General features: G+C 48.8%; 1 protein-coding gene and 1 pseudogene across 2 annotated transcripts; one reads left to right on the top strand and one right to left on the bottom strand.

Annotated features, from left to right (window-relative positions):
- Positions 1-61,550: 61,550 nt before the first annotated feature.
- Positions 61,551-62,580, top strand: LOC123826074 (annotated as a pseudogene).
- A 119-nt stretch (positions 62,581-62,699) lies between these two features.
- MALT1 (MALT1 paracaspase) lies at positions 62,700-112,863 on the bottom strand. 2 transcript variants are annotated; one of them, XM_045849882.1, is made up of 17 exons: positions 112,111-112,863; positions 102,781-102,947; positions 92,184-92,305; positions 91,445-91,604; positions 89,330-89,508; positions 88,798-88,894; positions 87,941-87,973; positions 85,215-85,241; positions 81,680-81,712; positions 76,435-76,638; positions 74,021-74,198; positions 72,992-73,066; positions 72,121-72,248; positions 70,336-70,485; positions 67,776-67,933; positions 66,501-66,626; positions 62,700-65,179 (listed from the first exon to the last, which is right to left on the bottom strand). In XM_045849882.1, the coding sequence occupies exons 1-17, from the start codon at positions 112,386-112,388 to the stop codon at positions 64,745-64,747; spliced, it is 2,550 nt and encodes an 849-aa protein (XP_045705838.1). In that variant the 5' UTR covers positions 112,389-112,863; the 3' UTR covers positions 62,700-64,744. The 2 variants fall into 2 exon arrangements, with proteins under 2 accessions (XP_045705838.1, XP_045705839.1); XM_045849883.1 differs by lacking the exon at positions 87,941-87,973 and having other exon boundaries at positions 112,111-112,860.
- Positions 112,864-124,328: the final 11,465 nt, after the last annotated feature.

The following is a 124,328-nucleotide window of genomic DNA, read 5'->3' as shown; positions in this document are numbered from 1 at the left end:
CAATTGGCTGAGGTTTCAATCTCCATAGCATTGTGGGTCAACATTTTTGTTTTTGTTTTTTAGAAAGGGGAAGGGAGGGAGAAAGAGAAAGGAAGAAACATCAATGTGTGGTTGCCTCTCACGTGCCACCTACGGGGAACCTGGCTCCCAACCCAGGCGTGTGCCCTGACTGGGAATTGAACTAGCAACCCTTTGGTTTGCAGACCCACACTCAGTCCACTGGTCTACCCCAGCCAGTGGTCTCCTACCCCATCAACGTCTCCTTCTGTCTAATTCTGCCTCTCTCACAGCTGGATTTCCAGAGCCTGTTTCCAGGAAACTCAGCCCCAGACTCCACCAAGCCGATCCATCTCCCCATTGGCACCACTCTCTAATGGCATTTCCTCCCTCCCATCTGCCCTGTTGCCACCTCTGTAGGTTCCACCTCCCAAGGATCTGCTGATTCTGACCCCTTCTCTCCATGTGCATCGTCCTGACTCACCCTCTGGCCTGTCACCTCAGTTTGGAACCAGTCACTCACTGATCTCCAGGCCGCCAGCCTGGTCAACATCCAAAATATCCTCCACAGTGAACCCTCTACGAACCTCTCTAAGGATATCTTGCCAGCCCTCTGCTCAGACCTTTCCATATCTCTCTGTTGTCCTTACAGAAGGTCCAGATTCAATAACAGTGACTTAGAAGGCTCTCTCTCCATGATGCCACCCACGTGCCCGGCCACGTTCCCAGCTTCTCTCCCTCCTCACACTCTAAGATGCAGTCTGGTCGGACTTTTTGTTCTTTGAATCCCTGACGGTGAGAGCCACCTGCTGTCTCCTCTTTCTGAAAGACTCTCCCCACCCTTCCCCAGCCCCCTTCACCTACCTCCCATCTATCTCCAGGCCTGAATTTATGGCACTCGCTTAGAGAAGCCTTCCCTGACCTCATGCAAGCTGCGTGTAGGTGCCCCGACCTGTGTCCCTAAGCTGTTCTTTTCACAGAATGTTTATTTGACTCCCTCCCCATGAGACAAGAAACCTGTGAGGTCAAGGGCAATGAAGGACTTGAGCTCACTGAAGTCTCCCCAGTGCCCTCACGCACAGAAAGACATTCAAAAATTAGGTGTTCAGAACATCAAGATTGATTAAACAACTATACGGGGCTTTTTTCAATGGCGTTTGAAGATGAGAGATTATCAAATGCTTTTCTAATTTTTGCTAAATTGAATGATAAATTGAATGCCAAAAGACCAAAAGCCACATGGCACTGGGGAAACATTGGTTATTTCTGGAAAGGTAGAAAACACAAATATAAACAAATGTTAAAATATGAAAATAACCAGAAAAATGTGACTGCAAAATAAAATACATTCAATTGTCAGCAAACAGTTGGAAGACGCTTAGAAAATATTGCTGTAGATTTGAAGAAACATGTATCAGAATAAATTACACAGTGTGGGAGGATTGCCGTGCTGTTGAAAGAAAAGTGTAGCTATTTCTAACACGCCGTTGCTTAGGGTATATGCTTGATCTTGTTCCAACAATGACATACCTGAAAAAAACTTATTTTTTATGAACCACGAAATAAAAAAGTTGAGCAGAGAAGGTACATGTTCTCAACAGTAAATGGTTTTTGTACATCAGAACAATCCACTCTGTAACAATAACAACTAAAGAAGCAGCTTCTATACAGGAAGTTAACATTCTGGGATTAAATTACAAAAATTCCAACACACATAAAAAATGTTCTCCCTGAATCATTCACAAATAAGCCACTGTATTGAAGCCAGAAGTTCATAGATGGCTACAGAATTTCATCAGCGAGGCTAATTGTGTTTTTAGGGGGCAGAGGCGTAAGGACATAACAAGTCCCTTCAAGAGAAACTCGACTGCACTTTGAAAGATGAGGCGTGACCATTACGATCTTTTGTATCGCACAGTGGTTTGCTGGTTATGTTATAGTAAAGAACTTAACATTATTCACTGTCTTTTATAAGGAGTTTCAAACTTGCTGACCTTTGCTTTTGGTAAATGTCTATAATATGCTATCTGGCAGATATTTTATGAGAATAAAAAATGTTTAGTGTGTCTTTTTGAGGCAAAGATAATATTTAACTACAAAAAAAGGCTGCGTTTAGAAAGAAAGTCAAGCCCTGGCTGGTGTGGCTCAGTGGATTGAGTGCTGGTCTGTGAACCACAGGGGTTGCTGGTTCAATTCCCAGTCAGGGCACTTGCCTGGGTTCAGGGCCAGATCCCCAGCTCGGGGGGTGTGTAAGACATTGATGTTTCTCTCCCTTTCTGTCTGTCTCCCTTTCCCTCTCTCTAAAAATAAATAAATAAAATCTTTTTTTTTTAAAGAAAGCCCAGCTATGGAGAGAGCATTTTAGAAACAGATGCTGTGAAGTCACCATATTACCTTCCATACGTATCAGATACGTTCGCTCAAAATATCATAAACAAAATTCTCTAAACTGTTAAAAATAAAAAACCTTCCAGATGAAGACTTTCAGTGTATTTGAGCCTATTTGTCTAAAATATATCAATCCGATGCAACATCTTCTGGGTGACCTGGCAGGAACAATGGGCTGACATCAGGACACAGGGAGTTTTCACCCACCTTTCAACACCATTGGCATAGTTGGTAGGTGGGGTTAAAAATGAGCATTATGCCCTGGCTGGCGTAGCTCAGTGAACTGAGCGCGGGCTGCGAACCAAAGTGTCGCAGGTTCGATTCCCAGTCAGGGCACATGCCTGGGTTGCAGGCCACGGCCCCCAGAAACCGCACATTGATGTTTCTCTCTCTCTCTTTCTCCCTCCCTTCCCTCTCTAAAAATAAATAAATAAAATCTTTTTTAAAAAATGAGCATTACATAAGCAGTGAAAGGAACCCTCGCCTTCCAATGGCACCTGACTTTGGGAAGCACCTTTTCCCACCGTGACAGCATTTGAAACAACCAAAATTAGAAAAAGAAAATTCAACTTAGAACAAATCTTCAAATCACTTTATCACAATGTGATATCAAGATCCCCTCCCCCCAAAAATGCATGTTGAATATTAAGAACTAAAACAAGAGTATAGTACTTTATTTTGCTAATAAAGAAAATTACAAGTTTGATGACTTTTCTTAGTCAGTCATCATTTCGACCATCTCTGACACCTATTCTGTGTATAATTTGTACTGTACATGGGATCTTGGAATAGGCCTCCTTGTGTTTCATTTATAAGTGAATATATAGATGTGATTCATCAAGAGTCTAAAAGCTACTGAGTATGAAAAATGTCCTGGAGTGGACAGGTTCAACGTTTGCTGGACACTGTGAAAACCTACATTCCTTCCTTTCACCACACGGACGGCCCGGGTGGGGGAAATTAAACAAATGCACTGGCACCGAATGAACCCATGCCAAGTATCAGGTCAGGAAGCATCATCACACCCCTTCTGATCCTCCACCTCGGCCTCTCCCCAAATGTAACCTTGGACCAGATTGCATCACTCATGGGGAGCTCCAGCTCCTGGGTCCTCCCTTCCCGGCAGTACCTCTTCTGGGACCTTGTCCCACCCTGTCCACATCAGTCCATCCCATACAGGAGTGCAGTCAGCTCCACCGGAGCATGTGGGAAACATGGGACATGACCCACAACCGGTGAAGCTGCCTTGGACACTAGGCACACTACCCAGCAGCCAGGCAAAGAGAGCGTTAAATAGTGTGTCTTGTTGCGCGGCCCACCTGCCCAGATTCTTTTACCTAGTCCATGCTACTCTCGCCTTCTCAACACAAAGTGAGTGAGGAGGTACCAAGACCCTTTTCCTGCCGACATAAAAGACCCTCTGGCCCCTTTCTGGCTGCCTGCCTTCAGGGAAACTGTAGTCTGAAAGGTTTTCCCTACTTTGAGAGTTCTGCAAGGGGCTCCCCACACAACCCCCTCCTTGAGGTTCTCTCTTCCCTTAACTTCCACACCTTCCTCCTTTCCGTCCGTGAAGACCATTCCTTCTCAGTCTTTCTTTGTAGCTGACTTTTCTGCATCCCTCTGTTACACAGGGACTTTCTCAAGGTTCTATCTTTGACCTTTTCCAAATCTCCACTTTTTGGGGAAACAGATTCAACTCTCAGGGCTCCAAGTATCTCTCTCTCTCTTTAAAAAAAAAAAAGATTTTTATTTATTTATTTTTAGAGAGAGAGGAAGGGAGGGGTAAAGAGAGGGAGAGAAACATCAATATGTGGTGCCTCTTGCACACCCTGAACTAGGAACCTGGCCCGCAACCCAGGCATGTGCCCTGACTGGGAATCCAACCCGTGACCTTTTGGTTCGCAGGCCGGCGCTCAGTCCACTGAGCCACACCAGCCAGGGCTCAAGTATCTCTTTATTCTGGATTTCCAAATCTGGCCCTGATGTCTCCCCTAGCTGCAGATCCCAGTGAATCGCCGAGGGACCGGCAACTGCTTCCAATTCAGGAGGCCCGAAAACATACCTCCTCCCACTCCATCCTCCACCTTGGGCTCCTTATTGCAGCCCTGTCCCATCACACTGCTCCTCCCACACCCGGGGCCCAGAGGAGACGGTTGCCAGCTCTCCCTACAGCCTTCTCGGAAAGCGCGCCCTCCGTGCCTGCCCACGTGGACGTCTGAGTGGGAGCATGACCTCCCACCTGATCCCTTACAGACACTCCTCAGCTGTTCACTAACCACTTTTCCACCAGCTTCTCCCACCAAGCAGCCCTTGAGCAACGGCTGATCACATTAACTGCGTATGAACCATGCTGTTTCTTTCCACTGGAAGAAAAAGGCCGGCTTTTCAAAAGCTGCCCCTGCAAATGGGATCTTCACAACTTGGTGATACGGCAAGGTTGTGTTGAAGGCTTACCGTGGTCAGGAAGGTCAAAAACTTTAGGCAGTGTCTCAGAGGGAGGCTGGTAAGGTCAGAATTTATTGAGAATTAGACACTGGGTTTTAGGTGAAATTGGCTAGGAGATGTAAGAGCCAAGGGATTGGTAGAAACAGCGGGGTGAGGACTTCTAGGTGAAGGATTTCAAGAACCCTATAGCACTACGAACCCTATAGCATTATTATGTTTCTTCATTGAAGAGTTCATGGGTCTTTGGAGAAGTTTCTAGAACCACCAACAAACCATTTTGTTGGGCAGGTGAGTTCTGGAAGAATTTTAAAATGCTAATTAAACCCTGGCTGGTGGAGCTCAGTGGATTGAGCATGGGCCTGTGAAACTAAAAGTCTCCGGTTCGATTCCCAGTCAGGGCACATGCCCGGGTTGCAGGCCAGGTCCCCAGTAGGGCACATGTGAGGGGCAACCACACATTGATGTTTCTCTCCTTCTCTTTCTCCTTCTCTTACCTTCTCTTTAAAAATAAATAAATAAAATCTTTTTAAAAAAATGCTAATTAAGATCATAGAAGAGCAACGTCATGTTAACGTGGATCCTAAAGTGTAGTCTAGGTTTTCCGCGTCCAGGCCATAGCGCGGTGGGGGCATGGTAGCCGGTTTTGGTTGTGGCTGATTTTGCTCCTTCTGAGGCTTTGCCGACTTGACTCCAGCCTCATCCTCCAACTCACCCACCCTGCCTGAGGCCACAGAGCCAGGTGTCTGGAGAGGAAAGAGAGAACATACACACAAGTATTCCAAAGGCTGCTTCCCTGGAACTTACTAAATAATAAAGCATTGGGATGAATGAGAAAACTACTGATAAAAGTGTCCGATCCCTTGATCCTGAGCGAATCCGGTCTTGCCATGAAAGAGGAGGGAATTCTTGCCACCTGTAACCCCAAGACCACTGCAAGACGCCGTCGTGATCACACGGGCAGGGGCTGAGGGACTCACGGACAGACCCGGGAGAACAACTGCTTGGGTTTTCATCTTCTCACCCTGTCTGTTTTGTGTTAAAATAGTTCTATTGTTTCCACTAGGGAACTGTCACACAAGAAAAAACACCTTAGCTAAGATGAGAATATGTAAGCACTAAGAACTAAAAAGCAAACGCCCTCGTCTTAGAGCTGTGGCTCTCTAGGCTGCGTTTGGAAAACCATTCCTTTTTTAAAAAATATTTTAATTTATTTTTTTAGAGACATGGAAAGAAAGGGAGAGAAACAAGATCAGTTGGTTGCCTCTCGCATGCCCCCAACCTGGGACCTGACCTGCAACCCTCACATGTGCCCTGATTGGGAGTCGAACCAGAAACCTTTTGATCTTTTGGTTCCCGGGACAATGCTCAACCCACTGAGCCACACCAGCCAGGGCTGGAAAATCATCCTTTATCGGCATCCAGGTCAGTGGATGCCATGGCCGTGAGGTGTACGTGCACACGTAGAAATAACAGGGGTATTCACACTGATACCATCTTCTGCCTGCAGGTTGGGGTTTAAAGCAGACCTTCCATCCGACAGACTCACCTGCCTTTGGAGACCCCAGCAGTGCTCTCTAGCACGGAGCGATGTGATAGCATAAGGTCCCCAAGAGCCCTTGCTGCCCGGGCGTAGAGCTTGGAGGCCAAAGCCCATTCTCGTGTAGCACGCAACAATTCCCCATACTGCTCTGCTTCCTCCCCATTCTTTGTCCTTTTCCACCCTTGACCACCTAAAACCTTGATGAGCATATTGTAGAATGAGCATGTGATACGAGTGGCTATTAGAAATGTGGACTGACCCACAGTCACACCAGCCCGTCTCAGTGTTGAAGAACTAGAGAGAAACAAGAGGCCGAACATGGAGTCACTTGCGCCAAGCCACACTTCAGCAAACCAAGACTTGCGATCTAACCTGACTGTAGTTTCAGCTTCTCCCAGGAATGTGACCTTGAACTGGCGAATCTGGAATTACCTGACCAGCACTAGTGAAGTCATCTGCAGGATGGACTGCCACCCCTCCCCCAGAGAAAGGTGACCTTCCCAGACACAATCCACTCTTTGATGGCAACTTCCTTTTTCCGCCCCTCCCCACCCTCTCCTATGAGGGCTTTCCATTCTGCACAGCTCCTCGGAGCTTCTTCCTGGTTGCTGCACGGGCTGCTGCCTGATTCATGAACTGTTGGATAAAGCCCATTTGATCTTTACATGTACTCAGTCGAAATTTGTTTTTTTTTAAAGATTTTATTTATTTATATTTATTTTTAGAGAGGGAAGGGAGAGAGATAGAGATAGAGATAGATAGAGAGAGAGAGAGAGAGAGAGAGAGAGAGAGAGAGAGAGAGAGAAACATCAATGTGCGGTTGCTGGGGGTTATGGCCTGCAACCCAGGAATGTACCCTGGCTGGGAATCGAACCTGCGACACTTTGGTTCCCAGCCCGCGCTCAATCCACTGAGCTGCGCCAGCCAGGGCTCGAAATTTGTTTTTTAACATCAGCCATGGAAAGCTTGCTGGTACACAGCCCAGATTCTTAATCCTGGAATCTGACCCCGGGCTCCCTATAGCGCTGTTTCTTGCTTTCTTGGATGGTCTTTCCATCGTTACCTGCCCAGTCCCTTCCCTCGCTGCAGTCACGTCTCTGCTCAGTTGTCGGCGTCAGATGGAGCGTCCCTGACCGCCTTAACTAACAGTGCCCCCATCCACCCCTAGCTGTGCTCTGTTTTATTTGGCCCAGAGCACCTTCCACTACCCAGCATGGTAGTTAAGACTGCCAATTCAATGCGTGCCGTCTTCAGAAGCAACTTACACTAAAAAATTATTCACTGTTCATCTGCAATTCAGATTTCATTGGGTGTCTTTATTTATTTATTTTATTTGCTAAATCTAGGAACTGTGATTACATTGCATCTGTAATTCCTCTCCCTCCCATTGGAACACAAACCCCACGGGGCAAAGGCGTGGCCTGTCGGATTCACTGCTCTGGACTCCCGAGCTCTAGTGCGCTGCAGCCGTGTCAGGCACGGCACACAGTAGGCATGCTCAAGTGTTCAGGAGTGAAGTAAGGAAGAGCACAGCCGTGCAGCGCCAGCTAAGGGCTTAGCACTAACAGGGCAATGCATGCCGCGTTTCCATCTGGCCTCCGCCGTCTCCTTGGAAAATTTTCAATTGTAACGGGGATTCCAAGGATGAAAACGTTTGCTTTCTGGTCCAGATACCGGATTAAGACCACCAGGACATACCAAATTGGCAAACCCCAGGCAAAGGACAGCTTATAAATCCAACTGATACAAATCAGAATCGAGCCATAAATTTGGCAGTAACTACAATCTTTTTTTTTAAACAATTTTATTTATTTATTTTTAGACTGAGGGGAAGGGAGGGAGAAAGTGTGGGAGAGAAACATTGATGTGTGGTTGCCTCTTGCACGCCCCCAGCCAGGGACTTGGCCCACAACCCAGGCATGTGCCCTGACTGGGAATTGAGCCAGTGACCCCTTGCGTCACAGGATGGCACTCAATCCACTGAGCCACACCAGCCAGGGCAGAATCTTCTTCTTTTTTTTTTTTTTTAACATCGCCCTGTCCATTCCTTGTCTTCCCCAGTATCCTGCACCTATGGTTACCAGATTTCTTCCCCCATCTGCATTCACTCGGTTATTCCTCCACCAAGCTGTCATTCCCACAAGTTAGAAAACAAAACTATACCCATCAAATATTGTCCTCAACAGCTAGTCTTTAAAATACGTGGATGACGTGCCAAGGATGGTAGTTTGGGCAGCTTCCTTTGCTGTCCCGACAACTGAGAACGGGTAGTTTTGACTCGGGTACTTAGGGCAGTCTTTGTAATTCTCCTCCGATCACCCGTGTGTGTTTACTCAGCTAAGTGACTCTCGTGACCCATGGCATTCCTCTTACAGGTCTTTTCCAGACGCAGGAGGCTAGAAAGTTGCTTAGAAGCCCGAAAAGCACAACTTTTCTACCCAGCAGCAGAAAATAAGTGCCTTTTGTCAAGTTTTTTTTTTAATTAAAGATATATGTTTATTGATTTTTGAGAAGGAGGGAGAGAGAGAGAGAAACATCAATTGGTTGGCTCCATACGCACCCCGACCGGGGACTGAACCCGCAGCCTAGGTGTGTGCCCTGGCAGGTATGTGCCCAGGTTTATGGGATGAAGCTCCAATCAACTGAGCCACACTGGCCAGGGCTCTTGCCAAGGTGTGACCTTTGTTTTCACCCAGAAGGAAACCAAGGTTTTGTTTTATTCAGCCTGTCCCGCTTCCCATCTCGTTGGAGGAAATAAACAAACAAAAAACCTAGAAAACTTCTACCTTTATACAAATAAATTGCCATATATGCTTTTTTCTTGCTAATTACTTTTTAAATTGAATTTACTGGGGTGACATTGGTTAATAAAATCACATAGGTTTCGGGTGTACAGTTCTAGAACACATCATCTGTGTATTCTACTGCGTGTTCCTACCCCAAGTTGAGTCTCCTTCTGTCACCACCTTGCTAATTCCTTAGGCCTGGCCCTGCCTTAACCCTACCTCATAATTACAAGCCATATATACCTCACTACATCTTGAAGTAAATGACCAAATCCCAACAACACAGGGGTGAGACACAAGAAGACAGTGAGGTTAATGAGGACAGGTTGCCACTGAAAATCTACAAGAGAAAATGGTAAAGATCCAAACACCAACCACTAGAAGAGAAAAATCAAAGCAGGTGCAAGACCTAGCCAGGCAGGTTGGAGCTGAGGTGTAGAAATGAGATGCCGACCCCTGGGCTGTGAGTCTACTCTGTTCTGCCCAACACCACGTTGTTCCTAAAGCGCATAAAGCACTCTCCAGTCTTCATGGCCGAGCCGTGTTCTGGACAGAGCCTTTACGCTCTCTGGAGCCGCCCTGGAACATCGAGAAGCCTTATCGTGACTTGGGTGCACAGGACTCAGCCCCTGTGCTAATCCAGCACAATTTGCTCTGTTCCTGTGGTTCTTGCGTCTGTTTCTCCCGGTACTTCGATTTTCCTTGAGCTGCCAGGAGTTAAATCGTCCCCTACGCATGGACCTGCTGCGGGCAGCTCCTCCTTTTCCAATCAGCTATTGAAACCAAGTAACTGAAATTGTAAGAACCGTGGCTCCACTAAGAGGAGGAGCGCCAGGTTTCCGGCGTGCCCATCCATCCTCTGGCGGTTGGTGAGCCCTCCCCTCCCCTCCATTCTTCAGATGCATCTTGAATAGCTGGCCACAGGATCGGGGGCTCTTGGTGTGCGAGTCGTAGGGACAAGGACAGTGCCCAACCCTTTGGGAGCACTTACTCTATGCCAGGTAATGTTCTGCGTATTTTGCTCTGTACCCATTCTCTCATTGGACCCACCTTTTCATACAATCCCAAGAGCTGAGTCCTGCGATCATCTCAGTGGACATGTGAGATTAGGTAACTTTCTCAGGCTCGCAGCCTCTGGGACGGAGTCGGCACTCAGTTCCAGGCGGTCTGACGCCGTGGCCGTTGACCACCACTCACGTGGGGCCCACACTGGAAAGCCCTGGGGCGCCGCAGCCCTCCTGGGGCTGTTCCTCCACGCTCCGGTTTTTCTCGAGCCTGTGGACCCCTGTCTCCTAAACATCCCAGGGCCCTTGGGATAAAATCTGGCTCTTTCATGTGGTTTATTAACTTAGCCCTCCAAACCCAACCATGGCTTACCTCCCAGCCTCTTCTCAGACCCCAATCCCCTGGCAAGACACAATCCCACTGGTCTTCAGGGTCTCATGTTGGAAGGAAGTCTTTCTTGCTTGGAGAGCTCTGCACCGGGGCACTCAGGTCCCCCCACCAGGATCTCCTATAACACCCCGTATTTCCCCAGTAGCTGCCTTATTCCAGACCCTCAGGGGGTTGCTCATGAGTCCCTATGCCTCGTGGACGGTAGGACAAGGGCAGGATCCCATGCGTGGTGCTCGCCATTATGTCCCCACAGAGGAGCAAAGCACCTGGCACATGGCAAGAGCAACGATAAGCATAGGTCAAGGTTACTCCTTCACTCGGGGTTTGAGTGCCTACCATAGACCATACACTATGGTCCCCAGGGATGACTTCATCAAACCTTCACAACAACTCACTGAACAAGCCCATCCATAGATTAGGAAAGTAAAATGTGGTTGCTTCTGTTTACCAAAAAAGAAATTATCCAACGTCCCACTTGCCACTTACATATGTCTTTGTTGAATGGATAAATGAAGGGACCCTGGTCCCAGGGGGAGGTCTCCAGACTGGGAAACCCCTGATTCAGGAACTTGGAAAATAAGGGTAAGAGTTAGGCTCCTTGGAGGTGACTTGACTGGGGGTGGTGAACACACAACACAATATACAGATGATGTGTTGTAGAACCATACACCTGAAACCTGCACAATTTTATTAACCAATGCCACCCTAATAATTCAAGTTTTAAAGTCTAATGTAAAAGACCTGAAATAGGCTAAGTCCCCTTAAGAGACAAAGCCTGCCGAGACAAGACGGGATTGTAATCTAATTAAGGTATTAGCATACATAAAGAAAGGATATGTCAATCAGAAGGGGGATACATTCGTTTGGAACCTTGGGAAAATGAACTCCAGTGGGAATGCTGCTTTGCTAGCGCCTGACCCAGACAACTTTCCTGGCAGGAGGTGCCGCTAGCCTGACCCAGACAACTTTCCTGGCAGGAGGTGCCGCTAACGTTGATGTGAAAGGTGCAGCCTTGCCAGGGTGCCTAGCTGAATCACACCTCCCCGCCCCCTCCTGCTGCAGTTCCCGCCCAGCCAGCAACCCGAACGGATGGGGCTGCAGCCCACAGGGAGAACCTAATAATAGCTCCCGTGGATTGCTAGGCATCCTGTGCCAGGCACCTTGGGTACACTCCCTGTTGCATTTCAGCCTCACAGCCCAGCTTCCAGCTGAGCATCCCAGGTCTGGGAGAGGGAGAGGGCTTGCCAAAGGCCAAACAGCACATGGGGGGGTAGGGGGAGAAGGAGCTGGTTTGAGCCCAGGCTTGTCCAGCTCCTGGGCACAAGATTACCTCTCCCCTCCCTTGCTTGCACCGCCTGCAGGAGCATGTCTGGACCGAGGACAGCTCTGTTCTTCTTTGCAGACAATAACGAGCTGGCATTCTGGGGCATGCCTCCATCTTGTGCAGGGCTGATTTCATGTACCTCTTCCCTGAGAAGCGAGTTCACCTCCGTTTCTTGAGACTGAAACTTCTACACTTCCACAGCCCTCCTCCTTCGTCCATTAAACAATCCACAAGGACCCATAAATGCTGCCGCCCCTGGGTGCCTTCCCTGCTTCCCGCCACCTGCCCTCCTGGGCTCTCACCCCCAAAACCACCACCACCATTTAGGGGCACCTGGCATCCTGCTAGGGACGAAAGAAATGAAGGGGTGCTTTCCTCAAACCACTGAATATTGATTGCAACTATTACAGTTTTCGCATGAAAGGAACAATCCATCAGTAATTACGCCAGGAGAGTGGGCATAACCCAGAACTGACCAGACAAAGGAGAAATATATTCACCTATGCACCTGGGAATGCATCTGAAGGGTGGGTCTGCAGCCTTGGCCTATAGCTTGTGTGGCCTTGGGAAACTTCAGTTTTGTAATTTGCTAAGAACAATGTGTCAAGCTCCCCCCTTCGTGAAGTGCAGAGTAGGTTTAGAAGAAACAGCAAACCACTTTAGCTCATGCACGGGCAGGCACCCAGTGCATGATGAGACATCTTCCCCCAGATCTGCAACAGACCTGCAGGGAGGGGAGTGCGGTCGGCGAGAAAAATGCCCGCCGACACCTTGTGACCTGCGCTGTTCATTCCCTTCTCCCCACTCCTGCTCTGCTCTCCCTGGCTCTTCAAACAAGCCCCGATGCCTCATTAAAGATGGAAAACCATGCCATTAGGTCCGAATGCAGGGAGACATATTCATGATTATTCAAATGATCCCCCATAATATAATCAGTGTCACCTTCATGAATATTCATTTTCACCGTGCTAATCACTGTGTAATCTCGCAAGAGGGCGTGCCTCTGGAATCCTCTTCCCTTTTGCCCCCCACCCCCCATCCTCCCTCTGTCGGATACTCTTGCCCCTGCTCCTAGGCCGGGGAGGTCTTCCCAGGTCTTCCCAGGTCTTCAGGATCTCATTCCAGCTAAAGACAGCGCTGGTTCTGATCCAGCATCAGTGCTTCCCATACTTCCCCTCACCACCCCCCCCCCCCCAGTGGATGAGAGCCTCTCTTCACACTTACAGATGGGCCTCCTGGGTTGGGGGGGGCAGTGTGCCGGCCCTGGCCGACCCCCCAGAACAGGAACACCTTGCAGTCGGGTGCAGGATAATGACAAAGGAAACAACGCTCTGGAATCACATGCACCAAGAAGTACAAGGCAAAAGCTAGCTCTTCGGAGCACCTTTGCGGGGGAGGGGAAGGTCCCGGGGAGTGGGGGGAGCCTGGAGAGAGGGGCGACTCAGGCCCGAGGGGCATTCCGGGCCTGCAGTCCAGCTGTGCACCTGGACAGTTCCCCGCGAGGTCTCTTACCCTCATCTCGGTTGTCGGCCGCTCTCCTAACTTGACCATCTGCCGGCGATTGCGGCAACCGTGGGCAGAGTTAGGACATGGGCGAGAATTCCAGCAAGGCCAGTCCTGAGGAACAGCCTTTCAGGAGCGATGACTCAGGGGGAGTTAATCCCTAAATGAAGCTCCCGAGGAGCCTGTTCTCACAGTCGCTAGGACTCGGCTCGGTGGCCAGGAGGAGCCCCACCTCGTTCACGGGCACAGAGGCGTGAGTGTTCCCAGGCCCACGGAGAGCAGGGCCCGGCGGGTCCCACCCGTCTGCTCTCCCCGTCCTGCCTGGTCCGGCCGCCGACTCGTTCATCCGACGGATAGGAAGCATCTCAGCCGCTCATCTCGTTTGAGGGGGAGAGACACAAGGGAAGAGGAACATTTTTACAGCGGAGGGCTTAGGAAATTCTAGAATGGGGATAGAAACAACAAAAGATGGGGGGAAATAAGATAATAGCAGCTCATACCACCTCTAGGCGCAGACAAACAGTGTAAGTCTCCTATGTTGTATGCTACCCTGTGAGACACAGGGAAATCTCACCGTTGCCTTTAATTTTACACGAGAACCATTTTACTTTTCAAGCTTTTTAGGAAATAAGGAAAACCCACGATTGCTTAAGGTTTAAATAAGAATCCTTTTTTCTCTCCAAACGAGAAGCAAATTGCTCCCAAGTAGCAAAAATGGATAGAAAGAAAGTGAATGGAAAATACTTTCTAAAGGGACACTCGGAGTAATTTCATTTGTCTCCTTCAAGGCATGAAAGGAAGACGGCTGGTCTCAGAAAGCCTTCGGGTTCCCGGTGGAAGGGGAAACACCCAGAGAATGCTACCTCGGGAGGAAGTGGGGGTTACTGACAAAACCATTGTCAATTTTCCACGGTTGATTTGTCGGCAGTTTCAGGGAGATAAATAATATCATTCCCTAACCCAAAGAGGTCTCCTACCTGAGATTTGCAACATTACTTCTAAAATCAACACAGCTTTCTCTTCCTAGGAATTGTGGCAACACCGGGAGCCCCTCGTTTGGTTTAATGAGATTCACACAAAGGGAGTTGTCAGTAACCACAGTAACAGGGCAGGGTTTTCATAATGATTGTGCTCGAATTGTGTGCCAGTGTGAAAAGAGCCTTTTTAATTACAGGGTTTGAGGGCTGGGGGAACGGGGTGTAAGCAAGTGGAAGGGGTGGCGGGGCGGGGATGTAGTTTTTCATGGCAAGAGCCTGCAAACTCTTTTATCTATTTAAAAAGATAGCAGGTGGGCTCCACTAACAAGTCTTAACCCCAGGACTTGGCTGAGCCCTGGAGAAAATGGTTTTCATTTTCAGTCCTACGTCTTTGCTGGTTCTTCACTTCTTTAAATTGCAAGCTCTTAAAATAGAGCTTAGCAGGCCTGGGGGAGTGGAAGAAGGTTCAGCCAAGGACAGCTCAGAGGGTTTGAAATACCTCTGCACGGACAGGTTCTGGAGGTCTCCAATGGGATCTGCGGGGTCCCGGGGAGGGGACCTGAGGGGCTTGGAACCTGACGTTAAAGCCTTAGTTAGTCTCAGCCTCCTGATTTAACACCGCGGGAGCTGGGATTTTTTTTAACAAAATAGTATTAGGTAATGTCAGCCCATCTGCATTTCTCGGGTTTAGTTTCTCCCCTCCAACCCGAAGGCAGCGGTGGAACTCATTCTAGCAAGCCGCACCGTTTAGTGAACCTCACTGTCAAGGTTTGTGACAGAGACCTTCATGCAGCCGGGAATGGGGAGGTGCTCTCTCACCCCCCATGTTGACCCCGGAGCCCACGGAGAGAACTCTGTTTATTATGACTCGGCGCCGTGGCTGCAACATTGCCTTCCTTCGCTTCCTCTTCTCCTCCCTACCGTACTTCCTCCATCTTCGCCTGGGTAGGACCCACGAGTGGCCGACCCGGGCTGCATGCACAGGATTGCCATCCTTTCCTTGTCCCCAGAAAATCCTTATTGGTGACAGAATACCGAACTGGCTTTTGTTTTACCGTCGACATTGTGAACGTGCCGTTCAGGGCTAAACACCCACGGGAAAGGCCGGGGCCCAGACGCCCTCTCCACGTGGCAGCCGTGCTTGGAGACGCAGGGTCAGCTCAGCACGCCCTTGGGTTCCCCTCTCCTCAGGACCCACCCCACTGCTGCCGCTCTTTCCACTCCGTGACCCTAGTGGTGTCATGTCAGAGAGGTGAAACTAGACTTGAACCTGGCAGGAAATTCAGTGATAGCCCAGAAATGAGATGCCTCCGATTTCTTCTGTTTTGAGAGGACATCTGTGCAGCGCATTAAATAACAATCCGGCCTAAACATGCATTCTCAGCCCTGGCTGGTGTAGCTCAGTGGATTGAGCGCAGGCCTGTGAACCAAAGCATCGCAGGTTTGATTCCCAGTCAGGGCACATGCCTGGGCTGTAGGCCATATCCCCAGTATGGGGTATGCTAGAGGCAACCACACACTGATGTTTCACTCCTTCCCTTTCTCCCTCCCTTCCCCATCTCTCTAAAATAAATAAATAAAATCTTTTTAAAAATTTTAAAATAAACATGCATTCTTTGTGTGTGCAAATAATCAATCTGAAAACTCCGAAGGTACCATTCAGCAACCTCAGCACATCTGCATCACCTGGTACAAACTCATGGCAATGACTTTGAGCCTACAACAGCTCCTTACAGGTCTGTTAGGCTAGCATTAGCAGGTGGGTGTTTTTAAATGTTATTTTTATTTATTTTTAGAGAGGGGTAAAGGGAGGGAGAGAAACATCGAACAGTTGGCTCTCACGCCCCGAACCGGGAGACCCGGCCGGCAACCCAGACCTGTGCCCTGACCGGGACTCCCACCGAGCCAGGCCGCTCAGGGCTAGCAGGTGATTCATGAACTTGGGGTAATGCCTCCCCTGAGGCTGGACCCTCCTCCTCCTCCTCCACCACCGTAGCTAATCTGCGATTTGACAGAGTCCTTATATTTTTCAGTTCAAAGGAAGACACATACTTTATACCAAGGCAAATCTTATTCAACTTTAAACCATCACCAATGGGCATTAATAAAAAAAATTTTCTTAATGTCCTAAGAAATGGAAATTACTATGTGGCCACCTCCTTTGGACAATCTCTCCTCTTGGCCTCTATTATATCACTGAGTCCTCGTCTTTGTTTTAGGAGTTTCTGTTTCTCCTTCTGCCCTACTCTTCCCGTCTCCAACTTCAAAACTCAAATTCAGTTGCCATCTAAGCCACTTACTTGGTAACCTTGGGCAAGTAATTAACTTCTCTGGGCCTCGGCTTCCTTATCCGTAAGAAACTAATGATACACTCCACTACAATACAAGATTGATGTGAGAAGTCAGTGGAATGAAGTCTCGGAGAGCAGCCCAGCACGAGGGCCGGTGGTACTGGGCCTGCTTAAATGATGTCTGTCTCTTTCCTCTGTCACAATAGACATCACTGTCCTTGCAATTTAAAAAAAGAAAACAGCAGGGTTGCCCATTGAGGTAGTGCAGTCATATACAACAGCAAATTTGAAGTGTAGTAAAACCAACAGACCAGGAAACAACTGCCATGGAAAAGATACCTTACAACAGTCCCCAAGAGGAGGTGGGGGTCCTGCGCCATGGTGGGGGGAGGAGCGTGAGGAAGCCCTGGGTCAGACAGAGGGTGGGGGTGGGGCGTGACTGTGGGCGATAGCCTTGATGGTGATTTCTGCAGGCAGGAGCAGGCCAGGCAGGGGCAGCAGGTTTAGGATTGGCGAATTTGACTAATGCCAGCATGTTCAGGGGCATGGTGGGGGGGGTGTCCTTGGTTGTCTGGTCCCTGCCTGGGGTGATTAGGGCAGGTAAACGGTTACAGAGTGTGAGCCTCCATAAAGCAGGTGGCTGGGGGTGGGCCCTGGATTGGCTGTTTGGATTTGAAAGCGTGCTCACCCTCTCTTGGAAATTGACTAAGACCAGAAGGACAGTCCCTCCACACTCAGCAAGGCCCTAGGTGTCAAAGCCTCAGAAATACAGAAAATAAAAGACATCGTCAGCACACCCATGTTTAGAAATTCAGATACTTCGCATAAAATAGTTTGGACTTCTGACTTCTCAGTGTGAAGGTAAAAGAACTTGTGAAGCGAAGCCTGCAGCTGGGCGTGGCCACAGCAGGTGGGAGCTGCGTTGCTGTGTCCTAAGTGGGGACCAGAGGGCTCTAAGTTGCTACAGTCCCCACCACTCCCTGCTGCCTCAACCTGCTTTACTCCTTTACTCCTGTACACGTCTGTCTCCTGCAGACATTTGAGTCTGATGCCCTTCCCTCCAGAACGTGGATTCAAAGTCACCCGGGGGAAGGAAAGTCACGAGAGGGCTGAGCCCCTGCACAGGCCTCTTGCCCTTGTAGAATTTCGTGGCTGTGCTTGTGGAGGCCCAGGGGACTGTCCTCAGGGCCCGAGTGCTCTCAAGGGACAGCATGGAACATAAATACCCGTGCTGGGATCTGTCTCAAAAAGGAATGGTTTGTAGAAAGGGGGGTCCCCATGGACTCTCTGAAGGGAGTGGCAAAGGACAAGAACATGTCCGTGTGTGTCTACCGTTGGAACAGACTGGCGACTTGGCCGGCGAACTCTTCATGGCGGTCCGCTTGACTGAGCACTTAAGCTATTACTGGGCATGAGCACTTCGGCATTCTGGTTTATGAAGTGATCTGATGCGATTTCGCAGGGGTAAATCTGGTTGCCTTCGGATAACTTGATAAAATTCCTCGACCTGCAAAGTCAGAGCTCAAAATTAGCTTTCCCTTTCTTTCCTGCCCTATCCTGAATTTCTGGAGTTGCCAGTGTTAGGTAGGATACGGTGAAAGCTTGCAGAGTCGGGGGCTGGGAGGTAGGGGGAGAGAGACCAGGCAGAGATGACACCTAGGTTTCAGACTTGCAAGCCAGCAGGCGAGCGTGGCCACGCCCCCGGCTGGGGAATGCGGAGGAGGCCGGGGAAGGGAGGGGCTCCCGAGTGCGCTGCATTCCGAGCACAGCCCAGCACCGGGCCTCTCTTTCATCATCAAATGTTTATTGCTCCGTGAGGCCATAGCCAGGACCGGTTACATAATCTCTGGGGCCCGGGGCTAAATGACAATGCGGGGCCCCTGTTCAAAAATGCTAAAGAATGTCAAGATGATGACTGCAGAGCCTTAAACCAAGCCTGGCACCCTTGTGAGGCCCAGGGCCCTGGGAAACCACACACATGTCGCACGGGGAAGCCAGCCCTGGCCCTGGCTCCGGGAAGACAACAAGAAGAAGAGGGTGAAGTCTTGTTCTCACAGAACTCATCAACTGTGGGGGTCAGAGAAATGTAAGCAGATAGTTATAAAAGCTATCCTTATCTTCAAGAGATACGTGGTCAAATATTTGCAGATGATACGGTATCTCAGCCCTGCTTTAAAATAGTTGTAGGGGGAGGTGGAAGTGGGTGGAGGGTATATTTAAAACAGCACTACCAATATCAACTGTAATAAAAACAAAAAGAGAAAATACAGTTGAAAATGCTTTGGAATTACAAAGTACTATGAAAAGCGAGCCTTTATTATCCCCACCTTTCTTGTCTGTAGGAAGCGATCTCAGCTAAGCTATATAGTTATCAATTTTATCACTAAATGCCATCTCCTTGAGTGCTTCACTTACACCATTTGCCACTGAATTAGTCATGGTTCAGCTTGGCTGTGAGAGACAGAAAACCCGCAATGCTAGTTGTTTAACGAGATAGACAAATTGAAGATGTAAGCAATCTGCTTCAAGACATCTTCAGGGGCCCTGGCTGGTGTGGCTCAGCGGATTGAGTGCCAGCCTGAGAACCAAAGGGTCGCCAGTTTGATCCCCAGTCAGGGCACATGCCTGGGTTGTGGGCCAGGTCCCCAGTAGGGGGCGTGAGAGAGGCAACCACACATTGATGTTTTTGAAAGATGACAAGAACAGGTATTGCAGGAAACTAGGAGTCTCTATCTTACATTGTGCTCCTCCAATTCTCTGGACTTCAGCAGTTACATGAATCAATAAGATACTCTTGGGTCCTGGCTGGGTAGCTCACTTGTTTAGAGCATTGTCCCAACATGCCAAGGTTGTGGGTTCGATCCCCACTTAGCACACATAAAAGAATCAACCAATGAATGCATGAGTAAGTGAACAAGTTGACCTTTCTCTCTCCCTCTCTCCTTTCTCTCTCTCTCTCTCTTTCTCTAAAAGTGAATACGTAAAAAACAAAATAAAATAATACACTCTTTTTTTTATTTTAATTTTTTAAAAATATTTTTTTTATTTATTTTTAGAGAGGGAAGGGAGGGAGAAAGAGAGAGAGAGAAACATCAATGTGTGGTTGCTGGGGGTCATGGCCTGCAACCCAGGCATGTACCCTGACTGGGAATTGAACCTCCAACACTTTGGTTCACAGTCCATGCTCAATCCACTGAGCTACACCAGCCAGGGCAAATAATACACTCTTGAATAATCCAAGAATACAGTAGGAAATACTTTGATGGGTGCAGTTTCATATTAAGAAAACTGACTTGAACACCTTGCTTCACAGTCACGGGCATGGAGGTAGCTGAAACAGAAGAACCTGTGCATGTAAGTACAAAAATAGTATGATGACCCCATAAAAGGGAGTTTCGGAAGGCACTGATTCCGTTCTGTAGGAAGCCTCCTAGATCAATTCCTCCCTGCCTCAAGTTAGGGTGCCGGCGTTTCAAAGTTCGTGCCTGCTGAATTTTAACGCATCGAGGGGACTGAGTCACCGCAGAGGCAACACCACTAAAAGAAGATTGTTATCAGTCATGTTTCCTGAGGGCAGAGGGCACGCCGTGCCGCGCAGGGCCGCGAGGGAAGCGCCAGGTTTGGGTCCGATGGAAGACACGGGGACAGCTGAGGCCAGGGCCGTCCCTGTGTGTCTGCAGAAAAGGCAAGACAGGACAGGGCCAGCTGCTCAGGGCGGGCTAGACTGAACCATTTCAGCAGGCTCTGGGCTGGAGGGCTGCCTGGAATCGGGCCCTGGGACGACTGAGGACAGGTGACGTATTGACCCTGTGTGGGCAAGTTGGATAAGGACGTCACCGGGGCTACAGGATTGAGATTGGTGGGTTTTTGTGGGTTAGGAGACCAGACAGGGCACGGCAGGGATACCTCGGCTGCACTGTGTCCAGGCCTCAGCTGGCGGACGTGAAAACCTGTGGGCTGAAACCATCTGGTGGCCGGTCCACCCCCATGTCTGAGAGTTCACTCCCATCCATGGTGCTGGCTGTGGGCTGGGGACTAAAGGGTATTGGCTGGAATATCCACCCACGGTCTCTCCACAGAGCCTGGGCTTTTGCACAAAATGTTGGTTGGGTTATGAGGGCAAGGAGACAGATAGAAAGAGGTGGAGACGGAGACAGAGATCAAGATAGAGATGGAAACACAGATGGTTAGAGACAGGGAGAGAGAGCCCCAGCTGGGTAGTCAGATGGTTAGCGCATCGTCGCTGAGGTTGCAGATTCAACCCCTGGTCCGGGCACATACAAGAAGCAACCAATGAGTGCATATATAAGTGGAACAACAAAACCAATGTTTCCCTCTCTCTCTCAAATCAATAAACTAAAAAAAACTTTCTAAGAGAGAGAGAGCCAGGTGGATGCTGTAACTTTTTGCTACCTAGCCTCAGACGTCACATGGTGTCACACCTGCTGTGCTCCAGGGGTCAAACCAGCTAGGGGTGGAGGACGCTTTGTGTCCTCTCGGGGAAGGGGCACCAATCCAGTGGTAGGAAGAGCATGTGGTGTGGCAGAAATATGTAGGTGTGGCTGCCTTTGGAAGACATAAGCTGCCACAGGTGGAACCCCACAAACACCTATCGGGCACATCTATGAGGACTGAATGCCTGGTCTCAAGAACGTGGCCGTCCAGCTGCTGGCAAACAGCACGGAATCACAGGACTCTTGCTTAATGGTACCTAATCTAGTTCCGTGTTTCTTAGCTGTTGTTCGTATGTCCCCAGTGGTGCCCAGAGGCAGCCTGGACAGGTCACGGAGCTGTCCTGACAGTGAACACGCATTTGCGTGCCCCGCATCTCCCACCTGTGCTCACAGGTAAGATGCATCCTGTGCTGACTCCACCTGCTATGGACCCCCACCTCCGGGCCCCCAGCATGCACGTGGGGCAGGGCTGGGCTACAGCCGCACGGGCTTAGTTCCAGTCCCCTGCTCAGCTCCTCACCGGTCGTGTGTCCCTGACAAGTTAGCCCGTCTCTCCAAATTTGTGTTTCCTCCTAGAACGGGGTGACTGAAAATTATGCAAAAGCTTTGATTAAAGCAAAAGGGTGACTGCGTGTCCTCCCGAAGTCACGTGGGAGCATTGTCCAGGCCAAGGCTCGCCCACCCAGAGTTTATTCAGTTCTCTCTGAGACACACTTTTGTTTTTCTTTCTGTTCGCTAAGGACGAAGGTCCAGATTCTCTGAGGTTACAGGTTAACCTGCAGTTTCCAACACTAGCAAAGACCACTCCCAAGGCTCTCGTTTTCCCGCCCCACAGGACATGAACGAGTTTGTCTGTAACTTAGAAAACGTGCTTAGGATGCCCTTCCTGGCCGACTGCACAGGCCTCTGTCCACAGGATTCTCCTGCGGGCCGGCTTCACCGTCCTCCCGGCCCCTTGTGAATGAGGAGCACACCTCACTGACACCTGCCCGTTCTACATTTGTCTGACGGAGTCGGGTCTTTAACTCCTTGAATGTTATACTCCGACAGCCCCCAGTCCTATGCACCGTGAAACAAACAGGTAAGTAGTGTGCTGACAACTCGCTGGAGGAAGGGAGCGGAAGAGGTCCAGGAAGACTGGACAGAAATTACTTTTCAGAAAGATGTTTGCGATCTTGAGATGTGGAGAGTTACAGAACTGGGAAGGGATGGGGGGGCGGGGGGTGCTCTGTGCAGAAGGGCTGAAGAAGTGGGGAAGTCACCTGAATGGACCAGACCACCACGGTCTGGGCAGGGTCATACACAACCTTTCGGAGCTAAATACCGATAACCTCGCCACGTGACCACTCGTAAGTTACTCAGATGAAAACCAGGGGCTATTCTGTACTGAAGGTGTACGTGTTTTTGTTAGTTTGCTTTCGCCACATAGAGGAAGTAGAAATCGGGTGACTCCGTGCACCAGCCTGCGCATGGCGGCTTCTCCGAGGGAGAGCTGAGAAAGGAAATGAAACAGTGCTCTGGGTCTCCACCTTCTCATTCCCCGCCCCCCCCCCCCCGCCCCCCACGGCCTCTGCAGCATAAGCCTGGGAGGAGCGCCTGGGTCACTGCAGGGGGTACGGATTGCCAGCTAGACTTAGAACATATATAAAAAGAAGTCATTTTCTGCCTTTGAAATCTTTCTCTAGAGCTCACGAGTTTTTTACTCTGCAGATTAAAGAATGCTCAAGTGCAACGCTCGGAGACAGCCAAGCCAGTCCTGATGCAGAGAGTGGTGGAAATGGGAGCCCTGTGTGGAAATCAGGTCTTTAATTTCATCTCTCCTTTTCCTCTCGTCACCTCTGCTGCTGGCATCTCTCCCTTCGGCCAGTGCCTTTTCTTTCTCGAAGTTGTGGTCAACTCTACATAGTATTAAATCGACTGTTTGACCCATGGTTAAGTGTACAGCTCATGCCATGAAGTGCGTTCACATTGTGGTACGACCATCACCTCCGCCCAGCTTGCAAAACTGAAACTACGCAGCAGTGAAATGAAACAACAGCGCACCATCTGCCCCTCCCCCCGGCCCCTGGCAACCACCACTCTGCTTTCTGTCTCTGTGAACTTGGCTGCTTTAGGTGCTGTATGTCAGGAGAAGTGTACAGTATGTGTCCCTTTCTGTCTGGCTTATTTCACTTACTGTGATATCCTCAGGTTCCATCCACATTGTAGCATGTGTCAGAATTTCCCTCTAGTGTAAGGCTGAGTAATATTCCATTGCATGCATATGCTACATTTTGTTAGCCATCCATCCGGCGATGGACACTTGAGTTGCTTCTATGTTCAGTCTCTTGTGAATAATGCCACTATGGACATGGTGTGCCAATACCGGCACCCTGCTTCTTAAATGCCTACTTAAAAGAAATGATAGGCATTGTCTAAGAAACTGAAATGTGTTTGATACCCTCTCTGTCTCACGAGGGACTTCTGCAAACTTCTTGTCCCGTCCTAATCCTAATCAGACTTCTACCGAAGTCTATAAAGAGAGAAGCTGGAAGCTGTGGTAGCATCTCAACACAACACTGCCGTTTCCCCAGATCAAATGTTCGTGGTTATCAATCACTGGGTGCTCGGGAGTAGCCTCTGCAGTCCTCCTGGCCTGTGCCTCCACTTCCCGCACCCCCTTGTGGTAGCGGACCCGGCTGTCCCTGAGCACAGGAGGTGGGCAGGTGAGGAAGCCCAACTCTTCAGATTACTTTTCTTGGGAATTTGAAAAAAACCAGCAGATGGCAAGCTCTCTAGCAGAAGCTCGCGATGAGCCTCTGCCCCTGTGGTCCCCAGGTCTGTCCTGCTTCCTGCTTTCAATTCTGTGAGTTGCCTAATGCTATCCAAACAACATCCTCTTTTTTTTTTTTTTGCCTTAAGTTCATGAGTTAATTTCTGTTGCTTTTTTAATCAAAGAACCTTGACTGACAAACTGTCCAAAGACTGATGCTTGAATTTCTTCAAGAAACATAGGAAAACCATAAAATTCATTGGACATGAAAATGATGTATTTTATTACGGCCCATTTTTTCTCAGCACATCCTGATAGCTATTTTTTTTTCTTAAGATTTTATTTATTTATTTTTTTAGAGAGAGGAGAAGGGAAGGAGAAAGAGAGGGAGAGAAACATCAATGTGTGGTTGCCTCTCATGCGTCCCCTATTGGAGACCTTGCATACAACCCAGGCATGTGTCCTGACTGGGAATCGAACCAGCGATCCCTCGGTTCACAGCCTGCACTCCATCCGCTAAGCCACATCAGCTAGGCCTGATAGCTATTGCAAAAACGTCATAACTGGAGAAACATCTGTTCCTCTCTCTGTCTCCAGGTCTCTGCTTCTCTGTCTCTGATTCTGTTTATGTGTCTCACCTCAAAAAAGAAAACGGAGGACTAAAGAAGAAAGCAGAAAAGATACATGTTACAGAGCAGAACCTTCGAAGGTATACAAGTGTGGAAACTCCTAGAAGGGAATCTGTTTTCTGCCCCCAGGAATGCACACCCTGGTACAAGAGTGTGTTTCCAATTAAATGCAGTGCTGACTCGACTGTCCGCAGCTTCTGGAATACCCTCATAGCAAAGATTTACTTCAGTTGGAAAGTTATTCCCATCAGAGGGAGAAGGGCCGAGTCTGCATTTTCCATATTTGCTTTCTGCTTTCTGCTTTCTTAAATGCGAGAACGGCTCCAGACTCTGAAATTCTCCAAACGCGCTGAAGACTCCTCGCATCTGAGCTGCGCCTTCCCCTGCGAGTGCTTTCTTCTGAAGAGCTGCTTCTGGAAGCTCTTCCACAAAGCACTTTAAAATGTGGTGCTGGTCTCTTTTTTTCTGAACCACATCAAAGAGCACAGATTGTTTCCTTTCTGAGAACAAAACTCTTTAATGACAAGAAAGAACAAGAGACGGAGCGGCCAGCCAGCCCTATCACGAAAGACACCGGTAACCCTGACTATGACAGAGGATCTGCTTCTGCGATCTCTGTTTGAAATTCAAGCCCGAGTACAGTAATTATGTCCTAGCATAAACTTCTTCAAAATGCAATCCCACTTTTCCACTTTAAAAACGCCTTGTGAACCCAGATGCGTCATTAACCCTCACGGGGCGGTTTCGTCGTACCTACCGGATACTTAGCACGATTTTTAGCAAAATCACAACTGTGTAGCACATTGCAAATGTTCTTGTTCTTTGATTCAGCAATGTCACTTGTAGGACTTTATCCTACGTATTTATACACGTGTAATCTGCATTATATATATGCAAAATGACAGGTGTGAAAGGGTTATTTGTTGCAGCACTTTATTTGTAAGAGCCAAATATTAGCGCTGACCTGGTGCTCACAAATGCCTTTCATATTCCAGTTAGCCAGTGGGACAGTCTGCTGCTGTTTTCCTTCTCATTGAATGGTGTGGAAGGATCTGGAAGACATGTTAAGAAAAAAAGCAGGCTGCAGAAGAATACGGGTGTGCCGGCTCTGCACTGTGGGTGCACATTAGAATCATCTGGGGGATTAAAACAATACCGATGGCTGCCTTCCTCCCCCAGAGAATCTGATTTAAGTTTTCTGGAAAGCTCCCCGAAGTGATTCTAATGTGCAGCCAAAGTTGAGGAAAGCTGGTAAAGGATATGCTTCCATTTGCTTAAAGAAGAAAAAAAAATATGGACTTGCCTTTGTAAGTAAGGCCATCTCTAGAAGGCTACCCAAGAAAGTAGTGTCAGCAGCTACCCTGACAATGGGAACAGGGTATAAACTTCACTGGTGTACCTTTCAACCACTGGGATTTTAGGAGTATATGAACCTCTTTAAAAACGTATAAATGACATGACAGTTTAGCAATACTCTTCACAACTGCTAATGTGGGAAGAGCAGGTGAAACGTAGTGAGCACAGGGGTCTCCCCTGTATCTTCCTCACTCGAAGGCTGATGCAGTGCGAGACAGATGCATAAGGAGAGACTCCATGAAAGAGGAGGGAGGTGCCAGTTTTCAGGCAGGGCCACCCTTTCTGTTTAGCCTAGAAATGGAGCTGCAAATTCTGACTGTGGGGGGTGGTGAGAAAGGCAGCCGTTCATATCAACTGCTGAAAGTAAAATATTTATGCATGCACCCATGCATGCATGCACCCATGCACGCATGCAACGCTGCAGTAAAACATATGTTGAGCACTTAATACATGGCAGGCACACACAGTGCTTCTGCTCCTACGGAGCTCAGTCAGGCTGCGGAGAAAAATATTTTAACCAGTAACAATATATTGATGAGGGCTACCATACAGATGGGCACAGAATACTTTGCTTTCTTTTTTAAAGAATATTTTTTATTGCTGTTCAGTGACAGGTGTCCCCATTGCCCCCCATGACTCTCCCCTGCCCTGCCCATCCCCACCTCCCACACTCAACCCTCCCCCACTTTGCCTTTTGCTTTCTGAAACACAAGCTCTCCTCGTTTTACTGCTCTTCGCTTTGTTGCGCTAAAAGAAACTGAAGGCAAGACCCTCCATCAGCACAATGAGGACGGCTTCCTTCATTGGGATGGTCTGACACTGAATCCACAGCCTCCCTGAGGGCTGCCTGTACTTCAGATGCCCTGAGCCTCATGGGGACGTAACAGCGGAAAATCTCGTGGGGGAAAATCTCGTGGGTAGAGAATTTCAAGCTTGTTGACAATGTGTCTTCCTACCTGGGGCAGGTATAAAAAGGGGGGTGGTACCTGTGGGAAGGGACACGCCAAAAATAGACAAGGGAAATGGGTGTTACTTCTCCCTGAAACTATTTCCCCAGTTCATCAATTACTTTTACATACTGACAGGATCTCTGTATTCATACATATGGGTTGGATTAAGTTTATTACTGGTTCCAATATTATTTTTCTTTTCTCTTTTTTTCCCCCCCTCAAATTCAGGTGCCTGATTTATAATGCAGTCTCAACAATTCACTTCCATTTCGCAAACTGTTACTGTCTCCTCACTCAAGGTGCTGTGCTAGGCACTGGGATAAAGAACTAAAGAGCCCTGGCTGGTGTGGCTCAGTGGATTGAGCATGGGCCTGTGAACCAAAGGGTTGCCAGTTCGATTCCCAGCTAGGGCACATGCCTGGGTTACAGGCCAGGTCCCTGGTAGGGGGCATGTGGGAGGCAACTATGCACTGATGTTTCTCTCCCTCTCTTTTTCACTTCCCCTCTCTTTAAAAATAAATAAATACAATCTTAAAAAAAACACACGAAATAAGACATTATTTTGTAGCAGGAAAGAGAGTCAGGCACTTAACCAGAATTCAGATGCTGAGTACAACGCTCCAAGCGCCTGTTCTGCCCAGAGCTAACTCCCGAGCCAGCAGCCAGTTCCCAACCCAAAGGTTGTCCAAGGTACGAGTAGCCACGCTGGATGTCCTGAGGGGGGCGTGATTGATTTAGGGTGGGGAGAGAGTTCAAGGTAGAGGTTAATGCGGGATCAACCAAGGTGAAATTCAAATTTGGGCTTGAGCAACGTGTGATCATAAATACAAGGTACAAAGAAAGAAACCCTTGTGAGGACCTGGAGGTAGGCTGGCCAGCACATGCCTGTGACTGTCACGTAAGGGTTTGGGAGCAGGAGGCTGGAGGTGAGGTAAGCTGGAGTAATATGGGGTCAGGTTATGAAGTAGGTCTGGGCTTATTCCACGGCCGTAAGGAGTCATCAGTGCCTCGTGGGCCTGGGACTGACGTGACAGGCATGTTTTTGAAAGTCGAGTCTGGCGTCGTAACAAGGGAGGATTGTAGTGTGTGGCCATGAGGTGTGGGGAGGCAAGATTCAAGTCTGGACAAACAACTGAGCTATTGGAACGGTGTTGAAGAGCCATGATGAGGGGCCCGCCAGTGGAAATGGAAAAGCGGTCCGAGAATGCCTGGACACAGCGGAACGGTGCCAGGGAGGGGTTCGCTTTAGGATGTGGGGCTGCGGCCGCCGCAGGGGCCACAGAGCTAGGGAACACTGGGGAAGCAAGTCTGAGGGGAGAAGGAATTATATTTTGCATTGCGTCTCAAATGTTCACGAAACACCCAAGAAGAGAGGGCAATGTGAAGTTACAGACATAGGTTCCACGCCTGCGTGGGAGACCCCCCCACCACTCTGAGGAGCCTCCATGATTCTTACATTGCGCCTAATTTGAATACGCTTGCTTCTCTGCTTTCTCAGCTCACTGTAGACTTAAAAAAATAAAACAGCCATTTGAAAGGAAATGCTGACCTGCTGGGTGCAGGAAACTGGGGAGGGGACAGAGGAAAACTGGAAAACAGACTAAAGCAGTAGACAGCCAAGCGGCCTGAGTACGTGTGGTAACTTGTTCAACCGACTTGTACTGGTGACCTCAGAGGTCTGACTGCACTGCTCATTGGCTGACGATGCTGATCCTCAGGAGATGTTCAGGTCGTGACTGGTTTGTTCTGTAAGAAAGCAAGGGCAGCCCTGGTTGGTGTGGCTCAGTTGGCCTGGTGTTGTCCCGCAAACCAAAAGGTCGCTGGTTCGATTCCCAGTCAGGGCACATGCTTGGGTTGAGGGTTTAATCCCATGTGGGGGCGCATCAATGTTTCTCTTCCTCTCTCTATCTCTCTCCCTTCCCCTCTCTCTAGAATCAATAAAAGAAAAAAATAATAATTTAAAGAAAAAAGAAAAAAAGCAGGGCATGCATAATAAGTTTAAGAAAATTTCCATTAAAAATAAATTGCTTCAAGTTTTTGGCACTTAGAGAGATAAAGCAAAAAAAAAAGTTTAAAATTCATTAATTTATTGTGGTAAAATATACATAGCATAAAATTTATTTTCCTATTTTACAGGTACAGTTCACTGGCATTAAGACATTCACGATGTTCTATAATCATCACCACTATTTCCGGAACTTTTTCATCATCCCGAACTAAAAACATCCCACCTATTAAACAACGATTTTCCATTTTCCTTTTGTGCTAGCCCCTGGCCACCACCACTCCCCCCCCTCGCCCCCATCTTCATGAATCACGCACTACTCTAGGTGGCACATATAAATGGAACCGCACAATATGTGTCTTTTTGTGACTATTTTCCTTTGCACAACGTCCTCAAGATGCGCCCACACTGTGGGATGTGTGGGATGTATCGGAATTTCCCCCGAATGACAAACACGCGTACACGTAGCACAGCCGTCCGTCCGTGGACCCTTGGGTCGCTCTGACCTTTCGGCTGCTGTGAATAATGTTGTAACGAACATGGGTGTACAAGGATCTCTAAGTCCCTGCTTTCACTTTGGGGGGGTATATACCCAGAAGGGGGACTGCTAGATATAGGATAATTTTCTCTTTCATTTTTTTGAGGAATTGCCATTCTATTTACAATAAACCGTTTTGTCTTGTTCTTTATTCAATGGATCCCCATCCTTCAAGGTCCTGGTCAAGTTCTGTCTGTTCCAGGGAGTCGTCGGCGGCCTCCTCCGCCCTCCCTGCTTGCGCATGTGCACCGCACGGTCTCGCCCCTGACCGCTCACTGCCCCGCGTCATCCGGACGTGCCCCTCCGTGTCCGTCGTGTGTCCCAGATGAGACGGTCGGTGCCCCACGTGCAGGCCGCGTCCTGCTCGGACTGCCCTTCCGCTCCACCGCACGCGGCCCGGAGCAGAGAGCATGGCAGGAGCTCAGGAAGAACCACTGACTGGCTCTTCGAAGTTCCTTTAGAAGGAAGCCCAACGCCTTAAACCTTCGCATCTGACGTTTTAGGGGATTCGGTGGCCCCAACGCTATCCTGGAGTAAAAGCCAGGAGAAGCGTCCCCACAGGGCGGGAGGTGTGCATGACAGAGGCTGAGGCAAAAAGATGGGAGTCAGTGGTGGGGGTGGGGAGGGGCAACAGTGTGGCGATTGCTGGGGAGGCCTTCCCCGTAAGGGGACTAAACGTTAACGGAAAAAGTACAATAAAAAAAAGATTGGGGTTGGGTTGGCATTGGCATGGAAACAAAATTGGTTTTAATTTTGGTCTTATTGCCTCCTAGTGTGTCTTTGTGGCTGTGGACAAATTATTTAACTTCTCGGAGCCGTAGTTGCCCATCAGAAAAATGGGGTTGACATGCTATCACCTTCCAAGCTGTGGATGAAGCTGACCTGGGTAATGTCAGGAATCATAGGTCGCCTACCCTTCTCCTGCTTTCTGCCCCCACCCCCCATCTCCTGCACAGAAGAAACAGACTCTCTCTCTCTCTCTCTCTCTCTTCCTGGGAGTGTGTCTGAGAAGTGAGATGTTTTTAAAATGCAGATTGTGTTGTTATTCAGAATGGTGGGGCCAAACGATGAGGCTGACTGCCATCAGAGAGACAGTTTGTTGTGCAAAGCCCCCTGGAGACAGGAGGCACGCCATGCCACGTGCCTTGGCCCCACGGGAAACGCCGGGCGGGTCAGGTGGCGGAAAGGGCGAGGGGAAAGCCCGGATGATGGCCTTCAGTGTGGTTTTTCCATCTCCATGGGTTTCACATCCATGCATTGAAAATATGTTTTTGAAAAAAATCCCAGAAATTTCCAAAAAACAAAACTTGAACGTGCCCCACACTGAGCACTGCATGAGCCCGTACGCATGGCGACAGGCAGGACAGCCTGCTGTAGCCTAAATGCAAATGCAGGTCCCGCGCCAATACTGTGCCACTTTGTATAAGCGACTTGAGCATCGGCCGATTTGGGTACCTGGGGGGGTTGTGGGGCCAGCCTGCCGTGGACACTGAGAGACAACGGTATAGCATACACAGTACAGCTGATGAGTGGGGGGAATGGTCGTGGCTCCTAAGCTCCTGGGACCCTTGGCCCAGCCCTGCCCCTAGGGCTAGGGAACCCCGTAACCTACCACCTCAGAATAACAGTCATCAGGAACACAGTCTCTCTGTCCCCCAATGCTCCAAGGATCCTGGCTGTCCTCGGCCCTATCAGCTGTCTTCTCTGTGCTGTCTACACAGAAAGGTTTTAAACTCCTAAAGATAAACATCTCCAAGAGGTTAAGGAAATGACCTCAGTGGGAAGAAAGCAAAATCCCCACTGGAAAATTTCAGCACAGGATGGCTCCCTTTCAAAGAGCAAACTTAAGAAAAAAAAACAGGAATACTCATAAACATCGTCTTAAAACATATGTTCAGATGAGCGTTGAGACTTAGCTGTAAAACTTCACTGAAGTCCAATCTCGAAAAAGGACTTTGAAATAATAAACCCCGCTCCAAATTAGGAACGCCTGCAAATGTAGTAATTTCTACCTCAGAGGCTTTGTGTCCAAACATGTCATTCGAGAGCCCGGCAGACAAAGGGGAACAGCCAGGGAGACAAGGCCACCATTCAGCCGCAGCCCAGGGCATTGCATTTCCTCCCCGGGCTCAGTGACACTTTCAGCCACATTAGGCACCAGCTTCAAACCTGGTGGGATGCAAGTGTAAGTGTCTCTTTGAGGGAAAACAATAAGAATGTTATATTTCACCGAAGAAAGGAAGCCTAGTGCTCTCGGCTGGGCAGATCTGGGGTCTTCATGGCTAAATGTGGCAGCAGCTTGTACTCCTAGGTGTTGAATTTTAGAGACCCCCCTTTGGGCTGGCAGAGCTTATCCCAAAGCGGGGGGCAGTGCCCCAAATCCTCAGCTGAGCACAGGTTTTTGAACAGCACAGGAGAAAAATGTTTATTTTATTTATTCTCCTCTTTGTATTCCCGGGGATAAGTGCATGAATGAATGAATGATCCTATAATCAGAAAGGCAGCCCCGTGAGAGTGATGCTAAAGAAGAATATGTTTTAGAAAAGCACAGAGGACTCATTCACCAACTCATTCATTCACTCACTCGTTCATTCAGCTCACAGACACATACGGATGGCCACCAGGTGCCAGGCACCTGAGATACAGAGTTAGAGAGACCCGTGGGGAGAAATAGAAATCGTGGCATCTGGGGTGGGGAGTGAGAGGCTCTCAGAGGCTGCAGAAGAGAGGAAAAGGGGTGGAGCCCTGGCGGAGGGCAGAAGACACAACATGGGTAAAGGGTGTCAGAGCAGGGAGCAGGGAGACTGCTGGTTAGAAAAAAAAAAGACTGAGAAACTAAGGACTGAGAAACAGACAGAAGAACTTTTACTGTCAAGCAAGGACCCCAGTCCAGGGCAGGTCTGGGCTCTAGGGAAGGAGGTCGAGGGAAAAGTGGACATCTTTCGGGGCTGGAAGACCAGAGACCAGCTCCGTCCCAATTTAGGAGAGCGAGGCCGCTGAGTGTGGCTGACGGCTCGTTGGGTAAGTCCTGTACTTGCCAGAAGTGACCAGCAGTGGCTGTGGGAGACATTCAACTCTGTCTCCCATGCACGTGAGGAGCCCAAATTGGGATCGTCATGGTGCCCACTCAGCTTTCATCATCGTCAGCTGGTCAAGAAGCCAGATCGACATTCGCTATGCCCAGGAGGATGGACAGAAATTGTATGGATGGTCCTTCGACCCCAACAGTTCAGCTTCTGCATATGATCTGAGACCCTGATGGTAGGAAGAACCATACAACAGATCCCCTCTCCCACCAATTTCCCGTCCAAATCCCAGGGTCTGGGAAGATGATGATACCACGCCTTGGTTGTGTTACATTACATGCCGAAAAGGGAGTTTGCAGATGTCACTAAGGTTGCTAATCAGTTGATTCAGAGTTCATCAAAAGGGACATGACCTGGGTGGGCCTAATCAAATCCCACAAGCCCATAGGAACAGAGAGCTCTATCTAGTTGGTAGCAAGAGGGGAAGTCGGAGAGACTAGAAGCAGAAGTTCTGACATACCTAGCTTGATGATGGAGGGGGTCATGTCCAAGGACCAAAGAGTGGCCTCTAGGATCTGAGAGTAACTGTCAGCCAGCAAGGTCACGGGCACGGGCAAGTCTTGCAGCTGCATGGGGCCGAGTTTTGACAACAACCCGAGCGAAAGGGCTTCTTCCCCAGGGCAGAGCCCAGCGCAGCCGACATCTTTCCAATCCTGGGATCCTGGTGCAGAGCACCCAGCTGAGCCCGCCCTACAGAACCGAAGTGAGTACCTGGGTGCTACTTTGAGTGGCTAAGTCTGTGGTATGTGTTATGCAGTGATAGAAGCTGATACAACTTTCTGAGGATCGGATGTTGGGCTAGACCCACGGAAACATAGCTGCTGCCCTCAAAATCTTTCAATCTGTGGGGACGGCAAATGCGGATTGGTCAGATGGGTGCCGAGAAATGCAGGATTACAGGCTGGATGGCTGAGGCACGGAGCATCTCTGGAAAGTCACTCCCGAGGCGCTCTGAGAGGGGAGAAGGGTATAGGCAGCAACGATGAGACATGGTGTCAAGAAGGAGGTGGGGGCTCCAACTGTAACACGAACCCCAAATTTAGGTGGTCCTGGGGGTGCAAAGGTGCACAATGGAAGGATGAGTGTGCCCAGGAGAGCAATCCTCCCTCCCTTTGACATCCAAGTCAACGGACGAAGAACCTGGAGGTGAGAACTGAGTTCGGGAGAGGATACACTGGGCTCAGACGCCCCTTCTTGCTCCAGGTGAACGCGTTGTCCCCACAGCGTTTACCGCAGATCCGTGCACTGACTGTATCTGTTTTGCTGTAAAGGATGCTGCTACTGCCCAATCGTCCAAAACCCCGTTTCTTTTCAACTGTACTTAATAAAAAGACAGTATGTTAAAATAAAAGGAATGTTTAGGGGCCCAGGGGAGATTAAGCTGTCAGCCAGCTGAGGCAGGCGCTGTCTTGGGAACAGATTAATTCCTTTCTTTTCATCTCCGCTGACTCTTCCCCAGGACCCTGTGGCTGAGCCCGGCTTCCCCCTTCTCTGGAGGGTGGGAGGTGGGGTGGGGGGCGGGGATGGGCGGAGCAGGCTGGGCAGAGGCAGATGCGGAGAGGGCCGGGACCTGAGAACCGGTGCTCATGGAATATGGCCTGAGAGGTCCCCAGAAACATCCCTCCCCAAAAGGGTCACGGGTATTCTGCCAACGAGCTTCTCCAAAGACCTTGATGAATGGAGAATGGAAACGCCCCTCGGCCTTTGCCAGGTAGGGTTGCTGCAGGAGCAGTTGGCTTTGCTGTGACAGGAAATTTCCTTCCCACGCAGACCGTGAGGAATAATCCAGTGCAAAACATTTGCCACTGCACAAATCGCTTTTCTTAGCTTCCATTCACTGGAGCATCTGCCTTAAATATTGCTGTGGTCTGCATGTCCATGCCCCCCAAATTCATACAATGAAACCCTAATCCCCACGGCGATGGCATGGGGAGGTGCAGCATTGGCAGGTGAGGCGGTTGAGGGTGGAGCCCTCGTGAAGGGGATTAGTGTCCTTCTAAAGGAGGCCCCAGGGAGCTCCCTTGTGCCTTGGGCCACGTGAGGACACGGAGAACAGACGGTGTTGCTGAGGGGGCGGGCCCGCACCAGACACTGGGCCTGCGGGTGGCCTGATCTTGGACTCCCCAGCCTCCAGAGCTGTGAGCAATCAGTTTCTGTTGTTTATAAACCACCCAGTGCAGGGTGTTGTGCTGTAACAGCTGGGACAGACTCATGCCAGGACCACGGAAGCTATTTTGGGGTTTGGCCGTAGGTGGGACCCTGAGGGTGTTGATTCAGTCATTGCGGTATGGCTATCTATCTCCTCAAAGGGGCCAGGCCTGCCCTTCGGGGCACCCTGTGGGTCCTTCTGGCCAGGAGGTAACCTCCGCCCTTGCTGCGGTGACTCTCCCAGTTGCTGCCTGCTGGGAAGTTCCCACATGATGGCCTGCCACGAACGTTCCTGACCCCCGTCTGGTTTCCTATTTGGAATTCTCCCCTACACACTGGTCGCTGCTGCCCCCCTGGGTTCTTTTCCTCCTCCTGGATCCCCTGTGCTCTCTCTCTCTCCCCCTTCGTTACAGCACTTCTGTCTAGAAGCTTCTGGGCACCTCCTCCTCTCTCTTCTGGACAAACGCCTACTAATTCTTCCAGTCTCCATGCAAACTGTAGCTTGCTGAAGCTTCCCACGGCTCTCTCGAACACGCAGGGACTGGTTTCTCCACACTCCCAACAGCCCTCCGTTGGCCTGCGGTGTTGCAATCGCCCGCCTGCCCACAAGGCTTTGTCAGAGCTGACACCTTGAGAGAGAGATCTATTGTGCTCTGTTCAGTTTCTTTTCTTACTTGTGCCACTAACATTGTTATTACAGGTCCATAAAAAATATTCGTTGACCGAGTGATGATAGATTACGGACTGTCGCGTAGGTGGCACTGGAAAGTGCCCTGAACAATATCTACCTCGCCCCTCGCGGGTGTTCATTCGGTGCTGGGCTTTTTCCGTGAAAGAGCAGAGATCCTGAGAAAAATGCAGAAGCTTTTAGGGTGGAACCACCTGGAATGCTAACATACCTGGGCTGGGGAGGGTTTATTCCTGGCAGAAGCAACACAGTAAGACTGAAAAGTGCATCAGGTCCTCACGATAACTAACCTGCTTTGTTCACAGTCGTTTCTTTAGAATGTGGATGAGATGCTGCAGGAAGTGAGCTGCTACCTGCCTCGGTTAGTCTGGGGTAAAACTGCCACTGTCATATGTCACTTAAAGTGGCAGAACCTATTGACAACGTTACGGCATGGTGTGACTGTCCCTGTGAGATACTCAGCTGTTAAGAAGTGTGGCTGGATGATCTATTGGGGAAGGGAAAAGTAAGGGTGTGCCCGTTTCCCGCTTGGCACTCCTGTTCAATCTTACTGATTTCAAATGCTGTCTGCTTTGGGCAAGACACGCAGTGAGGTCCTGGCAGCTCCTGTCCCAGCGCCTGCACATGGACCGAGAAGGGGAGGCCCGTTTGCTCACAAAGTCACAATGCTTATGCTCATTAATGACAAGCAAATAATGTGATGGGATGTCATTTTCTCCTTCTTTTTAACTCAGCAGTGGAAAGAGCAGGAGATTTGGAGACAGAAGTCTCCCAAAGGCCCAGCCTGGACTCGCCCACTCTATGCTGGTGCGACATCACGCTCGGCGCTCCTCAGTGACGTCGTTCTGCTGACAAGAGTGTGACGATGCCAGCAGTCACGGCTCACAGGGCTGCGGTAGCGGCCAAAGGAGATGCCTTAGATGTTGAAATGCAGTATTTAAAAAGTGGTAACATTAGCACTTTAAACAACTATGACTCAGACACACGTACCCAGGATTTTATATAACTCATTAATTAATGAGGGGACCGGTCAGATGTTCAAAGCAGGTGCAGAGGAGAACCCTAAGAGCAGACACACACCGTCAGCAATGCTGAATGGATTTACTAATCCAGGCAGCACTGGCTTCTGCACGGGAACTGGAAGCGGGGGCATCGATTGCCCCTCAGCTGGACCAAATTCATGTGCATCCCTCTGTGGACGAGAACCACCGCATTGCTATCAGTTTCTGAAACTTATGCGATTGTCAGATTGCTCTTAGAGCTGGGGACATGATGTGCAGAGGGTGGCTCTCTTTTCCCAGCTCCCAGTGCCGTGTCCGGCCTAAGCAATGTGTGCAGCAAATGCTTGTGGAAGGGTGCAGGCTTTCCACCTTAAACATCATTTTAGCCCTGGCTGGCGTAGCTCAGTGGATTGAGCGCGGGCTGCGAACCAAAGTGTCGCAGATTCGATTCCCAGTCAGGGTACATGTCTGGGTTGCAGGCCATGGCCCCCAGCAACCGCACACTGATGTTTCTCTCTCTCTTTCTCCCTCCCTTCCCTCTCTCAAAAAAAAAAAAATCTAAAAACCAAAAAACCCACATCATTTTAATGTTTGTGTTTTCTTCTTCATCTCCAGGGCTCTTTATTATTTTTTTTTTTAATTAACCTGTGTTAAATTCTGATTTTCGAAAGGGTGACATCATGACACTTGTGAAAATATAAAATGAACGAGCATCAAAGATTGTATTTAACTCCTCAGTTAATGCAGAAATCAGTAAGATACCACAACAGTTCAAATGAGGATTAACTTAGGTTTTTATTCTCCATAGGACACCATTCCTCTGCATTGCCGGGAACGGGGACCTGTACTTGCCTTGGGAGGGGAAATTTGTGTGTTCAGTTTGCTGCTTAATTTCGATCCCCATGGCTTGTCCAATAGCTTAGCCAATCAAGAACAAGCAAGAGGCGCACCCTCTCAGACTCCGACTCCAGAAGGTCCACTGGAAAACCCCCTGCACTCCATGTGAGGACTCGAGGGTTCCCTTGTGCCCATCTGCAAGCCACACAATTTTTTCTGATACCCGACAGCTGGGTACTCCTGTCCGTGAGCAGTCCTATCTTGTCCTCTCGTTGCCCTGACAACCACATCACACTCGATCCCATCCCACCCTCTTCTCCACTGGACTGGATCCCAGCCCTTTCCCATCGGCTTAGTGAAAAAGCTCCTCTTCAAGGTCCTTCTCTTCCAGACCATTCTCCTTTAATTAACTTCCCTCCCTTGTTTTTTCAATGGTTCCCCTCCTCCATGGCCTCGAGGCTTAGGGAAAGATCCTCAAATCCCTCTTAACTAAAAATTATAAACAAACAAGCAAACAAACATATGAAATCGCTCACCCCTATTTGCGCAGTGATGCTGTGTAACATCACAACCTTGACATTTTGATGGCCTTCCGCAGAGGTCAGCAAACTTTCTCCTTATAAAGGGCCATGCAGTAAATGTTTGTGGGCCGCATACGGTTTCTGTTTCTCTTCGTTTTGTCTCTTCTTTACAACTCCTAAGAAATATAAAAGCATTTCTTAGCATGTGGGCAGTATAAGAAGAGTCTGTAGGCTTGGCTTAGAGAAAAAAGCATTTGTTTTTTCACTCCTGTCTCTGAGGCAGAATGTAATATCCACCCCTCCCCCCACGGGCATTGGGTGTGGCCACGTGATTGCTTGGCTGATGGCATATTAGTATGTGGCAGGAGAAGAATATACCTTAGGCACCTGCTGGTCCAACAAGGATGAAGGACAAGAAGGAGCAGACCTGGACCCCGACGCCGGCTTGGAAACGGGGTGGGGGGGGGGAGCGGGGAGCTGGGCCCAGGTTGGATCAGCCGAGCCTCAGCCAAGCCTCAGCCAAGCTGGGATGTGTTGCCATGTAGATGATTGGTTGCTAAGCAGGAACTTCCTAGACAGGGGAATTCACTAATTGCAGTTATTTCTGTTTTGCTGGTGATAGTCTTACTGGTGTTCTGGAAAGCGTGACCAGGGGCCACCTGCAAAGTGTGATCAGTATCACCCGGGGTACTTGTAAACAGCAGTTCCCTGGGGCCTGCCTGGGAGGTGTGGGGGAGGAACAAACTTTTCCCTACTCTCAAGGTTCTTCTGGCTGTTCTAATAAGCACATAGGCGTGAGACGGGTTAGCAAGAGAAAATAACCAGACTTAATACATACGTGTATCTGGGAACCCCACATACATGAGAGTCAGAGACCACCCCGCCCCCCCACTGGCCCCTTGCAGGAGAGAGAGGTTCAGAGACCGAAAGGGAACATGGGAATAGAAGACAGTCCTGGGCTGGGGATGACTCACGTGCAGGGTGGGGGCTTCAAAGGGTCACTGCAGGATGACAAGAAGAGCAGACACTTAGTAAATACAAATTTAGCCTGCCCTAAAATAGGTCAAAAGAGGTTATCTCTGATAATCTCTTATTATGGGCAAGGCCCTTTCAAGTTCTTTCGTTAAAGGAGGGGCAAAAGTTTCTTTTAAACCTTCAGCTGAAGTTGCCTTTGGCTCCAAGAGCCTCAAGAAAGCAAACATCCACAGGTGGATTGCACTCCCTTCTCAGTGCCTGGAGGGGGTGTTTAAATTGCTGGGGTTTTGCCAGGCTCCCCCCACCCCTGTATTGCTCCCCACTGGCCAAGATTGCACTCAATCCGTCTGAATCATACTCAGGGATCTTCCTTCTCAGCACACTTTCTAGTCTGGTGTTGGTGTTTTTTAATCAAGTTTTGAAAAACACTGAACTAAAGAACTGATTCACAGACATAAAGTTTTCTCTTGGAAAAAAAATCACATGACAAATATATGTAGTTTAAATAAACTGTTTTTTAAAGATTTTATTTATTAGTGTAAGTAAATTCTAAAATGGAAAACAATAAAAAGAAAAAAAATCACTTGAAATCCTACCAGTCAGGGACACTACCATCAACATGTTGATTAATAATATTCTTCCTCAGTGTCGCAGGTTCGATTCCCAGTCAGGGCACATGCCTGGGTTGTAGGCCATGACCCCCAGCAACCGCACATTGATGTCTCTCTCTCTCTCCCTCCCTTCCCTCTCTAAAAATAAATAAATAAAATCTTAAAAAAAATTAAAAATAATATTCTTCCTCGTTTTTCCTGTGTGTGCGTGTGTGTGTGTGCAGCCCATATATGGGGGGGTCATACACCATATATTACCCTGCAGCTTGCTTTTTGCATTTAACAAAACATCTGAACACACCCTTCCATGTCAATAAGTATGAATTTACATCGAATTTATGGTAGCTCTTCGGTGTCTGCGAAGACCCTTGCTTTAGGGGATGGTCTGGGAACTTGCACCTCTTCTTCAGCCTGTACTATCCTGCAGACACCTACTCTCCCCTCGGGTAAGGCCAGAACTAGGGGTTCATCTCTGAACCCCGGAATCCAGCATTCTGCTTCCCTTTACAAGATCCTCCCTGGGAATTGGGGCGCCATTGGCTGGTTCCGGGCAGGGGACTTCCTTCTCTGCCGTTCTGGGCAAATGCGCCCGAGCTTCTGAAGGCAGCCAGGGGCGTGTTCAGCCACTGTCGCCAAACTGGCGGTTTCCAACTCCAAAGCCACTGTGAAGCTGCAGCGCTGGGTTACACTGAGGCCGGTTTGGAGTCCCACCCCCACCTCCAGCCATGGGACCCCCCTGGGGCCTGGGTTCAGGGCTGTCTCAGGGATTGAAGCCACAGCCCAGTGAAGGTGGGGCGGGGAATGGCCTCTCTCAGGCTCTCCCTTCCCGTGCTGGCCCCAGGCCCCTGCAACAACACAAAGTTCAAATCTATGGCTACTTGGAAGTGCATTTGGGAACAATCAGTGGGCCCCTGACCTCTGACCTGTGACCCCAAGGCCATCCTCTCTGCCCCAGAGACTGGGCTTGAGTCCTTGGAGCCAAAGAGGGAAAAAAAAATGTGTTGTAAGGCCTGTTTTTGAGAGGAAATAAACTTAAAATACAATCACAAGTAAACTTTCAAAAAAAAAAAAGCCATTGGGATAATTAGTTTCAGTCTGAGAGATAAACAAACGCCAAAGCAAACCCTTTAACCTCCTGCTCAGGGCTATAAAGCGGTGGCATCTGTATTTTCCCCGGTGCTTTTTATGACCCGGCGGCTGGGCCTCTCTGCCTCTGGACTGGGGCGGCACAAAGCCGCGCTAATCACAGGGCAGTTTCGGAAACGAGGGTCTGGGCTGGAATTTCCTCAACACGCCCGGGTCTGCAACCTCCTCCCTGAGCCGCCCCCGCTCCCCGCCCCCGCCCCCGCCCAAGGCCCTGGGCCCAGCGCCGGCCGGCCGAGCTCGGGAACAAAGGAGCCGTGTCTCTGAGCTCTCCCTGGAGCCCAGCAAGGCGCCCTGGTACAAAAATGCAATAAAAGCCACTCTTCTGTTCCCTGCCCCATGCGAGGGCTGTCAGAGAAAATCACTCAAGGGCTGCAAATATATTTATGGCGTTTACTATGTGCACATGTCTGGGGGCGGGTGGAGGGGGAAGAATGAAGATCGCAGCTAGCAGCCTTGCCCTCGAAGAGCTTCCTGCTCAGCAGCCGAGTCATAATGAATCCTGTCGTGGGGGCGGGACGTCAAGTCCCAACTCCACATAGCAACTTAATCATTTTACAAATGAGGGTTACAGGCTTCAGAGTTCAGTGGATGTGAAATATCTGTTGAGTGTCATCTCTACCTGACAAGACAGGGGATCCCCAAAATTCCTCGGTAGTAACTTGTCTCCAAAGATGGCTGCCATCGCCCTGCAGGTGGTTCCGTTGGTTTGGCGTGTGGTCCCATATGCCAAAAAGATCGCCGGTTCGATTCCCGGTCAGGGCACCTAGCTACATTGCAGGTTCCGACCCCGGTTGGTGCGTGTAGGGGAGGCAACCCGATTGATGTTTGTCTCTCTCATCAGGGATTCTCTCTCTCTTCTCCTCTCCCTTCCTCTCTCTCTAAAAAAATCAAAAAACATATTCAGTGAGGATTAAAAAGACAAAAAAGCCCTGGCCCGGTAGCTTGGTTAGTCAGAGTGTCATCCTGATCAGCCAAGGTTGAGGGTTTGATCGCTGGTCAGGGCACATATAAGAATCAACCAATGAATGCATCAACCAGTGGAACAACAAATCAATGTCTCTCTCTGTCTCTCTCTGTCTCTCTCTCTCTCAAATCCATCAATACATTAAAAATTAAAAAACAAAAAAGATGGCTGCTGTCAATTCTCTCCTTCCTTGTGTGCTCGCTCCACTCCCTCTCAGGGAGGTGAAGTGCGTCTCTTTCCTTCCGGGAGCCCGGGCTGGCCTGTGACTGCTGCCACAAATAAATATGGTGGAAGTTCTCCCGTGGTGCTTAGCTCCAGGCCCAGCCTTTGCAAAGACTGGCACCTTCTACTGCCTCCCTTGCCCGTCCCAGCTGACGAGCTGTGAGCAAGTCCAGGAGGCCACATGGCACGTCCGAATGGAGCACACGCGGGGCTCGAGGACCACCGCCACCGCCGCGCACCTGCCAATGGTGCCAGCTGGCCAGTTACGTTAGAGAGTCGTCCTGGCAATAGACCCTCACGATCCACTGATCCGCCTCAGCTGGCGCGGCTGGGAGCCCAGAGCAGCTGCCCTGCCAAGCGCTGCCTCAGTGGCAAAACCCAGCAAATCCATGACAGCTGGTGCACTCACGCGTCTTCTTTATTCTCACACTATCCTATAAAGAAGATGCAATTGGTACTGTCCCCGTTTTGTAGACGAGAGGTGGAAATTGAAGAGTTTAAGCAAATCACCCCAAAATCGCACAGCTAGGAAGTGGGGATGGCACGAGAATGCAGGACAGGTCATGGGATTGATGTCTATACCCATGAGGCAGGAGCAGGGGATATTAATGAGGAAGTTGTATGATGTGAGACAGGAGGATGGATGGGTGGGGATGGAATTAAGGAGGGAGCCACGTTCCGGGATCAGAACTTAGCACTTCATTGGATAACGGCTGTGGAAGACTCTTGCGTAGAAGTGACCGGATAAAAATAACTTGGGTAAGTGGTTGAGTGTCAGGCAGTTTGAAGGGACCAGAGGCAGTAAGCAGATGGTCCAGCCCAGAGACAGAGTTGTCCAGGAGCGAAGTGTGGGGATCCCTGCCTGGGGTGCCAGCAACGCGACCAGAAAGAGACACATGCCAAGACCTTAAAACAACAGCAACAACAACAACAACACCATTGTTAGGGTTCTGTAGCCAGTGGTTCCCCAAACTGCGAACCTGGTGTCCTGAAGAAGGCAGGCTTAGGCGGTACCACTGAGGCACCAGTGGGTGATGCCGGGGAGTGTGCCTGCGGGGAGGGAGCTGTGTCCTGGGCCCTCAAAGGGTCCTCTGTGGAAGTGGAACAGAGTGGAGGAAGGTGAATTCTGTTTGCAGTCTGCGAAACCCAAGGGCCGACAGAGAATGGAGGTGTGGAGTCACGGCCCTGCCCTGAGGCCATTGATAATCCCTAGCGCTCTCTCTCTCTCCTGTGTACACACACAGTGACACATGCATACACACGTGTGCCCCCACACATGACCACGCATGCACACTCATCAGAGAGCAAGTAAAACTAGTACGTAATAAATAATAACAAAATAACGTATAATAAGGAGACTGAACTGCCAAGACATCTGGGTCTGAGAATAAATGCGACGCTCGTCTGGAAAGGGGAGAGAGATGGCTCAGGAGCTCCCAGTGGGGTTACAGTGGAATCGGAGGAGGGGTCCTCCTATCAGACACACTCGAGGACAAAGTCCCAGGGCGTGGAGGTGTTTCCGGAAGGGGGCAGCCCAGAGTGGTCTGCCTAGGGCCGGCTGGGAGTGTGTAGGCGCCTAACCTGGTGCCTGAAAGGTTTCACACCACGGGTGCACGGCCTTTTATAGGAGGTTGCATTAAAGACGAGGCCAGTGAGACAAGGAAGAGCCTAGGAGAGGAGAAGCAGCAGGAGAGGGACCAGGCGGGGAAATGAGCCTGGGCTGGGCTGGGCTGCTTGAAAGGGGGCCATGGGGGCAGGTGAGGGGGTTAGTCCAGGACGAGCTGCCGCTGCCCCGTGCTCACTGGTTGCAAGTCTTGTGGGGACCCTTAGAGTTTAGGAGGTGTGTGCCTGTGAGGGAAGGAGAGAGGAAGAAGGGAAGGGCGTTGGTGTGCTCCTGAGTTGGGGAAACCCGGTCCTTTGTTTTGAGGGTTTTTAAAGGCTGGCGTAGAGTGGGGGCCTGGCTGGTATAGCTCAGCGGATTGAGCTGGGGCTTGCAAAGCAAAGAGTCTGGTTTGATCCCCAGTCAGGGGCACACGCCTGGGTTGCGGGCCAGGTTCCCAGTTAGGCGGTCGCAAAGGGCAACCACACATTGATGTTTCTCTTCCTATCTTTCTCCTTCCCTTCCCCTTTCTCTAAAAATAAATAAATAGATAAAAGCCTAAAAAAAAAAAAAAAGCCTGGGTGGTTTAGGGGATTTCTTGGGGAGGGCCTCAGTAGAATATTCACCAGCTTTACGTTGATGAGCCAAAAGGAGATAGATGCCCTTATTGCCCTTAACTCCTGCCCTCCTTGGGTGTGGTTGGCAAACGGCACTGCCTGCAGCTCTGCTACCTCCCTCCCCGCGGAGGGGGATTTACGCTGTGCACCCTCTGGCTGGGGAGGAGGCGTGGAAACCATTCACTCCTAAGTGTCCGCGGCTACAGAGGGTAGGGTTTTGTGATTGGCTAGCTGGCTGTAAACCCCTTGGCTGTTGTCTGTTTCCCTATTCTGCGTGTCCTGGCTTTCTAGCCTGTCTCAGAGGGCCCGTGGGGGTCGGTGGTGGGGGCGGGGGTGGGGCGGGGGTGGGGGGAAGATCCTCTGAGCCAGCACACGTTCTCTGAAAACGTGATGTTCGACGACTGCCTAGTATTCCATCTGGCGAACAACCACAGTTTATTAAGCAGCCCCGGCAAGAGTTGTACGTTTACGAGGCTGATAATTTTGGCTATTACAAACAACACTCAAAGGAAAGCCTCCGTAAATAATTTTTCTTGGCGTGCGCGCATGGGATCATTCTTTGAAGATAGATTTCTAGAAATGGAATCAGTGGGCCGAAGGGCGACCGTTTAAAAATATTCTTGGTGCTCACTGCCAAAGAGCCTGCTGAAAAATGGCCAGTTCACGCTTCGTTCAGCAGCGTGAGGGGCCCACCCCACTTGTTGTAAGGGGGTAAAAAGTGGACACAAAGCTGAATACTTCGTACAGCTTTTTGTGAATTATGTGAAAATGGATGAAAACGTAATCCAAAATGTTCACAGTGCCTAACTGGGTGTTGAGGTTTATGGGTGATCTATTTCTCTTTATACTTCTGTAAAAGTATATACTTTTATAAATTTCCTAAATCGCATGTGTTACTTGAAAAACTTTTTAAAGCAGAAAAAGTAATACGGCGGGAAGAACGCCTTCCTCAAGTCTAGAAGCTGTGCTGCTGGCCCAGGTCTGCTGTGAACCGTGTCGGGGGCCCAGCCCCTGGCCCCACTGGGCCTCTGCTCGCTCATCTCTGGACCGGCCTGTCTTCACTCGAGGTCATTTTTTTTTCCATTGCTTTTAGAGAGACAGAGAGGGGGGAAAGAGAGAGAGACAGTCAATGATAGGTTGCTTTCTCATATGTGCCCCAACCAGGGATCGAACCCACAACCTGGGTGTGTGCTCTGATGGAATTGATCCCCTGACCTTTTGGTCCACAGGGTGATGCTCCAACCAACTGAGCCACACCGGCCAGGGCGCAATCACCAGGGACTTTAAAACATACCCAGCAGTGGGGGAAGTGAGTCCCAGTCTGCACTAATTGAATCTGTATTCGTAGGCATGGATGGAGGCTGGGAATGAGCATTTAAAAAGTCACCCATAGCTGGTGTGGCTCAGTGCATTGAGTGAGGGTCTGTGAACCAAAAGGTCACCGGTTCGATTCCCAGTCGGGGCGCGTGTCTGGGTTGTAGGCCAGGTCCCCAATCAGGGGCATGCGAGAGGCAACCAATCGATGTTTCTCTTGCACATTGATGCTTCTCTCCTTTTCTTTCTCCCTCACTTCTCCTCTCTCTAAAAGTAAACAAATGAAATTTTTGTGCTCTAATGTGTGATCTGGGGACAAGCCCCCGGAATCCAAGGCTGGAAGGCAGGCCCGAACTCCACGCTGAAGTCCGCCAGGGAGGAGGCACACCTGTGTGTGTGTGTGTGTCGGCAGCGCCTGGGCGGCAGGTAGAAGGTGATCTGGCTCATCTCCACCGACACTGATGACGCGTCAGAGCCAAACAAAATCGCTTCCCTCTCTCTCTAGGGCAGCTGGCTCCTCCTCGACGGCAAGCTGGAGAGAGCAGGGCCGGCCGGACGGGGACGCCGGGTGGCAGCGCAGCACTGCCTTTGGCCTTCCCTTCCCGTGTTAGGGAAGGGACACCGGTGGTCTCCCTTTTTGGGGGGTTGTGGTTGAGGAGAGGGGGTCGGGGTGGGGCAGAAGAGAGAGGGAGGCCCAGGCCTTCCTCTGGGCCAATGGGGAGCTGCCACCTCCCCCTGACCGGGGCCCCCCAGCCTCCTCGGGGGCCTGGAGATGAGGGCAATTTAATCCTCTGCTCCTCTCCTCTGGCTATTTCTGTGGGGAAGGGGGTTGGGCTGGCGGCTGGTTCCCTCAGCAACAGGCCTGGCCAGGCTCCACCGGGAAGAGGCCCCGCTGGGAAAAGCAGTGGGGGAAGGAAGGGAGGAGCCGCCTTTCCAGAACCTTCCCTTCTCAGAGGTGGTGGGAGCTGGGGGGCACCCCAGAGCCCTTGGTCCAGAAGGGATGGGGAGCCTTTCAGGCCCCCAGTCCCTCCCAGCGGGGAAGGAGGCCGGAAGGGGGCTGCTGTGGGCATGAGAGAGCTCATTGTTCACCGGCCGCCAGGGGAGGAGGTGCTAGAAAGGGGCTGGTGACGTCCCCTTTGATGGCGAGGAGGAGGCCAGGCCCTGACAGCCCTGCTTGGCCGCCGTCCTGGCCCTCAGCCCTGGGTCCTCGTGCTCACTCGGCGTCTTCTGACCAGCCCTGTCCAAACAACTAGGTATCCTTGTTGGCATTTCTATTCCGGGAGATGCGGCAAGTCTTCTCCCTCCAAAGTCCTCTCTCCTGCCAGAGCGTCCCCCTCGGCTGCTCTGTGTTATGTCCCTGCTTGGCGGTGGTCCCCTCTCCCCCTCTGCTCCATTCGAGCCTTCTGTTTCATGCCCATCTCTCCCCTCCGTCCTTCCTTCTTCCCACATGTATCCTCTCCTTCTCTCCCCCCTCCCCCCCGCAAATACTAAGGAAAACCTCCGATCCTCTTTGTAGTCCTAAAAAATTCCAATGGCCCCCTGGGTTGCAGGTTCGGTCCCCGGTCTGGCTGGCGTGTATGAGAGGCAACCAATCGATGTTTCTCTCTCTGTCTTCCTCCCTTTCCCTTTCTCTAAAAGTAAATAAATAAAATCTTAAAGAAAAATAAAGGTTCGGAGGGCCTCGGAGGGGCCCTGGAGACATCAGCAAGGTTGGGGAAGTAGACCTTCGGTGCCCTTTAGAGAGTCTCTGTCCCCAGTCACTGTTAGGTCTCTTGGCACTTAAGGATGTGAGCTTCCAGATCTAAATTTCATAGCGGCTGCTTTTCCTGAGCCTCCCGGAGGAGTAAGATGCTAGCGTATTTCACACATGTGATTTAATTAAGTCCCTTTAAAATAAAAGTCTTCTGGAGGGATGATGTGCTGTTTTTGGTAATCCCCATAATGCCATTTCCTTAGAGATCATTGTTTCAACCTGGTAAATGTCATGAGATTAAGTGTCACAGGGAGGGGACTCAGTCACCCACTTTAGCAGGTGACTTGTTCTTCTTTTTTCCCCTTTTAAAAATGTTTATTTATTGATTTTTAGACAGAGAGGATGGGAGAGAGAAATATCAATTTGTTGTTCTACTTACGCATGTATTCATTGGCTGATTCTTGTGTGTGCCCTGACCGGGGATTGAACCCACGACTTTGGCATATCGGGACGACACTCCAACCGAGCTACCTGGCCAGGGCCTAAGGTGCCTTCTTCCTGTTGTCTGCATCACCAAACACAGAGGAACACACTCAGGGGCCAGTAGAACAGAGCATGGAAACCCATATCTCACCCCTCCTCAGACCTACCCCTCAGCCTGCATGGATAAAAAATCTCCGGTTCACTCCTCACAGGGAGGAAGGGGACCTCAGACCAGCGCCTTTCTTACAACAGCCAGCAACGCCTTCCCCAGGCCGTTCAGGTGCCCACGAGGCACTGACTTCCTTAGACTTCACTTCCAGCTCCTGCAGAATCGTGTCGTTGTGAGGATTAAGGGGGTCCGTGTGCGTCCGACACTTAGCCCAAGCCAGGTGTGCAGGCACCACGGTAACACTGCCTCTGACCTCTCTACCTCAGGAGTGTGTCTGTGTGACCTCCAGGCTCCCTGTGAGTCAGAGCCTGAGGATTATCAACCCTGATTTATAGATACAGACGAGGAAGCTCAGGTGCCTTCCACAGCTCGCCCAGGGTCACCCAACCGGTCAGACACTGCCGTCTGGATTTGAACTCCGAGTGCTCAGCAACACGAGCTCTTGCTGGAGCTTGGGCTGCCTGGCCTGCATCCTGACAGTGTTACAGACGGCTAGCCTGCCCTGAGTCCCTGGCGGTTTGAGCGACAGAGACGAGTCCATTATGTCGGTGCATTTGAAAACTGCTGGAGGCGGTCCTTCAGTGCATGGCTTTTAATGCCTATTAAGCAGGTGGAGAAAGAAGAGGATCAATGAATCGTGATGTCTTTGCTCGCGTGTGAGCCTTGCCGTCCTGACCGCACCGCCCGGGTTCTGGGGCAGGGCTGGAGCTCAAAGGCCTTGGAGGAGAACTTCACACAGAGACAGAGGAGACACTGGTGGGGTTTTAGGGGCGGGGGCGTGCCCGCCGGCAGCATCCTCCAGGTCCAGGTCTAATATGAAACGCGCCCGGGGAGCCAACATTACAGCGTCCTTCTCTGAGGTCTTGACTTGTCTAGAGCTCTGCTTTCTTATTTTTAATAATCTTTTTTAAAAAACGTATTTATTTTTAGACAGAGAGGACGGGAGAAAGAGAGGGAGAGAAACCTGAATGTATGGATGCCTCTCACATGCCCCTCACTGGGGACGTGGACCGCAACCTGGGCGTGTGCCCTGACTGGGAATCAAACCAGTGATCCTTTGGTCTGCAGGCCTGCACTCAGTCCACTGAGCCACACCAGCCAGGACCAGAGCTCTCTTTTCAAACGAACACACCTTTCAGAAGGAAATCTCTGGAAGGATGGGGCCACCTTCCTGGGAAGCACTAAAGCATCACTTGTTTGGGGGTGGAGAGGAATGGGGTGGGGGTGGGGCTAGAAAACGCAAGTGAGGGAGTGAACGGAGTGGCAGAGGAGAGAGACCACACGTCTTCCCAAGACGTCTTGGGAAGTGCCTTTGGTGCGGTGTTTGTTTCATGGTGTCCGCTGGGCTTTCCTGCTCCTCTGCTAATTTGTGCCAGAGAACAGACAAGTGGGTTGATGGAGAAGGGGGTGTGGGTGAGCCGGGGAGGATGGGGGAGGACAGACACTGGTTGCCACGCACATCGGTGGTGGGTCGATGACAGGGAAGTTGTCTTTGACCCCCAACATGTGTGCACACATGCACCACCCGCCACACACATGCACCAGCTCACCCACCACACCGCGCACACCATGCCCTTCCACACTCCCAAAGCACTTTTGGAGAGTAACAGCGCCACCTGGTGGCTATGTATGTGCAAAGACCCCCCCCATCTTAACCTAGTGATGAACACAAGATGTGTCCTTCTGTACTTGTTTGCTCTGCTTTTCCACAGTCAAAAGTCCCCCTTCTCCCTTTTGTCCTTTTCCAAGAAATCGAGCCAAACCATAAATGCACTTCTGAGAAGTGCTTGACGCCGTTCCAGGTTGTACTTGGGTGAGAAACAATACCCAGAAACAGCTTCCACACCAGTGCTCACGGCCTTACCACCCGGATGGTGCGTGCTGGAGAAAGAGCCCGCAGGCCCGAGGAGCGAAGAACGAGGGAGAAAGGGCTGGGTCTGAGGAACCGGTGCCAGTCGCTGGGCATTTCCACTGCGAGTCACCGGAAGAGCAGAGAACTGGGTAGGGTCGGTGCCATCAGCGTGAGCTTGTCTGATGCAAGCTCGGCCTCTCCAGACAGGGTTTGTCTCCATGACGGCAAACGCCAGCCATTCAGTCACCGAGTCCCCACCCTGCGCCTGGCCCAGGGCAAGGAGCTCCTCCCACTGTCGGTGACGCCAGGGTCCACGCAAACACAGCCACGGGGCTTTGCGTGCCCCCGGGGACCCTGGGAAGCCCGGGTCCCAGGGACCTCTGTCTCCCTAAATCAACGAGATCCCGCCCGTAATGAACTTACCTCTCTGCCCGGTACTTCATATGTGTTCTGTGACAGCAGCTTTGTACATAATGTGTATGGAATTACACGTATGTAAGTACCTAATAGCTATGACTGGGGAGCAAATGCATTTTTAAGTACTTTTGGGGTTTTATTTATTTATTTATAAGTTTTTTGGTCTTTTTTAAAGAACATTTTAAAATTTATTCTTTTTAGAGAGAGGAAGAGAGGGAGAAAGAGGAGGGAAACATCAATGTGTGGTTGCCTCTGGAGCGCCCCCTACTGGGGACCTGGCCTACAACCCAGGCATGTTCCCTGACTGGGAATCGAACCGGTGACCCTTTGATTTGCAGGCTGGCACTCAATCCACTGAGCCACACCAGCCAAGCCAGGGCATGATTTTAAAAGGACTCATGACAAGACATCAGATTTTCCAGCCATGAGATTTTTCATTTATGTCAGAGTTCAAGGAGTGCTTTCCAAACGCTAACTCACAGATCCTCACAAAATCCCCTGGAAGCGACTGGCTGGGAAGGACAACAGCAGTGGCCGTTAATCTGAGTGGTGCAGTGTTTGAGTCAGGACAGGGAGCAAGCAGCTCTTCCAAGCGCCCCACCCCATGTCTGCAGCAGGGCCTCTCCGTCATAAACAAGCTGGTTTTGCTCCCTGCATCCTGGGAAAGGGAGGCTCCTTATTTGCCCCACAGAGGGGAAGGAATAAAGTTCTGAAGAACAATTCTGGGCTGGTCAGGGAGCAGGACGACAGGGGGAAGAGTTGGAGGGCTCACGTCACCCCTTCTCCCCTGTCTCCCCAGCACGTGATTATGGCTGAAATCCGGTTAAAATGAGCCTCAGGAGACTCTGAAGGGGAGGACGCAGAGCGGGTGCTGGGAGGAACCCCAGCGGGCTGGTGGGGGCCGTGGGGGCAGCCCTTTTCTTCGCCTCCTCAGCTTCCACGGCCGCCCGTGTTCCTGGGTGTGTGGCCGCACAGAGTGTCCTTGTAACCCCTGCTTCTGCCACCATGTCTTGTCCCCTTTCCTCTCTAGCGCCCCTGATATTCCAGTCATAAGGACCCTTGGGATGGCGTTGATCCACCATGCAGACAATCCAAGATAATCTCCCCACCTGGGACTGTTCACCATACCTGCCAAAGCCCCTTTGCCAGGGCAGGTAACCTTCCCAGGTCCCAGGGATTAGGATGTGGGCACCTTTGGGGGCCATTATCCCGCCTCCCACCCTGGGATGCCAGGGGGAGGAACTTGTGACTGACGGACATCTTTCTGTAACGTCAGTCTCTCTGCCTCCGCGGCCCACTGCGGTTCTGAGTGTGCAGATGGCAGCGGTGTGCCCGTGTCCCCGCACTGGGGGCAAGGGCGGCGTCCTGGGGCTCTCCTGAGCTAGGCGAGGGTGGAGGTCTTGTAGCAGCGCAAATGCCTTCCTCCAGAAAGCTGGGAAAGCCCTTCGAAGTCCAGCTGCACAGGTCAACAGGGAGATGCCCCTGGGGCGAGAGGCTGGGCCGCAGCGCGGTGGACACAGGAAGATGAATTTCTGACAACCAAAGCGCAGGCGGTTCTCTGTGATCGTCCCCAATAACAGCGTTTCTGACTTTGAGTTTGTACATGGAGCCCTGAAGGGAGCCACGTACCCCACACATCAGCATTTCCTTCTGCTTCTCAGAGAAACAGGTTGAGGGAAGAGTTCTCAGCAGAGAAAACTCGTTCCGAAAGCCTCCAAGCTTGTGAAATCCCCAAGCCAGCTCCGTTCAAAGGGAGGGGAGTCTCGCCTCCCCCCGGAGAGTTGAGACAAGGAGGTGGCCTTCAGAACCTCCAGGAGGGTCGTGGTCACAAGTCTGGCCTGTGGTCAGACCTGGTGGTGGGCCCTAGGACCTGCACTGGCCCCCGGCTGTCCTTGCAGCACATGCCTCATTTATTGCTGCCTTTCCAGTAACGTGGCTTTGAAGTCCCCCGTGGGGCAATCCACAGGAACTGGGGCCCCTGGGGTCAGCACTGAGGTTACGAGGATCATCAGGCCCCCAGTATCCTGCTGGTCACTTCCCCTGGAGCCCGATTTTCCACTATCCTCCTTCCCCTTTGAAGGGGCTGTTAGCTCCATGGAGAAGAAGGTTTGGAAGGCCTCAGGTTCGGGGTAAGCACACTTTCCCTCTTCAAAGTGCTGACTTTTTATAGAGTCCTTCCAATCCCTTCCTTGCACAGGGAGAGGCTCTTATGAGGCGTGTATCGGATAAGAACCTGCTGGGCTGCAGACACCACAAAGGACATGCCCAGTGCTGGACTGGACAGCACCAGTGACCTCCTGGGCCAGGTGGTTCTTTGCTGTGCCAGCTGTCCTGGGCACCGTAGGGTGTTTTGTGACATCATTGGTGGCTTCTAACCACCAGCCCAGCAATTCTTTCCCCGGGCCAGTGCTCCCCAGAGGACATTTGGCAATGTTGAGACATGTGCGGGTGTCACCATTTTGGGTGACGCCTCTGGTGGCACCTAGGAGGCTGCAGCCAGGTGATACACTGCCGCAAACATCCGACCGTTCCCAGGACAGCTTCCAACAGCAGAGAAGGATCTGTCCCCCAGTCTCAGTGCTGGCAAGACTCGGAAGCCCTGGCCGAAAGACATTGAAATGGTCTCAGCCAGGTGGCTCGATGGGTTGGAGCATCGTCCTGTACACAAAAAAGTTTCGGGTTCAATTCCCAGGGCACATACGGGGTGGGGGCAACCGATTGACGTTTCTCTCTCGCATCAATGTTTCTTCCGCTCTGTCTCTCCCTCTTCCTCACTCTCTGAGATCAATAAAGACATATTCTTGGATGAGGATTAAAAAAAACCAAAAATTAAACAACAACAAAAGAAATTGAAATGGACATGCAATTTGGTCCAGCAGGACGGGAGGAGAAAGGCATCCTCAAACACAGAATTCATGTCCTCTGCTCTCTGCAAAGCCTGGGCCCAGGCCGGCGAAGCCAGAAGCATGAGCTGGCTCACGGGGGCCCTTCCTGGCAAGGGGCCCGGGGGGGGGCCTGCGGCGGGAGCCCGGCACACGCTTCACTGTAGACATGGCTGGGGAAGCGTGCAGGACAGCTAACACGTGGGCACGCCGCTGTGGCAAGAGGGTCCGCGGACATCCCAAAGCCACGGAGCGCAGCTGCAGTTGGCAACGTTTACACTGACAATAGGCAGGAAACCAAAGGAAACGAACCTGAAAGGAGCGACGGGACCACGGCCCACAGGAGACGGCAGGCAGGGCTGTCTCCACGTGAGGGCTCTTTTGTCGTTTGGGTTTGGGTGTTTAGTACTCGGTATCTGCCGGAACACCCCTATCTATCTGGAAGGCCAGTCAGATCTCACCCACTTACCTGTATATATGAAGAGAAGCAGGACTCGATGATGAAAAATGAGGAACAGATAAAGGGGAAAAGGAAAGTGTGTGTATTTATGCCCAAATCAGCTGCAAATCGGTCATCCCGGCCGAGTACTCTCAGGTTCAAGTCCCCTAAGGAGATGGGCAGCAAAGTCAAGAATGAAAAAGGAGGGACAGACCGAGGACGGTCTTCCACAGGCAGCGCATCCCAAGGCACGCTGGGTCATTGAAACACTCTGGACTTCCTCAGGGCCCTCGGTGACATCCCTTGCTCACGCCCACACACTGCGGCGTGTGGTAGAAAGGGGATGGTTGGTGACTGCGGGTGAACCCCCTGCGGCTCCACTGACAGCCCTTGTTAATGGTTTTACGTGGAAATTAACGTGGCCAGCTAAACACACAACTCCGGGGCAATCCTCGTTGACCAGAGCAGGTGCTTCTGACCTTGTTCAGAGATGGGGACCTCACCTTTCCAACCCTGCTGAGCCCCGGGGGCAGGACCATCCGCGCCAGCTCCTCCCTGCGCTGCGTTCCAGCACGCAGACGGCATCGGCAAGGTCCCGAGGCCGCGTCCCTGGAGCCAGGCCGCCGGGGCCCAAACCCAAGCGCCACCCTGGCCCTCCTCTGTGGCCTCGGGCGAGGCAGGCAGGCCTAGGCCTTCGGTTCCCTCCTCTGGGACAGGCTGAGGACAGCCCCTCCCTCACCAGGGCCCCATGAGCAGGGTTGTTAGCCCAGCGTCTGGCTCCTAGTAGGTGCTGTCTACACGGCACCCCCGTTAGTATTGGGGTACAGGTTCTGTCGCGCTCGCTTTCTAGCGCATTGAAGGCCAAACGTCTAATGTCTAAGGCATTTGACTGCTTAAAACCTTCTTTTTGTCATAATTTCTCATCACCTGCCATTTACACGTTGTACAGATGATTTTCAAAGTGACATTTCAGAGGACCTTGAACAGCCTTGGGTTCTGGTTTGGAATGTGGGCGGGGCCTCTTTGGCGCCCTCTCTGGCCCCTCCCAGGGGAGCTGCGGTCCTGTCTGGCCAATGCAGGGGGAGGTGGGGGAAGAGATGTGACTGAGATAGATGAACAGGGTGTAACACCCCCCCACCGCTCCCCTGCCGCCCCCCAGCGCCGGGCGGAGTCGTCCCGGAAATTCATAGGAGCGCAGTCACGCCGCCCTGCAATTCCTCGCATGCCGTTCTCGGTGAAATTCCTCTCCGGGTCCGTCTTTTCTCAGAGGTTCACTTACAGCCTCTCTCTCTCTGCCTCAGGTTCTGAACATGAGAAACCACAGTCAAGCCTGGGGCGGGAACGATGCGAATACACTTAACATTGTGGAACTGGACGCTGCAAATGGTAAGGATTGTACGTTCTATCTTAGGTCTGTTTTACCACAATTAAAAACACCCCTACAGAAGTGCATTCGGGTGCCATGATTAAACTCAATTCCGAGAGACTTGAATCCAGGGTCACATGTTCTTTTTCTTTTTTTTAAAGTAATTTTTTATTCAGGGTCATGTCTTCTGCAGTCCTGGTTTTCCGGCGGCACGCGGAGGGTTTTCAAAGGTCAGCTGAAGCTGTAGGTCCTTCTGCCCCTGTGCCCTGAGCCCTCCCCGAGGGGCCCCAGGAGGGGTGGGCGGAGGCAGGAGCCTCCCTGGACGTGGCCACGCCCACAGCCAGCCGTGGTGGGCGCGCATCACCGTTCCTCTGTGCTGTTTGGTGCCAGGTTCGCTGCGGTGAGAGGACAGGGGACAGGAACCACCACTCGCAGAACTGGCTCCCCGCTTGGCTGAGCCTGGCTGCCGCCCGCCCGCCCACCGCTGCGCTGGCAGCCTATCTGTACATGGTCCTCGGCTCCCAGCCCTCCTGGCGCCCCCGCCCGCTCCCTGTCCTTGCAGTCAGTGGCGGGCTGGACGGGCAGACATTCAGTGTGAGTGGAAGCTCCAGGTTGTCCAGACACAAAATTGCCTCGTCGATACCCTTTCCCACAGAAACTTGAGAACATGCGAATCAGCTGGAGAGCAGAGGACCAGCTGAAGCCTGTGCTGCCCTCTGCTGGGGATCCCAGCTCACAGCGGCCCCAGAACTCAGCCACAGGGACAGCCCAAGGGAGCCTGGCCCCAGGGCGTGGTAGAGAGCAAGCAGCCCTGAAAGGGGGGCTTTGAATCGCCACAGGACCTCCCCTGCTCGGGGCCTTCGGCCTTCTCCCTGGTCTGACCCCTCCTCTGTGTGGGTGCAGGCTGGCACTATTAATAATAGCAAGCCATTCTCGATGACCAGGACCGTGCTCTCTCCCCTGTGGGCAAGGTAAGCTTCAACTGTCCCCAGGGCAGGGTTCTGTCATGGGGGTGTCTGTCATGGGCTTGTCTCCCCACCATTGCCACATGCCCCCGATTCCTTTATAACATAGGGTTCTGTCCCCTCTCCGTCCCCATCACTGCGAGGGTCTCTCAAGATCTCTCCTGCCTCCGGGCCATTCCCACTGGATCCAGACAATTTCCAGACATTAACGTGAGGCTGATGTGCACCTGTCTGACCTCTTCCAAAGTCCACCAATTGCCAAGAGTGTGATCACGAAAGCTAGCATGAAATACAGAGCCCCACACGGCCTGGCTCATAACCACTGCATTCATCTGGGTGCCTCCCCTCGTCCCTAGCATGCTTACAAAACCACCTTTGACTGGGAGCTGGCTGCCTACACAGCTGGGCATCTGGGGAGCATGTGGGCAGGCCAGCTGACCCAGCGTGCTGCCCACCTAGCCTTCCCCAACAAGCATCCTTTGCCTTGGCGGCTGGTGGCCAGGCCACCACACACCTTGAAACCAAATACCTCCCACGGCCACAACAGGTCAGGTTCTTACAGGACAGACCCAAGCGGGGATGTATGATATACTAATTCCGAAAGGACCCCACACTAGGTTCGCTATGCCAGCAACCAGAGGAAAGATGCCTCTCTATGCCAGAGATTTGTGAAAAGGAAATATTTATTTAAAGCTATACAGACTTAGAATGGTGACTTAATGTCTTCATTAAAATACTGAAGTCCTTTAGGATACCCACAGACACACATAGTCCTTACTTCACCCTCTGCCCTGATCTGGGGTACCATATCTCAGGAAAAGAAGTAGGTGTCCGTGATTCAGGCTCCTGGCACCATCAGCTGTGTCGCTGCCATTATCGCCAGTTAATCCAGTCATGTGGCACCTTCTCAGGGCCCACCAGCAAGAATCTTTTCACCCCTTTTTTCCAGGCAAAGTCTCTCCTGCTGCCTAAGCCATGTGGCAAAAGGGAGCACCCCAAAGCCGCATGGTCCCCACTCTGCCAAAGCTGCATGGTTCTCTCCTCTTAGGGCTGCCGTACCTGGGTTTAAAACCCCATGCCAATCTTCCTCTGCAGCCCCACTTCTGACTCCTCCTACAATCAGTTATGCCTGCCAGCACTCCTGTATTCTTCCAGCTTTACTGGGCTGCCATAGTAAGTCTGGGCAGGCATGGCCCCATGCCATGGAGCCAATCTTCTTCCAAGCTCTCATGCAGGTGCTGTAACCAGGGGGAGTTGCCTCCCAGTTACTTCCTGGGTGGAAGTTATTTCCATCCCCCTGGCTCAAAGCATGGCCACAGCTGTTTAACATATCTGTGCAACCAGTTGAAGGTCATAGATATGTTAAATGACCATGCCAGAGGTTAGCTGCAAAGCTGTTGCTGTGCAAAATAGCTCTGCATGGTCCTGCTCCATGTGTCCCTTCCCCCAGCTCACACCTGTGCAGGGGAGGGGTGAGGACATCCTATATATTTTTCTAATATTCCCTGGACACCTTGAGTTCTGGACCCCATTCTGAATCCCTATTTGGGCCCCCCCTTTGGCTGCACCCTGTTGCAAGGGGGCGCTAAAGTGTAAAGCTGGGGTGTAAGAAACTTAACACCTAGTTAGCAATAACTGATCCCTAGGGGAGGGTGCCAGGTGGCACCCTGACTTGTCAAAAACACCCATCAGCAAGCCACCTCTTGAATGACAAAGAGGATTTGAGGGCCAAGGTTTAGGCTGTTGGCCAGCACTGCTGGTCAGTACCTGTTCACTTGACCTTGACTCGTCCTCAGCAGCTCAGACAGACTGGCTTGTGGAACCCTTCCTTTTAACGGGGAGGCTGGAAGCCCTCCCAGCCTGGTGGGCGTTTTTCCTCCCCTACCGTCTCCGAGTTGCAGTCTGCCCGAAGTCCCCAGCTGGTGCGGGGACGGCGGTGGGCGTGAGGGCGGACTGTCCGAGCAATGGCGGCGTCTGGTGAGAGGAGAGACCCTGGTTCCTGGCTGAGAAACTTCCTACACAAGCCAAAGTGGACTGGCAGGGGCGGGCTGTAAACAGAGAGCAGCAGAGTTGCTTCGGGTGAAACAGAGGCAAGGGCCCCCACGCCCCCTTCCAGAGAGAAGCCACCCCGAACAGTCTGAAAACCACCGGACTCTGGTGTGGGGTCAGCTGTTAGAACAGGAGGTTGGCAAGGGAGACAGCCACTTGTCCAAACTGGGCACAGAGTAGGGGCCAGCGAGGTCAGATGGTAAGGACCGTTGGCTCAGTTGGTTGGAGAATCGTCCTGTACACTGAGAAGGACCGCACCGGGTCTGCCAGCCAGGGGGACAGAGGCGCACATAGAAGGTATTTATTATTATAAATGATGGGTCTCCAGGGAAGACACGAGTCTTTGTAATACGGTGATGACCACTCTACACAAAGACGAAAGTGGTGAAACTAACGCTCATGAAAATACTTAAAAATATTTTTACGAGCTTTCCCTGGGAGAACCCTGCCGAGCGGAGTACAGAGCCACGTTGCTGATTTCGAGGGAACGAATACACGCGTTTGGAAAGTTTTGGGACACAACCTGTGACTTCACACTTAGAGGTGCTAAATTACTTTCTCCTTCAAGACTACTGTTTCAATATTGAAAAACATTTTTCAGGGACTTAGAGTGAAATATGAAGCCACACCGCTCGCACACTTAGGCCGTCAAAAACCACGGCTGGCTCTGTTCCTGCTGTGTTGGGAGAACTCCAAGATCGCGTTATTAAATTCGGGATGCCATTACTCCTGTTTGCACAGGAGGATGGTTTCTGGCAAATTCCATTCAAACAAAGATTCCTCTCTCTTAGACGCGACATTTAGAACTCCACGGGAGACGAGCATTCAGTGCCACCCCACTTGTGAGTGGAGAAGTCTCTGTTACTCAGCGACGACTGTGCATCTTTGGTGTCGGCTGCGCTAACACGCAGCTGCAGCGGCAGCAGCAGCGCCGCCGTGGAGGTGATGGGCTCTCTCCTGGGCCGAGTCCTCCTGCCTCTTGCCACTTGCCAGCTGGGCTCACCAGGGCGAACTCCCATCTGGGGTTAGCCCAGCAATGCGTTTCTTCATCTCTAAACTGCAAGGCGGAGTTTAAACGAGACCCTGAGTGTGAAACCTTCGTACCTAGTTTATAGAAAGCAGCGCACCTACCCCAAAAGCTTATTTGCTTTCCTTCTTTTGCATAAACCTTTACACCTTAAGCCTGGATAACACGGATGAACCACTCATTCCACTGAAACAGCAGAGGCAGGGGCCTTTCCCAAGGGGGTGTGGGTGCAGGAGTGAGCAGGGCCCCACCTCCTCCTTGGGAGACCCCAACTTTGTGTCTGAGGCCGAAATATATTTAATGCTGTCAAACTGGAAAAAAATTATATACGTTTATACAAATATTCTCATGTTCTGGGTGTATTTTTCTTTACTAATACTATATCACTATGAGAACGTCATCATACAATCCAAGGGAAGGTATTAAAAATATATTTTTTAGTTAGGCCTGAATAAAATCCACAATGTCAAACTAGGTACTAGATAAACAGGGTAAAATGCAGAAAGATGATGTGTAATTTCTGAGAATTTAGCATCAAGTGACATTAGAAGCAATGGTAGTATATAAATACCAGGGGACTGTTCAAATAGCAAGAAACAACAAAATTTATTAGTCTTTTTGTTAAAAAAAAAACCCAAACCCTTAAAAGTATTTAAAAACCCTGCTCTGGCAGGTGTGGCTCAGTGGGTTGAGCACTGACCTGTAGTGAAAGGTCGCTGGTTTGATTCCCAGTTGGGGCACATGCCTGGATTGCGGACCAGGTCCCCAGTAGGGGCAAAGGAGAGGCAACCAATAAATGTTTCTCTCTTGCACAATGATGTTTCTCTCCCTCCCTTACCCTCTCTCTAAAAGTAAGTATTTTTAAAAAGTGTTTAAAACACCAGATCTCATCATGATCTGAAACTTGTGCCCATCTATGTGTCAATACCAGTTATCTGAGCGGTGGCCTCATGATAGAATTTTGAGTTTGACAAGTCAAAGCACTTTGGTTGGTGAAGAGACCACCACCTCACTGTTGCTTCACGTGCAAGTCAGTGGCTTGGGAAGTGATCAACCCTGGGGATCGCAGAGAGCGCAAAGGTGCAAACACACCGTTCTGTGTTAGTCTGTCGCTGTTCGCCGCACGCTTTCTTCCCTAAGGGCATGCTTTTGACCTGTTGCCCTCCAGGTAGATACTTCAATGTTTTATATTTCTATGATCTCAGGTATTGTTTTTCTTTCATTGAATAACTTACAATGCTACTTTATGATTTTTAGTTATTGTCTAGAGAACAAAACGTTAGCTTCAGTTTTAAGTGAGCCTTTACTATAATCAGTTTCTCATATTATAATTAGTTTTGAAAGGTCACCTTTACTAAATTCCACCAAGGTATAAATCCCAGGCTAATATTGCAAAGCAATTAGCATAAGAGATTCAAATAAAATAAAAGCAATGGTTGGTTGAAAAGACAAAAACTGCACCATCTGTTATCTAAAAATATTAAAAAATGACAGATATGTTTGTTTACTTTTTAAAATATTTTATTTTTAGAGGGGAAGGGAGGAGAAAGAGAGAGAAGCATCAATGTGTGGTTGCCTCTCACGCACCCCCAACTAGGGACCTGGCCTGCAACCCAGGCATGTGCCCTGACTGGGAATTGAACCGGCCACCCTTTGGTTTGGTGGTCGGCACTCAATCACTGAGCCACACCAGCCAGGGGAGATGCATGCTTAATTTAAAAATTCAAATGTACAGAGAAGTATGAAGTGAGGAGTAAAAGTCCCCTTACCCTACCTTTGAGCCCCACCTTCCACTGCAGCAAAATACAGCAGCCTTAGCTAGATGTGGCTAAACTAAAACTACAAGAAAAAATATCGAGTTCTCATACTAGCTGTATTTCCATTGCTCAGTTACCACACGGGGTTAGAGGCTGCCACGTTAGAGTGCAGACACAGGACATCTCTGTCATCACAGCCAGGGGACAGTCATTGGTTACTGCTCTGTGACAGCCATAATGAAGCACAGCATATATATGTGTGTGTGTGTGTGTGTTATGTCCTATCATAAAAAATCTTCACATATTATGGATACAAGTCCCTTATCAGGATGATTTTCAAAAATTTTCTCCCATTCTGTGGCTTCTCCCTTTTTAAAAAAAGATGTTTATTTTTAGAGAGAGGGGAAGGGAGGGAGAGAGGGAGGGAGGCAAACACCCATGTTGTGAGGGATACACGGTGTGAGAGACACATCGACTGGCTGCTTCTCCACCCCCGTACCCCCAAACCAGGGACCTGGCCCCCATGGCAGGCACGTGCCCTGACTGGGAACTGAACCCACGGCCCTTTGGTTGGCAGCCAGGGCGTCTTTTTCACTTTCTTGATAGCATTCTTTAAAGCACAGAAGTTGATTTTGAAGAAGTCCAATTTTTCCCTTTGTTGTTTTTTTTTTTTTTGGTGTTGCGTCTAAGAAACCATTGCCTAGCCCGAGGTCACCAAGATTCACTTCTGTTTTTTTCTAACAGTTTTATAGTCTCAACTCTTATAATTAGGTGTATGATCCATTCTGAATGAACATTTGTATACAGTGTAAGGTCAGGGTGCTTTAGCACAGGGTTATACAGTTTTTCTAGGACTATCTGTGGAAAAGACAACTCTTTCTCCACTGAACAGAATTGGTGCCCTTTTCAAAAAGTCAACTCATAAATGGGTGGGTGTATTTCTAAACTCTCAGCTGTATTTTACATTCCCTTAGTCTATATGTCTATCTTTATGGCAGCACCACGCTGTCGTGATTACTGTAGCTTTGCAGTAAGTTTTGAAACTGGTTAAGTGTGAGTCTTTCAGCTTTGTTCTTTTTCGAAATTGTTTTGGCTATGGGTCCCTTGCATTTCTGCGTGAAGTTTATCATCAGCTTATTAATTCCTGAAAAAAAAATCAGCTGGGATTTTGGCAGGAACTGCATGGAATTTGTAGAGCAATTTGGGCAATGCCGCCACCTTAACGATGTCTTCCAATCCGTGAACAGAGGTGTCTTCTCACTTATTTAGGTCTTCTTTAATTTCTTTCAAATATATTCTGTCATTTTATTCACCGTGATGCCACTGTAAAGAGCATTTTTTGAAAAATCTCAATTTCAGAACGTGCATTGCTAGCACAGAAATAAAACTGGAGTGTCACCACATGGAGGACCACGGAGTTTCCCACCGTCCTGCTCACCATCGCCCCAGGGGCTGGCCAGACCCCAATAGACAAACAACTTGCCTCAAGACCAGGGCTGAGATACATTACTGCGGGTGACTTAGCTGGAGAAGCCCGATCCCTGCGTGTCACGGAGTCTGGCAGGACGGCTGCTCCCAAGGGAAAGCCCACAGATGCACAGGTGATGGCGGAAGTCCTGAGGGCGAAGGGGCTGACAGCAGACGAGCCAAGGGTTGTAAATCAGACGTTGGAGCTTCCCTCCCAGTGTGCGACCACAGTTCTAGATGATGCACGAGTTTACTCAAGCCGCACTGAGAAAGCTACTGTCGATGTGCGAACGGCGCTCCAGTGTCACGCTGACCAGTCTGCCACCTCTCCTGCCCCAAGGGATTTTTAATTAGATGCTGCAAGGCAAAGAAACCAAGCCCCTTTGCAACCGATCAAGCCACATTCAGGCCCTGGATCGCCACCCGACAGACATGGCTTGACCGCTCCAAAGAGTAGACTTAACTCTTCGCATAAAAAGGCATCTACTTCTGTGGGAAGAGTAACGGTTCTGCGGCTGAGTGTCAGTTCAGTCGCTAGCAGATCAAGGACTCCCAGGCGTGGCCCGCCAGCCCCTCCAGCAGGGGCTCCAAGGCCCCTCACAGGGCAGAGGTTTGCAGTGCAAATGCCCACGCTGCAGCCCCCAGCTGTGAAAGCATTGTTCCTGCAACCCCAGCAGTTCGGAATGTACTGATTAATCTGTCATTAATTGGGTCCAAAACCATTCTTATTACCACTAACGTGGTGTCACCGCAAAAATACTGCCAGCGAACCACCAACTGCGTCGAAAAGAAAACATGACAAGGTCGATGACTATGACAATTTGTGACCGAGCCCTGAGGGGACACGTATGGTTGGTCTTGATCTTCTGTACTGAAACTCAACATGCGTGCCTGATGTTTTCAAGTTGTGTTTTAGAAAGCCTTAGTAGTATTTAATGAGTAAGTATAGTTACTGTAGTTTTTAATTGAGATGTTGTATTTTCTTTAATAGAATCCATCAGGATTTTTCATCAGCTTTTAAGTGTAAAAAATACAGTTGTCATTCATGAAAAAAAAAACAAAACCAAACCCAATAACCTATTGAAATGATTTATTTTTAAATGAACTCCTTAGGACTTTCTACATAACGAGATACCGAGAATATATATATATATATATTAACCTATAAATAGATCTAGTTTTCTTTTCCAGTATGGTTGCCTTTTATCTTTCTCTTGCCTAACTGCCGTGGCTGGAACCTCAAGCGCAATGCTGAGTGGAGGTGCTGCGAGAGAACGCGGTTTTCCTTCCCGACCTTCGGAGGACAGACTCGGCAGTCAGCCCGCTGCCGGCAGGTGAGACGTTGTCCGTGGGTGTTTCACAGACGCCCTTCGTTGTGTCGAGGAGGTTCCCTCTCACTCCCAGCTCGCTGAGCACATTTATCGTGAATGGTGCTGAATTTTATCAAATGCTTTTCCTGCACCTATCAAGACAATCATGTGGTCACTTTGTCCTTTGTGAACATGGTACAGTCAGTCATGATTTGTGACTCTGAATTTGTGGATCTGCCGATTTGTGGTCCCAAAACCAACACCTGCGGCGCTTCTGGGATCACTCACAGACGTGTGCAGACTAGCGAGGACCCGGAGTTCCCTGCGGCGCGTGCTCTCAGCTGAGGCCGAACGAGCCGACACTTGCTCGTTCCCGCTCTCCCTCAGAGACGACCGGGACGGAGTGGGCGGGGACAGGGCAGTGCAAGAGGCTCAGGCTCCGGGGCCAGTCGGACAGGCTCGAATTCCAGCTCTGGCACACTCCCCCCAGGGGCTACAGCTGCACAGTCTCTAACTCAGTATTACCGGTGACTTTATCGGATGTGCCTACTGTGAGCAAGACTCCTTTGCACAGCACACTGATTTTTGGGTGTTACACTGACCGTGGGACCCTGGGGTGAATCTTACTTGGCCATGGTGTACAAGCCTTTTTATACGTTGCCAGATTCAGTCTGCTAGTACTTTGCTGATGATTTTTAAATCTACACTCACAGTAGACACTGGTCTGTAGTTTGTGATGTCTTTGGTTCCACGTCAGCGCAGCATGGGCGTTAATCTCTAAATGTTTGGTAGAATACAGCAGGGAAGCCATCTGCGCCTGAGATTTTCCTTGTGGAATGTTTTAAAATTACAAACACAATTTTCTCTTTGTTATCGACAGCTACGTTTTAAACTTGCTTTGGGGCAGAACAACTTTAAGGAGTAAGGTGGTGAGATTACTTCCAAGGTGGGTCAAGTTCAGTAAGAAGGCGCGTGTTACCAAGGAAGACACGTCCAAGTGTTCGTAGGGTTCAGGCAGGCGGACGCCGGGTTTTCCCCGGTCGCATGGTTATCCCCCACCCTGCTGTCCCCATCCTGCTGTCCAGCTTTTACAGAGACACACGTTTTGTCACCGCTCATGCGCTTTCTTGACCTCAGACCAAAAAACTTCAGCTTGTTCTACGTAAAATTTACATGCAAACCTCTTAACTGACATTAGCAGCCAAGTCCTATAATCGCAGACTAAAGCCTGCGCACGTCTAGTTTACGTGCAGATACCCACGATTCCACACTGTCTTCACCCCTGTCTGCACATGCGATGCCCGTCCCCGAGCCCGTCGGGAAGGCGGTGCGCGCGGCAGAATCCCAGGCTGGAAATCCGGGGGTCGCAGTGCCAGCTCCCACTTGAACCAGACGCCGCGGTGTGTTCCTCCCCTCATCAAATCCGGGTGAGCCTGAGCATCACAGAGATCCTTTTTCTGGCTCTGAAAATGCAAGGATTTATTCCACAGTGATGCCATTCCCAGTGTTCTCCCTTCAGGGTGGTCAAAATGGAAATACTTCTGTTATGTACAAATGAACACGCCCACATCGGTACCTCCCTCTCACAGAACCCATCGGCCGAGGCCTTCACCGAGAAAGCAGGACGCGGAAGTCTGTGGTTGAACAATAGAGATCCAGCAGCTCAGCTCAGAGTCCTGAGCTCACCAGGGGACGGCTCTTACTTCTCCCTCCCTACATGCACATGTGCCTTTCCACAACACCCCACTTTCCACAAGTACTGTTGCGTCGGAGGCATCTGGCAACTGTAACTTTCAAAAGCGAGGAGGTCACTTCTCAGAGATCCTGAGCCCGTCGGAGAAGTTGAACGGGATCTCGTCGGTGGTCTCGACGGGCACGTTACTGCCCCCGAACGGAGACGTGTACCGGTGCGCGTGGTGACTGGAAATGAAGGCGTCTGCAGTCCGGCTGCAGTGGCAGCTGTCCGACGGCGGGACGCTGCCGGAGTCGCCGAGATGCGAGTGGTAGACGCCGAGGAAGGAGTCCTGCGAGGGGTGGTAGAGCCCGGCCGGGGCGGGCGCGGAGCTCGGGTAGGGGCCGTTGCACATGACGCAGGTCTGGAAGCACGTGTTCCTCCCCGAGCCCCGGTGGATGTCCAGCTTGGCGATGAGAGGCTTCCCCACGTTCACCTCCTGCTTCTCCTCGATGGTGTCTTCCAGCCCCGAGTACTGATACGACAAGCACACCGTGAAGATGAGCTGTTCCTGAAAAGGGAAAGGAGAACGGTCTGTTATTTTCATCAACCGCGGAACCTCCTCGGTCTTCAAGTACCCCTGACGCAAGTACAGGAAGAAACAGACAACAGCGGACATCCGCCAGCAACTCTCCTTTTCCAGGTTCAAGACCTCAGGGTCTCCTTCGCTGCGCTGGGGCGTCCAACCCGCGGCCCGAGGGCCACACGCAGCCCAGGATGGCTGCGAATGTGGCCCAACACAATGTCGTAAATTTACTTAAAACATTGAGATTTTGTGTACGTGTGTGTGTGTGTGTGAGAGATTACGTGTCACAATGTATTGTGTGCCCCAAGACAACTCTTCTTCCAGGGTGGCCCAGAGACGCCAAAAAGCTGAACACCCCTGCCACCTTCATCCTGGGGTGGCAGGATATCCTGAGAAAGGCTGGCTATCATCATCTTCCTCCTCCCTCAATTGATGCTTTGAATGAATGTAATTCTAGTTCTTACTATTGAAGGTGGTCAAAATTACAGAGGTCTGGTATTACATCCTTGACGAAGGGTGAAAAGGTATTTTCCAAGAGGTGGGGCTTCAGAAACTTTCCCTTCCTTACTATTAGAGACGGGGAATGATCCTTTAACGAAACCAAAATCTGGCTTTATACCCAAGTCAAAAGATCAGCAGTTTTTAAAGTACTGTGCAGTAAGAATCCGCAATCACAGGTGGTATAACCGAATCAGAAAACGGGCTGATGTGCGTAGGCAGAAGGAGAGTGTCGATTAGCTATGACCAGGGCGACCACAGGTCCATGTGTGCTGTCCCCCTGCAGCTGTCAACGGTGCCCACGCCACTCCCCGAGTTTTGGCTGCCACATTCCGTGGCCATGCAGCTGTACATCAGTTAAAAACGCAGGCTGGCAAGGACACGCTTTTATGAGAAAGCTCTACCATGTAGAGATAGTGTTTGATTTATGAGTTAGCAGGAAATGAAAAAAAAAAGATCAAAGTAATTACTAATTCTAATTTGCTACTTGTTTTGTAGAAAGTCATAGAACTAGGAAATGATTATTTGAAAGTGCTGAGATATTTAAGAGCAGACTACGCTCTGTCTCTAACTTTCCAACAACATGGAGGGTAATCACACACACTTTCACGCCCAAACCCTCAGGACCGCGTCAGAAACGGAATCTAACACGAAAAGGGCCCTTGCTAAGATTCACTGTAGATCACTTGTCTCTACTTCAATTTCACACTCAACTGAAGCAGCACATCCTAGTACAAGGTTCATATGCCAAAGCAAATTTTCACTTTCCTAAAGTCCCCCATTGATTATGAACAGGAAAAGTAGTAACCTTTAGTTTCTGCAGTGAACTGAGTCTAGTGTACAGGCAATGCTTGGGAAGCTCCTTTGATACTAGATAGCTGCCGGTCTCTTCAGGTGTCCCTTTATTTGCATCTTTTGGATCAATATCTAGGTCCTGTGAAAACCAATCAACATCATTAATGAGATCAATGGAAGTCCCAGCATCATCCATGACAATAAGGCGTTTTAACGGGTCTTGTTCTCTCGGGAATATTGGCCTAAATAGATAATCATTTATCCCGGACCAAAGAAACAATGAGCGCAATGCTCTAGTGATAATAGGAACTTTAAATTCTGCGACGGGACATTTAAAAAGTTAGCTCTGAAAGGACAGTTACTTTCAAACCAGCCCTAGAAACACTTCTTAACCTACTCAAGGTTCCTTTTAATTACGAGCTCCATGCAGTGACTCCTGGATTCTCTCCTTCCTCATCCACCACTTCTGGAAAGGTGCAGAAGGGTTTATGTGACTCGGCCGCTGAAGAAGAATGAATGGACACGCCGAAGGCAGCCCTTCCTTCCTCCTCCTTGTGGAGCTGAGCCTGGGCGAGAGCAGCTCCGCTCTGCGCCTCCAGCGAGAAGCCCCGACTCTGCACTGCCCGGAGCCCAGGGCGCCCGTCCCAGTCTGCGCTGCCGCAGCCGGGGCAGGGCTAACTCCACGGTTCCGTGCTGTGCCACCTGTTCTCACACTAAGTAACGTCCTCCCCGTCCTCCCCGGAGGCTTCATCAGGAGTGAGGATGCTGTCTTGGGTGTGTCTGGCTCCTTGCTTCCTTCTCAGCTTCCTACCCCTCTGCAGGAAGGAGCCGCACCGTTCCCGGGCTCCTTTCAGCAACACACAGACAATCGTATCTAAGTGCTTGCAAAGAACAGAACTAGGCTTCCGTTCTACCATAACTCGATAAAAAAGACTACTGTAATAACTCATATTGGAATGAACGGTTTTTAAGTGGAAATTATTCTTCACATACGATTAGCATAACGTTTTATTCCTTCACGTTTGATATCCCGTTGAGGGCATGGGAAATTCCTGAGTGAACTTTAGACATTTCTAAACTTAACAAATTTAAAATATGGTGGCAATGAGCTTCCAAATAACATGGCCACTGTTACTAAAATACACACAAGTATTTATATATGTTATATATGTATACATATTTTTAAAAAATATTTACCAACAACTTCAAGTCTTCCAAAATATAGTTTTTAATAAGTGAGCATATCGTTTATTAGATTTTACATTGGAAAAAAAAAGGCGGGACTTACAAGCGGAAAATCGGTGACGTAGGCGTCACACATCATTATGTCGGGTGGCTTGTGGACGATGCTCGTGTAGATGACCATGACGTTGGAGAACTCGGCTGCAAACCCTAGCTGGACCTGGACACCGCACTGAAACCGCAGACACATGCTTTCGGGGAGCTCTGAGGAGGAACCGTGAGAATCAGCTGTAAGTGGTTATTCAGAGTGAACTTCGCTGACGGCAAACAGCAAACAAACGTTCTTTATCAGGTTATTCTTTATACAGTGAGAACATTTTCTCTTGCTTAAAAATGTTATAGAAGTAACATATGAAGGGGGACCCCAAAAAACCCCAGAATTATCTTCTGAAGGGCGGGTCCCTTGTGTGTAATACAGGTTTCCCTCACTAGGTGGGTGTTCTAGGAACCCGTCTAAAAAAACAGAAAAGAAAAAAAAAAAAGCGCCCCAAATATGGTTGGTCAAGCAAATAAAAACCTTTCATTTACTGTTCCCGTGTCATTCTTATCCCTTCACATATGTAATTGTAAACATATTTTTCCTGTTGCCACAATTTTCACAAAAACAGTTTTGATAAAGCAAAACGCCACTCAGTGGTCTGCCGCCTTTCATAGTTAGGCTGCTGTTGAACCCGACGTTTCTGGGTTTCGTGGTTTTTCTACATTCACAGGCCTATGTCCTGCACACACTCAGGGCTCCCGGACGGTTGGAGACGGCCATTGGATGGCTCCTCGCAACTGCGACAGCTCTCCATTCACACAGAATGTAACCCCCGCCCCCGGCTTCTCCGCTACATTTCCACAAGGTAACGTTCATTTTCAAAACGTTTACCTGTGTGACGGGGTTAAAAAGACCTATGCCTTCATAGATTTAATTTTCTTTTCCATGATTACTATTTTGCTTTGCCATTTTCTAATATTTGCTTCTTAATTATTAATAAATTCTCAACTGTGTGAACTACTGAATTTACATCCTTTGATTATTAAGGGGAGTGTTAATGTTTGTTTTACTATTTTGCATTTGAGTTCTTTATTATAAAAATTTTCTACTTATGCCCTGGCTGGTGTGGCTCAGCAGATTGAGTGCTGGCCTGCAAACCAAAGGGTTGCAGGTTTGATTCCTGGTTGGGGCACATGCCTGGGCTGTGGGCCAGGTCCCCAGCAGGGGGCACATGAGAGGCAACCACACACTGATGTTTCTCTCCGGCTCTTTCTCCCTTTCCCTCTGTAAAAATAAATAAAAATATTTTTAAAAATTTTCTACTTATAAAATTTGTTACAAATACTTTCTATTTGACCATTCACTTTCATTTTATAGAAAGGATTTGTTTGCTGTTGATCTTTACCGCTGCGATTTTGTTACTGCTGATTAGAGATTTTTTAAAGAAAAAATAATCAATTTTAATTATTTATCCAATGATCTAGAATGCCACGATAATATATTTATGGCATTTTACATTTTAATGTGCTTTAACATATTAATGTTTCAAAAGATATCTTTGCAGCCCTGGCTGGCGTAGCTCAGTGGATTGAGCGTGGGCTGCAAACCAAAGTGTCGCAGGTTCAATTCCCAGTCAGGACACATGCCTGGGGTGCAGGCCATGACCCTCAGTAACCGCAAATAAATAAAATCTTTAAAAAAAAAAAGATATCTTTTCATATATTATCAAAATGATATTATATAAGAGTTCAACAAAAACAATTATTTTCAAATATCCACAATGAGGAATCACAGCATAGCTATTTGGGACTAATAGAAAATCTGAAATCTTCACTTCAGTCAATAATTTATTTTCTATTGATTTATTTTTTCTTCTTCAGGGGTATTTTCTTTTTCCTTTTTTTTCAGTAACTCATTTTTATTGCATTTTTTCCATTACCCTTTATCCCCCCATACTCTCTTCCTCAGTCAGTAATTTAAACTTTTCCACGAAATCCCATAGCATTATCAACGGGCGTTAAGGCCCAGATACGAACCGCACCTCACCCTCTTTTCTCCTCATCCCAAACCCACTGACTCAGGTGTCGGGGACGAAGTGCTTGGGGACACTCACGGGCAGAGGGGCCTGGTGCTTGGGGACACTCACGGGCAGAGGGGTCTGCCGATGCCAGGCGGTCTCCGTACCGGTGTGACCTCGGCCGAGCACCGCCCACAGCCCGGCCAGCAGTGCCGCCTCCTCTCCCGCCTCACAGCTGTCCTGTCTGCCAGGCTCGGCGGAACCCGGGCCCATCTGATCTTTGAAATGGAGCATTTAACAGCTCACCTACAGGACAATCTAGAGGACTGAATATCAGATAAACTGAAAGTCATTTTTTAACGATCCTAGTTTGATTTCACTAATGGTAAACAGGAGTGAAACAATTTACAGCTTCCAGCATCTCGTGCATCGGTGTAACACCTCCGACGGAAACGTCTGCATAGACCCGTGCTCGCCCACTAGGCTGAAGTATCCTCACTGCGAAACTGGGAGGAGCGCTGCATCCTTGGGAGGAGAAACACTTCGCCGCTGCATGACTCAAGGCCAGCACGGCAAGGGCGCGCGAGAAGCGGACGTGAGCACACGTACCGTGTGCCTTGGCCCACTGCAGGTTCCGCACCAGAGACTCCGCGGAGTGCGCCGTTCCCTGTATGGGGTCCGTCAGTGCCCGCTTTTCCGACAAGCTGCTTCGGATCTCTAGGGCCTGCTTGCCTTTGGTAAGATGGCATTTGCCCATATCTAAAGACAAGAAGTAAACACTATGTTTAACCATAACCTTTTTATCACATTTTAAATGCTCAGGCCGAGGACTCTCCTGTGAATCAGGTTACACTCCTCACATCATTTATTCACTCAGCAAACAGTTACTAAGCACCTCAACGTGTCAGGCATGGCTCCCCGTGCTAGGGATACGGCAGGGGGCGAACAGATAAAAAAAGTGCTGAACCAGCTCACTTCTGAGGGCCCCTCTCTAGCTTTTATCTTACTCTAGCCCTCATAACGAAGCCCCGAGACCCTCCGCCTGGAGTCACAGAGAGCTGGGAAGTGCGTTTCTCCACTAACGGGCAGGCAGGGTGACTTGATGTCTTTGCTCTGCCGAGAAACAGATTCAGTGAGCAGACACAGGACTCGACACCTCTGAGAAAGTTTAAGTATCCTGTCTTTACCACAGATTTCTTGATCTTCTAAAAAGGAAAGTATGTGTTAAAACCACCGGCATGGCTGAAGCCCGGCCACCGCCCGGCCCAGACCACCGGCCGACGTGCTGGTGTGCTCCCACGCACCCCACGTGGTGCTGGCGAGTGGGGTGCGTCTGAGCACTGGGTTTTGAACTTAACACGAACGTTGTGCTGTGCACATGCTTGGTGTGTGTCGTATGTGGGTGAGCTGGTGCTTTGTACTGAGTCTTAAAAACAGGTCAATTATATTTAGAGTGTAACACTAGGATAACACCTTTTAGGGTCTCTGAGACACTTTCACAGACCTCAGCTTGAAAAGAACTGACATAGTCCCAAGGCTTCAACTGCTTTTTTAAAGCAGCAGCAACTTTTCTTCAAACAAGAGCTAAAATAGAAGCCTGATATGTAAAGCAGGTAAAAGCAGAACCACTCCGGCTGCAGGAAGCCAGGACGGCCCAGCTGTCTCTGTGACACGGGAAAGTGACTCGGTGACCCCGCTGCAAGACCTGCGCTGGCCACGGCAGGATGATAAACACTGTGGGAAACAGCTGTCAGCGAAATGCTCAGACGCCTGATTCTCAAACTGCCGTTTCTGGAACACCTGTGGAACACCAGGAACTCATTGGCGAAAGAACTGCCTTCTCTTTGAGATGGCTTCTGAAGTGGTATTTCAAAGCACGCACGTCTGTGGGCGTGCGGGTGCCCATCCAGTCCCTGACCCGAGCGCGGCAGCCTACGGGCCGGCAGGAAATGGAAGACGTGGTGTCAGACCTCTGGGGTCATGCCTTTAAAGCAAACGCTTAAAACCACTAAGCTCATCAAGAAAAAAGCGAACCCAATTTTTTCCGCCCGGGCCTCCCCATTGCTGCACAGTGTCATCCACCTGGCCCTGCGAGAGAATGCTGGCTACGATTTTCTGCAAACAAGCGGACGGAGGACGGGCGGCAGCAGGCACCAGGCCCGGAAACACGGGGCAGGGCTCAGCCGATCACACTGTCCTTCTCCTTACGTCTGGAGTCCAAGGGACGCCGCGCAGGCGGCCTGCCGCTGAGTCAGGAGGGAGGGAACTAAACAGCAGCGTTGCTGAACATTGTGCTGAAGATTATTGTATACAGCGAGTATTAATTCCAAACCTGCACAACAGTAGGTATAAAATAATTACCACACAGAGAACCCTGAATAGCTTTCTCTTTACCTTCTGCGACTTCATCCAGTAACACGGTAATTTTCTTGTCTTCTAATAATCGATCTTTTAAAAATTTCATAAAGATTCCATTTGCCAATCCAGAGTGCTGGATTTCAAAAGCTTCTGCTCCTTGACACCTTAAAAACAACAAAAAGAAAAAAAATTCTAAAAGCTAATACTCGCCATGTGGGGCTTCTGTAAGTTACTGATGAGGGTTCTCTGCTTGTCCGCCTCAGCGGGATATCCTAACTAAAGAGTTCATCTCCGCACAAGAACGACGTGCTTTGGTGCTTAGCAAAAAGAAAGTGCGGCCCTTGGCTGGTGTAGCTCAGTGGACTGAGAGCGGGCGGTGAACCAAAGGGTCGCTGGTTTGATTCCCAGTCAGGGTACATGCCTGGGTTGGGGGCCACGTAAGCGGCCACCACATGTTGATGTTTCTCTCCCTCTCTTTCTCCCTCCCTCCCCCTTTCTTTAAAAATAAATAAATAAAATCTATTAAAAAAAAAGGTGCCATGATGCAGTGATTAAGTCAATTATTTAAAATTTGCTATCAAGAATATCAAGGAGGCCAATGAATGCCTACATATCTATGGATATTTCTAGGCTTCTAAACTCCAGTGAAAAATTAATGAAGATTAAAGGATTGTGAACATATACATAAAAGTTTCTGCCCGGGCCAGGTGGCTTAGTTGGTTGGAGCGTCATCCTGTGCACCAAAAAAGGGTTGCGGGTTCAATCCTTGGGCAGGGCACATACATGCCTGGGTTCCCCCGTTGGGGTGCATACAGGAGGCAACTGATCAATGTTTCTCACATAAATGTTTCTCTCCTTCCACCTCCTCTCACCCCCCCCTTCCTCTATTTCTAAAAACCAGTCTCACGTGGCATATCCAAACACGATGTTGGCCGTGACTTTCAGTGCGTCCAAGATTGGGATGGTGTCGTCGTAGTCATTTCTGTTTCAGAGGCAGGAAGGGAGAAGGTCAGATATAAACAGAAGGAGTTAAAAACATTTTAAAAAGGAGCACAAGTAATAATGTAATAAAAATATGACACAACACTACTCTATCACATGTAATTTAAAATTATAGATTAAAAATTCCTTTATCAAATCATCTCCATCAGGGGTGCCAAACTCATGTTCACCAGGGGCCATATCAGCCTTGCGGTTGCCTTCAAAGAACCAAAATAATTTTAGGACTGTATAAATGTAACTACTCCTTAACTGTTAAGGAGTAGAAATTACATTCGGCCCTTTGAAGGCAACTGCAAGGCTGATGTGGCCCCCGGGGAACATGAGTTTGACACCCTTGACCTACATATTTACCAAAAATAATCCAGGGCACCCCCACTGCTGAGACAGTGGGCAGTCACTTCTTTTTCCTTGTTAGCATTGAAACTGGAGTTACCATGTGAACTCTGGCACTGGATTTTGGCTAGTAATTACTGAGCAAGCAAAAAACTGTGAATCTAAGAGGAATAATCATTAGTTCCATTCCCTTGTAACTAACACAGGGGCGCGAACAGGTGGGACCTGGGTCAGTTTGGATTTCTGTGCCCGCACGAGCAGGACTGGCCAGAGTGACCAGAGGCCCCGACGCTAAGGGGGTGTTGCGGTGACCCCATGGAGAAGCCAGTAAAGTGGTGGACCTCCGGAGGCACCTGGGGAGCTGCACGTTTTGTAGTGCGAGTTCAGTTCCTCCCTTTTGTTCCACAGGAAACAGGAAAGGGCTAAAACAATTCATTACACATAGAGAAAATCTATCTTCCTCCACTTTTCTTCTTCATCAGCTTCAACCCATACAATTTGCAGACTGAATCTTGGCATTTGCAGGTCTGCCCTCTGTGGAATTTGCCAAGCCTGACTCTAACTTCGACCAGCTTCACCAACTAGAGAGGAGATGGCTCACCTTTTCCTACACATGTCCAACAGGAACACGTTGAGTCCGGTTTCTTTTTCTTGCATCAATTTCAGTATGTTTTGCACACACAGGCAATTTTCAGACCTATACGGGTTTGGAGCATCAACAGGGACCATAAAGCTGTTTCCAAAGTTTTCATAACCGTGTCCCGCATAATATAATAACCCTGAAGAGGACAAAAAGGGGCAAAAGTTAATTTTTTTACATTGCTTTTTTGTTTTAGAGAGAGAGAGAAACATCAAACGGTTGTTCCACTTATTTCTGCATTCATTGGTTGATTCCTGCACGTGCCCTGACTGGGGATCAAACCCACAACCTTGGTGCATCTGGGTGATGCTCTAAACCAACTGAGCCACCCGGCTTTTTTTTTTTTTCCAAGTGAGATCTTAGGCTGAACCTTAATTTATACGAGACATAGAAGCTGGTATCTCTAACCGAAGTCTGAAGTAGAATGCTACCTAGTTCAAACCCCCCATCTAAAGAGGAAGGGAAACTTGAATTCAGGAAATTACAGTAATAATAGCTACAACACCTTGCACACTTTTAGTGTGCCAGGCACAGAGATAACTTTTATCTTCTTTCTTCTGTAACCACCTCATTCCATTAGTCTGCCCATGTGATAAATCCTCTTTGGCTTAGCAAAGTTAAGTAAACTGGTGGCAGCCAGGCAGCTAGTGGGAGGGGCGAGGGGGGGCTGATCTGACTTACTCAAAGGCCTCGGTTCACGCTGAGATTCCTGTGACACAGCCTCTGCCTCCCCCGGGTGCCAGGGTGCCCTCTGTCCCTTGGGGCAGCTGCGGGAGGGAGAGGCACAGTCCAGGAGACAGGCCCGCACCCCTGGGGCCTCCACCGCACTCACTCGGGGCAGAGGAGTCCCATGTCTGGGCACCCGCAGCTCTTCGGGACTCACGCGGCCGCCCCGCGGAGACACAGGTGGGGGCGGGGTTTCACGCCTCACTCCTAAAGCACCTCACCTGCCCCCAAACCTAGATTAGTTTATGTTGTTTTCCTGCATCTCACTACTTTTAATAGAGTTTTAGAAACTGTTTCCTGTTTAAGCCATCTAGACACTTTAAAAATGGAGATAAATAATATATAACAATAATCAAACCACCACCTTATTCTATACTAGAAATATAAACCAATTACCAAGGAGGCAAATTTATATAGTTTACTCTATCCTGTTTTCATAAGAAAAATGAACACATTCACTCACAGTGACCACTCCTTAACGCTCGTAAACAAGATTATGTTATTATGTCAGCATGATACATGAATCCAAAATCTGAGGTATTTATATTGTTGATTCATTTGTGTTATAATTGTAATCCTTATTAAGAAAAGTTCATTTAAATAAGAGTTTAACACTCTCCGATTCAGAGTAAAGTGTTAAATCTAGAAAAAAATCCTGTTTTCCATTAAAAATTCTTCACGATCCATCACCGATTCCACCAAGCTTGCCTCATCACATCAGGCGGATAGTAAATAAGGCTGAATTTAGGTGTTCCTGATGTGAAAGAACTGGAAAGACAGAGAAGCCGAACTGATGCTTTTCGTTGATCACAGGCAGCTTAACGGCTGGACATTCCCCCTCCCAGCTGTCAAACGCCGCTGCGGCACCGCGACAGACCAGACGCGGCTGCTGGGACACGCGGCTCAAAAGGGCGCAGCAGCGGCCTTCCCACGTCCGTGGTGACTCCCGTGAAAAGAAATAAATTACAAAAAATCACTATGGACGGCCTCCTCTGTGTCTTTAGAAAATCATTACCGTACATGGAGAACTAATATATTTAAATGAAAGACTGAGAAAAACCATAAAAAATGTACTGTTACAATGTTTGTGGAGGTGCACCATTAACGACAGATACCTAAAACTTTGGTTTACAAAGTTTCATATGCCTCATTCACCAACATTTCTTTGTTAAACTCGAGTTTCCACTAATGGACCAGTAAACACCATGCAACAGTCAGAAAAAAGAAACTCAGCATGCACATGGGTTACAACCTTTTACACCACACACACACACACACACACACACACACACACACACAGAGCAAGACGGGGGTATTTTACATCTACGATGCACAATCTGCCACACATCATCGTGTGCTCTGTCTCCATTGACAAAAGAAAGCAAGATCACCCGGGACTAGTCAGAATTCTAATAAGAAGGATGCTGTTTTCAAAACAAAAAACATGGAAATAAATGAATTAAGCTATTTAGTTATTCATATGGAACTGTAGTATGAAGCCCAAGTCTATTCCTTTTTTTTTAAACACAGTAAGTCTTCAATTCAACAATGTGTTTACTGCACCTTTCCTTGAGTTTTAACTCTTAACCCTAACTTGTTCAGTGAAAAATAGTGGATAGTTATTAAAATGAAGATTATAAACACCTTACCGTATACTCCTTTGTCTAAAAGCAGCAAGAACTCGTCCACAGCATTGCGCATCTCGTACTCGGTCAGATCCAGCAGGGAGACGACTTTGAAGTCGAGCTGCCTTAGCAGGTTGGTCAGTTCATACACGTCCACCAGCGGGGCCTTCAGCTTGGGGTGCTCCCAGTAATTCATGTTGCCTATCAAAAGAGCCACCTTGTCCTTTGCTGTGAAAAAAGGGGAGGGAGGGATTTAAGGAAGGATACAAAGACTCAAGGAAGACCTATGGAAATGGAATCATTGTAACAGAAAGTATGCTCTACAAATAAGACTTTGTTAGTATTTAATTTCATCTTAGAACGATCCCTTTACGGCACAGGCAGCGAACACAAGGCCCGCGGGCCGAACCCGGCCTCCACCGTGTTTTGTCCGGCTCGGCGCCTTGTGTTTTGTCCGGCCTGGCACCTTGTTTCTACCCGGCGGCAGCGCCGAGCTCTCGCTTAACTGTCAAGGAGTAGTTAGTTACATGTACACGGTCCTAACATTACATTCGGCCCTTTGAAGGCAGCCGTGGGGCTGATGTGGCCCCCGGTGAACATGAGCCTGACACCCTGCTTTACGCAGTCAACCGGCATCTGAGGACCCCAGAGACGGGTCAATGCAACAACTGAAAATGAACTCACTGACACTTTCGAGAACCAGGCAAAGCGCACTTACTAGCTGTCTACATATGAAGCATAATGTTTATGGATACGCAAGTCTACTTTTACTGAGTTACAAAAGGAAAGATTATTATATTCAACTAGACTTTTAGAGCAAATTTACATGAGAAATGTTTGAAGTTGGATCCCATGGAATTAGGTTCTGTTCTGCTGACGCTGGAGGAGGCTAAAGGCAGAAGAAACGCCCAGAAGAGGAACAGGAAGAACCGGCATCCGAGCAAGGAAGGGGAAACACCGAGGAGGACAGCACGGCGGCCGCTGACCAAGGGCCGGGTCCGTGCCTTTTCGGCGGACACACTGTCTTCTCCCGGCTTGCGAAAACAGTTTCCCATTTGGGTGAGACGCAGCTACTTTAGGGATAGGCAAATGCTTCTGTGTGAATACCTTAACGGTTTATTTTCTGACCTTAGTGCCCTGAGACTTTGTTCAAGGTTGTCTTCTCGTACAAAGAATTTTTGTTTTCAACAGGCAAAAACACCCCCAGTAATGCCTTAGAAAGTACCAGCTAGCTCAACCGGGCATATAGCTTGCCCAGGAACAGCTGTGGAAGGCTGGACATAGCGTAGTGCCTAAGAGGTCTTCAAAATCGTGCCTTCCCTAGTCTGGGTGGGGTTAAACGTTCAAGACTTGAGACCACGCTGTGGATACAGGAACCTGTTAAGATGTTTGTCTTGAGGATGCTCTGGCACGAATCCGAAGGAGACGCCAGGGAGCTGAGGGGATGGCGTGACGAGAGCACGGGGCTGAAGAGCCACACGGGGCAGGACTGCAGGCCACCCCCTTCGGACACAGGCCAGGACTGGGCCACCAACCTCTGTCGCTCAGCGCTAAGGAGTGTACTTAGAAGTGACTATGAAGACCCCTCTGAAGAAACCGTAACGGGCACAAATAGTCACACTGCTGACTTGATGTCGGCGATGTTTCATAGAATTTTGTTTCAAATCATTAAGTTGATTAAATTTCATTAAAAAATCTGGTGAAGTTTCTTCTCTTTCCAGAAAACACCTACGTCTAGTGTGACACAAGGTCTGGAGAAAAACTAGTACCAAAGACTGTGACTCTCTCAAGGGGCAGAAAACCCCACTTCGCAAAGAGCTTTACTACTTCCACGTTGGGGTATCTTTATTCTACATTTATAGCTTTCAGAAATTTCTTGCAAACTTCCCATTCTTATGAGTGTGCACGTTTTAGAAAAAAATAAAGTGACACTTAAGCCACATTTCTCATTAGTCACTTCAAGTCCTACACAAATAATCTCTTCTTTCATCCAAAAGAAAGGGCCGATTATCAAGACTGTTTATGTAACACATAAGGATTCAGACATAAAGTTTCCACTAAACTACCTTTAGTTCTAAAACTCATTTGAAAAGTTGAAACTACTCAGGATGGATTTCAACAGGAAGCAGTATAAAACTTAACATCACCGCATTTCCTTTTTTTAAATGAGTTTCTTCTTAAATAACCTAGACCAAAGTATTCCCTGCATAGTATTAACCACCAGCCGGCTAACCCCCAGAGAGGAAGCTTTCAGTGCCTTCCCCCGGGCGCCCACCGACCGCCTGAGAACCCAGACCCGGCCTCAGCGCTGTGAGCAGCACCCGGTTCTCTCTGCTTCCGAGGGAGGAGGGAACGTGCTGTCTCTGGCCGACGTCAGCGCCGCCCAAACCACGGGGACCCCGAAGTTATTAGGGAATAAAGTGTTCATAAACCACAGGGGTGTGCTGGTGGAATATTATGATAATTTAACTCCAAAATGGATGCTAAACTCAGTTGTATTGGCAGAAAACAACGAGAAGGTACGTAATAGGAAAAAACGCAACAATACTGGGGTCTTTGGGGGAAAAGCCAGCCGTCAAATGCTGCATCGTGCTACGCTGTTTCTGCCACTGCCAACCCTCCATTCAGGGGTTTCGCTACCAGGTCGGAAAGGGCACTGAGGACAGCCTACAGGACGCCCGGGCTCGGCCGTCTGAGCACCGTGTGCACTCACACCTGTGTACTCACAGTGACCGCGACGCTTCAAAATATTTCCCCTGATGGTACTACCTTTAATAGCTGGTTTCCAAAATGTCGTAGAGCATTTTCTTAAAATAAATGGGAATAAAAATGACGAGTAAGTAAATCTTACCTTGTCCCGTCTACGTGTGAGACTGGTGCGGAATGACAGGAGAGCGGGGGAAGGCTTAGCGCAGAGAAGTGGGCTGCGGTGGGCGCGCGAGATGACCGAGATGCGTGCCAGGAAACCAGGGGTAGACGGGGGAAGGGGGAGCCAGACTTCAGAGAGAAGACAGAGGGCGAGACAGCAGAACTGGAAGTGGAGAAGAGTCAGGAATGAAAGGAAACTCTAAAATAGCAACTGTGTGAACACTGGTGATACTTTTCAGGTGATAATTTCAAGGGAAGAAAGTTTCTGCAGAAAAACATTTACTGGAAGAGCCACCCACAAGTTCGTGAACACGGGCCCTCTACTGGGAAAAGGAAACGCGACGCAAGTTGATTAAGCAACAGGACAAAACCACTTCAGAAAAATATTTGACGACATGATCCTAGACATTTTCCAAAGCTCAGTGCAATGTATTCTGGGAGACCTGGTACAGTGTTACAGCATTCATTCCCTGTCTGGTCATCTAACAGTGTGTCACTCATCTTATCTAAAACGAATTAATATTCACGAGCACTTGGAAAAGGGTCTGGAACATAGTCAGGGCTATGTAAGCATTTGTTAACTACTTTCTTTGACTATCTATCCAAAATTGAGTATTAGCATCAAATCTGACTGGCTGGATATACAGTGCTTGCTGGTCTCATGCATAAGATCTTTTTTTAATCCTCACCCAAGGGCATGGTTATTGATTTGAGACAGAGGAGAGGGCAGGGGGAGACAGGGAGAGAAGCTTTCGTGTGAGAAGCATGGATTGGCTGCCTTCTGTATGCGCCCTGGCCAGGACAGAACCCACAACCCAGGCATGTGCTCTGACCAGAAATGCAACCTGCGACCTTTCGGTTCGCAGAACAACACTCCAGTCAACTGAGCCACATCGGCCAGGGCATACAATCTTTTAATGTTTGTGTCCTACAAAATAAAGTCCAAAACTGTCAGTCTGGCAGACAAAGTCATTCGTGCTCTGGTCCGTGCCTGCTCTCCAGCGGTGGTAAAAGGCGGCCCTCAGTGGGTCAGGGTCTCCCCCTCCCACAGAGGGGTCACCCTCACCCCGCCCCCTGCCCTCCCGCCCTGAATCTGGGCCGCCCCGGGGCTCTCTGGGAACACCCTAATGTGTAGTGACACCCCGCCAGCTCTGAGTCCGAACCTGAAGAAGGCCGACAGCTTCCAGTTTGGGACATTTAGCTACACGGCGAGACCACGTGAGGGAGGAGGGCGGGGAGAGAGGGGAGAGAGTGAAGCAGACGGAAAGCTCACAACAGGGAAACAGGGAGCACACCCGCTTTAAAGAGGCAGCCACTATTTAGCCACAGTGGGCAGCTACCCCTTTTCCCAAGCACCCAGAAATCTAAATTTTTATATGGTATCTGATCAGTGACAGCTGATGATAATGGTTAAAAACACTGTATGCTCCCCCACCCCCCCAAAAAAGGTCGGCCAGCTTTGTGCCCTTTTATCTATGGCCCGTAGCAATCTCGTGTTTGCTGCCCTTTGGCTGTAACTGCCACACCTACACTAATGGCATTCATCACGTATCTCTAACCCAGGCCTCTCCAGAAAGTTCTGGACCCGTGTACACAACTGCCTGCTGTACGTCTTCATGCAGATGTGACACGGACACCTCAAACTGGTTAGGTCCCAAGCCGACAGTCCTCTGAAGCCTGCCACTTATTCTGTGTTCTCCAGCTCAGTGGGTGCTATCACCACCCACCTAGCGGTCCGGGCAAGAGTCTCTAGACATACTGCCACCGTCTGTCAGTTCTTCTCCCAGCCACACACCCCCATCCGGGTGCGCTCCGGCACAAGATGGGCCCTTCAGAGAGACGTGCCTCCAGGGGCTCAGGGAGAAACAGGGCTCTGAAGCTCCGGCCTCGCCCTTCTGCTCCTGCCTCCTTCTCTTCATGCTCCAGAGCACAGCGTGCTGCTTCCAGTGCCCCCGACTCCACGCCCTGTCTCGTCTCCTCCCACGCTGTACTGGGGCGGGGGGGAGGGTGCAGGCTGCCTCTGTCTGGAAGGCCCTTCTCCTCCTACGCTCACTGCAAAACATGGAGCTGCCACTGCCGCCGCTCTGCCGCTCTTCCAGTCCAAGCCCGCGGAGAGACGGTGTTCCTCCCCTCCACGGGACACACGCGTTCATTGTTCATTTGTTCGCATGTTGCCAAAGTAAAGAAATCACCCCGCAGGAGCTGACTTGGTCCCACACACTGAATCCATCCTGGTCTATCATTTCCTTTACAAATACCCAAAATTAACCATGTGGTCTCAAAGTCGTTCAAGTGCTTATAAAAGCTGTGAAGCTAAAATGTCTTCAATCCCTTTATGCTCATCATGAAACACATATATACATATTTATATTTTGATCAGGCATTTTAAAGCGCTACTTACCCAAAGGTTGTTCAGCTGTTTGCTCTTTATTATCTATAAGAAAATAAAAATTCAAAGATGTAAGGTATTATTATCCATGATATGAACATCTTCAGGGCTAGAGATATATGAAAACAATGAAGACACATTGGTGACATTCAAAGACAGAATATGATTTCTAACAGCTAACTTATGATTTTAAGATTTCCGGATTCTTTCTTCTTTAGTTCTCACCCGAGGACATGGTTATTGATTTTAGAGAAAAAGGAAGGAGGAGAAAGAGAGAGAAACACTGATGTAAAAAACACTAACTGGTTGCCTCCCACACGTGCCCTGACCAGGCATGGAACCCACAATCTTTCAGTGTACGGGACAATGATCCAACTAACTAAATCGGCCAGGGCAAGATTTCCAGATCCTGACAACAACACGGACTGGGGTGGACGGCCTTGGGATCGGAGCCGGGGAATGCCTTTGGTAATGGACGACCATAGTGGGGGTCGTAATCTTTAATGGGCTGGGCAGAAACATAGTCTGAAAACAGTGGGTGCTGGGAAGCAGCAGCAGCAGCAGCGGAGGGCTGAACATTTACTGAATGCTTGCCCGGTGCAGTTACGGATGCTTTCAATATAACTGACTAGAACACACATCCCTGTCCTCTGCGAGGTGTATACAATTACTACCTGCATTTCACAGATAAGGGCCCTGAGGTGGAGAGAGACTAAGTCGCTTGTCCGGAGTTATCGAGCCGGCAAACCTCATCCCATGGTCCATGCTCTCTGCCATCGACTCTGCGTAAAATGAAGTATCTCTGACCCCGTGGACCACGTGGAAAGAGACATAGGGAAAGATGGAGTTCAATCGGTCATCTGTCCACTACTCTCAACAGGGTAACTTTTCTCTGGTATTTGTAACCATTCATATGCGGCTGGAGTCTATTAAAAGTTTATATTAAATGTTCTTTTTTTAAAACTCAAAATTTTGGGGGTCACCAAATATTGAAGAGTAAGGATATAATGAAAGAGGAGGCCAAGAAAATTCCAGAAGTTCAGTGGTGGTTGTTTGCAAAAATTTTCCTGAAGTAACTTTTTACAGTGTTCACCGAAGGGCAACAAATAACAGACTGATTTAGGGGGAAAGGGTTCTAAGCAGACCAAGAGAGGAAGACTCTCTGGCAGCGGGTGGGGTTAGATGTTTGGCTGTCTCCCTGCGGTGGCCCCTGAGCTCCAGGTTGGCCGGGCAAAAATGACACACAGCTTTTATAACTATGTGAATAATAGGGAGAACAAATGGTTTATTTTCGGGTATCTCTAAAACAAATGATAGGAAAGGGAGCTTATAAAGACTGTAAATTCAGTTTATCCCAAACCAGTGGCCTTCTGGTTTCTAGAATGTGCTTATATGTAATCAGCACAGCCCAATTATCACTGACAATAAGTGTTTATTTAAAAAATCTGAGCATGAAATGAAGAAACAGGTCCTAAATGAAAGAGCAGGGAAAATCTCCAGAGAGAGAACTAAATAAAATAGAGGCAAGCAAACTACCGGATACAGAGTTCAAAATAATGGTTATAAGGATGCTCAAGGAACTTCGTGAGAACTTCAACAGCATGAAAAAGTACAAAGAAACCATAAAAAAGACGAGTCAGAAACGAAGGATATACTAACAGAAATGAAGACTAACTTACAGGGAATCAACAGGACAGCGGATGAAGCCGAGAATCAAATCAGTGATTTCGAATACAAGGAAGCAAAAAACACCCAATGAGAGCAGCAAAAAGAAAAAAGAATCTAAAACTATGAAGACAGTGTAAGGAGCCTCGGGGACGACTTCAAGCACACCGACACCTGCATCACGGGGGTGCCAGACAGAGAAGAGAGTGGGCAAGAAATCGAAAACCTGTTTGAAAAAATAATGACAGACAACATCCCTAACTGGTGTAGGAGACAGACATGCAAGTCCAGGAAGCACTGAGAGTCCCAAACAAGATGAAGCCAAAGAGGCCCACACTGAGACACATCGTGATTAAAATGCCAAAGGTCAAAGACAAAGAGAGAATCTTAAAAGCAGCACAAGAATAGCAGTTAGTTACCTACATGGGAGCTCCCATAAGACTGTCAGTTGATTTCTCAACAGAAAGCAGGCCAGAAGCGACTGGCAAGAGTTGATAAAAAGCAAGGACCTACAACCAAGATTATTCTACCCAGCAGGGTTATCATTTAGAATCAAAGGACAGATAATAAAGAGCTCCCGGGACAAGAAAAAGCTAAAGGAGTTTATCACCATCAAAGTAGTATTACATGAAATGTTAAAGGGTCTTTAAGAAGAAGAAAAGATAAAAAAAAAAGGAACAATAAAATGGCAGTAAATACATATCTATCAACAACCAAATCTAAAAAACAAAATTAATAAGCACACAGAACAGAAACAGACCCACAGGCACAGAGTGAATGTGTTGACAGCTGTAGACTGGCGGGGGGTTTTGGTGGGTTGGGTGAGAATGGTGAAGGGACCAAGAACAACTTTGTTGCTGCGGAACTATCATGGGGTGCAAAGTACAGCACGGGGAATAAAGTCAATAATATTCAAATGACTATGTATTGTGTCAGGGGTGTACGAGGTTTATCGGGATGACTGTAAGCTACACAGTGTCTAGTCACTGGGGTGCACATCAGACACACAGTACTGGATGTCAACCGTAATGGAAAAATAAACAGTGATTTAAAAAATAGAGAAAAATATGGGCACAAAACTAAGAAAACTAGTTATGATGCTAAAATGTTGAGCTATAGCATGTCAGGGAATAAAAGAAATTTCTGTAAATACTAAATGACAGAACTGCCTTCTTCACCCAGTCCTGTTCCATCACCGCCTTTCGGAGCGCCCACAACCCAGAGAAGTCCTCTGTCTTTATGGAGTCCTCACTGTTACTCTGCCTTGCACCCCAGTTAAGGCCTTCTCATAAGCTGAACTGGTTCAGAAATCCGTTCTGATTAAAATTGGCCAGCAGAAAGTTAATGAATGGTTACTGACCAGCTACTTATCTATATAAGGCAAGGTATTCCCACGAACACACCTTTTACTCCAGATAGACACCCCGCCCACCTAGTTCAGGTATATTCTGTGATTGAGCAACTCTGAACAAGGTCCCCAGGGTCTGGCAAGTCTAGAATTGTTACACTGTTACCCTTTTGAAGACTGCTTCTTGTCTTTCAAATACAAAAATAAGGTACTTCCCCCATTAACTGCCTTCTTATGACCCAGAGTCACTCACAAAGATAAAAACTACATTCATGTTTAGTGTATGCAGCCTCCGCATACTTTTCTACCCTCATATAGTCTTATGATCTAGAATATTTTTAATGTTTTCACTTGCATGAAATTGCACTGCATGTAAGTGCTTATTTCAACCCTAAGTGATAATATTATTTTAATAAAGAAAAAGTTACCACTACTGTAACCAGTACTACTATAACAAAAGAATGTCTACAGTATCTTTAAATTACTGTACTCAATAAATTAAACATTTAAAACTAATTTTGTTGTATTACTCACCAGGATGCCCAAGATGATGTAATTCATCTGAAATGAAATAAAATAGATTAGCTTTGAATAATTTAACTGCCTATCGAGCACAAACAGTAAGACTAAGCAGAGAAGGTTTTGAGCTGTGAAACCACATCAGAACGTGGAATCGGTTTGACATTTCCAAGCACGTGACGGGAGAAGCCATGCGAACCGAGGAGGGAAGAGCACTGTGGTGGGCATCGGGCGGGACTTCTAAGCTGAGCGGTTATTCCTTTCACCAAGTGACAAAAAGCTACACAGACTCGTTCATAATTTGTCCCACGTTTCAGGGATTCTGGGCGATTACAGAACATAAACGGTCAAGATACAGGTCTGTCTGTGGCCTCAGTCAGAAACTCCTGGAAACTAATGAACAATCTCAAGTGATGTTTTCCTGTTCTAATGAAAGTTTCAATTTCAGAACAGGCGAAGACGTGCAGAACCACCGTGCAGATGATGCAGAGTCCCTGGAAACACCCACACCGGTTTGCCTGCTGTGTCTCTAACATGTTATGTTGGGGAGGTCTGTCTGTCACAGCCACTAACGCTCTTTTTGTTTCAAGCTCCTATATTCAGGACATGCTGCATTTGCTTCTGGCACCCCAGACGCCTCTTTGTTGTTGACAGTTCTTCAGATGCCCCCTGCTTTGGGTGACCTGGACAGCTTTGGGGATTACTGGGGAGGGGCTGTCGGGAGGCCGGCCTCTCAGGTGGGCTCTGAGACGTCCTGCTCAGGGCTGGACGGGGGCAGCATGACTCTGGAGGTGCAGAGGTCTCAGGGTCGTTGACCCGCACCTCCCAGCGAAAGGGCAGCATCTAAGCGCGCAAGACATGACAGCCGTCTGGCTTTGGGCACACATTGTGTGGAGATAAAAAATAATGTTAGCAAGTTACAAATGTCATCCTATTCATCCCGTCTTAGGTAGGACTTACTCTTACATGTTGTTATAGAATCAACTCAGGAGGAGCAGGGCCGGAGCACAGGGCTACTGCGGTTTTCTTTCGCCCTTTATCGTGCAGACCTCTGTCATTTCCCACTACTCAGGTGAGTGCCCTGTTCCTCCTTCCTCCCTTCGGTGGGGCTGTTTTACACATTTGCAGTGAGTCTGGATTCTCTGGTCATATTCTGCGTTCTATCCTGGGAGCTATCCTCCCCTGACTGGTTACTAAACGATCTTTAAAAAACTTGTGTACCTGTACTCACCCTTGCAGTGGTCACACCGAACAGTTCCACCACCCTAACAAATGCCCTGACCTGCCCCCGTGCCATCCCCACCCCGTCCTGATCAAACACCTTGAACAAAATACCGAAAATTAAACAGGTGACATTATGTCCCGTGGATAAAAAAGACATGACATTAGGACACTGCTCCTGATAGGTGCCAGCCCACCGAGGACGAAAGTCCCAACTTCGCACGTGTTTTAGAAAGAAAAGCTGGACCTAATTTTTCCACCTGAAATTTCTGGAGTTGTTTCATTGTTGGACTTGCATCTCTAAGCGTTCTGAACAGATTTATTTGAAAATCACGATTTAGTCACGTGTTTATTATTGAAAAAATTACAGGCAGAACCTTGCAAATAAGGAAGCATCACTGTAAGGCGATAATTCATAGGCATCGCCCTGAAGCCAGACAGAAGAGCAATGCTCATTTTATTTCTCGTTTTACTTATTTATTCTCAGAGGTCTCCAACGTTAGGAAGTTTTAAAAGTCATGCAATTAGGCGAAGAAGGAGTAAGAGGAGAAAGAGGAGCTGGTTAGGGTGTCTTCACGGAGCCTCCCCCATGCAGGGCCCAGGACCGTGGGACGGGGGCCCCCTAGGCTAGAGAGCGCCCGTTCACAGTTTCGAAAACAGTTGTTACAGTATTTCCAAGTCACACCACAGTTCTATAAAGGACAAGAAAACCAGGAGACATAAGATTGAACATTGTTTTCTTATTTTACCCAAGTAGAACTTAAGGTTTTTAGAACCTAAGGTTATTACAGTTTAAAGAGGCAGAAATTGAAAAAATACTTTGCTATCCACAAACCTAATTTTGTAAAACAATGTGATATTATACTAAGGGAATTTGAGTTTTAAAATGTACTCATCACAACTTATGTACAATGTTTTGGTTAATTAAAACAAATTAGGAACTTATGTTGAAACAGATTTTCAATTCTCTTTATAGATTATGGGAAAGGGGACATGGTAGATTAATCTACAGCCTTATAGCTTTAAAAATGGATCTTATCAATTTTATACTAAAGCATAACATTTAATATTTGATAAAACATCTGTTAAATAAAAACATCTGTCCTGAAACTTTCACAGAAACTATGTTTGCATTGAGGGGCATATTATCAGGGCCGAAGGGTCAAATAGTCTGTGAGAGTTTAGCCATCCATCTTCTCTTCACAAGTTTTGTGACGATAAAAGTTAGCATTAAGAATTGATTGCAATGTTCACTCTTCACAATATGTTATCCGGGAACTGTATTCTCATATACAGTAGAAAATCAACGGAAAATTAGTTATTTGAAGAGTACGTCAGTTTAAAGGTGTCTGTGGTAATTTATAAACCCTCCGAGACTAAGATACAGTGTCCTTGATTGAAATGATTTCTTGTAGCTAGTATTTTTTCCATTACCGCACTCAGCAGGCTAGAGCGCTCTAGCAGTCCCCAGAGGAACCAGCATGCAGGATACATGGTTTCAAACCAAAGGGTTACACTACCTTCCGTGCACTCCACTGCCCCATCTGTTCTTCCTTGTTCCAGAGAAAACAAATGTGAACACACTGTAATTCATGGTCTTAGAAGGGCAGCCATCAAGCAAACAGAGATAAACATCACAGAAATATGTTGGCAAACCAACACAGGCATCGACATCTCCTGCTACTGAAAACCTAACTATAAATGCATTAAGCTAAAATAGAATAAATTCCTAAATTACGCACTTCATAAGGGGGGATTGTTGATTAATCATTATTCCTTCCATCATATATCTGTTTTTTTCAAAATGTTTTATTAAAAATCTTTTCCAAGTTCTTTTAATTAAAGTTTTAATACATTTTTGCCGGAAGTGTTTAAAACAAACTCTAAGCCCTGACCGGCATGACCCTGCTGGGTGAGTGTCGTCGCCCTGCAAAGTGAAAGGTGGCCGGTTTGATTCCTGATCAGGGCACCTGCCTGGGCTGCGGGCAGGTCCCCAGCTGGGGGGCATGTGCAAGAGGCGAGACAAGAGCTGACTGAGACTGATGTTCCTCTCACACATTGATATCTCCCTCCCCTTCTTCCTCTGTTCCCTTCTCTTTAAAACTAAATTAAAAAATCTGAAAAAAACAAACTATACAATTCAAACATAATGAAAAGATATAAATAAGAAACTGTTTTTGTTATGGTATATAAACCTAGATTATGAATTTGAGTATGTGTTCTCCCTGATTTCTATATAGAGATGTAACTCCTGATACTTAACGCACCATTAAACAGAGCGGGGTAATAAGGAGTAGCATCTCTGTTGCTCAAATGTTCAGGTTTATGTGGCTTCTGCTACACTCCATTTGTCACAACACCGAGCAGCACGGCTTACCTACGGTGACTTCTGCCTTCTTGCTATCGAGACTGTCCCGGTCATTATAGACACGACACCAGTAGGTTCCCTGATGCTCCACATCCACATACGGCACCTGTATCAATATTAAAGTACACATGTATTTCCTTTGAAATTTCAGTTTAAATTGGCTTGGACGAAAAGTTGTTTTGTATTTAAAAAAAAAAACCCTACGAAACAAAATTTCAGAAGGCTTTAGAGACAGTGTTATTGTTTCCATTCACCAGGTTAAGTATTAGTTTAGGCAAATGATACAAGGAATCCAATAATGGTGAGTTCGGTGCAATACTATTATTTGACATTTCAGTATAAAGCCTTAGATGTGGGCTGGTGTTGTTTCCTAGCACTTTTGCAAATAGACAAATCAATTCATGTTAAAAAACAAGGACCTGAAGCAAATACTGAAAGTCTGAAAACACTGCCAACAAATGGGATTAATGTTAACTTTAGTTTTCAATGACACTATTTTACATAGTAGCACAAAAAAGTACCCTGAAAACCAGCTTCCTACCATGTATATCTTTTTCGTCTCATGGGCTAACAGGGCCTCGTTTCTGAACCACTGGTAGTGAGGAATAGGGCTTCCCACCGCCACGCACTGCAGGACCAGCGTGCTGCCTGGCGTCAGCTTCTGGGACTTTGGCTCAACACATATTTGCAACTTGGATTCAGAGATGGCATCCAGACTTCCTTAAATTAAAAGAAAAATATTATTAAACATAAATAAAATCTCTACGTTAAAAATAAAACCCCCCTCTGTAATTAAATCAAAATGTATTTTCATGTTCATCCTTCATTTTCTATAATCTTTTTAAAAAAGGGGTTTATTTATTTATTTTTTAGAGAGGGGAAGGGAGGGAGAAAGAGGAGAGAAACATCAATGTATGGTTGCCTCTCCTGCGCCCCCTACTGGGGGCCTGGCCTGCAACCCAGGCATGTGCCCCGACTGGAAATGGAACTGGTGACCCTTTGGTTCACAGGTCAGCACTCAAGCCACTGAGCCACACCAGCCAGGGTTATTTTTTACAATCTTTAATAGCACCTCCCAAACTGTTTCATAAAACAATGGCATTTCTAGAAATACTAAGAAATGTTCTGTGGATAAAAGAATGCTGTGGACAAATAAGTTTAGACAAGCGTGGGTGAAACGAAGTTGAGCAGATCTGGCACTGCAGGACTTCTCAGCGCTTTCAAAGCGTGAGTACGCACTGAGTACGCACTGTGCATGCAAGAGGGGAGAACAGTTCGAGTGGTTTCCAAATGCGTTTGGCAGCAGAGCCCTGCTGTCGGGGGCAAACATCTGGATACCCCCGGTCAGCACAGACAGCGCTACATTCTGCTTTAAGTTGACTTATTAAAATAAGGAGTGTTGTTATGAGCACTGAATAAATATGGACAGGCTGTCACTAGCATTTCTTTCCAAGGCAGATATCAGAAAGCATTACTTATGAACGCTCACTGTTACTCGAGTTCCTTGAGGACAGAGGAATGTTATGCATTACCAGGTCTCTCACAGGAGACTCTGTCTCACAAATTGCAGGTGATCAATAATATTTGTTGAATCCTGGCTGGAGTAGTTCAGTGGACTGAACATGGGCCTACAAATCAAGGGTCTCTGGTTCGATTCCCAGTCAGGGCACATGCCTGGGCTGCGGGCCAGGTCCCCAGTAGGGGGCGCAGGAGAGGCAACCACACATTGATGTTTCTCTCCTCTTTCTCCTTCCCTTCCCCTCTCTCTAAAAATAAATAAATCTTTTAAAAAAATAGTATTTGTTGAATGAGTAAGATTCCATCTATAAACATACTGAATTTCATTACATGCACAGATATACTCAAGAAATAAATAACTAATCAATACCATTTTTAGAGATGGTGTGTTTATTAACGTGCAGAGGGAAGAATGCAAGACAGACTAAAAACAAAAAGCCGGCTTCCCTCCTGTTCTTTCTGTCTGGCAGAAATGACATTACCACTTGACAGTGTGTGTGAATAAAAGATGGGGTCTGAGGTCCACCTTTACAGTAGACTGTTTTTTCCCCTTGATCAGTACTAGCTTCTGGACTGAAAAAGGTGAATGACAGAGCAGAAAAACAGTTTGATGAAATTTTTTTTTGTAGCAAATGATACACTACACGCCCTTTCATGTCTACATCTCCTCTGAAGTCTGATTCTACAACACAATTTTTTAGGAGTCATGCAGTAGTTTTGGAGGAAAACGTACAGTGTGGAAAGAAATGGAAAAGTCAGGAAGACTGTATTAGATTTTTTTTTCTCCTCCTAAACCAGAGACATCATTCAAATCCATGAAAGCTGGCAAGGTGGAAAAGTCAGCAGCAGGGCCAGACTGAGACAGGTTCTATGTCATACAAAGGCATGTGTGTGTATGTATATGTATATATGTGTGTATATTTATATGTTTGTGTGTGCACACACACACACACGCCCCTCCATAGAATAGAGAATCAAAGCACACGGGATAAAATCTTAACAACTGGTGACCTTATATTGGGTCTAGCAGACATGTGAGCTTTCGGTAATATTTTGACACTTGGAATTTATTTAAAAAGTAAACAATTAACATAAATTGAAATGAGGTAATTCCCTTCCTAACATTCAACTTCCTTACCCTGGAAGCTTTCTGCTAATTCTGTGACATCGCAAACATCCAGCTGCGACCACTGGCTGAATTCAAAGGTGCAGTTATTGTTGACTCGACAGACATAAAAGCCGGCATCTTTCACGTGCACTGTGTTAAAGATAAGTTCTGATGCATTTCCATTTGGGATCTGGGAAACAATCAGCAAGAGAATATCAGTCAAGAACTCATCAAAACATGCCTTACAAAATATGCTGTGCAAAATGTACGATTGCTTTGGAGTTTTGAAAAGTCTATCTTTTTTCTAAGTCTAAAATATGTGTCACTTAAAAGACAGACAACATTTTGAGTAATGTAGGGCTGAAGTCTTACTGTCTTCTACAAATCCATTAACCAAAGAATTAACAAACTCGCCCGTGTACCTTCCTGAAGCTCACGGACAACACAGGCATCTATCTGTCCTGTCACCTGAAACTGTTCAACCGCTGGCACTCAGAGAGTCTACAATGCCAGCGTTTTTATACGCTGAGTGGCCATATGACGTGACAGACACCACGGTGGAGTGGGCAGGGCACAGGAAGGTAGGCGTGGCTACGGATTTCCGTTCTGCCCCAACCGGCTGTTAGCACACGGGCAAGTCCTTTCCCCTCAAGTCCGAGTTTCTCACGTGCGGAATTCTGCAAGGGGGGATGGACTCCTCCACCAGCACACTTCTGTCATCGTTCTATCTTCTTACGACAGGGGGACTAGAGGACATTTAAAAAGTTACCTCTTTATTCATTTTGAACCACTGATACTGCACAAAAGGGTGCCCAGTTGCCCGGCAACAGAGCTTCACAAACTGTCCGGCCAAGACCGCCTTTGATTCCGGGTTCACAGTGATCTTTATTCCTTCAAAGAAAAAGAAGAAAGAGTTGAGTAAATAAAGTCACAGAAGAGTTTTCCTTGTTTATATTTCTGAAACAAAAAAAAAAGTCGTATTTTGGAAATAACCTGCATATTCATCCTCGCTATAAACCGCCCACTCAGGTCTCCTTCCCCGGCAGATTACGACTGCGTGAAGCTCCAGGCTCTGTAAAACCAGGAGGAGAGAAACTCGCCGGCAGAAGACTTTGATCTACCCCACTTCCCACGACTGGGGGAGAAGACTGTTTGTCACACTTCTCCAGTTCTTAGAAATATTTTTTCCACATTCTGACAGGTCTGAGTCAGGATGCAGCTACAGCAGATGCCTGCCCGGCAGCGGCCGTGGTGGCGTGTGCGGGGTCAGCTTTCCTGGACTCCGTGGTCGTGGGTGCGCACTCAGCCGGCACTTCCCCTGAGTGACTGCACTGCCGGTCACACACGTGGGGAGTTGAAATGCCAGTAAAAATGTCTACAAAAGACACCCGAATCTCAATGGTACGATTCAGTATTAAAATGGAAATTATCCTGTAAGCAGCAAGGCACAGACCCAGGACGGCAGGATGTAAGTTGGATACATGTGGCACATTTCTCATCTGAGAAATGACTATCAGCAAGGCGACTTGGGAACCTCGGACAGGAGCGTGCAAGGAACTCCTGGAGTCAAGGATGAAAAGGATCCCTCTGCCCCGTCCTCCTCTCTCTCTGTCACTGCCCCTGGAGAAGCCAGCTTCCATGGCAGGGGATGCTCCGGCAATACTCTGGCACAGGGATGCTCCGGCACGGGGATGCTCCGGCACGGGGATGCTCCGGCAGCCCCGAAGGAGGCCCCGGTGGCGAGGAAAGGAACACGGGCCTCCTGCCAGCCCGTGTGAACCGACCGTCCGACACAGGGAGTTTCCAAACCCTGTCGGATCTCTAGGTGGCTGCCGCCCTGGCCGACGGCTTCACGGCCGTCACGTTGGAGGCCAAAGCGTGAGCCCTCACCACCCCAGGAAGCCACTTCTGGGTCCCTCTCCTTGGAAACCGTACGAGGTAATAAACGGTTGGTGCTCGAAGCTGCTGGTTTTGGGGCGATTGTTATGTAACAACAGATGATGGGCACGAAAGAAACCCACGCGAGGGAACTCCGCACGTGCCCGGGCTGGGGCACGCAACGCCGGGTCTGTGGGCTTTCAGGAAGGAAGGAGACAAGATCATTGAAACGTGTAAAACTGAATTTCCTGGACCTACTTTTATTTTCTTTCCCCCTCTGTTGGGAGTGTGATCTCCTAAGAGAATCTTTTTCCTCCCCAACCGCCAATCCAAAGGAAGAGAATGAGACTGCAATGGAGAGGAGGGTCTACATACTGTCAACCTTAATACATCAAAGGGCCCAAACTTTCCAGGGGAAAACACAGTAGACAGGGTAAACTAGGTATGTGAAATCCATGCCAGAAAGACACCAGACAGAACCAAAGTCCAAGCCCTGACCAGTGTGGCTCAGCTGCTTGGGTGTCACCCGCAAAGCCGAAGGTCATGGGTCTGATTCCCGGTCAGGGCACGTGCCTGGGTTGCGGGTTTGATCCCCAGTTGGGGCGCAGACCAGACCGACTGATGTTTCTCTCTCACATCTACGTTTCCTTCCCTCTTTTTCTCCCTCCCCACTCCTTTGTTAAAAAAAAGTCCAAGATGAGTAAATATTGAAGGGTCCAGAGAAACCCTAGAAAATCTTTAATAAATAGAATAGAACCTCTCAAAAAAAGAATTTAATTCCCTCGCAAAGGGAGAGCTTGCATATTCATTAATTCTTTACGTTGATGCCAAGTTAGCACAGGATGGATGGAGCAAGAGTTCCTCTGAACTCTGTGAAACAAGTCCCTGGTGAGGTCAGAACACGGGATGAGTGTTCGTGCCTAAGCCAGCAAACTCCCAACGGTGCATTTTAATGCCAGGAGAGTCTCACAGCACACCTTTAAGATGCAGAGATTCTGATTTTCAAAGTTGAGGTGTGATGAGAGGAAATAAATTTGCAACAATAGAAGGGAACAAGAATGAATATGAAAAATACAGGAATCGTGGCTAAAATGGCTTTAAAATGTGGATGGATGTCTTATGGCTATCTCAGACCTAACGACACCCCAACCCCAGAACAGCCCCCCCCCCCAACCTTGCAGCTTCGCCCATCTCTGAGAACAGAAGCGGGTTTCCGGCCCCCCCACACGTCCAGTTACTCGGGATGGAAGCTTAGCAGTTGTTCCCGGTCCCTCCTCCTCTCTCCCTCACTCTCCACACGGATCTGTCTTCGAGTCCTGTCACTGCAGCTTTTCCCCGTCTCGTCCCCTGCAACGCCATGATCTCCAGGCCACCGTCAGCTCCTGATTGAAGGATCGGTAAGTCTGCCAACTCGTCTCCTCACCTCCAGCCAGCAGCCCAGTGTCTTGTTAAAACGTCCATCCATCCACCCCACTGACCTCCATCGTACATACGCAGGAGCAGCCAAGCCCCTTACCGCGCCCACAAGGGCCTGCGTGGACCAGCCTCTGCACCTCGCCCCTGCCCCTCTCCTCCCTGCTCACCGGGTTCCTGGCACTGGGGTCCTCGGCTGGATTCTCCTTCTAGCCCCCCGCTGCCGGATGGCAGATCCTCCAGCTTCCTGGGGAACCGTGTCTAGATGAGCCACCCCCCACCCTGGCTCTCTGTCGCTCCCACCCTGCTTCGTGCTCGCGACTGCACTCTCCACCGGGAAGCCCTGTGCCTTACGGCCCGTCCCATCTGCCAGAGCAGAAGCCTCACGAGAGCGATGCCCTTGTTTTTCTTAGTCACCGGTTTACTGGAACAGGGCCTGGCATACGGTGATGCAGTGGGTGTTCAACACATATCTGTTGAATGAATGTGTAATCATCATCATCATCATCATCATCATCATCATCGTGACTGTAGCAGCAATTTCCTGGATGTGCCAGGCATTCTGATCTCTCACCTTCAACATAACTGTACGAGTTAAATACTAATTAGGTCTACATTACAATGAAAAAAATGAATTAAGCTCTGACGGCGTGGCTCAGCTGGTTGGGGACACTGTCCCATAAAGCCAAAGGTTGCGGGTTTGATTCCCGGTCAGGGCACACGCCTGGGCTGTAGGCCTGGTCCCCGTCTGCGGCTTGTGTGAGAGGCAACTGATGGATGTTTCTCTTACACAATGTTTCTTTCCCTCTCTTTTTCCCTACCTTTCCCTCTCTCTAAAATAATAAAATCTTAAAAAAAAAAAGAAAAGAAAATGAAGTTAAGTAATTTGTAGGTCATCCAAATTAACTTGGGTCGATTATTTAACCTTTCTGAGACTAATTTTTTTTTCATTGTAAAAATGGCAGAACCGGGATACAAATAGAGGTTTTCTTGGACTTTAGAATCCTCGAACTTTTGCCCTGGCTGGGTGGCTCTGTTGGTCGGAGCATCATCCTACACACCAAAAGGCTGAGGGTTTGATTCCTGGTCAGGGCGCGGACAGGAGACAACCAGTTGATGTTTCTCTCTCATCCAGCCCCTCCCCACCCAAATCCATGATCATGTCCTCAGGTGACGATTTTAAAAATTATAATAAAAAAATAACCCCCCCATAACTTCCGTTGTTCCAGTGATGCCTTTTTCCTCCAACTTTCCTGAGGCGTAACTGACAAACACAAACTGTATATACTCAGCATGCGCAACAGGATTTAATACTCGTGCACAAATGAAATGGTGACCACAGTCGGCGCGCCTCCGGTGCCCGTCCCGCCTCCCACCGCAGCGAGCCGCTCTCACTGATGGGCGTGTCAGCCAGCGTGCGGTCTCTGGCCTCCTGACAGTGCTCATTAATTCACCACGGCAAATATTCTCTGCTACTGTTCAGAGAAAAGAGACAGGCACGATAGAAGTTCAAAGGCTTTCTCCCTACGGTGTCTTACAGGGGAAAGCATGACTTTAGTGGCGAGGGCCCACGTGTCCAGAATGTTCTAAAAGGTACCCTTCCCTTGTGTGGGAGATGGGACTCAATGATTTTTTTAAAGATTTCGATTCATTTTTAGAGAGAGGGGAAGGGAAGGACAATGGGAGGGAGAGAAACATGGATGTGTGAAAGAAACATCTATCGGTTGCCTCTCACACACCCCCAGCCGGGGACCTGGCCCACAACCCAGGCATGTGCCCTGACTGGGAACTGAACCAGAGACCCTCTGGTTCACAGACCGGCGCGCAACCCACACGAGCCACACCAGCCAGGGCGAAATGGTTTTTAATGTACATGCAAACTCAAAGTTCATACATCCGTTCCGTACCCACAATTTTAATAGTCTAGTCTTCAACAAGCAAGCAAATATGTGCATAGATGTCTTGCTGCTTCAACGACTGAGAATTGAAAGGAAAAATGTGATTTGGAAACCGCCCCTGGAGAGTAGTGAAGATGAGAAGTCACAACACCTCCCGTGTTTCAACCGCACACGCTTCCTTCCACCCACGCAGCCCCGTGCGACAGGGAACCGTGGCCAACCTTCGACCACGCTCGCAGCGCCCACGGGTCGGAGGTGCCGAACAAAGGTAAGGAGAGGAGACCGCACGGCGCCACGCGGGGAGCGCCGGGGCACACAAAGGAAAGTTGGGCCGTGCAGGGGGAACACAGAGCTTCCTGACAAACAGGCCTGTTTTCAGATAAGGTCTGCAGAGAAGCCGGAGAGGTCGCTCGGCTTCCTGTGAGCCGGGGAGGACCTGGCGCGGTGCGAGGGCACACGGGGACTGTGCTCTGCACACGCAGCGACGCACGCGGCGGCCGGGGGTGGCTCCTGACGTGACAGAAGGACGCGTCACGGGCTGCCTTCCAGTCATTAACCCTCACAATGCACGCACGTGTTGATGTGACTTAGAAACAGCTTTTCCAGGAACAGAGCTATTGTATCCACTCCAATGCATCTATTTTCAGAGGCCATGAACCAAAATGAATTTTCCATCTGTTTCCATCTAACACTCTTGCTCAAAGTTACTCTGAAACTTCCTAAGCTGTCCTTGGAGAGCGTCCTGCGGTGCCCCAGAACAAACACCATTCCTCTCCTAGGACGGTCTCCCCTGTCACACAACCGAAGTTCGTCCATGTCTGTCTCCTTACAAGTCAGCTCGCACTGGCACCTACTGCGGCTAAACCTGGGCGCCTCTCACGCCCCTGGTTCCTCCGCGTGGCCCAGTGACCCCGAACGCCGGGGCAGAGACTCGTCTCTCAGGCCTCACTTACTGCCCTTTCCATCTCCGCTTCTTCCTTCCTCACCCTTGTCCCCATCCACTCCACCCTTGCCTCTCTCTCTTCACATCTCCCTGTGTTCCCTTTGGACAATCTCTATTGCTCATGAAACAAGGGAAGTCCCTTCTAAGTAAGATCTAGTATTTGAGTACTTTTTAATTTGGCAAGAAGAAAAAAAAAAACCTGAAGTCCATGGGTCAAAGGGGCAACAGAGGTCATAATCTGTATCTAAGTTTCCCAGACAACCCAGAAACTGCCTAGCGTTATGGAAACGACGTGGAGTTCAGGTCAGGGCCAGCAGGCCTGGGTTCTCACCTACCTCTGTCAGTAGCTGGGACTCTAGCCAAATGGTAACTTCTGGAAATCTTGTGTTCCACATAAATGTTTGCTCACATTTAAAACTTACATGTTCACAATAGTACTCTTCTGAAGATACAATGTGAAGTAAAGGTATTTTGGCTACTAAAGAATAATATTAGCTCTGGCTGGCGTAGCTCAGTGGATTGAGCGCGGGCTGAGAACGAAAGTGTTGCAGGTTCGATTCCCAGCCAGGGTACATGCCTGGGTTGCAGGCCACAGACCCCAGCAACTGCACATTGATGTTTCTCTCTCTCTCTCTCTCTCTCTCTCTCTCTCCCCCCCTTCCCTTTCTAAAAATAAATAAAATCTTAAAAAAAAGAATAATATTTAACTACCTCTGCTCTTGTTTTAGAGACAAAAAGTGAAATCAAATAGCAGAGACATAATAATGAGCGTGCTAAAAGGGATTAAAAAAAAGTGAAATGCTAGGAAATAAAAAAGGGGCGGGGCGGGTGGAAAAGATGCCCCGGAAGTGGCCTCACGTGCCACCTGACACAGGGGAGCGGGAGGGGGAGGGCAGCATCACACAACCGGAGAAGGAGAGCGCCTTAGGGCTCAGGCAGTGAAACCCACACGTAGACGTCAATTCCCTCTAAACATCCCCCTTGTCCAGCCTCTGCCGAGCCAACTCCGGGCCAGCGCATTGCTTCTTCCTTGGCAACCACTTTGTGATCTACGTCACTCTAACTGATAGAGTCTATAAATATGTGCTCAAAAGGTTTCCACTTAAAACAAAAGAAAACAAATAAAAGCATCTTGAACTGCACGTCTAAGTTTATCTACATTTACCAAGGACGCAGATGCCAATACTGGTTGCTTGGGGACCAGGGTTTTTGATCCTTTAATGGAAAAAAAAAAAAAAAAAGGTCTAAGAAGCCATTATAAACTTGAGGTTCAAACAATTGCAGCACACTGAATGCCCCCGCCCCCCTCAAATCCCCATGGAGAGGACCCACTCACGGAGTGGGCCAAAGGAGCAAGTGGAGGAACAGCGCCGGAGAAGGGGGACGGCTGCCATCCAAGAATGAAAACGCCAGGCCACTTCTCTGACAAAGCACAGGCAGGGCCAGACTGAGGGGCAAGCTGGCCTGCCCACGTGCCGTGCCACGGAAAAGCCCAGTTCGAGAGAAAGCAGAAGAGGGTAAAACCTCAGTCCTGTGGTGGGTGTGCCTTCAGAAAATACAGCGGGTGTCGGAGCCCACAGAAAGCAAGACCGGGGGTGAGTCACCTTGGCTCAGGCCTCATGCTGAGTGAGGGACCACTGAAGTTTTAGCTCCCAGTCCAGGCAAGTGCTCCGGCCAGAGATGGGGGAACGCGGCCCCAGCTACTCCTGGACTCCCCAAACAAAAACAACAGAAACTCGGTCGGTGTCTCAAACACAGAGAAACTCCATACTGCGGCCATCGCCTCGGCGACCTCTGGCTTGACCCCACAAACCGCTGGAATGGAGTATGGCAAAACAGGACGCAAAGAAATCGAACGCTTCCTCTTCCCCCTGCGTTTAGGCCTTCCAGGCCTCCTCACAGGTTCACAGCATCTTCCACAGTCAACTTACCCAGAACAGACCTCTTGCCAAAGACAACCAGAGGAAGATCACTGGACTTTATGTGAGATAAGAACTAATGTTCTTTTGGATGCATTGCTTCAAAAGAGAGAGAAAACAGTATTTCTAGTTTGTATTTTCATCAGGATTCAGGAATACACTGAGAAGGAAAACTGGAGATCAGATGAAAGTCTCTATACACTTTCTGTATGATTGCACTGGGCGTGATCATACAGGCTCGGCCTTGCTAGGCTGAACGTTCAGCAGGCAGGGGCTCTTCGTTCAGTTCTTTCTGCATCCACAGGACCCCGTGCCTGGCACAGCAAAGGTACAGGAGCACAGTAAATGCTTCTCGAGTGAGTGAGCCAAATCCCAAATTAAGTTGGTTCTATCAGAGCTTCCACTTTTTTAAAAGTGATTTTATTTTTTAGAGAGGGGAAGGGAGGGAGAAAGAGGGAGAGAGACATCAGGGTGTGGTTGCCTCTCACACTCCCCCTACTGGGGACCTGGCCCGCAACCCAGGCACGTGCCCTGACTGGGAATCGAAATGGGACCCTTTGGTTTGCAGACCGGTGCTCAATCCACTGAGCTACACCAGCCAAGGTTCAGAGCTTCCATTCTTAATATAATTACAATAGTTTTTCTTATTAATATCCTTATTAAAGTATTAAAATTCTCCACAATTCTTACATTTTTTTCGTTTCAGTATCTGTAAATCCAGTGTTTTGGATGATCCACATAAGATACAGATAGAAACCTAACCGTAAATTACTTCTCCCTAAAATCACTGAATTTTGCCAGTTCCCAAAATACTTCCTCTTAAATCAATAATTAGCATCCAAGGACCAAGTGATCCGATGGCCTGCAGGTAACGCGACACCCAGCCGCACAGGAGCAGGCGCACACAGTGATGCAGAGACTGTGCCCCTGGTCCCGTTCTCCCCTCCCACGTGCCAACGCTCCAGGGAGCGGGCCACTTCCCAGTATCAGAACAATCTGCCTAGGACAACAGTGACAATCAAGTGCTGATCCCACTATTGGGAGAAAAACACAAAAAGCAAAAATAAATTAAAAGAGAAAAGACTACTGATGTTTCTTACAGTATGGTACTGTATTCATGGCTGGCTTGCCAAAGATCAAAATATATTGTTACAAATTTCAGGTACACCTAAACAAACAAGTGCCCCGATTTCAACCAGGCCCAGTTTTGTACATGGGGAGCTTTGAAAAACTGGACACTCAGGCCAGCGCTCACCGTACCGGTCCTGAGACGTGAGGCCTCTCGTGTTGTCTGGATGCAGGCCAGCACGGCACCGTGTCACGTAAGTGCTTCGACTCTGCGAGGCGGAGCACACTGACTCTCAGTTTATAGACTTGACGACCAGTGGTCAGAGTAACTCAGTCTCATTATTGCAGAAGAAGAAGAAGAAGAAGAAGAAGAAATAAAATTACATTTCCTTCCCTGAGAGGTTCCTAAATTGCCAGAGGCCCAGGTACTCCATAGGTATGAGAACTTGGTAGCTAGCAGAGTACCTCAGCCTGGGGGATTTTAATCATCACAACCGCTGGGTAAGATTCCAGGCACTGGGGAATATAAAAAGGAATGAAGATCACCTTAAGGAGAGTTTACTGGTTCTATGTAGACAGGATTCTGCATGAGCAGCTAGTGGTTCCTGCCTCTTATGTCTTGGTATGAGAAGTCAGTGAGAAACACATGCGTCGAGCATCTATTACAATGCGTAACACAAAGCGGGCATTTACAGGAGGCCTACTGTATCATCTACATTAGGCCTTGTAAAGTGGAAGATAATCAATCTGGAAGTCCAAGATGCCTGACTCACACAATCCAGGGTCCTTTCCATTTGTAGTAGACACTTCAGTTACTGCCCCAGGACCTGTGACCGACCCCCTTTCTCCTTCCGACAGGCCCACCTGTGCTTGGTGGTCCATGTGCAGATTCTGTTCGGTGTGGTTTCTGGAAAGCGGACTCAACCCAACTCTACCCCGGGCTCTAGGCCAGGCGAATGAATCAGCACATTCCGTCCCCTGGCCATGGTGACGGGTGTAGGAACAGGCACGAAGGGACGACGTCAGCTCATTAGAGTGACTCTTATGATTTTTGCGGGGACAAGGATGAATGCAAGAATGAGCAGCAGACACCCTGTGCCTACCTACGTACACAGTCAGTCTTAGGGGGAAGCCAGGGGCAGGAAAGAAGAGCCAAGATGAAAATAAACCGACGCCTTGGAAACAGGGCTGTTCCCGGCCTCCTTTCCTGAAGCCCAACCTGCTTCAAGGCTTTTCAGTCAGAAGAGCCCACACGCCCCCTCTGCCACGCCCATCTGAGCTGGGCTCTCCGGGCCATGTAACCGACGGCACACCGCTACCACGGGCCCCGCACCCCCAAGCCCCGAACTGACAAAGTCAAAGACAAGGTCGGAGTGATAATTCTAGGTTTCTCGTGTTACCTTGAACACAGCATCACAAACAAGTCTGCTGTGTAGTAAACGGTGCACGCGTCAAAGGCCCGTGAAGCAGAGAGCACCGTGCGTTCCGTCCTCGGCCTCCCCAGTGGGGCCCGTGAAGGCGAACTGGGCGTCCTGGGCGTCCGGGGAAGCAGGTCTGCGGTGCCGGTGCCGGTGCCGCCGCAGCCTGAGACGCCTTGGCCCCTCCTGCCGGCCCCTCCTGCCGCCCACCAGCTCTGCCTGCCTCCCATTCCTCTCACTGCACTTTGGAAGTGAGAGGCCTCACTCGGCACTGAGAGGGCCAGGAAAAAAAAATCGTACGATTGAAACAATCAACATTTCAAAAGCATCGTGTTGGCCAAAACCTTTAAACTGTTAACTATTGGTCATACCTGCTTTACCTCATTCGTGTACACACATATAAAGAAATACGTGTGTGTTTATTTTTTTGGCTATAATATTTCAACAGAAGTCACAGAAATCCTACCCCTAAATACTTTAGCATGTATTTCCTTGGAATAAAGACAGTTTTCTATAGAAGTACAATACCATCATCACACAATTCCCTAATATCTAATAAGCAGGTTATATTGAAATTGTGCTACTTGACCCAAAATGCCTTGAATAGCTGGTTTCTTAAACTGCAAGCCAATTGATGTTTATGCATTGTATTTGGTTTTTACATGTTCTTTATATGTGTCAACCTTGGGGAAAATGGAGGCTCCGTACTTCTACCTTTTCCAAAAACATGTAACACAGTGCATCTGGTCAAACACGCCAGTCTCGCCCAGTGTGCCTCCAGGACCCTGGGGAACACCCCCGTGGGGAACACACGCGGGGAAAGGCCCACCTGGGGGGCTGAGGAGCTGGAGGGCGTCGGTGTGCTCCAGAGCCTGCAGGAAGTCACTCAGCTCCGTGACAGTGCAGCCCTTCTCGCCCAGGAGCTTCAGCAGGCACAGGCTCGGGCTTCCTTCGGGCTCCAAGACCTTCAGGGAACACTGCTCCAAGTCCAGGCAGCTGAAAGCAACAGATTTAATTCAAGTCAGCCGTTTTCTTCACTGTAATACGCCCACTCTATGCTTGGCACCAGAGGTATTGCAGGAAATAAACGGCAAGGTGTTGAGTGCTGAAAAGCTATTTACGTTATGAATACCACTGTTCTTCCTTCCTCCTGCCACTGCAGGGGATCCAGTCGGCATGGCAGTGGCGAATGTAGCCCAGCACTGAGTCGGAAAACCGGCGGGCAGGAGGTGGCACACAGGACCCAGGCCTGCAGATCGGCTTTCCCGTGGGGAACCAGGCTGGCATTGTACCTACGCTGCTTTAAGGCTTGCTTTTGCTAAAACTCCCTCACTCTGAGTTAAGACTGCACGTGTTTAATGTATATCTCTGAAGCAACTCCCTGAAGTCTGTGCTAAGCTGTCCCAAGGACAGAATGTAACCAGATCAATCATTTTTATTTGTTCCCTTGCATTTGCAACATTTTTTTTCTTTGTTATCTGTAAGAAGTAATCACTTAAAGTAAACCTAAGTATAATGAATGAGAACCTTCTTGGATGTAATGCCACTAGAAAGCAACAGAAGCCTGTCCAGGCAATGGTCGAGGCACTCTCTCTCTCAGAGAGTGGCCACGCCGTCCCTTCTTCTCCACGGGACTTCTGCAGTCTGTGTGAATTTGTTCATCGCAGCCACAACGCACAGACCCCGCTGGCCGGAGTCTGCATCAGTAACTCTGAAACCAGCAGCAGTGGCAGCCCTGGAGAGGGGGTGTGGGCAGAGCTCATGGCTGGATGGCTCCCTCTTCACTACAAAGCTTTCTGCACTCCTGAATTTTCACTATGTGCACTCATTTTCTCAACAATTAAAAAAAAAAGACGATGCTACTGATGGTCAAAGGACTTGTAAGTGCTCAGAAGCGCCCTAACACAGGGGCAGGTGCACTGTGGTCTGTGGGTTCCACCTGCCCGGTCACCTGATTTTGTGAATAGGCTGACAGGAACACAGCTACACTCACTAACTTCCATGTTTACAGAGGGGCATGGATGCTTTCCTGCTGCAACAACACAGGTGAGCAGCTGGGCTGCAAAGCTGGAAATGCTATTTGGTTCTTTACGGAGAAGCCTGCTATCCCCTGCTCTAGGAATCTTTATGTTTTTTCTCGTTGTCCTCTTGCTGAAACTATCCTTCTTGCATATTGGTAGTTAACACACATATACAATGTCCTTTGCAATGTTACTGGGCTCAGAGGTGGTATACAAAGTTAGAAATGCGGGCTAAGGTCAGACTGTGGGGGGCCATGAGTTAAGTGACAAGGGCTATAGATTTCAGTCATTTCACAGGAAGGGCAAATACAAGTATCAAACACTCAAGAGAAGAAAAAAAAATCAAGGAAAATCAAACAATCAAAACCAAAACCAAAACAAACCAACAAAAAAAACTTTTCAAGGAGACATAACCAACAATAAAGGCAACAAAAGCCTGTAGGTAATCTGTCGAATTTTCACCTCATAAACCTTTGCAGGCACCCCTTGCTTTCTGCCAGTTTGAACCACGGACCAACACAAACTCTCGCTTCTCCCAGACCCGCAACCGATCCATCAGTCCCACTTTAGACACAGCTTCCTAATGGTGCTTATCTTATATACCACAGGTTGGCAACCTTTTCCTTCGAGCGCCAGAGAGTAAATATTTTAGGCTTACGAGCCACAGAGACTCTATCACACAATCTTCTTTCTTGTTTGTTTTGTTTAACAGTTTTTTAACTACAAAACCACTGGTAGCTCATTAGCTGTACAAAACCAGGCAGTGGCCTCAATTTGTCCCGTGGGCCACTGTTTGCAGACCCCTGGTCTGTGTGTCTAATTCGACATTATTCTGCCTTAAAGCCCTGAGCTTTTCTTTCATAAGCATATCTTAACTAGATTAAAGTACTCCTTGAAACAGAAACCCCATCATATATATATCCATTTAGTCCTGGCTGGTGTAGCTCAGTGAATTGAGTGTGGCCTGCAAACCAAAGGGTCTCTCCGGTTCGATTCCCAGTCAGGGCACACGCCTGGGTTGCAGGCCAGGTCCCCAGTAGGGGGGATGTGAGAGGCAACCGCACACTGATGTTTCTCTTCCTTTCTTTCTCCCTCCCTTCCCTTCTCTCTAAAAAAATACATAAATAAGATCTTTAAAATATATGTATATATATTTAATCCCTCAGTACCAAAAATCTGTCTTGCCCATGTTAATTATTCAAAATTGAGTGACTACTGAGTGAATTTCAACCACAACTGGAAAGCCTGCAGGCCTGAAAAGGGGAAGGAATCAAGCATAATCGTGCCACCGCAGCGGCGGCAGAGTTATGGTCAGCCAGCTTTCATGTGCCTTGAACTATTCTCCAGCCATGTTCACTTTGACCAGTTTAACTGAAAGCAATTTTATGGCTCTGCTGACACAGCATTTATAGAGAGGTCCTGCCAGACTTACAATTCTGTGATCAAGTTAGTTATCTCATAAAAAAACATACCCAACCAAAATAATTTCAATGGTAATATCACATATCTCACAGGACTGTTAGAATTAAATGAGATAATCCACGTAAAAAGAACTTAGCACAGTGCTTAGTAAATGACAAGCACTTAACAAAAGCTCTTATTATGCAATAAAAGCATGGGAAGATCCAAAGAATATTAAGGTTGATTTCTTTTTATTTCTTTTTTTAATTATTGTTTTAAAGATTTTTATTTATTTATTTTTAGAGAGGGAAGCAAGGGAGAAAGAGAGAGAGAGAAACATCAATGTGCAGTTGCTGGGGGTCATGGCCTGCAACCCAGGCATGTACCCTGACTGGGAATCGAACCTGCGACACTTTGGTTCGTAGCCCGAGCTCAATCCACTGAGCTACGCCAGCCAGCTAACACTGATTTCTTAATCATGTTTATTTCTGAAACCGTTTTAGTTTTACCTTAGAAATGTTTTGAGCAGCTACTATTTCGGTAGCCTGATACTGTCCTCCAACGCCCCCTATCACTGTTAACTAGGTCTTCCTCTCTACGGGCCCTGGTTACATTGATACATTCAAGCTCTGGTTAAACGGGAATCTCCACGACACGTGGATCACCCACTCCCACCTCTGCAGTGCAGACTGGCGGCAGCACAGTCTGAAGTCCGTGGTGGGGTATGATGAAAATCGGGCCAAGACTGCCTTTTACTCAAAGATTGTCTTCCCTGTATTTCTGACAGTAGAGTGCCTTTTCTTTTACGGCATAGTGGTGACTCCAACAGTAGCAGAAACAAAAGCTGAAGAGGCCCGTTGGTCCTTTATTTTGTACAAATTTACATCCCCAGTCCTCGTAATGGCCAGGTCAAGGAGCCGGTATTAGAGACAGCATAAGGGTCACAAACTTTTCAAATACTCAGAACGTGAGATCGGTAAAAACAAAGGTGCTGTATGATGAGTGTAGTCTTCATGATTCAGAAAGTTTATCTGGGCCTGATCCATGAAATCAAGGGGCCATCTTGTCAAATGCCACCAAGTCATGCTGTAATTAACGTTTCTACTGACACAGAGGAAAGGAAAGTCTTTCTTTTTTCTCCCTTATAAAACAAGTAAGTATCAAACTGAAGTAGACAATGATGTCGCTTCCAAAACAAGAGGCACCGGAGAAAAACAAATTTCTCTGTCTGCTTCCCTTTGAAGAATTTTCCACACGAGCACCGGCTTTCGACTCAGATGATGCTTATGAGTACCCGGCTTCTCTTTCTTTTTTAGTTACATTCCTGTAAGACTGTGCTTTGAAGTGGTTTCCACCAGTCCTCATTTGGAATTTCTGATTTGAACGAAAAGGCTCTTACTGAACAAAAAGACTCTTACTGATACATTTAAAAAGTGTGTGTATACTTATCTTTATGTTTAAAGGTATATAATCAAATGAAACATATCATTCACCCTTTAGGGTACAAACTATGGCACTGTTTGTAGGCTCTTCTCTTTTTGATACACTTACTCTTTGGAATTTTCATTCTTTAAGTCAACAACTATTTACTAATCATGTAAAATAGGCCAGTCTTTTTCCCTAGGCTTTGAGGATATATCGAATAGCAGCAAACAACACAAAATTCCCTCTCCTCCTGAATTTCCTTATAGGAGGAGGACACACACACACACACACACACACACACACAGATTTCTCTCTCTCTCTGTATATATATACCCATCCACCCGATTGTCTCCACTGAGGCCTGTGGAGAAAAACAAAGCAGAGCAGAGGGACAGGCAAAGTTGGAGCAGAGGATAGATGTAGGGGGTAATTTTAAATAATGCGACCAGAGAAGGATTCATTGAGAGGGGTGACTTTTGAACTGACATTAGAGAATAGAGACGGAGGGAGAGAGAGAAACATCGATTTGTTGTTCTACTTATTTATGCGTTCACGGGTTGTTTCTTGTATGTGCCCTGACCGGGGATCAAACTTGCAACCTTGGTGGATGGGGACAATGCTCTAACGGACTGAGCTACCTGGCCAGGGCTGAGAGGGTGACTTCTTTTTTTTTAAGATTTTATTTATTTATTTTTAGAGAGGGAAGAAGGGAGGGAGGGGGAGAGAGAGAGGGGGAGAGAGAGGGAGAGAGGGAGAGAGAGAGGGAGAGAAACCATCAATGTGTGGTTGCTGGGGGTCATGGACTGCAACCCAGGCATGTGACCTGACTGGGAATCGAACCTGTGATGCTTTGGTTCGCAGCCCGCGCTCAATCCACTGAGCTTTGCCAGCCAGGAGAGGGTGACTTTTAAGCAAACATCTGAAGGGGTGAAGGAGCAAGTCACGAGGTCCACCTGCACAGACCAACTCAGGCAGAGTACACAGCAGCACAAAGATACACAGTCTGCACGGAGAAGCCAGAAAGCAGGCTTGAACACGAGCAGAGAAGGGGAGGGAGACAATATGGACATCAGGTCCAAGAGGTCATGTTAGCTAAGTTGTGTTTCTACTCTGCGTTGTGAGCAGAGGAAGGCTAAGACTGTTGTAACGTCTTAAAAGAATCATTCTTACCGATGTATTGAGGACAGACTGGGGGTGGGACAACGCAGGAGGAGAAGTTAGGCAGCTACCGGGATAGCCCAGGCGAGAGGGGACGCTGGCTCGCCCTGGTGCCGTAGCCGCTAGGGCTGGATCCCGGATCTACACGGAAGAGACAGCAGACAAGGTGCGCGGGAACGTGGAAGCGGCGTGTAAAAGCGGAGTCAGGAAAGACTCCGAAGTTCTGGGCCCCGGCAACCGGAGGGAGGCAGTTGCCACCGACTGAGATGCACAAAACTGCAAAGGAAAGAGGCTTCTGCTAAATTTTGGGACATGCCAAGTTTAAGATGTCTATTAGTCAATCCAGAGGAGATGGCAAATAGTCTTCTACACGTATGAACGGGGACTTCAAAACACAGACATGCACTGAAGACATGAGTTGAGAGTAATCAGCCCAGACAGACGTGGAGTCAGGAGACGAAAGGGTAACACCGAGAAGGGGACCGGGTGCCGTGTGGACGAGGAGAGGCAAAGCCCATTCCCCAGGCACTCCGAAGTGCTGGGCCCGCAGAGACAGGAGGGAGAGAGGCAGGAGGAGCGCTTTCCTTCCAGCCTTTCACACCTGTTCCCCTTCCCACCACAAGCTCCCCGAGGGCAGGTTTCTGCAGCTACCGGAGCACCTGGCACACAGCAGGTATGCAGGGACTGACTGGTTTCCGTGGTCCATGTTCTAAGCTTCCTCCTTCCAGGATTTCAGGCGGCAAACTGGTGCCCCCAGGAGCTCTGCGGCTCCCGCTGTCTGCACCACCACAGAGTTTATGTAGCCTGGGCACAACCCTCAGAACCTATGGACACGGCCAGCAAAGAGTGGTCAGTATCAGCTCAGCCTGGACGGGAATTAGGCCTGAGTTTGTATTGAGGGCATCTCCGTACGGTCATGGTTGTGGGCAACTAAACTACTACAGGCTAGGATTTATTCCGAGTCATCAGGAACCATCTGAAAACATTTACAATTATTATTTCGAATTCCTGATGGGCAGTTCAGAACAGAGGCCTGTGGTTTATTTATTCTCATCTAGTCTGAGGAAGGAGAGAGTCAGAAACAAGCGAAAAGAACCAGAATAGGCAACGTTTTCAGGTTTTAGGGCTGTGAATCCAGAGACTCAGAGAAAAAGCACTTTCTGTTTTTCTGGGAGCTGCTACCCACTGGGACTCTCACACAATTCCTAGGTTTGACTCTGGAGAAAGATACCTCTAGGACCCTGCACTGTTATAGGTGTTCTTCTGCCATTAGTATGAAATGACTTTAAAAGAACTTTTTTTTTTGGTCTTAAATAGAGTAAGCATCGCCAGCTTACCTTGCACCCCTCAGGTGTCATTCTCTAGCCCTCAGGTTCCCAGTGCTCACCTTTTGTTCTATCAGTTTAATTCTGATTTCAGTAGGTAGGTGAGCTTAATGGTCTTCAGTTCTCCAGCCTTCGGGATGCCCTGACACCCCTCACCACAACTAGCCCACTCCACACTAACCTTCAGTATCTTGGAAGACTGGAGAAACTTGATCTCTCGTCTGACTTCCCACCCCGAAACCCCCAGATCCCACGTATGCACGCCCTCGCTGCCTGTCACCTCTTCCCGGCAACTGCCCTTTTCTCCCCAGTGTCTTCACCAGACGGTATAGAAAGCTAACACCATTCTGTAGCCTTTAACACAATCTGACCGAAGGCTTAGGAAGGAAAGCTGAACACCTGATGTCAGGTGTCCACTGCTTTCGGATCCCACCAGCCCCGCGTCTGCAGTGGTAGAGCCTTCCTTTCTTCTCTCTGCTTCACCACCAAGTAGGAGCCCTCCTCAGGGAATCCCAAAGCCTAACACGAGGACTAGACAATGCCACAGATTAACCCATCACAGACCGGGTGCACCGACCCCCAAGAAAGACAACTGTTTACATCACTGTAAGTCTAGGAGTTCAGAAATCTATGGACCTAGAATAATCGTATTTTGGATTTTCTTTGCACAGCAGAGAAAAAAAATACACTATCTGTCTGCTCAGCTTCGTGAGCTTTCCACCTCTTGGTTCCATCCTCGCGTTGTGACTCCTCCGTATGGCCCAATCACCCCCAATCACCACGACTGTGGTTTAACCCAAAGTCCCTGAAACTCAAGGTTCTTGTGAGGGGTAAAGTAGACAATGCATGTAAACACTCGGTACATCGGTATGTACTAAGTGGTTAATAAAATGATAAAAATCTGTCATTGTTTTTCATAACCAACGTAGCATTTTACATGTTACCTGGGAATGTTCCAGAATGACAGTCCATTACTAAGCCCTTATAAATAGGAGCTAAATACTCATCATCTTTTTATTATCTGGAACTTCTAGCAAATAACAGGCACTCGGTAAATGTAATTTTGAATGAATATTGCTCCTCTTAGTTCAAAAGTATTCAGAGTGTCTGAGATGGGTTCTGTGCATGATACATAGAATCTTAAGTAATAATTCCTGTTCTCAAGGGGTTTATAAAGAAGTACATAAACAATGTATAGTATAAGACAAAGTTTAGTGACATGAGAAGTTAAAAAGCGCTGCAAAGAGAGATCCAAATCGTCACAACGGTAAAGAGCGGGGGTTCTTCGTGTGGTCGGGGAACCCCTCGTGCAGGTGTGGAGAGCCGTTCACAGGATCCACAAGGTCACCACGATTTTTCAAAATAACACTACGACGTGTTATTTATCTTTTTCACTCACTCTCCCCAGGAGTGCTCACTGGAGTATCTGGTGTTACACGGCCTGCACTAGCGCAACACACCGAGTGCAGAAGCACATAAACGGAGCCACCAGCTCTCTGCAATGGAGCCAAGACACGGAGATCTGCGAAATGGCAAATGATGCCACTTTTCTAATTGTCTTTGTTTTGCCACAAAAACATGTTATTTCTGTTAACGTGCAATGGGTTATTCTTTTTTTTAAATTTTATTTATTTTTAGAGAGGGAAGGGAGGGAGAAAGAGAAAGAGAGAGAAACATCAATGTGCGGCTGCTGGGGGTCATGGCCTGCAACCCAGGCATGTGCCCTGACTGGGAATCGAACCTGTGACATTTTGGTTCGCAGCCGGTGCTCAATCCACTGAGCTATGCCAGCCAGGGCTGCAATGGGTTATTCTTTTAAAGTAAGTTAATACTTTAAATTTGTCTTAGTTTTAATTTCTAACATGGCAAAACTCAGTATGTGCTATATGTATGTAATATATAGAACCCACACAAAAAACTCTCTGGGTCCTCAATAATTCTTAAGGAGTTTCTCAGGGGCGTCCAACCTGTGGCCCAGGATGGCTGTAAATGGGGCCCAACACAGAATAGTAAATTTACTTAAAACATTATGGGATTTTTTGTGTGTGATTACGCATAGCAATATATTTGATGTGTGGCCCAAGACAACTCTTCTTCCAGGGTGGCCCACAAGATGGGACACCCCTGGAGGGAACCCTGAGACGAAAAGTTCAAGAACCACCAATACAGCGGTTCCAAGCCTGGTGACAGGAAAACAGTTTCACTTATAGTTTAACGTTCATAGTGAGCTCAAGAAGCCAACTTGGTGAGCTGGTTTGATGGAGGAAGATGGTGAGTTTAGCTTCAGTCTTTCCCACCATCCTTCTCTCCCCACGTAAGAAGCTTCATCATGAACTCCTGCACCCCAAACTCTTCACTCTCGTTATCTCTTTACCTGCACTTCTTCCTAACCTTCCTGAGGTCTCCCAGGCCTGTGTCCATATCCCATCGGTTTGCACTTTAAGTCCCTCGGAATTTTGCCCTATCATAATGGTCTCCAGAGAGCCTTCCTGCTGTCAATATCCTCCTCGGTCAACCTCCACTTCTCTTTCTCAGCCCCAAGGGAGAAGCGGAGGGAAAGGGTGTCAACACCGGGCCCCAATCTCGAACCTCTCGCATGTCCAGCCCTTTCCTGGGTCAAAGCTCTCTCTGCAAGGTTACCGAAGTGCTCCCCGAGTCCCACCTCGGGGCTCCTTCCACACCAGCGGCCCCTGCACGACCTGTGTGGCCACGGCGCGCTCCCGCACGAGCCTCGGTCCTCCCACCCCAGTGCCCACCGCACTGTACACGCGCGCCCCCCGCCCAAGTCCGCCTCCACGTGACGCCGCCCCTGCGCCCCAGGCGCCTCACCTTAGCCGGAGGCGCCCCCGACTCCCCGCAACCTCCGCCAGCCTCCTCCAGCCTCGGCCCTCGGGCGCTCGGTCCAAGCTCCCGCTGAGCTTCCGCAGCAGCGGCTCGGGAAGACGGTTGATGGTCACGCTGCCCGGAGCCGGGAGCGGCGGCCCCGAAGGTGCGACCAGAGGCAGCTGCGAAGCCGGGGGCGACAGGGCCTGCTGCGGCTCCCCGCACTGCGGCATCTCCCGTGCAGGCGACCCCGCCGCGACTGCGGCGGCTCCCGCCGGCCGCATCGCGACCGTCGGCTCCAGTGCACCTTCCGCTCGTCGCCTCGCTCGCTCGAGTGCCGCGGAGGCAGGGGCGGAAGGACAAACCGGCGGCGCGGCACCGCACACGGAGGAGGAAGCTCCGCTCCCGCCCCGCCGAGACAGGTTTGCTGCCGGGAGCCGGGTGGACCGGCCGCGGCGGCCGCGACGAGGAGGCGGTGCGTGGGCGTGGGCGGGGGCGGGGCCGCCCACTGTGCGCGCGTGCGCACCACCTCGCGCCTGCCCCCGGCTCCCTACCAACTCCGCCTGCGGAGGCGCGCGCTTCAAACCCCGGGAGGTGGAGTCCTGGTTCTGCAGGAAGGATCGGGTGGTTGCCGCTGGAGGAGGAAGCGGTGGAGGAACTACGCCCGGGCGGCTCCTCTACGGCGAGGACGCGTGAGGCGTCGGGGCTTCCCGAGACCGTGGGAGGATGATTGCCCCACGCCAAGGAAGGGAGTGCTCGGGCTCTCTGTCGCCGGCCCCGGCCCCTTGCTTCAGCGCCGCGCTCTGCTGATTCAGGGACTTGCGTGTGCCGGGCGACGTCACCGCACCGGCATTGGGCAACCTCAGCGGAGGCTTCCTTGTTTTAGGGATTGACGTGTGTGGCATTGTTAAGGGAAGTGGTGCTCGACTCCAGATACTTAATAGAAATTGTGCGAAATCTGTGCCTAGACATAAAAAACGAAACAAAACAAAACTGGGCTGTGGCGTATTTTAAACATCTTGGAAATTATTGTTATTTTATTATTATTATTTTTAGCAGAAATCGCCTGGTTTCCTCCCAGGTCAGATTGCCACCCACAAGCTTCATAAATCAAAGCAGACAACCTTATAGAGATTGCCCTCCCCTGGAAGGGTCCAGGGTAGATGAGATAAGCGCTGGCTGCACCTAAGCTCGTTCTCCCAGTCGTAGCAATCAATGTTCAAGGTTGATGCCCCACTGAAAACTATAGTGTCGTTTTGGGACAAAAGCAGCAATTTACAAAGTGTGAGCAGCCAGATAGCTCCCAGACACAAGGTTTCCTGGCCCAGTTTCTGGTGCATTAGCTTTTTCATCCCAGGACAGCAGGATTTTCTGTAGCACCAAGTTGTACACCCAAATTCTCACTACCTGTTGGCGAGGTAGTTGCTTTGTATACAGCCTCCACCACAACATTTTAGCACAAGCAATTACTGTACTTTTTCATCACTGTTAACTACAGAGTTGGGAATGTAATATAATGGCTAAGTGTATGACCTGGAAGATCTGCTTGATTCTAGTTTTAAGACCCTGAATAAGTTTCTTAATTCTCTGCCTCATCTGTTAAAATGGGACTGAATATGTAGAGAGTTGTTACCAGAATTAAAGGAATTGTTGTATATAATGCACTTGACACTGCTTGGCACAGAGCAGCTAATAAATGATGGCTATTATCCTTGCAAATGCAAAAGCTCATTTCATACTCAATTTGCCTTGGTCTGGAAGAAGTAATGCAGTCTGTATTAGTACTCTCAAAATTGCCACGTTAATTTTCGGGACACTATAATAAACAGCAATTCAGCTTCCTTTTCTATATACTAACCATTATGTTTATATAAATATAACAGAAAAACAGACTGGATATCTGGCTTTTAAATGCTCCTTAAAAGTCCATGCACGTCTATAGACAATATACTTGGGAGTTTTTCCTCATTAGTTGAAAGTGACACAGATCTTTGTGTCACCAATCCATTGGCAGGAAGCTTGTGGTTTCATTCTATGGAAATCCACTGATGTAATCTTCAAGACACTCACAACTCTGGAAAACTGACTCAGATTCCTTTCTTCCTTTACACAATTTGTCCGTAGATAGTACTTTAAAAATGCCAAAATAACATATTAGCTCCTATCTGGATAGGTTTTCAGTGGCCCAGCTCAGGAGAAAACCTGCAGGTCTTGGGATCTGTACACAACAGAAGGCAAGGACACCTGGGTCTTGGACTTGAATGGCATTCCTTGTCTCCCTCCCTTATTCGATGCCCTGCACCTGTGTGATTGCGGTTGGACTCAGCCTCTGGGTGGAGGCCCCTGAGTTCACTCTCAGCTACAAGGATCTCCACATCCCTTATAGCCCATTCTTGCTGGCATCTCCCAAAGGTTGAGGGGACTTTTTCCATTTTGATTTTGACTTTGGAATAGTACCTAAGTATTTCAGTAGTATTTCACACTCTTCCTCCACAATGAATCATGCATGGCAAAGACTAACTACACGCACTTGTCTACATTTATTCATTCATTAACAAATATTTACTGGGTGCCTACCTGTGCCAGGCTCTGTACCAAATACTGTTAACTGGTGGTTGGGAGAAACATCGATTGGCTGCCTTCTGTACACACCCTGACTGGGGACCCAACCCGCAACCCAGGCATGTGCCCTGACTTGCAGAATGATGCCCACCTAACTGGCTGGGGCTGGGCTTTATTTATTTATTTACTTTTAATATATTTTATTTATTTATTTTTAGAGAGAGGGGAAGGGAAGGAGAAAGAGAGGGAGAGAGACAACCATCAGCTGCCTCTCACGTGTCCCCAACTGGGGACCTGGCCCAGTGCATGTGCCTGTGCTTTTGTCCTGACCAGGAATTGAACCAGCAACCTTTTGGTTTGCATGTCAGCACTGAATCCACTGAGCCACATGCGCCAGGGCTAGACTTTATTTTCAAAGAGCAGTTTTAGGTTCACAGCAAAATGGAGAAGAAGGTACAGAGATTTCCCCCATACCCTCTGCCCTCGCATACACATAGCCTCTCCCATTATCAACCCCTCCCATTAGAGAGGTATGGTACATTTGTTCCAGCTGATGAACCTACCCTGGTACATTGTAACACTGTAAGTGCATACTTACAGGGTTCACTTGTGGTGTATATTCAATGGGTTTAGACGAATTTATGATGACATGTATCCATCATTATGCTACCATACAGAGTATGTTCACCATCCTAAAAATTCTCCATGCCCTATCTGTTCATCCCTTCTCCCTCCCAACCCTTTGCAGCCACTGGTCCTTCTACTGTCTCCATATTTTTGCCTTTTTCAATGTCATATAGTTGGAATCAAACAGCCCTTTCGGATTGGCTTTTTTCACTCAGTAATATGCATTTAAGTTTCCTTCATGTCTTTTCATGGCTTGATACCTTATTTCTTTTTAGCACTGAATAATATGCCATTGCCTGGTTGTACCACAATTTATCCATTCACCCACCAAAGGACATCTTGGTTGCTTCCAAGTTTTGGCAATTGTGAATAAAGCTACTACAGACATCTGTGTGTGCAGGTTTTTGTGTGGGCAAAGGTTTTTGATTCATTTTGGGTAACTATCTGGGAGTATGAATGCTGGGTGTATAGTAAGAGTACCATATTTTTTGGACCATAAGATGCACCTAGATTTTAGAGGAGGAAAATAGGAAAAAAACTTTTGAAGTAAAAAAGGTGGTAAAATATTTAATAACATAAATAACACATTTCACCAATATAAATGTAAACAGAACTCAACAGCAGCATTAACAACCATTATTCCTCCCAAACTGTGGGGCAGGGCAGGGGGGAGGGAAGCCCAGGAAGGTGCATCTCATAGCCTAAAAAATACAGTATGTTAGTTTTGTAAGAAACTGCTAAAATGTTTCCCCGAAGTGGCTGTACTCTCGTGCATTCCCACCAGCGGTGAGTGGGAGTAGCTGTTGCTCCACTAGCCAGCTGTGGGCATTTGGTGGTGTCAGTCTTCCAGATTTTGGATAGGACAGGGTTTTTGTTTTGTTTCATGTTGTTGTTTTTTTTTTAAGAAAGTTAAAATCATGACTTCAACAAATGTACAATTAAGACATGTCACAGCTTGTATTTAACACATTAGCGAACAAGGGAACCAGAAAGCTGTTACAACCACTTCAAAGGAGAATCTAGAAACAAGATAAATATGTAAACCCTGGAGGATACTGAAATGAATTAGCTTCATGGATGCAAAACTGGCTTCTTCCACAGTGGGGGAGGGATATCAGTTACACCTCCCCTGAAAGAATTTACTTACTTAAAATTAAGTATTATTTGCTTTAGTATCAGTTTTTTACATCTTCCGTCTCTCAGAGTTGCAAAATAGCAAGTCAAAGGCAATGAAAGGCATAGACTAATCTGGACAGATGAGCTAGTTACAATACCTAACTATACATTTCAGTCTTTGTCAATTTTTTCGTTTAGCCCTTAGAGTACAAGTTGGACCGACTCCACTCTCTGCTCCCAGCAGGGAGTGGGAGTGGTGAGTAATCTGTTGGCAGCAAGAAGGAGTGTGAAAATACCGAGGAAAAAGTACCCTGTGGAACAGCAAGAAAAACAAATTCCTCACATGCAGGGTAACTCCCAAGGGCTCTCAGTGATGTTCAGCGATGCTTTCTGAGATGGGAGACTTTCATATGTGCAACATGCTGTCTTTCCTTTTCAAGAAGACATAGCTGAGCTCTATGTTATGATAGAATCATACAAGATATCATGATAGATATGGCATTATGATAGGGAGAGTCTCGAACCAGGTCTAACTTATTATCTATAAAGCAAGTCATCCAGAAACTCTGATTCTTAAATGATCAGTACTACCAAATCCCCGGGGACACAGTTCAACTTAAGGGAGGAGCTACAGTTGAGGTGATATTGCCGATGGCCATGAGACGCTTTGGTGGGGTTTTCAAAAGGGCATCAACTCCATGAACCCACCCACTAGTCTTTTGACTTTGTGACGATAACAACTGCATTGGGCTACGATGCCACTGATGAGGAAATTCATTCAGTAATGCTTATCAACTACTACCAATCAGTACTCTTAGAAGGTCAGAGGGATGCTGGCCACAGCAGCGTTCCTGATCGTTGGCTGCGTGTAAAGATCACATGAGGGCATGACGGTTCCTCAAAAAGTTAAATATAGAATGACCACATGATCCAGCCATTTCCTTTTTTTTTTAGCATGTGTCAGAATTTCCTCCCTTTCTAAGACTAATATTTCACTGTGTGTATACAACATCCTCTGCTTATCCACTCAACTGTTGATGGACATTCGGGCTGTTTCTACTCTTGGCCACGGCGAATGATGCTGCCGTGAGTATTGGTGTACAAGAATCGATTCGAGTCCCTGCTTCCAGTTCTTTGGGGTAAATACCCAGTATGGATAAACCTGGAGATCATTATGCTAAGTGAAACAAGCCAGTCACAAAAGGACAAATAGCAAAGGATTCCACTTATATGGGTTACCTAATGGAGGGAAGTTCACGGAGACAGAAAGGAGGGCAGAGGTTACGGGGGAAACCAGAAGAGGGGAATGGGGAAATAGTGTTTAATGGATGTGTAGAGTTTCCGTTTGGAATGGTGAAAAAGTTCTGGAGACGAATCAGGGTGATGGTTGCACAACACTGTACATGTACGTAATACCACTGAATTAGATACTAAAAGTGGTTAAAATGGTACATTTTCTGTTATGTAGAGTTTCCCCACCTACACACAAAAGAACCACTCAAGGAACCTCACAAACATACTGACACCCGGGCCATGGTCCCCAGAGACTCTGACTTTAATGGGCCCGGTGTAGGGCATAGGCAACAGCAGGCTTTGAAGTCCTCCAAGTGGTCCTACTGTGCGGCTCAGCCTTGTCCGTACATTAGGATGCTTTGGGGAGTTTTAAAATACTCTGATGTCTGGGTGTCACACCCACGATCCTTACCTTATTGGCTTGGGGGTGCTGCCTGGTTACTGGGATTTTTTCTTAATTCCCCGGCGGATTCAGTTGCTGTGCAGTCAAGGTGAGAGCCGTTGCTCCAGGGCAGCCATTCTCAACCTTTTTCTCCACATGCGTGTCAGGAGGGAAAAAATGTTGAAAACCACTGTCCTAGGGAGAGCCTAGCCTCTCTGTCTTGCATCTCACCTTCGGAGAACGAGAACTTCGGTTTGTCAGTGATGCGACCAAGGGCACAGTGGGAAAGGCGCTTCTGATGGTGGTCGAAGGGCGCAATTCTCTAAGGCCACTTGGTTCTCTTTCCCTTCCCTGAGTCAAGGTTAGAGGTGGGAGAGGCAGAGAAGACCAGCGGAGGGCCCAGGAGAAAGGGGTGAGGATCCATCTCTTAAGAGAGAAAGGCCCTTTCTTCTTCCAGCCGTTCAGCTCCTGCCAGCTTCTCTTCCGGGCACGGCTCCCCACTCTGTCCTCGATCCCTGCTTGAATTCCTCCCCCTCCCCTGGAGGGGCTCAGAGCTGACCCGTTCGGCTGGGACTCCAAAGATCCAGAGCTGCTGAGAGCATCCCAGTCAGAGGACCATAGGCCTGGAGCATGAAAAACTAGCCAATTTACCTTCACTGGATCAGTGAGATGGTGGCCATAACCCACCCCTTCCTCTGATGGATCCTGACTTAACCTTCATCACTCTTTTGTCACTTTTATCTTCCTTGGCATTTGTATTTCCATTCTTCTGTATAAGTGCTGGCTCAGCCTGCTTACTAGGTCCTCCTGTGTCCTGCCGTCTTGTTTGGGACACCAGCCTGAGGTCCTTGGGACCCAGGCTAACCAGACCAGGAGTGAGGTGGGGGGTTTAGACATGCAGCTGAAAGGCAATGTGGGATCAGGTGGCACCTGAAAGACGGGGAGTCTGGAGAGAGCAGAAGGGGCCACCTCTGCTCTACGCCTTGAGGTCAAGTAGTGGTCCCTACTGGTCTATGCCACTTCATCAAGGTCAAATTCCACCATAGGGATTTTGGCTGATGACTTTGCCAGTGCTAGAGAGAGTGCCTGTGTCTGCACTGTCCCTAACTGCATTACACGTCCCTCTTCCATAGATATGTCTATCCCTGGGGACCAGGCAGGCACTGGCAGGCGGAGCCAGTACTCCAGGGCCTGACTGTCCCTTTGGATGCAGCTGATGGAGGACAAAGTACAAAACAGGACCCGTGTTTTCTAGGAGCCGAGGCTCTGGTTGAAGAAATCTATAAACACGAAAAAGTGGCAAAGCAAGGCTTTGGACCTTAGGATTTCTGTATTATTGGGGCATGGAGTTTGGTAGTTTTCTAATGGCGTTTATCAACGGGACTAGAGGTAAGTCCAGAACAAAGAGAAATAGCCTTCTAGGATCAGGAACGGTGGACTCAGGGATTGAAAGGAATCCAACCAGTGAAGGCATGGTTCTTTTCCGGGCAATAAGGGTATAATTTAGTATTTTAAAAGATGTGGTGACTGTGAGCATGCTCAGTAAATGATGATATTAACCTTTGCAGGTGAGCAGGCTCAGGGGTAAAGACAGTCAAACACGTTAGTGCTGGCCCTGCTCCATGCTCCCAAGGATGACCCGTCCTCGTTTCCCGGGGTTTCTGATGGAAGGATCTTATCAGACTCTACATAAGGTGTTAGGGGCCAAGAATGGATTCAGAGGTCCTGATCCCTTGGGCTGCCCATGCGGAGTCTGGGAATTCCTTGGCACAGTACACAGAGGTCACAGTTGGTGGGTCAGGTTGGGGGTGTGGGCTAGATGGTTTCTACGGGTCCTTCCATCCTGGGTTCTGGGTGGAAAGGTGTTAGGTCCCAGGGAGGGGAGAGCAGGAGAACAAAAACAGTCAGCCGGGGAGGGTGGCCACTGCTCCGGGATTGTGGAGAACTCCAGTTAGGCAAAGTTACACAGAAATAAGATGATTTGTGTGGGGAGAAGGGCAATATTTAAATGACCACAAGTTCGAATTGTAACACTGTAGTTACAGTAAATGCTAAAATTAGATGTTGAGAACAAGTAGAGTTATTTCAGGAGGACTGGCATAGTATTCCGTTAAAATGTGAGCAAGATTTGTTAGTTGGGGGAACAGGAAAAGGGAAGAAGGTGAACATCTAGTTGAGCCAACAGTTGAAATTATACTTAAGGCCTTTGAACACATTTGTTACCTGCTAATCCTGATAGGCTAATTATTCATTAAACTCATCTGTAAAGCAACCTCAGTGAAAACTTCATAACATTTTTGTAGGATCCTCATTGAAATTATGAGCAAAAGGACATTTGTTTAAAATAGTCTACAACTGAAGCTTTTTGCTAAGTGACCTTCATGAGTTCTACTCAATGAGGTTTTGCTGTAAATACATCCGAGTTCTGCTGCCGTTGGAAATTTTGATGCTATCTTAATAAAGTACGCAATCAAGAATTATTTAATAACAACGAAAACAGCACGAGACACGGGGACATGCGGTAGTCACTTGTTTAACACCAAGCGTCATGGCGTGTCGGCCCCAAGGAGCTCCTTAGCCGACTTCGCCCAACACCTTCGACTTCAGATGAGAGCCCTGAGGCCCAGAGAAGTGCTTTATCTCTTCTTGAACCTCTACCGTACGTACAGCTCCCAAAAAGTGCACCCCGGGCCACCGCATCAGCTCTTAAGGAACTGCGGATTCTCCGGCCCCACCCACACCTTCTGAACCGGAAGCTCGGGGGAGGAGCCCAGCCACACCGGTGTCACAAGCCCGCCAGGTGATTGGGTCCCTGCCCCCGTTGGAGGACAGCTCCCCGCACTGCAGCTTTCAGATCTCGGGGCAATCGCTTTTGTCGATCACTCGCAGGCACACAGAGAATTACTTCCTGTTTTATGTCTAAATTTATCTCCCTCGAGCTGTGAAGGGCGTGGCCCCCAGACCTCTCCGAGTAGAGGCACCGCTCTCGCCTCCTGCAGGGTAACAGAGCAGGCTGGGTCTGAGCCCGGGGGGAGATGAAGACAGAGCCGGCACTACCATTACTCGCTAATCTGACAGCATCCAAGGCCCGCTCCAAAGAGGGCCATGGCACGGTTGAATTTTGGGTCTGGGGTGCTAAGACACCTCGCACTGAATCGAGGGAGCACAGAGTGAGGAGAAAACCTTAGCCGCTGTGGAGCGGAGACTATGGGAATCTCGGATACTGGCCAGCGTTGTTCCAGAAGTGGTTTGAACACGGCAACACGGACTAGATAGTAGAGATGCGCCTCGCCCTCTGGGAGCTGAGCACTGACAAGCCGAAGAAGGCTTCAGGTGTCTGTCTGTGATTCAGGGCAGGATTCTGCTGCTCCCCACCCAGTCCTGCCAATCAGTGTCAGCAGAGGAATCCTGGGGTGCAGGACGCCAAGGGTGGGGGCACTGGCTGTGTCTCTGAGGCCTTCACAATGCTGTTCGGGTACTGTTTCTGCGGCAGGGTAGTAAAAAGCTAGGAAATTCCTGGGCAAGTGGAAGGGGGAAACAGACAAGAAAATTAAACAAGGCCAAAAATTTGAACAACTTATAGCCAGCTAGTAAATGTCAAGACCTTATCATCCCTGACGAAGGACACTTGTGAGCAAATGGTCCGCACCTCTCCTCCCCAACCAGAGAGGAAATAGCTTAATCAGCTGGTCAGGGAAAACAGAAAACAGGGACCCAATTGATTCTGTTCATGCCAGCTAAACCCAAGGACGGACGAAGTCGGGGAACAAATAACGACAGCCCCATTAGAACGAAGACAGACCCAAGATGGAAGTAGAACAGTGTGGCAGACCAAAGAGTAGTCCCAACAGTGCCTAGCTCATTTTGATGCATCAACATATTAAAAACACACCTGGAAAGCCAGTAAATATTCTGCTGAAACCCTCTCCTAAGATTCTTACCTGCAGAAAAAAAATTAAAACCCCTCAAGACAAAGACAGGGTGCAGACTCGCTGTAGAGCACGCCCATGCCCCTCCCCGGGCATGAACTTTTTACTTCTTCCTAAACAATAAGGGTCTCCATGAGACTTGCAACCAGGGGCGCGGCGGGCGGTGGCAGCTCGTCCCGGGCTTACCCCCCTGAACCTGTCTCCATGCCCCCCTCCCATTTTCTCTGACTTCCCAGAGACTAACAGCAGCCCTGCCGTAGCTCACTTCTTTCCTAGAACGTTTCCAGGGAGCCAAAGCAGACCAACGCCTAACCTCTCTCCTGTGCTTCTTCTACCCTAAGCCCTTCCTTTGTCTCACTGCCCCCAGCTTTGATGAACATGCTCTCAAGTCACCCGGACTCGTGTTGTGGCCTTTTTCCTGCATGAAGTCAAGAGCCCACGTACTGCAGGCCGGCCTGAGACAGAGCCGCTCGGCCCAGACCCCGCAGGGCGACATGCTGTCTGTGTACAGTGGCACCCCCTTCTCAGAAACATGCTTCTCGAAGTGAGGTTCAGCGAGAACCCCCAGATTCTCACCCGTCTGCTTCTTTAACTCAGTTGCTGGCTGGAGGTGGACATGGCCCCCAGGCTGGGCCAGTCCTGGGGGTTTCTGACCTTCACCCGGATGAAGAGGGTCTCAGGCTATCTCAGGCGGCAAACCTGTGACGTAAGAGTCTGAGCAGGTTGGTGGCCACGCCCCCACCAGCTGTGTGGCAGATGCCAGTCTGGGCGGGGCGGGGGTGGGGCGGGGCGGGCGGAAGTGACTGGTGCACCGAGAGAAGCAGAAATGAGAGGTGGAGAAAGGGCTGGTGGTTTTCCAGTCCCCGCTGTGGTCATCTCTGAGGCTCGCATCCACCTTTCCTACAGTTCAGTTGGCTGAGCCAACAAATTCCACCTTTTTGCTGTCAGGTTGGGGGCAAACACTTTTCTCTGCCCTTGCAGGTTCAGCACCTGGGCGGATTATCAGGGATCCATTCACCCACTGAAGGACATCGTCATTGCTTCCAAGTGTTGGCAGTCGGGAATAAAGCTGCTGCATCGTCCGTGTGCGGGGTTTTGTGTGGACATGTTTTCATGTCCTTTGGGTAAATGTCAAGGAGTACGACTGCTGGGTTGTATGGGAAGAGCATGTTTGGTTTTGTAAGGAAATGGCAAACTGTTTCCAAAGTGGCTGCACCCTTTCGCATTCCCCCCAGCAACGAGGGAGCGCCCTTGTCGCTCCACACCCCGGCCAGCTCTGGCGTCCTCGGCGCTCTGCACTCTGACCGTTCAGATAGGTGTGTGGTGGCTGTTAGGGTTATTTGTATTTTTCCATCTGCTTTGCTAAGTGTTCTTGCACCCCCATAGAATGAATGTGCCGGCGATTTCAGGTGCCTCCGCTGAAAATTCCGTTTTAACATTCTGTGTATCTTCCTTCCCTAGTCATGGTCCCAAGCTCATTGAGATCCACGCACTTGCAGATTTCAAAGCTCACACACCTTCATCGTATATAGCCACGCCTTGGAAGGGCTATTACCTCCTCCTTCGAGAAGCATGTCCCTTTACTGGCACCTACCATTGACCTGACACCCAAATCCGTGCACAACCTTTAATCACATGAAGCCTGTGTTTAGAAAAAGTCACTTTTGCCCTGGCTGGCGTGGCTCAGTGGATTGAGCTCGGGCTGTGAACCAAAGCATCACAGGTTCGATTCCCAGTCAGGGCACATGCCTGGGTTGCAGGCCATGACCCCCAGCAGCCGCACATTGATGTTTCTCTCTCTTTCTCTTTCTCCCTCCCTTCCCTCTCTAAAAATAAATAATTTAAAAAAAAAAGTCACTTTTGTTTGGCATTTCACCAAAGAATTTTATCACTATACTTTAAATCTACTTACTAGCACAATATTAATCAATTTGGCTTTTCTTTTTCTGGATACTCTCTTGCTATTCAGTCTATGGGGTTTTTGTTTATTTAGATATTCCTACATTTTATGGCAGATTCTACTCAGGGTGTCTGTCCTCTGGAACAAGTTTTTTTTGATGGGAGTTGTTTAGGCAGCTTGATTGTTTCTAGTTCAGCGGTCATTTGTGACACCGGTTCACCGACTGTAACTCAGTTTCACCCCCGGCTGTCATCGGAGCTCTCGGAAGGGTACTGCCCAATTCTGGTGACTTCATACTCAGGCGATGTGTCAAGTGGGTTTTAAAGACCTTTGGTTAAATCGAATACCTTAGACCTATTGGTTTAAAAAGACACTTGAGAACAAGAGCATCCCTGAAAAATGGAGGAGAGAAAGA

Source organism: Phyllostomus hastatus, unplaced genomic scaffold (genome assembly GCF_019186645.2).
Source record: "Phyllostomus hastatus isolate PE091 unplaced genomic scaffold, TTU_PhHast_1.1 phas_contig_80, whole genome shotgun sequence".
Classification (NCBI taxonomy): Eukaryota; Metazoa; Chordata; class Mammalia; order Chiroptera; family Phyllostomidae; genus Phyllostomus; species Phyllostomus hastatus.
This window is presented reverse-complemented; position numbering and strand designations above follow the sequence as displayed.

Bases quoted from the DNA above. Each gene is read 5' to 3' on its own strand.
- MALT1 (XM_045849882.1), bottom strand. From the start codon at position 112,388: ATGCGGCCGGCGGGAGCCGCCGCAGTCGCGGCGGGGTCGCCTGCACGG. The intron at 85,242-87,940 runs GTAGTGTAACCC...ATTTCATTTCAG, and splicing joins GGCAGTGGAGTGCACGGAAG to ATGAATTACATCATCTTGGG. The intron at 66,627-67,775 runs GTAAGTCCCGCC...TGGTTTTCACAG, and splicing joins ACGTCACCGATTTTCCGCTT to GACCTAGATATTGATCCAAA.